The 144,179-nt window shown below is 36.9% G+C and overlaps 1 protein-coding gene and 1 pseudogene across 2 annotated transcripts; both read right to left on the bottom strand.

Moving 5' to 3' along the window:
* Nucleotides 1-14,254: 14,254 nt before the first annotated feature.
* On the bottom strand, nt 14,255-15,772 carry LOC112858597 (S-adenosylmethionine decarboxylase proenzyme-like; annotated as a pseudogene).
* A 22,754-nt stretch (nt 15,773-38,526) lies between these two features.
* On the bottom strand, nt 38,527-141,867 carry COX7B2 (cytochrome c oxidase subunit 7B2). 2 transcript variants are annotated; one of them, XM_086702933.1, is made up of 3 exons: nt 141,762-141,819; nt 45,338-45,443; nt 38,527-38,926 (listed from the first exon to the last, which is right to left on the bottom strand). In XM_086702933.1, exon 3 carries the CDS (start codon nt 38,865-38,867, stop codon nt 38,628-38,630), a length of 240 nt encoding a protein of 79 aa, XP_086559059.1. In that variant the 5' UTR covers nt 38,868-38,926; nt 45,338-45,443; nt 141,762-141,819; the 3' UTR covers nt 38,527-38,627. The 2 variants fall into 2 exon arrangements, with proteins under 2 accessions (XP_086559059.1, XP_025777751.1); XM_025921966.2 differs by lacking the exon at nt 45,338-45,443 and having other exon boundaries at nt 141,762-141,867.
* Nucleotides 141,868-144,179: the final 2,312 nt, after the last annotated feature.

Here is a 144,179-nt window from a genome sequence, read left to right as displayed (position 1 = left end):
AATCCATGAGCATGGAATATTTTTCCATTTCTTTGTGTCTTCTTCAATTTCCTTCATAAGTTTTCTATAGTTCTCAGCATGCAGATCTTTTACATCTTTGGTAAGGTTTATTCCTAGGCATATTATGGTTGTTAGTGTGATTGTAAATGGGATTAACTTCGTGATTTCTCTTTCTGATGCTTCATTATTGGTGTAGAAATACAACTGATTTCTGTGCATTGATTTTATATCCTGAGACTTTGATAAATTCATGTATCAGTTCTAGCTGCTTTTTGGTGGAATCTTTTGGGTTTTCCACATAGAATATCATGTCAGCTTTGAGAAGTGAATGTTTGACTTCTTCTTTGTCAACATGGATGACTTTTATTTCATTTTCTTGTCTGATTGCTTAGGCTATGATGTCCAACACTATGTCAAACAACAGTGGTGAGAGTTGACATCCCTGCTGTTTTCCTGATCTCAGGGGGAAAGGTCTCAGTTTTTCCCCATTGAGGATGATATTAGGTGTGACCTTTTCATATATGGCTTTTATGATGTTAAGGTATGTTCCTTCCATCTTGACTTTCCTGAGGGTTTTTATTAAGTAAGCATACTGTATTTTGTCAAATGCTTTTTCTGCATCTTTGACAGGATCATATAGTTATTATGCTTTCTTCCATTAATGTGATGTATCACATTGATTGATTTGCAAATATTGAACCAGCTCTGCAGTCCAGGAATGAATCCCACTTGATCATGGTGAATAATTCTTTTGATACTGTTGAATTCTATTTGCTAGTGTCTTGTTGGGAATTTTTACATCCATGTTCATCAGGGATATTGGCCTATAATTGTTTTTAGTGGGGTCTCTGTCTGGTTTGGGAATCAAGGTAATGCTGGCTTCAGAAAATGAGTCCAGAAACTTTCTTTCTATTTCTATTTTTTTTTGGAACAGCTTGAGAAGGATAGGTATTAACTCAGCTTTAATGTCTGGTAGAATTCCCCTCGGAAGCCCTCTGGCCCAAGACTCTTATTTGTTGGGAGATTTCTGAAAACTGATTCAATTTCTTCACTGGTTAGGGCCTGTTCAAATTTTCTATTTCTTCTAGTTTGAGGGTTGGTAGTGTGTAGGTGTCTTGGAAATTGTCCATTTCCTCCAGGTTGTCCTGTTTGTTGTCATAAATTTTTATAGTGTTCTCTGATAATTGTATTTCTGTGATGTTGGTTGTGATCTGTCCTCTTTCATTTGTGATTTTATCTATTTGGGTCCTCTCTCTTTTCTTTTTGAGAAGTCTGGCTAGGGGTTTATCAATTTTGTTTATTTTTTCAAAAAACCAGCTCTTAGATTCATTGATCTGTTCTGCTGTGGGTTTTTTTGTTTTGTTTTGTTTTTTGTTTTAGATTCTATATTGTTTATTTCTGCTCTAATCTTTATTATTTCTCTTCTGCTGGTGTTGGGGTCTCTTTGCTGCTCTGCTTCTAGTTCCTTTAGGTGTGCTGTTAGATTTTGCATTTGGGATTTTTCTTGTTTCTTGAGTTAGGCCTGGATTGCAATGTATTGTCCTCTTAGGACTGACTTTGCTGCATCCCAAAGGGTTTGGACTGTCGTGTTTTCATTTTCATTTGCTTCCATATATTTTTAAATTTCTTCCTTAATTGCCTGGTGACCCATTCATCCTTTAGTAGGATGTTCTTTAACCTCCATGCATTTGGAGGCTTTCCAAATGTTTTCTTGTGGTTGATTTCAAGTTTCATAACGTTGTGACCAGAAAATATGCGTGGTATGATCTCAATTCTTTTATATTTATTGAGGTCTGTTTTGTGACCCAGTACGTGATTTATCTTGGAGAATGTTCCATGTGCACTCAAAAAGAATGTGTATTCTGCTGCTTTTGGATGAAAAATTCTGAATGTATCTGTCAAGTCCATCAGGTCCAGTGTATCATTCATGACCATTGTTACTTTATTGATTTTTTGCCCAGATGATCTGTCCATTGTTGTAAGTGGAGTATTACAATCCTCTCCAAGTATAGTATTCCTATAAATAAGATTTCTTATGTTTGTGATTAATTGATTTATGTATTTGGGTACTTCAAGTTGGCAGCATAAACATTTACAATTGGTAGCTCTTCTTGATAGACCCTGTAATTATGATATAATGCTGTTCTTCATCTCTTGTTACAGCCCTTAGTTTAAAATCTAGTTTGTCTAATATAAGTATGGGCACTCTAGCTTTCTTTTGACTTCCAGTAGCATGATAGATGGTTCTCCATCCCCTCACTTTCAATGTAAAAGTGTCCTCAGGTCTAAAATGGGTCTGTTGTAGACAGCATATAGATGGATCTTGGGTTTTTTTTTTTCCATTCTGATACCTTATGTATTTTGATTGGAGCATTCAGTCCATTTACATCCAGAGTTATTATTGAAAGATACAGATTTAGTGTCATTGTGCTATCTGTAGGTTTCATGCTTGTGGTGGTGTCTCTGGTTCTTTGTAATCTTTGCAGCATTCTACTCACAGAGTCCCCTTAGGATCTCTTGTAGGACTGGTTTAGTGGTCATGAACTCCTTCAGTTTTTGTTTGTCTGGAAAAGCTTTGATCTCTCCTTATATTCTGAATGATAGGCTTGCTGGATAAAGGATTCTTGGCTGCATATTTTTCTTTTTTTTTTTTTTTTTCAACGTTTATTTATTTTTGGGACAGAGAGAGACAGAGCATGAACGGGGGAGGGGCAGAGAGAGAGGGGGACACAGAATGGGAAACAGGCTCCAGGCTCTGAGCCATCAGCCCGGAGCCTGACGCGGGGCTCGAACTCACGGACCGCGAGATCGTGACCTGGCTGAAGTCGGACGCTTAACCGACTGCGCCACCCAGGCGCCCCAGCTGCATATTTTTCTTGTTCAGCACATTGGATATTTCCTGCCACTCCCTTCTGGTCTGCCAAGTTTCAGTGAATAGATCTGCTACTACCCTTATGTGTCTACCCTTGTAGGTTAAGGCCCGTTTGTCCCTAGCTGCTTTCAGAATTCTTTATCTTTGTATTCTGTCAGTTTCACTATGATATGCTGTGGAGAAGATCTATTCTTGTTAAATCTGAAGGGAATTGTCTGTGCCTCCTGGATTTGGATGTCCATTTCCTTTCCCAGATTAGGGAAGTTCTCAGCTGTAATTTATTAAAAGAAACATGCCCCTTTCTCTCTCTCTTCTTCTTCCAGAACTCCTATGATACAGATATTATTACATTTCATTGAATCACTTAGTTCCCTAATTCTCCCATTGTGGTCTAGTATTTTCTTATCTCTCTTTTTCTTGGCTTCATCATTTTCCATAAGTTTATCTTCTATTTCACTTAATCTCCCCTCTGCCTGCTCTGTCCTTACTATCTCTGCATCGTTTGTACCTCATTTACAACATTTCTTAATTCGTCGTGACTATTTCTTAGTTCCTTAATCTCTGCAGCCATAGGTTCTCTGTGTCTTCTATGCTTTTTTCAAGCCCAGCTATTAATCTTTTCACTATTATTCTAAATTCTTTCTCAGTCATATTGTTTATATCTGTTTTGAGCAATTCTTATAGCTGTCATTTCTGCCTGGAATTTCTTTTGAGGAGAATTCTTCCATTTTGTCATATTGGCTAGTTTTCTGTCCCTTATGTGTTTTAATAACTTTTATGAATCCTGTACCTGTGAGCACTACTCTATCAAAAAGGGGTCATAACACTGTCCAGGGCCTGACCCTTCAGGAAGTGTTTTTGGAGTGTGTTTTCTGCTTTCTGTTGTTGAGACTATGGTTGCTTTATCTCCCTACTCGTTGTGGTGGTTTGCACCTCCACCACGTGTTCTCTGATTTGTTCGTTGAAGCAACCCTGGAAAGTTTGTTTTTTTAAAAAAAAGTGGGGACTGGTGGTGGAAGAGGCTTTATCCCATACAAGGAGAGAAGTGACAGGGGTGGGGAAAAGGGAAAGAAAAAAAAAAATGACCATGCAGAGAATCAGAGAAACTATACAGCTTAGTCCAGAGACAGAGAGAAAAAAAATAACGAGGGAGATACAGAAGAGGTGTAAAAAGAATAGATTAAAAATGTCTGCTTAAACAAACCAACAACCAGAATAACCAGACAAGAGAAGGGAAGAAATAAAAGGAAGAAAAAAAATGAATTTTATGCACATAAAATAAGAATTGACCAAGAATCAAATCAGAGATTGCAAAACCGCGGTGCAAATATCTGGCGGTGACTTGGACCCGGTGGCTGCGCTGGGCTGGAGGAGGGGACCATCTGGTTCCGTCAGTGTCAACCTTGCTCTGGTAGATATGCAGTTACCAGACACGGAGGGGCGTGGTTTGGTGTAGACGGGCTGCCTCCACTGTGTGCCTGTTGTCCATTCCCTGAATCCCCACCTTGTTGGTGATGGGGAGAAAAATGGCAACACCCCCATCTCTCTTCCACGGACCGGGTGTCCCAAAGCACTCTGTTCAGGCAGTCCTCACAGTGCCACACAAATGCCAGTGGGCTGGTTCTGTTCCTCTCCACAGTCTCCCGCACCTCCCATGCACTCTGCTGGGATTCAAACCCAATGTCTTAAAACCCATCCCACATGCCCCAGTTCTGGGGTACTGTCACTCTGCCAGGCAGATGACAAAGGGCCTCTGGCTGGGGGGCGGGGTGGTGGGGGTTGCTGCAGGGTCTTTTGTCCTTGCAGTGGCTATTTCCCTTCCTCCCACAGCACACGCGAAGGAGAGGACTGCTCTCTCCAACTGTTCCCGGGGTAGGGGGGCTGGCTCTCCTCCTCCCCAGGCGCTCAAACAGGGTGGAGAAAGCCCCGCAGTTAGAAATTGGTTCTTTCTCCATTGTATCCGTTCCCGGGTTGATGGTTTTTGTCTTGTCCAAATACAATCCTACATTCCACAACCTTTCTTTCTCTTCCTTTTGTCTCTCTGCAGAAGGGGGCCCCTCCCCTCCAAGCCTACGCCACCCGTTTTATCTCTCCCAGTTCACAATCAGGCACCTATGGCCTGCCACCTTGTCCCCGTGGGCCCCTGGAGATGTTTCTGTCACTCTGTAACCCGGATTCCTGGAACCCCAAGTCTTCTGGCCTCAATACTGCTGTGTTTGAGGGATGAGGGAACTTCGGGTCCCCCTGTTTCTCCACCATGTTGACCAACAAAATGCAATTTAAAACAAAAATTCGATAACTTTTTTACCTTCCTGGTTTCCAAAACTGAAAATAATTAATATTAATCCAACATCCTCACACACCTGGTGAAAGGAACATAAATTGGTTCCATCTCTTTGGAGAATAATTTGGTGACAGAAAATGTAAAAGATATATTTTCTGATTTAGAAATTTTTCTACTTGGAATTTATTCTTATGTGTGCATGTGCCCAAAAGTATATGCACTCATATTAACAATGCTGTCTGATGGCTTTTTTGAGTGAGAAAAGTGCAGCAGTGGTCAATATGTAAGGAATGCTCCTACCTGTATTGATATTTGGGACCTGGGACACAGACTAGAAAGAACATTTCTTTTTATTGCACACATGTTCAGGTGTTACATTTCAACTTATTAATTTTTTATTTATTCTTTTAAAATTTATTTATTTTAAGAGAGACCGAGACAGTACACGTAGGGGAGGGGCAGAGAGGGGGGAGAGAGAGAGGATCCCAAGTAGGCTCTGTGCTGCCAGCCCAGAGCCCAATGTGGGGCTCAAACTCACGAAACTGTGAGATAATGACCTGAGCCGAAACCAAGAATCAGACACTGAGCCACCCAGGCACCCCCTGAACTTGTTATTTAATTTATAGTAATGCAATTCATAATAGGATTTTTACTATCCAATATCCTGGCATTTTCACTAATCTCAGGTGGACAGGTTATCCAGGACTACTAAAATTTTAACCTACACTATATCACCCTTCTTAGAGATTTATACACAGCGGTGGCAATGGGGAGAAAGAAGCAGTTTGGGGCCCTAAACCTCAAAGCTTGTAACCATTTGAAGCTGGGACTTCTGGAGCTTGAGCTGGCACTTTCTCTATTTCATTTAAATTCACCTCTCTCATCTACCTCCTCAACCTAAAGCAGGTTTTCAATATTATCACATTCTAATTTCATGGCAGGAAGAGGGAGAAGATATGCATAGAAAGATAAAATGTGGGCTCCAGGGCTGTGGAGATAGCCAAGTTAGCGAACTGTAAGAGTAGAGGCCACTGAGAGAGAAATTCAAGTGAAGCTTGCATTTAACCTATGGATTAACTTCACCCATTGGCTCACACAGTCCATTTGGTGTTTGATATTCAATAAATGGATTTCTTCTTTGGGATAAATAAGGAGAATGTGAGAGTAGAACCTTAAAATCTGTCTTTCCTCCTATAAACTACAATGTGAACAACTCTTACGCCCATATGGGAAATTGAGTCCTGGATTTATTAATTAAAAAAAAATTTTTTTTTAAATTTTTAACGTTTATTTGTTTTTGAGACAGAGAGAGAGAGAGAGAGAGAGAGAGAGAGAGCATGAACAGGGGAGGCTCAGAGAAAGAGGGAGACACAGAATCTGAAACAGGCTCCAGGTTCTGAGCTGTCAGCACAGAGCCCGACGCGGGGCTTGAACTCACAGACCGTGAGATCATGACCTGAGCCGAAGTCGGACGCTTAACCGACTGAGCCACCCAGGCGCCCCTAGAGTCCTGGATTTAGAGACTGAGAATATATTTCTAACTCAACTAAATCTCTTAATTTGGATATCTCACCATTATCTAAAAATTAACTTGTCCCAAACTGAATTATAATTTTCCCCTAAACCTGTTCCTCTTACTATGATAATCCCTGTTTCAGTTATGGGCCCACCAATAACCTAGACACTTAAGGTAAAAATGCCATGATGTTTCTCTGAGCCTCGTTGAACTGAGGCGAGAGGAACTCCTGCATTGAACCACACACCTTAGACAACTCTGGATATCATACACACATGCACACGCATGCACACACAGACACACACTTACTAACACTACAGGGAAGTTATGGGCACCTCTGTCATTCAGGATCTGGCATCCAGACTGGCACCAGGTGAAATACTAGTATCTTTTCTCTTGATTAGTACCCTTCAGGTTCCACGAAAATGTTTCTCCTATCTCTTGCTGTATATCCTTGAAACAAAAGGAAGCTACTTCTCCATATGGGGACGGTGTGGGGATTATGTGACTACTGACTTCAGAGAGGAAACTTGCTGTGAAGAACGAGGAAGGTTTAGTGGTAGATATGTCTAGGTAAATAAAAAGAGAAATTAACGAACTTGACAAATGCTTCTTCAGATAGCATGAACACAATGGATTCTTGTAATAATTATCACTTCTCATTAGTGCCAAGCATCCATTTTCTTGTTCTCTTGGTGCTTCAATTTGCATTTCCAGAGGTATTCCAGAATGAGTAGTGTAGTAGCAAGTGCTCAAGGGAGCCTGTACTACATTTAGCAATATTAACAATCCGTACAGATTTTAAATTTGTATATATAAAGGTCTAGAGAAAACATACATAAAGTCTGATATCAATTATTTACATTGGCAACCAGATGGATTATAAATGCTAGAATTATATTTGAAATTATGATATTCACTATCATTTGCATTTTGCGTCTGAACATAATAGATAATTCGGTTTGCTTTGGCAGGAAGATCTCTCCTAAAATTAGAAAAAGTAATCTTTCAAGTTTATTTAAATTCACCATTTTATTGAAAATATATTAAAAATTATATGTATTTTGAGTACAATTACATTTTAGTTTTTAATGTTTTAGGCATTGTTTTCATAAAAAAAAACTTGCTGAACACTCAGATATGTACGATAATAATTCAATCTAGCTACCTTTGATATTTTGCCAGCATTGTTATATGAAAATCATAGATGAACGTTATAGTTAATCTGTCAGTATTAGAATTATATTTTTCAAGCTAGAATAGAACATGCTTTACTTAATGAGTTGTTAGCTTTATTTATACCTTTTAAACATTCATGGTATGTTGGCCTGCACTGACTCACGCACTGGGACCTTAAAATGTGAGGGGCCAGACTGCTCTTTCCAATCCCCTCCCATTCCCTTGCCTCTCATAGCCAACCCCTCACCACTGCCTCTGGCTCGTCCAGCTCCTAAGTGCTTCTTGGATCTTTCCCCTCTCTGATATTTTTTCTTCCATGTTCTCATGGATTTAACCTGATTAATAACAATAGTCCTCTGGCTGGTCCATTTCTTCTAGTCTCCCTGTCCTCAAATCTATTTTTCACGATATCAAGAGTGGTTTGTCTACATATCAAACAAATGATGTTACTGCCTTGCTTTAAATACTTAAATACCTTCTTTTTTATTTAAAAAAAATTTTTTAATGTTTATTTATTTTTGAGAGACAGAGACAGAACATGGGCAGGGGACGGGCAGAGAGAGAGGGAGACACAGAATCCAAAGCAGGCTCCAGGATCTGACCTGTCTGCATAGCGCCCGATGTGGGGCTTGAACTCACAAGCTGTGAGATCATGACCTGAGCTGAAGTCGGCCACTCAACCAACTGAGCCACCCAGGTGACCCAAATACCTCCTTTTTTAAGTGTTTATTTTTATTTTTGGGAGAGGGCAAGTTGGGGAGGGGCAGAGAGTGGGGGACAGAGGACCTGAAGCGGGCTCTGCAGTGACAGGCTGACAGCAAAGAGCCCAATGCGGGGCTCGAACTCACAAACCATGAGACCATGACATGAGCCAAAGTCAGACACTCAAACAGACTGAGCCACCCAGGGGGGCCCCTAAATACTTAAATACCCTGAAGGCATGTTAAGTGAGATAAGTCAAAGAAGATAAATATTGTCTGATCTCACTTCCATGTGGAATCTAAAAAAGCTGAACTCATAAAAACTATGTGGGATGGTGGTTACCAGAGGCTAGGGAGTAGGGGAACTAGGGAGATGTTGTTTAGAGGCACACACCTGCAGGGTGCCTGGGTGGCTCAGTCGGTTGAGCATCCGAATTTGGCTTGGCTTCAGCTCAGGTCATGATCTCATGGTTTGAGAGTTCCTGCTGTCAGCACGGAGCTTGCTTTGGATCCTCTGACCACCCCCCTCCGTCCCTCCCCTGCTTGCCCTCTCTCTCCTCTCTCTCAAAAATAAAAAATAAACACTTAAAAAATAACATTAATGCCATAAACTTGCAGCTAATAGATAAATAAGACCCAGAGGTCTAATACAAGTGATAATAGACAATACTGTATGATAAACTTCAAAGCTGCTAAGAGACTACATCTTAATTGTTTCCACCACAAAAAAGAAATTATACTCATGTGACCTGACAGAGGTGTCATGCAATGACATGGGGGTGGTCAGATTGCAACACACAATTGGATCAAATCAACACACTCTACATTTTAAACTTACAATTTAATATGTCAATTATATATCAATAAAATAAATTTTTAAGTAAATAAAGTGAAGTTGGTAAATGTTTAGAAAAGAATATGGTGATTATTAGGAATCAGCACAGATAAACATAAGAAAAAAGTGTGTAAAACTAAGCCAGTTCCTGCTGGGGTAGTTGCAGTGGTGGTTGTAAGGGTGGTGATGGATAGAAGGATCAGACTGAAAATATCTCAGTCACTATAAGTATTGAGTCAGACTCTCAATGAAATCACAGAATCTCAAAGATAAAAAAAAACCCAAATACATAAATGCATAATCAGCCCCCAAATGACTTTTATGAATAAAATCTGAATTTGTTATCATGACAGTCAAAGACACTGCATAACTTCTGTGTTTAATCATCTGTCAGGAGTGCCTGGGTGGCTCAGTCAATTAAGTGCCCAAGTCTTGATTTCCACTCAGGTCATGATCCCAAGGTTGTGGGATCGGGCTCCTGTCAAGAATCTCACTTTCTTTCCTTCTTCCCCCTCCCCTGCTCTCTCTCTCTGTGTCTCAAAAAAAAAAAAAAAAAAAAAAAAAAAATCTGTCATTTTCCATATACCTTATTCTTGGTCATACTAAATTTTTGTAATAGGCTTTATTTTTTAGAGCAGTTTTAGTTTCACAGTAATACTAAGCAGAAAGCACAGACAGTCCCCATATACCCCCTGACCTCACACGCACGTCACCCTCCCTAGCTATCAACACCAGAGTGGTATATTTGTTACCATCAACAAACCTACACTGACACATCATTATCACCCTAAGTCCATAGTTTAAAAGTCATGCTTGGTGTTGCACAGTCTATGGGTTTTACAAATGTAGAATGTGTCCACCATTGTCTTTTATACAGAAGAGTCTCACTGCCTAAGAAATCCTCTGTGCTCTGCCTATTCATCACCACTCACTCTTTCCTAATCACCCGCGACCACTGATCTTTTTACTGTCTCCACTGTTTTGCCTTTCTAGAATGTCATACAGTTAAAGCGTTTTCCGATTGGCTCTTTTCACTTAAAAATATGCATTTGAGATGGTTCCGTGTCTTTTCATGGCTCAATAGCTTATTTCTTTTTTGGCACTGAATAATATTCCACTTTATGGGTGTATCATTGTTATTTGTCCATTCACTTAACGAAGGACAGACATTTTGGCTGTTGTCAGTTTGTGGCGATTATGATGAAAGATGCTATTAATATCCAAGTGCAAGTTTCTTTGTAAACATGTTTTCAACTCATTTAGGTAAGTACCAAAGGAGTGTGACCGCTGGATCATATTGTAAGAATATGTTTACTGTGAGGTCGCCCCATCCTAGGCTCCTAGAGTTTTAAAATCCCAGACTTGTGCACACTGAGGCTCTAACAACTTGTCAATTACCATTTGGGTTTCTCCTCCAGTACCTTGCGATTCTCTGTGCCTTTCTGTCTATCTCTTTGAGGGCAGTGATTTTGCTCTGTGACCTCACTTCTCTGATGGATCTAAGAGTTGTGGATTTGTAGTTTGTTCTGCTTTTTACTTGTTTTTAGAACAGAGTGGAGACTTCTAAGCTCCTTAGATGCCAGACCAGAAAATTCCAGGTCTACTGTCAGTTTTCTTAATGGATCCTAGTATCTCTCTTACCTCAATGCCTTTACACAAGTTGCTTTACTTGGCTGGGTTTCTGGATGGGCTACCAACCATCGATACTAATCTACACTGTGTGACAAGTATTTATTTTTGTTCTTTTCACTTAAAGATGGAAGCTGTATACCCAGTGTCTACCAAGAAAAAGAACACCTACCCAAATCAGCTTAAACTAAAAAGCAACTGTACTGGCTCATTTAATAAGAAAATACACGTGGTAGTTCTTGATTTAGGCTTGGTTGGAAGCGAAGGTTCAAGTGTTATGAAGAAGCTACTGTCTTTTCATTCTTAGACAGTATCCACATCTTAATAAAGATGGGAGCTCTGGATTTACTGTTCCTTTATACCAAATATTCATGCCACAAAATATTATGACTCCTTTTCTCGTAACATCAATCCCTTATCAATCCCTTGAAAAGTTCTGGAGTTGTCACTGTTCCTAAGAGCAAGGACTGTTCTTACAGGTCAACCTGGATTATGTTCTTTCTCCTGTAGGCAGGAGTCTCACATACAGAAAAGGGGACTCCACCAAAGTAAGGTACATGAACAAGATATAAAGGCCAAAGGTAAGTTCTGTGGTTTGTAACCTTGCAGAGTCACCAAAATGTTCATAATAATGAATTTTGACAACCAGAAAAGGCAACTGAAATTACCCCTAACCTTATAATTTTTCTATACTTATTTTTTACACATACAGTTCAAAGTCACTGAAAATTTATTAACTCTCATACCTAGTTTGAACTGTCCACAATGACCTCTAACAAATATGTATCCATTAACAGTTAAGAAAATGGAATGTAAATTAGCAACAACAGCTGTTGCCCTGCAACAATTTTGTTTCCTTCCCCCCCAAATTATCTTTAATATGATTCTGATATTATTTTTACATTTAACATTTTTGAAAAACAGAGAATTCTGGCCCAAAAGAGAGTAACTTTAAAACATATTAAAAGTTGTTTCTATTACCATAGAAACAAGCATAGTACCTGCTATTTAAAGAAACACTAACTTCTGCCACTGTCTCTGACTTGAATGTGAATCAGTAACCTTTCCACTATGTGTGATAACTTGATAAGAATTATCTGTCCAACTGTATTTTGAAAAGTTTAGACCATTTTTGACAGCAGGAGATAATAAAAACAACACCGCCCTGAAGGAATGTTGTAGATAAGATTATTTTCTGTAACACAGAAAAACTAAAATAAAGAGAGAATGCCTGGTCTGCCTCACTTACTTATCAAATCAGGGAAAGACTGAAAGGAGGAGGGGATCTCATCACCAGCTGTGTCTGCAGTCCTCTGCTTGCTCATAATTCCTTGACTCATCCACTCACCAAGTATTTACGGAGTGACTGCCTCTCAGCAGGTGTCATACTGGATACGCACTTCTTTGCATTCTTTGCACTTGTCTTCCAATTATTTCCTCCGTGCTAAGAATAGAACTATTATAATTCTTGCTACATGTTTCTTTTCTTTATGCATCTCTTGTGTTTATGATTTATTTTTAAAATTTTGGCAACATGCATAACCATGTGCAGATGAGGACAATATCCACAGAAAACCTAAAAGTTGACTTGACATCTAAGACAGGTTATACACTACAAAATTTACAAAAACAAAACTGGTACCGTATATAAGTATCTTTGATAGGGAACACGTTTTGATTTGTGACAAAATTCTAAAATGTAACCATTATATCAGGATTGCAAAAATCATCAAAGGACCAAAGCAGGGTAATTCATGAAAGAAAAAGCAAAACCAGCCAAATAAAATTTCAAAGCATCCACCTTGTTAATAATGAAAGGAAAGCCAAGTAAAACAAGATGGAATTTCTGTGTATAATGTTGAAATTTTTAAAAATGTTAATATTATAGGGGAGGCTGGATGCCTCAGTCGGTTAAGTGTCTGACTTCTGCTCAGGTCACGATCTCACGGTTTGTGAGTTCGAGTCCTGCATCGGGCTCTGTGCTGACAGCTCAGAGCCTGGAGGCTGCTTCGGATTCTGTCTCTGTCTCTCTGCCCCACCACTCCCTGCTCTATGTCTCTCTCTTAAATATAAAACATAAGAAAAAAAATTTTTTAAATGTTAATATTATATTTTGTAAGGTCATTGGTGAGAGGGGACCCTTATACACTGCTAACAGATACATTTTTTGTAAAGCAATTTAGCACATGAATTGTGAAATTTAAAATTTTTACATTTTTGATTCAAATATTTTACTTTAAAGATAAAATTCCAAGGAAATAACAAGGGATGGGGGTAAAGATTTCTGTAAAGAATTCTCATTGTAGCATTACTTATAACAGTGATAAAGGACAAAACATTTTAAAATGTAGCTATGAGGGAATAGCAAATTACGTTATGATAAACTCATGAACAAAATGAAAAGTTACATTTCCTTTAAAATTTATTTATGAGTGATTATTATTCACATGGACAATTTTCACTACACAATGTTGTGATTAAAGTCCAATACAAAGGTATACTAGAGCTATAGATGTAGCTTTGAAAAAAAAATATCAAAATGCCACTACCATTAATGATGAGACTGCTGTTGATGGTTAATTCCTTTTTTTTTTTTTTTTTGGTTTTTAATAGTGCATTGCTTTATTGAGGGGGTGTCAGGAGGCAAGACATGATGGCAAGGAACAAAATCAATTAAAGGAAGTACAGGTACAGGAAGCAATAATGTTAAAATAGTAATAAAATGGATAACTGCAGTCATTTTAAGAGGACTCGACTCGTGGAAGATAAACTTTAATTGTTGCTGCAAGAAACATCTGTATGAAGTAGAAATTGGTTTCAGTAATATTAGTAGAGAATATGTTCTAGAAAGCGGAGGTAACTGGATACAAAATCCTGGCAGCAATTTAATAGAATAGTCCCAGATGATTAGGCTGAGGCCAACACCTAATGAAGACGAAAGCCCTGTCTGGTGGGAATTTTGGATGATACCTAGAGAAATATTACATTGTGCGTAAACCAAATTAAGTTGTTTTCACAAGTGTTGTGAAGTTACATATAGTAAAAGGTTTTTTATACATGGACTTCAATTTCACAGCAAGAGTGGCATAGGATACCTAAACACAGAAGAGAGCATTCATGCAAGATATCTAACTCTTTGCTATAATAGTGCATACAATTCAAAATGATTACACTATCATTACGTCTAGGGTTTTCTGCAGCTACAAGGTGATGGTAATGGAACGTATGGCCCCCGATATTGATATCTAAAAAGCAGCCATCACCTTCTTCTCTGTGTGTTCTCTTTTTACGTTTTTTCTTCATTTTTATTAATCAACACTGCTGTTGTTGCTGCTTCTTAGCAAAACTGGTAAAAACAAAATTATAATCATTGAACATAGTGCTCTGGTAATCAAGACGTTTAAAACCTTCAATCTTCTGGGGCAAAGAAAGCACTGTGCAATATTTGGAACTCTTATTTACAAACAGCGTGGACACAGCTTTTCCTGGCTAGAAGACTTCCGCAACTTTCCAGGTCACGTCATCATAGGAGGTCTGACTTAAGTTCGTTTCAAAGCTAACATAAGAAAATTCTGGATGTGGAGTGATGTGAACAGTCCAATGAGTTCCATTCAATTTCATTCCATTCATTGAATACCCACAAGGATTGAACAGTGTGGCATCAATGACAGAACCCGGGGTCAGGTCACGAATTCTACTCTCAAGAGTGACATCCTTTGCAGTCGCACATTCTTTCATATAGAACTGGTCCATAACTGCTGGGTCAAGCTCACACTTGAATTTCCAGGGTTTGATCTGGCTGACTGATTACCTGAGTCTCTGGGAAATACAAAGTATACACGTACCAACAGGCAGAATGCATGTGTCCCATACAATATAATATGCTGCTCTGTTTGGGAGAATTGCATTAAGAAACTTTATTTCTTCCTTGAAATTCCAGTGTGGGTACCCTTGGTAAGAAGGTTTCATGAAATTCTTACAAGAATAAAAGAAGCTTTGAATTGAGTGAAACTCAATTGTAATCCCTAGCAAGGGGATGGTACCATGCCTTCAAAATGAAACGTCTTTTGGAGACAAACAAGCTGTGAGCACTGCACATCTTTCAAAAGTATGTCCCACTCGGGGTGCCTGGTTGGCCCAGTCGGTTGAGCCTCAGACTTCAGCTCAGGTCATGATCTCATGGTTCGTGGATTTGAGTCCCACATTGGGCTCTGTGCTGACAGCTCAGAGCTTGGAACCTACTTCATATTCGGTGTCTCCCTCTCTGTGCCTCTTCCTGCTCATGCTCTGTCTCTATCTCTCAAAGAATGAATACACATTAAAAATTAAAAAAAAAAAAAGTGTGTCCCCCTCGGATCTTGGGAGGGTGTAAAGATCCTCAGATTCTTGGGTTGCGTCGGGCTGTTGCCTGGAGAACCAAACCTCCCGCAGCTTCTTGGTCCCCTCGAAGAAAGGTGCAGCTTCCATCACCATGAGACTGCGAACAACCAACAACCACAGAAAAATCAACCAAATTAAATCTCTTCTCCCACTGCTGCCCCTGCTGCTGCAGACCATTCCAGCTGTGTTACTAAAGTTCAGGTTCCTATAATTTTATATTAAATTTTAAAAAAGGATTAATAAACACTTCCCAGCTTTTTTTGTTTGTTTGCTTGTTTTTTGTGAACAAAAGTTGAAGGTGAATCTGCTGGACATAGAGGCAGATACAGTTCGGTCTCTGGTAGGCTGCTGCCCTGTTAGAGTAGAGTGAGAGCTAGCTAATATCGCTGGCCATACTGTGGAAGTTGATAGTTAATTCCTTCTTTTTTTTTTCTTTTTTTATTTAATGTTTATTTTTTTAAAAAAATTTTTAACGTTTATTTTTTTAATTTTTTTCAATATATGAAATTTATTGTCAAATTGGTTTCCATACAACACCCAGTGCTCATCCCAAAAGGTGCCCTCCTCAATGCCCATCACCCACCCTCCCCTCCCTCCCACCCCCCATCAACCCTCAGTTTGTTCTCAGTTTTTAAGAGTCTATTATGCTTTGGCTCTCTCCCACTCTAACCTCTTTCTTTTTTTTTTTTTCCTTCCCCTCCCCCATGGGTTTCTGTTAAGTTTCTCAGGATCCACGTAAGAGAGAAAACATACGGTATCTGTCTTTCTCTGTATGGCTTATTTATTTCACTTAGCATCACACTCTCCAGTTCCATCCACGTTGCTACAAAGGGCCATATTTCGTTCTTTCTCATTGCCACATAGTACTCCATTGTGTATATAAACCACAGTTTCTTTATCCATTCATCAGTTGATGGACATTTAGGCTCTTTCCATAATTTGGCTATTGTTGAGAGTGCTGCTATAAACATTGGGGTACAAGTGCCCCTATGCATCAGTACTCCTGTATCCCTTGGGTAAATTCCTAGCAGTGCTATCGCTGGGTCATAGGGTAGGTCTATTTTTAATTTTCTGAGGAACCTCCACACTGTTTTCCAGAGTGGCTGCACCAATTTGCATTCCCACCAACAGTGCAAGAGGGTTCCCGTTTCTCCACATCCTCTCCAGCATCTATAGTCTCCTGATTTGTTCATTTTGGCCACTCTGACTGGCGTGAGATGATATCTGAGTGTGGTTTTGATTTGTATTTCCCTGATAAGGAGCGACGTTGAACGTCTTTTCATGTGCCTGTTGGCCATCTGGATGTCTTCTTTAGAGAAGTGTCTATTCATGTTTTCTGCCCATTTCTTCACTGGGTTATTCGTTTTTCGGGTGTGGAGTTTGGTGAGCTCTTTATAGATTTTGGATACTAGCCCTTTGTCCGATATGTCATTTGCAAATATCTTTTCCCATTCCGTTGGTTGCCTTTTAGTTTGGTTGGTTGTTTCCTTTGCTGTGCAGAAGCTTTTTTATCTTCTTAAGGTGCCAGTAGTTCATTTTTGCTTTTAATTCCCTTGCCTTTGGGGATGTGTCGAGTAAGAGATTGCTACGGCTGAGGTCAGAGAGGTCTTTTCCTGCTTTCTCCTCTAGGGTTTTGATGGTTTCCTGTCTCACATTCAGGTCCTTTATCCATTTTGAGTTTATTTTTGTGAATGGTGTGAGAAAGTGGTCTAGTTTCAACCTTCTGCATGTTGCTGTCCAGTTCTCCCAGCACCATTTGTTAAAGAGACTGTCTTTTTTCCATTGGATGTTCTTTCCTGCTTTGTCAAAGATTAATTGGCCATACGTTTGTGGGTCTAGTTCTGGGGTTTCTATTCTATTCCATTGGTCTATGTGTCTGTTTTTGTGCCAACGTTTATTTATTTTTGAGACAGAGAGAGAGAGAGAGAGCATGAAAGGGGGAGGGGCAGAGAGAGAGGGAGACACAGAATCGGAAACAGGCTCCAGGCTCCGAGCCATCAGCCCAGAGCCTGACGCGGGGCTCGAACTCACGGACCGCGAGATCGTGACCTGGCTGAAGTCGGACGCTTAACCGACTGCGCCACCCAGGCACCCCAATGTTTATTTATTTTTGAGAGTGAGAGAAACAGACAGTGTGTGAGCGGGGGAGGGGCAGAGAGAGAGGAAGACACAGAATCCGAAGCAGGCTCCAGGCTCTGAGCTGTCAGCACAGAGCCCCACGTGGGGCTCAAACCCACGAACCATGAGATCATGACCTGAGCTGAAGTCGTCTGAGGCTCAACCGACTGGGCCACCCAGGCGCCCCCAAAGCTTATTTTTAAAAGTAACTTGTGGCTTCTGGTCCAGGGCTGCTGACTAAAAACAAATATTTTTCTTCTCTTACGTCAAGATCCTCATAAAGGGACAATAAAGAGAAAAAAGTAAAAAAAGAGTGACAAAGAGGCTTTCAGTAGACAGAACATTTATAAAACATGAATAAACAGAGGACAGCCATTCTAGAACTTACGGAGAAGGGCCCGGAAGTGGAGGGGGTTGACCTTCCAGATATACCATCTCGGTGTTAATTTTTAAAAGGGCTGAAATAGGGGCGCCTGGGTGGCGCAGTCGGTTGAGCGTCCGACTTCAGCCAGGTCACGATCTCGCGGTCCGTGAGTTCGAGCCCCGCGTCAGGCTCTGGGCTGATGGCTCAGAGCCTGGAGGCTGTTTCCAATTCTGTGTCTCCCTCTCTCTCTGCCCCTCCCCCATTCATGCTCTGTCTCTCTCTGTCCCAAAAATGAATAAACGTTGAAAAAAAAAATTAAAAAAATAAATAAATAAATAAAAGGGCTGAAATAGTCCCCATTTACTCCCACCTCTATGCAATGCAAACCCCACACAATGCGGTGTGATGTGGAGCTAGGAGTTTCTTTCCAATGAACCTGAAGTGGCTGTCTGTGCACAAACTGGGACAGTTGAGCATTTGCCTCGAAAGCAAAATTGTTCAAATTCTAGTCTTCAGAAACATTCCAGTTTCCTGCTTAATTATTCAAAGTGAACTCTGCCAGTTGACAGGTGCCACCCATCCACACAATATTGCCAGGCATTCTCAATACAAAATGATATTCAAGCATTGCTAGAAATTGAAGAAAAATCTGTAGCAAGACAAAGACCGCGATAAACAAATAGAAAAAAATTACCACAGTCGGAATATCAATTATTGGAGAATTTAATAGAACATTTTTAATAAAGAATTTAACCCTAATGCACAGAAGTTTGAAAAGGTTTTGCAATCTCCAAAATGAGAACAGGGTGATGTAAGAAAGGAATTGCTAAATATTCTTCTGTTATACACAAACTTCCATAGACAATGACTGAAATGGATTAATCAAGAAAAATCAACTTAACGATGTAGAGATACAAAAAGAACAACGAGGAAAACAATTAGAAAATTGTAAAGTGGTTCTTTAATTCATACATTCTTTTTTTTTCTTAATGTTTATTTCTGAGAGAGAGATAGAGGGCAAGTGGGGGAGGGACAGGGAGAGAGGGAGACACTAAATTTGAAGCAGGTTCCAGGTTCTAAGCAGTCAGCACAAAGCCTGATGCAGGATTCAAACCCAACAACCATGAGATAATGACCTGAACCAAAGGTGGACACCTAACCAACTGAGCCACCCAGGTGCCCCTGTAAAATGGTTCTAATGAAAGACTGAAGAAAAAGAGGCAGTCCGGAAGACCAGTTTTTGCTTGAAGCCTTTCTACACTGCTTGAGTTTTCAAAACCGTGTATTTCTGTTACGTTGTTGCAAAATTTAAATGTTAAAAATTGCAGAAAAATGTGTTTCAAAACATTCCTTCTCAAAATAAGATTTCCAAACAAAAGTCAGATTTTCAAATTTACCCTTCCTCTATCACTTTAATGCTGAGTATGGAAAACAGAAACAGAAACTCATCTCTAAAGTAGTAACAATGATTTATTTTGTTGTTGTCATTGAGATTCTGTGGTCAAATGTGTACTCTGTGTGAGTCAAATATCGAGAGAAAACTTCAAGATTTCTGTGGTTTAGATAAGCTCTGTCCGTGAATTAAATTCTTCAGGCATTTTGCTAAGTATCTCCTATGTCATAGTTAAAGGGCAGCCAACAACATTAAATCCTGCTTTAAGATATTGCTTTTCAATTAATTACCCTCTCTGTCTTTTCTACTCATGACCTATTTGCATCAAAGCCATGTGTTCATATTATAAGACATTGGTGATTCTCTGATACAAGCTGGCTTCCCTAGCTTTTAAACTAATAATACTCCTCAGCTCAATGCCAGAAATTCCCTGCGGAGATCAGGTTCTTTGACAGCCAGGATTCTTCCACCAATTTAGACTACAAAACAGCTTTGGACAATTTGGTCCTGCTTTGAATTGCCTAGAGAACAGCCACTACAACATGCCTTTCCCAACTCAAGTTGGCAAAGAGCATGGTAGATGCAAGGATATGAAAGGAAATCAGTTCAGTAAAGCATTTTGGCCAAAGGGAATAATAAAGTCTCAAAAACAAATCAACTGAAGCACAAGTCTGTGAGGCTTCTCTGATATCGTGATCCCCAAAGACTGCCCACCTAGCAAAAAAGTTCAGTGGAAAAGGTCAAAGTAAATGATTGATTAAATGACAACATCAAACTGAAAATTCACCTGTCAAAAATATCGTGAACAAACTTAAAAGGCAAACAAGAAAATGCAGCACATATGACTGAAAAGAACTAGTATTTTACTGTATGAAGAAGTCTTACAGTTTAATAAGACAAGAATGTCAGTCACAAAAAAAACAACAAACAGATGAAGGAAAGTAGTGGACAATCCATACATACACAAACACACATTCACATGTAACACAATCTCATTTGAAAACATCACATACTATAATCAAAGAAGTGAAGATTAATATTCAAATTACTTGGCATTTTTTTCTCAGTTTTCTTGTTTCAAAGATCTTTTTTTTTTAAGTTTATGTATTTATTTTGAGAAAATGAGAGAAAGTGAGAGACAGCTCAAGCCAGGGAGGGGCACAGAAAGAGGGAAAGAGTGAATCCCAAGCAGGTTGGATGTGGGACTCGATCTTACCAATCGTGAGACCACGACCTGAGCTGAAATCACGAGTCAGATGCTTAACAGACTGAGCCACCCAGGTGCTCCTTAAATAATTTTTTATTTTTAAATAATCTCTACACCCAACGTGGGGCTTGAACTTACAACCCCCAGATCAAGAGTCTCATGCTCTACTGACTGAACTAGCCAGGCGTCCTTCACCTCTCAGTTTTCAATTTTGCTTCTTAAAGATGGGATTACTAAGAAGGAGTAAAGTATACTGAACTCCATTTAATGCTAACTGGTACAACTGGTGGAAGCTGACAAGATTTTTCTAAACAGCATTTTGGATAATATATATCAAAGTTTAAGAATGGTTATACCTAGTTAATTTCTCTTGTAAGACTCCACTTAAAAATTGGGGCACCTGGGTGGCTCAGCTGGTTAAGTGTCTGACTCTTGATTTTGGCTCAGGTCAGGATCTCACGTTTCATGATTTCAAGCCCCACATCGGGCTCTGTGCCGTCAGCTTGGGATTTTGGAGATTGCTTGGGATTCTCTCTCTCCCTCTTTCCCTCCACCCCTCCGCTGGCTCACGCTCTCTCTCTCTCTCTCTCTCAAAGTAAATAAATACACTTCAAAAAGTTACTCTACTTAAAAATACCTAAGGTGAAGACTCAAAATTTGTGTATAAGGCTGCTTAAAATAGTATCATTTCTAATACCGGCAGCAAAGGAAGAATTTATATGTCTAACAAGAGAAATGACTTAAATAGATTCTGGATAGGTGACTCTCACATCATGCAAGTTTTCCAAGAATAAAAAAAAAAAAATGCATTTAGCTAATAAATGTCCTACTTCATAGGGTGGTTAAAAATATCAAGTAAATAGGGGAGCCTGGGTGGCTCAGTCGGTTAAGCGTCCGACTTTGGCTCAGGCCATAATCTCATGGTCCATGAGTTTGAGCCCTACGTCAGGCACTGTGCTGACACCTCTGAGCCTGCTTCAGATTCTGTGTCTCCCTCTCTCTCTGCCCTTCCCCCATTTACACCCTCTCAAAAATAAATAAAAATTAGAAAAAAAATTTAAAAAGAATATCAAATAAATACACACAAAACCCTTAGAACAGTGCCTGGACATTATAATAATAAACATTAACCATTATAAATAAATAATTATTTAATAATAATATTAAAAGCTTATTCACTGGCAAATTTGCCACTGAAATTTTTATCACCTTCTACCACTAACTAGATAGAATGGCAGGTAAATAGTGGAAAGAGTAAAGGCTTTGAAATCAAACGAATGGGAATAATAACAAAGATTACCTGTTTTGAGGGGAGATTTAAAGACATAATGCATTTAAAGTGCATTTATGGGTACCAAAACATTGTAGTACTCAAATAAAAGGCACATTGTCATTATTATTATTAACAAAATATACAAAAAATAATATACTAAATATATGTATTTTATTGTAGCAAATTTCAAAAAAGATATAATACAAAAATAGACGTAATGAGAAAATGAAGTCTCATGCATGTAATTCTAAGTTTTAATAGTTTTTGACAAATAGACATTGTTGTTTCATTTATGCATCCACCTTCAACACATGCACTGGATTATTTTGAAGGAAACTCTAGGCAGCATTTTATTTACAAATGTCTCTGGGATAGCTTGAAAATATGAGCATTCTTTTATTTTTAACATAACCCCAATATTATCATCACATCTAAAGCAATTCTGCAAAATCAACAAAGCCCAGTTAGGGTTCAAGTTCCTTCCCTATTGTCTCCTATATTTTTTGTTTCTTTGAATCCAGGCCTGAGGAAGGTCCATACGTTACAGTACTTTTGTCTCAAGTTTTATACGTGAGTTCTCATCTACTCCTTTTCTTTCTTTGCCACTTGCGGAGGAAATGGGATATTTGTCCAAGGGTTTCCAGCCTCAATTTTGCTTACTGCAGCCCCATGGTGCTGCCCGAAATGCTCCTCTTTATTTCCTGTGTATTGATAGTTAAATTTATATCTAACTTCGCTTTTTTTTTTTTGGCAAGAGTCATTCATAGGCTGTTTTTGTACTTTCACCAGTAGGCATATATGTTTGATTTTCTCTTTTTTGTGTTATGCAAGCAGTCACTAATTATCATTGCTTAGATCTGTTCTACCATTTGAATGGCAATATTCTAATTCTCATTTTATTCCTTATTACCTAGAATAATATGAAAATAACTTCTCGCCGTTTATCCTTTGTTAGAATTCATTTGGAAGAAGCAGGATGAACGCTAGCTTCTTTTCTTTATATATTCCAATTTTTGCAATAAGTTGGTTTCCTAATATTCTTTGAAGGGAGCTGTTGATTCCGTCTTAGAGTTTTGCTGATCCTTACAGAGAGATACTTATGTTATCACACGTACCTTCTAGCACAAGCCTGCTGGTCGCCCCTCATTGGAGGTCTGTATGCCAGGTCTGCAGGACCCCCAGCCAAACAGTGCCCCTTCTTCCGAGGTCGAGGTCTCAGTTCTGTTGATTGCTTCTTCATGCTTCCAAGATCTAATAATTGCAACTTTTTCCCTGTTTTCCCGGTCGTAGGTGGTTGTTGTTCCCTATAGTTACTACCTATATGATTTTCTTCGAGTTGTATCATTTCATTTTTTTACATATTGACATCCCAGAACAATCTGGAATCAATCCTGTGAATAGTGCCAGAAATGGAATCAGTTTCATCTACTTTTCCTGTGGTTTAACTAGTTAGTCCAACAGTACTTATTGAAAAGCTCAGGTTTTCTTGGATATTGTTTGTTCTTCTAAATGTATTGTATAATCAACATGTCAAGCTCCAGACAAAAGCATTGAATACATGATAAAGGCAGTATTTAAGTCGGTGGGGAACAAATTCTTGGAGTGAAGAAGTGCTGCTGTTGTGACACTCAGAGCAAGTGAGGCAAAACAGGGAGGCTAAGCATCCTTAATTTTCCCTTCCAAGATCCAGCCTTGGCAGCAGCACCCCCATCAGGCAGAGACTTACTGAAGCCAGCGCACGAACAGAAATGTGGTTAGTAGAGGCCCAGACTGCAAATCTAGTCAATTATACACGGGCAGGGGCAGGTTTTGAAATGGAGACACAAGAGTGTAACAACTGGTTGTTTACAGTCTTCTGCTCTTATAGAAGAATTGCCACTAACAGCATTGCACACATGCTTTTTCATAGATTTGCTGGTGCATTTTGAGATACTTAGAGATGAGATTGCTGGGTCAAAGAATAATGTAGAATATTGCCAAATTCTCCTCCAGGGAGATTTACCGCTTTGTATTCCAAACAGAAAGGTTCGACAGTGCTGGTTTTCCTTCAGTCTCATCATAATATAGTTATACTTTGGGATCCTTTGCCAATCTGATTGGTGAGAAACAGTAGTTCAGCTTTAATTAGCACATTTCTCTTATTATGGAGAGTCGTGGACATTTTCATGTAATAAAGAGCTACTTGCATTTCTTTTTCTGTGACCTATCTGTTCCTATCTGTACATTGCCCATTTGTGTTTTATCTCTCTGCCTTCAGAAGGCTTTTATATATTAGAGGTAATAACTCTTTGAACTGATGCAATTTTCAAACCTTTTTCCTATTAGTCACTGTGTTTCTTACTTTGCTTTTTGGATTTTTTGCAATGGAAAGTTATTTCTTAATACGGTTAAATGTAATGTATCAGTATTTTTTCTTACTGCATCTACATTTCGACTCCTGTTTAGAAAATTTTCCTGTCATGTTATAAATGAATTCCCCCATGTTTCCTTCTTGCTTTATAGTTTCATTTTCTGTTAGAATTTATCTTGTCTACAGTGTCAGAAATACATATAATTTTATCTATTTTCTTTATGGTTAACTAGGTATCCCAACACTACATATTAAGTGTTCATTTTCTCCTCAATGTTTAAATGCTGCTTTTATCGTCTACTAAATTTCCATATGCAGTAAGATCGATTTATGGCTTACCTATTCTATTATACGGGCCTGGTTTCCATTTGTACACATAGCATAGTGATTAAGAAATGGAAACTTTGGAAAATGTTTTAATAGAGTTAGTCACTACTTCTGGAATCTATGTCCTGATTATTATTTGCTCTGTTAAATGACTTTTATAATTAACTTGCCAAGCTCCAAAGAAAACTAGCTTATTAATATTTTCTTGGAAAAGCTTTAATGTTATAAATTATTGCACGGAAGAATGAATTCTATAAAACATTCTCCAAGAATATGGTATGTGCTTTCATTTGTTTATATAGACACACACATTTGTTGGACATAAATTTATATACAGGTATGCTATGATTTTTCTTTTGTAAATGGAATTGTCTCATTCATAGCATCTTTTTAAATATTGATTTCATGATTTTATAATCTGATATCACCCTGGAATTCTGTTTAAGTTTCCCCATCAATTTTTTTGATTTTCTACATATATAATTCTATCTTTACTTTCTAATAGAATTCTTACTTTCTAATTCTTATGCCTTTGTGTTTGACTGCTTTTATAAATAATAGCTCTAATAAAAATGCTAAATAGTAATAGAAAGACAAAATGTATTTGCCTTACGTCTGACATTAATCAGAAAGCTTCTAATGTTTTCCCATTGGGTAAGATACCAACTTTAGGGCAATGGTGTGTGTGTGTGTGTATGTGTGTGTGTGTGTGTGTGTGTGTGTGTACGTGCATGCACAAATCAGATTTTTGTCTTTAAGGACAATAAATTTCAAATACTCTTAAATATCTGAATATGAGCATATGATTTATCTCTTTAGTTCTATTAATACAACAGATTATGTAAATGTGTTTGTTGATATTTAACTATCATTGCACATTGCATTCCTAGCATCACATATTCCATGTTGATATGATTGGATTGTAATTTTATTTTCGGTACAATCTTTTATGTTTAGGGTTAATAATTCACCCATTTCATTCCGGATATGAATTTGTATTTTTCCTTCTTTTCTCTGTTCTAGAATAGTGTAAATACACTGAAGATTTTCTTATCTTCAGAGTGTGGCAAAATTCTCATCTCGATCCATTCAAAGTCTTTATTATTATTATTATTATTATTGGAGTAATCTCTTACTTTCCCTATTTATTTCATGATAATTGATCTGTTTAGACTACCTTTTAGGATTAAAGGATAAATTTTTATTTTGATAAATCCTATTTTGCTAGACAATTATTCATCTTATCTGGATTTTCATATATATTTGCATAGAGGTATGCAGACTAATGACATATTTCCCATATATATAAAATTTCTAAATTTATGTATTCATGTTTTTCCCTACACTTTTTAAAAAATTAATATGGTTAACTATTAGTTTTTTATTATAATTTCATTTTTTTAACGTTTTATTTATTTTTGAGACAGAGAGACAGAACATGAACAGGGGAGGGTCAGAGAGAGGGAGACACAGAATCTGAAACAGGCTCCAGGCTCTGAGCTGTCAGCACAGAGCCCGACGTGGGGCTCGAACTCACGGACCGCGAGATCATGACCTGAGCCAAAGTCGGCCGCTTAACCGACTGAGCCACCCAGGCGCTCCATGGTAATTTCAAATAAATGAGTTCACTATTGGCTTAATTTATTAGTTCTTAATAATGTTTTGTTATACATTTCAATTTTGGAGCTGGTTTAATTCTTCTGCTTTGTTTGGTTTATATAGTTCTTCATAAAGTTTCTTTTACTAAGCAGTTAGGTGTTTAATTCCCTTTTCATTTTTATTGTTGTAAGTATTTAATCTACAAATTTTCCTCTAGTACCTAATTTAGCTGTGTTTCATCAATTCTGATATGTTGTGTTCTCATAAAACTTTATTTTCAAGAACATCTGAAGTTTTGGTTTCCTCTTTGATCCCAAGAGTTGTGTGACAGCTGATTTTGTGTGTCAACTTGACTGGGCCAGAAAGTGCCCAGATATTTGGTCAATCATTATTCTGGGTGTGTCTGTACGGATGTTTAGGATGAGATAAACATTTGAAGTAGTAGACCAAGCAAAGCAGATTGCTCTCCCTAATGTGGGTGAGCCTCATCCGATCAGTTGAAGGCCTGAAAAGAATTAAAAAGTTAATCCTTTTGCAAATAAAAAGGGAATTCCTCTTTGTGATTGTTTGATATGAGTTATTAGTCTTCTCTGGCCCTTGAATTAAGACTGAAACATCTTCTCTTCTTGGGCCTTGAGACTACTGACTTCCATATCAGACTTAGATTGAAATTACACATCAGCTCTCTTGGGTCTCCAGTATGTCGACTCACTTTTCAGATCCTGAGACTTGTGAGCCTCCATAAATGCCAACCTATTCTTTGTAATATATCTCTCCTTCCCTCTCTCTCTGCAGAGAGAGAGAGAGAGAGAGAGAGAGAGAGAGAGAGAGAGAGAGGAAGGAAGGAAGGAAGGAAGGAAGGAAGGAAGGAAGGAAGGGAGGAAAGGAGGGAAGGAGGGAGGAAGAAAGGAAGGAATGGAGAAAGGAAGAAAGGAAGGAAGGAAGAAAGGGAAGGAAGGAGGGAGGGAGGAAGAAGGAAGGAAGGAAGGAAGGAAGGAAGGAAGGAAGGAAGGAAGGAAGGAAGGAAGGGAGACACATAGATATATAGATACATAAAAAATAATCTATGAGATATGCTTTTCTGGATAACCCTAATACAAGTTGTTTATTGATTTATTTTTAAAATCCCAGGTGGAAGGTACTTTTGTAACTTTGGAATGCTTCTGGTTTTAATTGCAATCTGGTTATGCTATTTATGTTATTTCTATCACACACACACACACACACACACACACACACACACACACACACACACACAACCTTACTGTTTCTATAACCATCCTATTTTGGAGAGGAGGAGGAACTTGTTTTGGCTTGAGAAATGTGTATTTCTCCTTCCTGTTATTGATGTCTCCTATTTGTCCTTGTGTCTCCTGTGGCTACTATTTTATGGAAGTTATTGCTGTTGGATGAAACCTATTGCCCTGGACTGTTTGCCTACCCTGAACTACTAAATCAGAGAGAAATCAACTTCTATTTTCTTGAGACTGCATTTTAGATCTCTTTCTTTAGCTTGCCTTACTGTATGTAACTGACCACAGTCAAACTTACCAAGTCTGTAGCTCTGAAGAGAGACTGGCTCAGTGACAAGAAGCTTTACAAAATAGTTCTAACTAATGCAAATAAAATGTGGCACACATTTGGGAGTAATTCATAAAAGATGCTATTATTTTGCCACTCTCTTCCCTACAACTACTTAAAATTCTAATAATTATATTCCACAGACTAATTAATGATCTTGCATCCAAAGATTTATAACACAAGACAATAAGTTATTAATTTTGAATAAATAGTATAAAATATTTCTTATTACATTTGAGCTGCTGTAACAACAGAATACCATAACTGAGTGGCTATTTCTCACAGTTCTGGGGGCCAGAAAGTTCAAGATCAGGATGCCAGCAAATTCAGCATCTAGTGAGAGCCCACATCCTGGTTCATAGGTGGCCATTTTCTTGCTGTGTCCTCACATGGTGGAAAGGGTGAGTGAGTCCTCTGGGATCTCTTTTATTAGGGCACATATTCCATTTATTAGAACTTCACCATTATGACTTAATCACCTTCCAAAGGTCCTGCCTCCAGATACCATCACACTGGGGATTAAATTTCAACATGAATTCTGAAGGGACACAAACAATCTGTACCAACACTGTATTACTTAAATGACTATATAAACATGTGACACATAAGTAAAGACCAAGCAACCTACTTAAAAACTGTATGCCATACATTAGTTGTGAAGAATATAAAATTCCTCTTCTCCTAATTGTCCTGGAAACTTCCTTTTAGGTGTTATTAATAGTATTGCTTCATTTTACATAAGCAATCATCCTAAATTTCCTCATTTCTTAGGTAATAATTGAAGAAATGACCACTTTGAAGTTGTGTAACATTTAACAAATGTATGTTTAGTTGGTTAGATTCTTTAACTGGCCAACCTCCAATCCAGTTTGTTCCATCAAGATGAAGTACAACAATGTTTTTATTTTTTTTATGTTGTTACATTAGGAAAATAACAGGCACAGCTCAAATTTATCTGTATTTCAGATAAAAATACTGCAAAAATAAGTTGAAAATTGAATTTTCACATATATGAAGTGGGTGGCTTACTTAAAAACAATTTATGAGTAACATTTTTGAAATGAGTGCATGGTCAAAGTCTTATCCTATTTCATTGGGGCTAACAGCTTCAATTCCTTATTCAGGATTCTTTGGGAGTAATTTATAAAGTTACCAGAATTGCAAAAATTTTCCTGGTACCACAGTTCAGAGATCTTACAAGGTAAGCAGATTTTGGTAGGGTAGTATATTACTTTAACCACCATTCTCATAACATCGAGTGATGTAATAATAATGCAATGTTGGGACGCCTGGGTGCCTCAGTCGGTTAAGCGTCTGACTCTTGGTTTTGGCTCAGGTCATATCTTATTGTTCATTGAGTTCAAGCCCCATGTTGGACTCTGTACCGACAGTGAGGGGCCTGCTTGGGACTCTTTCTCTCAAAATAAATAAACGTTAAAAAAAATAATAATTCAATGTCTTGAATACTACAGTAATAACAGCTTAAAAACTCAAGTTCATAAATTATTTAGTAGGTAGGGAGGTAGGTATATAGCAAAAAGACAGAAATTGGAGTGCATCTAAGTTTTTTCCTAGTACATGTTCCTCATACATATAAGCATTTGAATGTATTTCATTGAGAGTACAAGGTCAATTGGCTAAACAAAATGTACTTCAAATTGTGACTTAACTGCAAGCCTATCTTAGCATAAGGTAAGCAAAAGTTTACAATATAGTTCTTCAACACACTTGAGGTAAATTACCATATAGCTTATTAATCTTTAGTTACTTCCTTAAAAACAGTTTGAGAGATTCTATAATCAATGCAATTATGTATGCTTAAAGTACTCCTAATACCTGACTTAACCCACAAAATATGCAGGTTCCTATTACTTTCTCTAGTTTTTAAAAAAATCAAACTCTGATTACCCCCACAGAAATCTGTCATATATCCTTCATTTAGTAAGTACTTAATTTTAATATTGTTCTGATGGCAATATAGAGTCGAGTCATATATATATACGTGTATATATATAATATGTGTGTATATATGATATATATGTGTATATATATGATATATATGTATATATATGATATGTGTGTGTGTGTGTGTGTGTGTGTGTGTGTGTGTTTAACTTAAACACGTTCAATTACATTAGGCTTGGAGAAAAAGAAGGACAGGAACTGAGGGAAGGCAAACAGAGAGAAGAGTTGGGAGAAAGTAAGAGACTAAAACATACAGATGACAGAGACAAATAGAAGATAAACAAATGTACACAGCACAGAACATTCCATCTACTGTTCTGCTCAGTAGTTCTCCATGGTCCTGAGTGGTTTCTCGTTTTCACTTTGCTCTCACAAAAGGAAAAGGGAATGTCCTCACATTCTGTGTCGGCCTACTGCATCATTCCATTAGTCATGTACGTGTCTTGGTAAATGTGTACTACTGTATACACTCTATATATGGACATAAAACTATATTAAGTGAATACTGAACTTTATTATAAACTATATTTTGTCATTAGTTTTGATTATGTAATTTAAGATTTATAATTTTATAATTTAAGAGATTTTGAAAATATTATTTTTATGTTACAAGCCTGTTTTAGAGGTCATTCCTACAACAGGAGGGATGAAGCCCCTCCTCCAATCACCCTGTTCATGTGACCTAAGTTCCAAGCAACAATCTCAAAAATGAACTTTTAGAAATTATTCAAGATTTGGACTGGGAACAGCCTTTGTATTACCAAGATTAACTAACAGAATTCTTGATATTAGAGAATGCAGCATTCATATTTAGTATGCCACCTAGAACAGTACTATCACTTAACCATGTATTAAAGGCTTGAAATCCTCTACCTCCTCGATACCTCCATCACTCATTTATTCATTTTACCAGGTAAAAATTTATGATTGCTTATTAATAAGAATTTAACTTAACTCAATTTAATCTGCAAATAATCTAAATCAGGCATGATTTCCCTCAACTTTACAGTAAGAAAATGGGAGTAATGAGCCAGATAGCTAAGGGGCAGAACTAGATTCTGAATATAGATCTTTCTGAATTCAAAGTCCACACTATTTTCGGAAGTTGCCTTTAATGCAAAAATCTAGAAAGGATACCATTTAAAAAGAGTGACAGAACGTTGTTTTCAAAACTGTATGTTTATTTCTGTAGTTGGCATCATGCTTACAATTTAAATGTTCTCATTTATGAAGTGGTCTTAAAACTCTCCTGCATGTGTTAGCTAATAAAATATCTGTCTACTTCTTTGTTGTTGTTGTTATATTTGTCAGACAGCCATCAGTTATGGTTGTGTGCCTGATTGGAAGATCTTTCATTTCAAGAAAATGTGAAATGTTTCCATGGAGATCAGCTTGAGATAGCCCAGTGACGAACTTCTTAGCTATAATTTCACATTGGTTTCTATGGTTTCCAGATAGGGGAAGAAAATGAACTTGCAGATTTTTTTGTCATGTAAAAGGTTATTGGAAAATAAGAGATACTGCTCAAATTAATGTCATCCCCTTCCAGGAAAGTAACTGCTGTTACCAAAAAACATGAAAGCTTTGAAGATGCATGTTGTCCATCCATGCACTTTTCTATACTGGTAACAAATGAGGGACTATCATGATACTTAAACAACTTCCAAAATTAGCTGAAACTTCTCTTAAAAGGGCTGAATTCATTGTTTCAATGTTTTAACAATGGGTACTAATAGCTGCCTTGCGATCTAGTTCACTTTTCTTGCATCACATCTTTAAAGACAGAACACAGTGCATCTGCTAAATCAGTTAAGGAGCAGGGGAAAACTGACACAGAGATAGCTCTTTATTCATGGCTTATAACTGAAACCAGAATTTAGCAGTTTTTTTAGATACTTGTCATTGTTATTATCTGTAAGGTTGTGTTATGAAGCAAGAACTAACAAGCAGTGGACCTCATATTCAAATCCTATTAAGTGGTGCATATAATTAGACTGATCAAACATATCACCCCTTTAGCCCTATTCTCCAGCCTGACTCTTACTTACCAATCTTCTCAATAATTGGCATGCATCCACAGCATGTATTTATCAACACACCATCACCACTTGGGATAAGATCAAGATTGTCTTTTCTTAGGAAGTCAGTGAAATTCCTAATGGAGCAGTACACCAAAACAGAGAGATGTGAACTCTATTTCATCTTCATTAAAAAAAAATTTTTTAATTATGTTTACATATTTATTTTTTGAGGGAGGGAGGGAGGGAGAAAGAGAGAGAGAGAGAGAGAGAAATAGAGAGGGCACAAGCCAAGGAGGGGTGGAGAGACAGGGAGAGAGGAATCCCAAGCAGGCTCTGTGCTGTCAGTGCAGAGCCAGATGCAGAGCTCAAACTCAAGAACCATGAGATCATAACCTGAACCAAAACCAAGAGTTGGACACGTAACCGACTGAGCCACCCAGTCACCCCTCATCTTCATTTTATTTACTTCAATGTCACTTAGCCAATCCATGGCTAATCATGGGCATATATCTATTCAGCAAGATACATGACCAGCTTACAGACTTTACAGGATTAGTATAATTTCAAATGAAAAAAAAAATCCAATAATTTAACACCTGTAACAGCACATAGATATGGAAAACAATTATTCATTCTTCACTTATTCATGCTTATTTACAGCCTAATAGCAGAATATAGCCCTGGCAGCTCAGTCTTTCCAAATAAAGGGAGAATATGTATCAAAACAAAGTTATCCAACTCTGCTGACAGCAAGCAAATGTATTCAATAACTGCCAAGTAATATTTTCCTTATAATGATAATATATAATAATGTAATTTTCCAAGAAGGGCATGAGACAATGTAAGGACTATGTTGTGGCTGTAATTTTATAAATACATCCAAAATTTGCTTTAAGGCACATGGAGAACAACAACATGGCTTGCCTCCAATGTTTTACATATGATCAAAATATAATAACCAGTGAGAAAGGTTAGAAGCAGTAAAAGATTCAATATCTAAATTGTATTATAAGGGGGCGCCTGGGTGGCTCAGTCGGTTGGCCGTCCGACTTCAGCTCAGGTCATGATCTCGTGGTCCGCGAGTTCGAGCCCCGCGTCGGGCTCTGGGCTGATGGCTCGGAGCCTGGAGCCTGCTTCTGATTCTGTGTTTCCCTCTCTCTCTGCCCCTCCCCCGTTCATGCTGTGTCTCTCTCTGTCTCAAAAATAAATAAACGTTAAAAAAAAAAATTTAAATTGTATTATAAGAAACCAGTGGCCACAAATTTTAATACCACAATATTTTTAAGTATATATATGTATATATACATTCCTTAAAATACTTGTATTCTTAAAAAATATACATGGATATGTATGTGTATATATTCTCTCTATAGATTTGTGTATATGTCTATGCCTGTATCTATCTATCTATATATATATAGATTATATTATCTATATATTATATATTATTTATATATATATCTATATATTTATTTATATATAAATCTATATAAATCTATAACTATAAAATATATATAATCTATAATATATATAATCTATATATATAAATCTATATATCTATATATGTATTTAGTTATATTTATTTATATATATAAATATATATATTTATATATATAATATCTATATATTATACTATATAGATATTATATATATAAATATATATAGAGAGAGATGTATACACATGCAGTCTCTTTACACATACATACATCACACACACACACACACACACACACACACACACACACACACACACAGGCTTATATATACATATATAAACCTGAAGAGGTAGGCTTTAACCCTCATTTCAAATAATAAAATATTCAGGGTGAAGCTAAAGAAAGTAACTGCCATTTTAAAAAATACTCATTACGTGCCACATGCATTCCTTAACTCTACTTCCTTATTGATCTACTCTCTTCATAATGTTTTTCACTCCCAAGGTTTTCACAACAATCTGTTATTTGCTCCCTATCTTCTCTAGTTTCAGCTTGAATCTTTCCAAAATTTCCAACCTGTATACCTGAAAAAAAAGACTAACAGTGTTAACTTGAAAGTAAAAGAACAGGTCTGAAGTTTGGCTTCTGACACCACTGTTTACAAGTCGTGTGTTTGGGAAAGTTTCATTCATTCTGAACTTAGGGTATACAGGTGTGTAAATCGATGGCCCTATGTGGAGTTTCCTATTACCAGTGGACCTAGGAAGAAAGAATTTCAAATCTGGTTCTGCAAAATAAGCTGGCCATAACCGAAAGTGGAGGGCTTTGGCAATACAGTTTAATCCCAAGCTGGTACTGAAGAAGACTGGAAATCTTCCTGGTAGGCAGTACTTTAAGTAGCATACATAGTTGATCATTTTGCCTGGAAGGAGAAATTACCAGAGGTACAATTCTGTACTAAGTCACGGAGATCAGTTAATGGCTTGACAGGCTGATCAGGAATTAAAAGGAACACTTAGAAAACTGGTGACAGCAAGTTTAGGAGTGGATTATGTGAACAGACTTCTCTAAACGGGCATAGAGTGAAATGATACTCAGTTCCCATATAAATACTCATCGAAAGGATAGTCAGCAGAGTATTATCTTAATAATCAGACGGACAAGATGACCCATTTTATGGCTATTACTTTCTCAGCCACCATATGCCTTCTCAATGGTTCTGACACAAAGTGACCATGACAGCAGAGATGACTATGTGTGGCCTCCCAATGTGGACTTACATTTATCGAGACTAGTATGGCTACAGGAACCAGTGAGTACACCCAATCTACCAACAGACAGGCCACCCCTGCACCTAGATTTAGCACCATTCCTTGGGTGCTGAAGTGGGGGGGGGGGGGGTAGGGAATCAGTTAGCCATCAGTGCAAGGTTGACTTCATTGGGCCACTTCAATCATGGAAAAGGCAGTGATTTATTACCACTTTAGCGGACACTTAACTGACAATGTAGATTTACCTTCTTTCCCTGCAACTTTTCTGTGAATGCCATCATCATCCATGAACTTGCTAAATGCCTTATTTAGTACCTTGGTTCAAAGCACTGATTCTGACCAAGAAACTTACTTTATAGAAAATTGAATACATAAGTGAATTCATGCTTATGGAATTCACTGATCTTACTATGTTTCCCATCACTGATAGATAGAATGCTGCAACCACATTTTGAAGTACTCGTTATAGCAACAGCTGGATAATACTGCCTTGCCAGGCTGATGTAATGTCTCCCATGCTCTAAATAACAAATATATGGTGCTATTTTCCCAGAGCTGGAAATTTCAGGATTGGGAATCAAGAGATGGAGATGAGAGGGTCCTCCACAATTACCTCTAGTGATCTACTAGAAAAATACTCATTTCCATAACTTTGGGTTTTGCTGGTCTAGAAGTCTTAGGCTTCTACTAGGGATCACAGTAATGGTTCCATTTAACTAGAAGTTGACAGTGTCACCCTGCCATAGGTAGAGGGACTTCATATCCTCTTTTAGAAACAGGACTAGTGTATTGGTTTTATAAGGGAAAGTTGCATCATGTTAGGTAAAAGCATTATTTTTGTTGTCTTTACTTGAAATATAGATATGGTTGGGAAACATGTGCACTTACGTCAAATGGACAAGGGGTAGACTACTGTGGCCTTTTTAAGTGTCAACCTGGCTAGGCTTCAACTACTTTCTCCAGAATTCCTTCCCTCTGCGGTCTCAGGTTAGGGTTAACCACAAGGGAGAAATATATAAGGATGGCAGACATAAAATAGCAAGCATTTTGTCCTTGGAAGGCAGGCATAAAACACGGAGCACTGTGCAAGTTGTGTATGCCATTGCTGATCTTCTGGCTTGCTTTACTGATAAGGAACAGCCCCAGGGCCTATAGCTACTTAAACTTCTACCAGTTTTTCAGCTTTTTTGAGAACGGGGGCAGGTGAATGTGCACTGACACCATGAAGGGCACTGACTTCTCCCAGAAGTCATCCGCATCATCTTAGTTACAGGCAGTGACAAATGTGCCCAGGTTCTAGTTCACAGTCATGATTCCAATGCATCACTTTTCAATTTCAGTTGGCTTTTGCTCTCCCCTACTTCACATCAAGCTTCCCTCCTTTACTGAGAACTTATTATCAAATGGCGAGGCAACAGCCTCCACTAGCTCTCACCATTGCATCAGTTCTAATTCCCATAATTAATCTGATATTCTATATGACTGACACTGGTTCGGTCTCTCTGATTAAACCCTGACTGATAGAATTAGTATGGAGAATTTATTTAAAAATTTCTACAAAGTGATCAAGACAAACAACTAAACAGAAAAAATGGAGAAAGAGGGGCACCTGGGTGGCTCAGTCAGTTAAGCACCTGACTTCAGCTCAGGTCATGATTTCATAGCTTGTGAGTTTGAGCCCCACGTCAGGCTCTGTGCTGACAGCTCAGAGCCTAGAGCCTGGAGCCTGCTTCAGATTCTGTGTCCCTCTCTTGCTCTGCCCCTCCCCTGCTTATGGTCTGTTTATTTCTCTCTCAAGAATAAACATTAACAATTTTTTTTAATTATATAAAAAAAGAAAAATGGAAAAAGAAAAGAAAAGTCACACATACAACATACACAACACACACACGCACGCACACACAATGTTGGACCTCATCAGTAATTAGATTGAGGAAATGCAAATTAAAATATGAGCTACTATTTCACACTCAGCAAAGCAGTGAAAATTATAATGTATGATAAGTCTTAAGGGTGAGTTTGGATTAACAAAAGGAAGCTGTATACATTACTGGTGAGATTGTAAACTATTTATCCACTTCGGGAAATAATCCAGCAATACTGATAAAGCTAAAAAAGCATTCCCTAAGAACTACCAATTCTACACCTAGGAAGGACCCTAGAGGAATTCTCATATAGTAAAACTGGGAAGGAACACATAATGTCCTTTTTCTACAGAATAATAGTAATAACATATACTTGAACTTCAGAAACAATATATTTATCTTGAGGTTAGTCATCCAGGAGAAGATGGTCTCCATTGTCAACTATAGTATGCAGCCCCCAAAGATCCCTGCCTTGAGGTAATCATGCCCTTGCATAATCCCCTCCCATTTTTTATAGCCTTGATTTAGTGTCTCACTTCTAGTGAACAAAAAGTATGATAGAGGTTATGGAATGTCACTTGCAAGATCAGGTTACAAAAGAACAGGGCTTCTGTCTCTCTTACTCTGTTACACTGTAAGCTGCCCTAGGGAAAGACCCACACAAAAGGAAACGATGTCTCCAGCCAATAATCAGCAGTGCAGAAATAGGTTCTACTTACATAACTGGGTTAGAAAAAAGCTTAGGGTGGAAAGCCGCCAGCACGGGGCAAAAGCCCCAGAGGTTAGCTAGCAAGATATCATAATGGGATCATGAGTAACTTGTTATATAACCTGCAGGAAATTATACTATTGTAGTTTGATCAAAAACATCACTTGCTTCCAGACCCTCTGCTTCTTACACAAGTTAATGATTACTGTCTGATTGTTTTCTCCATGTTCACATGTATAAGATCTTGTTTCCTTCACATTCACCACGTGGGTAATATCTTGTGAGCTCAATAAGTACAGAGATGAAACCCCTGTTTGGGGCTCGTCTCCTCCTGGACATTAGCCTCTCTCGTATTCAATTCTGCGTCCACTCTCTTGCTGGACAAGAGAGAACTCCAGACTCAGAGCCTGAGACATTCAGCCAGGTCCTAAGGCCAGTAAGCAGCCATATGTGTTTGGATATAGATCCTCCCCTATTTATGCCTCGAAATGATTATAGCCCTGACACTCTGATTACAGAAGTGAGAGAACCTGAGCCAGACACATCCAGCTAAGTCATACTGAGATTCTTGACACACAGAAACTATGAGATAATAAATGTTCGTTGTTTTAAGTCACTGAGTTTTAGGATAATTTATAAAATAGCAATAGATAACCAATACACTCTCCAATAATCATTGCAAACCCAGAGTGGTAAACAAATTCATTGTTTTCAGGCTAATATTCATAAATTCAACCAATAATTACCGAAAGTCTAATCTATCAGGCCCTGTTACAGGGATAAAGTCATGAAAAACCCAGTTTCCAAACTATGCTTTTATGGAGTTTTGCACAAAGACAGTAAACAAAATATATCTTATGTCAGATGATGGTAATTGCTATGGAGAAAAATAAAGCAAGGAAACAGGACAAAGACCGATCTAAGTTGCAATTTTAAAAAGGTTGCAACTTTAAAAAGGGTAGTCAGAGGTCTCCTTTGAAAAGACGACATACGAATGAAACCCTGGAAAGTATGATGGAATGAGTCATACAAGATCCGCAGGAAGTACATTCCAAGCAGAGAAAAGAGCAAATGGAAAAGTCCTGATGCAGGGGTAAAACTGACCAGTGCAGCATCCAAGGGGTCTGTGTATCCTTCAGAAGACTTTTGCTTTAACTCCGGAGTGAAATAGGGAGTCACCGGGTTTTGAAAAGAGGAATGATATCACTAATGTTTTAAAATGATCAGTGTGTCTGCTGTGTTAAAAATATTGCGTGTGGTGGGGTAGAAGGTGCCGGTTTGGCAGGGGCCATCATGTGTAGAAGCTATGAGACTGGCTAGAAAGTTTTTCTAATAACCCCAGTGAGAGTATGGTGGTTCGGATCATGGTGGGAAAGATGAAGGATGTGAAAAATGGTCAGATTATGAATATGTTTTCAAGAAAGATTCAATAGAATTTGCCAAATAATTAAACTAATTTGTAAGATACATATGTGCGTACATCCACTGAAGGATACCTAGTGTAAATCATTAAGCCAGAAGAATATATGCTTTATTAATTCCACTTTCAAATATTTATTATTCATAACCTCCTATAATCTATACCGACTGCTGCTACCTTGCTTCTAGGCACTATAATGATGATTTTCAATGGCTTTTTAAAGGTTTCAAATGTATTTTATTTCTTTAATTATGCTATATTTTAATGAGAAGCAGAGTGCTTAAACAACAAGTCGACTTGGGAACAATTTTGTATTACAGTAACTTGGATGGTTATTTATCATTCCACTCTTCTGGGGTGACTCTGCCAACAGGAGACAGGTTCCATTCTATTCCAATCTGTGTGGCTGTAAACACCCATGCAACAACACAGAAAGCGCTTCCACTGGCCAGCACAATATTACCATATTTGTCATGAAAATCTGGTGAGTGTTTTTCATGGCTTTGTCTAATTTGTTGAATGCTTCGAATCTTGAACCTTCTTAGTGCATTTCTGGTCAAGGGAAACATCATGAAGGTGTGATAGGACTGCAGCTGATTGCAGCTGCTGGTCTACTTCCTTGCAAAGAGACCTGGGAAAACAAAAGATGAGCAATGACATCTGATCTACATTCAGTTCCTCCCTCCGAATATTTTACTCCCACTACTCCTTACGGAGTGACCAGTCATGTAGCTTTGATAACATGATGTCTGGATTTGAGTCTCAGCTCTACTACAGATTAGCTGTATGAACCTGGGCAGTTACTCAACCTCTCATTGCTTTAATCTCTTCAATGGCAAATGGAGACAATAATGTCTAGCTCCAAAGGGTGCTGTGAGTGGAACAGCACTCTGGCTGGTCTTAAAGGTTAACCTGCTTCAGGTTAACACATTCCTTACCTGCCGACCTCAGGGTCCTTGATCTATAACATAACTAATTCACTTTCTTTGAGATTTGCAGACCACTGGCCTTAAGGAGTGAAGGAACAGAATTTTCCTAGGCCATAGAAAACAACAAGTCTGTCTGAAGCCGCCTAGGCCTTCTGATTAGCCCAGCAGTTCTTTAGCAAAATGTTTTTCTTTTTTAAATCACACATATGACTTTACCACCTCGCTTTGTGCATCTGTAGACTTTGACCTCCTTTGCAGAAAGAACAGAGTACTCTGGCACATCATGAAATAAGAATTGGACCCCCTTGCACAACACTCTCTCACCGAGATAACTTTTATAGCTGGCATCATCGAGTCTGCATGTAATCAAGAAATGTTGCAGGCCACTGCACTCCCTTTGCTGATTGACTACCCTAAACGTCTTTAAACACCCTCGGGCCAGGCAGAAACCCTTGAGTTGGCTTTTGGACAAGAGTCTACCTTCTCCTTAGGTTGCTGGCTTCCTGAATAAAGTTCAAATTCCTTTCCAAACAAAACTTGTCTCTTGAGTGGTGATCTTCCAGGTAATGGGCAGCTGAACTTCGGTTCGGTAACATGAATATTACATGTGATAATCCCTAACAACAACAAAAGTAAGCACACGGTGTTATCTTCTCTATTCTTCACAAACAGCTAATGACTTGCTCCCTAGAAAGACTCCAAACTAATCAGCATGACTGACAAAATGACAATTCACAACATGTCCCACTAGTCCAGTGATACCAAAACTCAGGTTTCAGTCAGAATTACAAGGCATTCACAGGGTATGTCATACCTCTTCCTCATGCTGCTCCTTTTCCTCCCCTTTTAACCCCCTTCCTCATCTCCCCCTTCTCTACCTGTAACTCCTGCCCTGCACAAGTCAAAAAATCATGAAATCAGATGAACATGTCATAATAGCCCTAATAATTTTACTTTTTAAACAGAGAGCTATATTGAACAAGAGATCTGGAAGCAGAAACGTGGAGTTCTGTCGATTTCTCTTCTTTGTGCAAGCTGTCAAACAGTGCTCCGTCTCTACCAATGACGTATGTTAACTGCGGTCCAAATGCAGGCAACACGGACACAAAAATGCCTGAGGTCAGTACTTGTAAACTTGTAACTGTTCACTGAGATTTGCCAAATCAAATGACTTGATTCCCAACTTAGAAAACAAGACCCTAAGGTTCTCTTTTATTTCCTACCAGATGGTAAAATGGTACTCTTCATGACTGTGATGAAGGGGACAAAAAGAGAACCAAATGCCTTTCTTCTGAGATCCCAAATACTCAGTTTTTTTTTTTTTTCTTTTCCTGTTAGTCACGAATCTCTCCACCAAAAGGCACTAAAGTTTTAATTTGAATTGAATTCAGAAAGTAGGCTGAAGGTGAAAAGGGTCAGGGTATGACAGGTGCAGCCTTAATTCAATACAAAAATACTTGTGCCACATAGGATGGCACAAAACCAGAGAATAATTGCGATAACGGATTTCTTGTAGGTCATTCATGTATTCCTGGTAGTTTATGACAAACTGATTTCATTATTCCTATCTTCAAGACATTAAGTTGAAACTCAGATACTTTGTCTCTAGTGACACTGATCACATCCCTTTGTAGTTTAATTCATCCTTTGGTTATTCCCATATCTGTGAAGCTTTTCTTTTCCATCTAGCCTGAATTTTCTTGTACTAGTAAGTATCCACTGTTAAGATTTCCTTTTAGGAACTCCTGTAGTTTGTAGTTGGCATTTCATACTGTAATAAACAAACTGCAGTCTTTCATTCCTTTTTTGTTTTTCCTTGTCAGCATCAGCGGCATCTGTCTCGGTTGCTTTCATATCTACGTTTATCTATTTTTGCTTAAAAAATGCATGTTAAGAGCTGCGAACCCATGGATTAGAAAAATTTTCCATATTGTTCAACTCTACATAACTTATTTTTATGATAAATTTCATGTTATCAAGAGTCCTAAGCCTATTACCAAAGAATTGAAGCTACAGGGTCTAATATCCATATGAAATCATAAAAAAAAAAAAAAGAAATTCAATAATGTAACGCAGGTAAAGAAAATACTTCTCAAAGTAGATGCTTTCTGATGAAAACAGACTACAAAGAGATGGAAGAAGACAGATTTCTCTAGGTATTAAGAACAAAGCAGAGGTTCTCTCATGCCTGTGGCAATAAAAGAAAAATACATTCTGAATAAATATAAATAGTTAAAGAGAATGAAGTATTCTATGAGGATAAAAAGGAAAAACTGATCGTGTCATCTATTTTATACAGCAATGCTGAAACTCAGTTTAGGAAAAATAACTAATACTAGACTTCAATCTAAGTGCAATAAGGCAGTATATATATTTGAAGCTTCAGTGGTAACAAAAATAATTTCAAATCACTAAAGGCCATAAAAAGAAGCAAAGCAGTAATATAGTAAGGAAACCAATGTTTAATGGATATATGCCTGTTTGCCAGACATTGTCACAGAATTTTGCACATTTGTAAAAACAGTGCTGCAATGGTGATATTTATCTCCATTTTATACATGAGAACAAACGAATTCAAGACATGAATTCAAGTCCTCTGATTCTAAATCTGGTACGTTTTTCAGCTATCATGTTTTCTTAAAGTATATCCAATTCTGAATATTGGAAACAAACAAAAAACCCCAATGTGGTTACTAGAGATGACCCTTTAATTGAAAATGGTTTGCTTCCCTTTACTATATTTACTGCGTGACTATCGGTGTGTCAGGATTTGGGCTGGGTGCCAGGGTACCATGTCTACTCTCAAGAAGCTTATAGGAGAGTGAGGGAATGAACAGTCACTGTCAAGGGAGAGACAGGCTAGAGATGAACACAGAATGTCCTCGGTCCACAGGAGGAGTTACATTTCAACCTGGAGTTCTAGAAATGGTTTTAGAGGAAATGACACCTGTAAAAAACAGGGGCGCCTGGGTGACTCAGTCAGGTAAGTGTCCAACTCTCGGTTTCAGGCTCAGGTCATGACCTCACCAGGTTTGTGAGATCAGGCCCCGCATCAGGCTGTGCGCGACAGCATGGAGCCTGCTGGGGATCTTCTCTGTCCCTATCTTTCTGCCCCTCCCCTGCTCTGGCACACTCTCTTGCTCTCTCGCTCTCAAAATAAATAAATAAACTTAAGAAAAAAGATATAAAAAACAAAGCTGGAGTGTGGGGTGTAGATACATTAGCAAAAGTAAAAGCAGAGAGGGGCGAAATAGTATGCAGACAGGGCAATCTGGTGAGCTCAGTAACACCAGGTAGTAAGTGAAGTAAATGCCCGCAGATGAGCCTGGAGGGCTGAGGAAAGAACAGCAGTACAATGAGGACTTTATATGCCCGGCTATGACATCTGGACTCAATTCTATAGATCAGTGTTTCTCACGGTTGAGAAAACAGTGTGCAAACTCACACTGTGAGTTAACTGTGAGTTAACAATGACAATTCTTAGTTCTGTGTTCTGTATTTTTACTTTCATAATTTAAAGAAATGTAAGACAATAGTATGAGACCTAGATGATGTGGCTTATCAATATTTTTGGTTCCTGTGTTTATCTTTGCTCTGCAAATTTGCTTGCACCGTTTACATTTGTTTATCCTGGGCTAATGTGAAAAGAATGGAGGCAGCTTTTATATTTAAGTATGTGTTCACACCAGGGAAAAAATGAAGAATTAGACAAAGCAAGCTATGCCACAGCTCACTATATGGTACGGTCATCTGAAAATAAAAGAACTATGGCCACAGCAAGCACCGCTACAGATTCTGGACAATATTAATTAATGGTCATACTGAAATAATATTGTAATTTTGAATTTTCTTTATTGTATGGTTTGGTTCATTCTTAATTTGAAAATATTTTGGTTTCATAGCTGTATTAAAGAGGACAAATTTGGTTTTATGTTTATACATGTATAAGTGATTTTAAAATAAAATAATTGAAGAGGGTACAAGTAATATGAAAGAATTTGTTTCCCCTTTAAAAAGATTCCATATGTAATCCAAGTTTGAGAAACATTCTCACAGGTGAGGAGAAACCACCTATAAGAGGGGGAAAATCTGGGGGAAGGGAAGCACTTTACAAAGATAACTGTGAGGTGGAGAATGGGAAAAGCGGCAGAAAAGGTAACAGGTTATTTCAAAGTTAAGTGTTTATTTCAATGGCTCATGAAAACGATGATGAGGATCTGAATTAAGTACTGATAACAGAGATGGAAAGAAACTAGAATTGAGAAATACTGGGAAAACAATCAGTCTGATGTGGAAAGTAAGTTATTCTAAGTAAACTGACTAAGTTCCTTCACTTAGCCTCTGGTTTAAGATTTTGGCCCCAAATTCTATTTCTGTTAAAAATCCGCAGACATTGACACTGTAGCTTGTAGCTGACCCCACAGAATTAGAGTGTGAGTGATCTAGGTACAGAATGCAGCAAGGTCAAATCAGACATACTTGAGGTACTCTAGGAACAGGGAGGTCGAGATACCTGAGTAGAAGGAGGGAGGCTCCTAAAAGGATTTACTGTATAGTTTTGAGGAAAAAATATCAACTTCATCCAGTCTAGGTGGAAGCATAACACAGACCAATAAATGTCCTGCTTAGTTTTGATATTAAGGTTTTCTATCTAACTTTAGGAAGAAAATGAGAAACTGTGTCCTATTTCTCAAATGTGCCTAAATATTACTAGTAAGTATCTCACAGAGAGATGGCGCTCAAGATGGGATTGAGTGAATACCAAGGTTTCCCAACCTGGGCACTATTGACATTTTGGGCCAAGTAATTCTTTCTTGTTGGGGAAGATACTCTTGCACTGCAGCGTGTTTAGTAGCATCCTTGCCTCTGTATACAACATACCGGTAAGTAGTATCTTCCTCCCCTCATTCGTGACACCACAAATATATCTCCTGACATTGACGAATGTCACTTAGAGAGTAAAATCGTCACCAGTTAAGAACCACTGTTGTGTTCAGAACAAAGTGTCTCCTATCACTTCTCCCATAATCTTCTAAATGGCACTGTTCTATTCAATACAGAAGCTTAAATTCTAAGAAAAAACATACTCCCATTCCCTGCCATGGCCTGCATAAAGGTTGCCTACCAACATTTTTTCTCAAACTAATCTCAATTTTTAAAATGTTGTGCAGTATACAACTTAGATGAATCACTTAGTCTATGTGGGCATCTGCTTGCTCGTCTATAAAATAAAAGAAAAAAGTGGGACTAATTTGGCTTTTCCCAAACCTGCCTAATACTAAGAGTCATCTGGAATCTTTGTTACAAAATGTACATGCCTAGACTAACAGAGCATACGGGGGAATAGCCGGAGAATCTATATTTTTTTAAGCAAGTTCTCAGAAGTCTTGTCATCAGACAAGTTTATGGAACACTGAATCAGATGATCTCTAAGGTCCTATCCAGCCCTAACACACTAGACCTTTCCAAAGAGAAAAACATTTTAGGAAGACCATTTATTCTTTTAGGCCACTGGAGGAGTAGAGTAGTAATTGAATCACCACCATGGTAATTTAAAAAGCAGCACCTGAGTGACCTCACTGATAGGGAGCCCTTGGGAATAAGTTAGTCAACAGAGACATTTGGCAGCATTTAAAAACATGAAAAATACTAGTAATGCTGTATAGTGAATGGTACTTTCAAAGCTGATGCTCCTAGACGACATTACTCAATTGTAACTCCTTCATTTCCACCTGCTTTTATTTTTACTCTTTTTTACAGCGTCAGAATATTGACACACGATAAGAAACGATAAAAAAGGCAATCTTCTTGAAATGAAAATGCACATAACCTGCGGTGCCTTCTGTTCATAGATGTATTTCTCAGAAGACTATGCTGCTCAGGGAAAGATTAAGGGTACACAGTGCAAAGCGTCTCCCATCACGACTCCTTAAGAAGTATGGAAGCCCTGCAAGCAGCGATGCTGCTGGTAGAAATGCCGAACAACGATTCTATTTCATATGTAATGGTATCATCTCCTGAGTCACTGAATTGATGGCCGGTACAACCATTTGCTTAAGGCTGTGTTTTATGTCACTTCATTAAGCCTAAAAAGTTACATAAATGGATGTTACCTGAACAAATAAAAAGGCGGATCACAGTACTGAGCGGTTATGTCAGGAGGGAAAAGTAACAGAGTGTACAACTTGTGAGTTCATGTCCTCAAATGGCAAATGTTGCCTGAAAAAGGAAGGGATATAAAGTATGTAGTCTCCTTCAAATTCTATTCACAGTCAAAATCTAAATAAACAGACCAATTCTATCCTATTTAGAATGCTAGAAGTATTCAATAAAGTCCATCCTGAGAATAGTCATAGTGCTCATTCAGACAGTTTCTTTCATGGACCTGATCCCATTAATGTGATTCACCCATTAAGTACCCAATATATATTTTTTTAATCACAAAGTGCTTTCAACTATACTCATCTCCACCCTTTCTGACAGCTATATGTAAGAGAATACACCAGTAACAGAGAGACTGAGGGCTTTTCTCCATGCCACACCTCGAGTCAGTGGCATGATTGTGCAATAATTCTTATTTTGTTTTCTATTAAACTTTGGTAGGCCCAGCAAATTTCCTCAAAGTGGATGTCCACGTGTCCATGTTAATTTTACATTTCAATCCATTTCAAAGACTAGAAATAGGGACCTTATTATTTTAGGTAATATAATTAAGTGTTAAAGGGCTTCTGTGGTTACTCTCAAAATATTTTATACTGGCATGCCTGGGTGGCTGAGTCGGTTAAGTGTCTGACTTCAGCTCAGGTCATGATCTTATGGTTGATTAATTCGAGCCCCACATCGGGTTCCATGCTAACAATGTGGAGCCTGCTTGGGATTCTCTCCCTCTCCTTCTTTTTCTGCCCCTTTCCTCTGCGCAGGCATGCTCTCTCTCTCTCAAACTAAATAAATAAATTAAAAAAAAGATTTTATATTAACTGCATTCCATAGTTCATAGACTGCTGTATAGTCAGGTCCTTCTAGAAGAGGCTATTTCAGTGGATACAGCAAGTCAAAACATCTGGATAAATGCACAGCATTTCTCCCACTTAATCTTGGAAAATACGAATATCATGGTTATAATAAATTCTAGAAACTTTGAAAATTTTGTACAGAAAATGATATGGAGTCACTGAGAGACATGAGGGGTGTGAGTTACATGGTCAGATTTGCAGTTTAGATATTACTCTGGTACAAGTATGGGGAAGGATTTACAGAAGAATACTGCAAATGTTCAATGAGTAATGATAAGGACTTGAACTTGGACAGTTCACGCAATTAAGGTCTCAGCATATGCCAGTCTCTTCTTTCTGTAGTCATATTTCTGTATCTAATCCTCAGCTTTGCAGAGCCAGAACACAATTCTTTGGCACAGGCACCTAATGATGACAGCCTCTGAGGAGCTATCTCATGCCACTGGAAATCTCAGAACTTGATGTATAGAGTGTGGGAATTAATTTTTTAACTTCAAAAGAAAAATATTCCATTCCAGTGACTGGAATACATCATTTATCTCTTAGCTTTACTAGCTTGACACTGATTTCAATCATAAAGTAACCTTATTATCAATATTTCCCAAAAGATGTGCCTATTTTACTAGTTCTGTTTGATGTTAGTAGGTGTTACTTTTAAAAAGAGCTTCAAAGTCATCTAAGTTTAGGAAATACACAGGTAATAAAGTGAAACTCTTTTTTTTCAAGTATTTTCTAAACCTGTATTGTGCTAACATACACGGCTATTCTCTGAGAGGAATGGCATGTGGGACTCTCCAAACTTAGCAGAACATGCCATGCTCCCCAACGCCCCCCCCCCCCCCCCCCCGCCCCGGAGCGTATCTCTGTATTAGTGTTTTTCAGAACACACTTCAGGGAGCGCCAACGAATGTCTCTGTGCTCTCAATGCTGTTACATCATTGTACTCATTTCCAATAGTTTCATAGTTCCAGAAGGAAATTTCACAACAAAATCACTTTTTAGTGGGGACTTTTAACATATGACTGAAGGAGTTTAGAGTGTGTGTTAAGCTCAGGGTGTCTTAACAACACTCATAGGAGTAATTAACGCTAGCCTTCATTATGTGATTCTAACTTCTGCAGTTTTAATATTTGTGCAGATATTTCCCTCCTCTCCACATCTACCTTTATTCATTAAATGCTCTATGAATAGAAAGATAGCATGATTCTACAGTGGCCATTAGAATTACATCAATAACCCCTCATCGCATCATCTGAAACTTCCATTTAAATATTGAAATGCAACTGTACAAGCCATCCCTGCATTTAATCTAAATATGTCACTGATAAATCTAAATATGTCACTGATAAAATTTTAAATTTTAACTTTTAGATATCAAAGACATTTGAAATCTGAAAGACGCATTTAACTGAATGCTTCCATTTTTCACGCAAACTGTCTTTGATTTCTAACCTGAAATCAGGCCAGTAAGGTTCTACTCCAGAGGTTAATTTTGATCAAATCCAAAATTCAGATTGGAACATTTAGTGCTGCAAAATAATCCTTTCTTCCATGTTTCTGAAATCTCCAGATTTTTTTATTTCCGATTTAGACTATCTCTGCCCTCCTAAACTCTGCTCAAATACATCTGTAAATAAAACCTTTATGAGTAAGGCTTTTGTTCTTGTCATCATCTGGGAAACTTATGAAGCATTTGCAGAGAAATTCCATTTGATGAGAAGAGCACTTCACAGCCCTGAAGTAGTAACTATGATAACCCTCCAAGTTGTTTTTCCAGGCCCATTCTCTCTTTTAGTATACTTTTTTTTTTTCTTTTCACTTTCATATAATTTTGAAAACTTTTAACAAGATGTTGTTCTTTTGTTCTTCTTTTGTTCTTCCATTTAGGCTCCATTATTTGGAAGTGAGAAAGACTTTGGCCAGAGGGGCTGACTCTAGTAAACTGATTTTTTTTCTTCTTTCTTGTAAATGCCTCAGAAGAAACAGTGAGACAGGATGCACTTTGCCAAACCTTGGGGCAGGGATTCTGCTTTAGTGAGCTGATATTTCATTTTAGTTTTTAAGTTCCTGAGGGAAGGACACTAAAAAAGAGGTTACCCATCTAAACACATGCAACAGAAATTCAGAACACAGATTCTTGTTTTGAAATTCTAAGACTTCCAAGTTAGAATTCTATTTTCAAAGAGGTTACTTTCAGCTTCTCTTTCATTAATCTAATGGAGTCTAAAATGTCACAGACTAAAAATGGCACTCTTAAATTAGTATAATTTAACCATTTGAATATTTGTTAATTGGAAAATAAGATTTCTACACAAACAGGCCATAATTTTGATTACGCAAGCCATTTATATGGCTTACAACCATTGCTGATGATGAAATTGTGGGTTTGTTTATATAATGTATTTTATCACATTTGTCAAATCCAAATCATAAGATCTAAAGACACAGACATCACTTTAAATTGTCCTTTAATGTCTTCAGTAATTGGTCACTGGACATTCATGACGATTATAAACATAGTTAAGGAAGAACGTGGGTAGAAATAAGAGTATGGGGGGCAGATAGTAAATACATAACTCTAACTATGCCTTTCTTAGACTTATATTCTATTTGAAAGAAAGGTGGCAAACCAAACTCATGTATGTGTTTTTCTAATGCAAGCTAATTCTGAGAAAAAGGCACAAAGATCTAAGTATAGAAATAGGTGAGGGACCTGAATCCTTTGCCCTCCTTAGAATAAGAACATTGACTGAGAATGGAAGATGGATGGCTTCCTAAAAGCAATAGAATGCTGTTAAAAGAGGAAGGTGGAATGCATACTAAAATGAGAGAGAGAAAAAAAGTCCACTATAATGGAAGAAAATTTTGATCAAATCAAAGGTCCATTGGGGGTAGAGGTAAAAACCCAGAGATTTATTCATTAAATGACAGGGACCAGGAATTAGCTTCTCTACAGTTTGTTCTATCTCCCAAATTTTGTTTCTGTGACAAAAGCTTCAAATAAATGTGCTGCACAGGCCCAGAGAAGTCAGTGTTATGGGCAATTACAACTGTGTGAGAATGGGCCCATACATACTCTTCTATTTATTTCTATAACTGAAAGTTGCCCTCTAAAGTTTTTTTGCATAATGAAAAGATCCTCTAGAAACCCTAAATAATACTGAGATTATTTTATTGCTTAAGCATGCTTACACTGAGCTCCTCTTATGTGACTACAGCCTGCTCAACACTGGAGTTACAAAAATGGATAAGAACGGCCCATTCTTTCAGGAATGCTCAGTTATTGGAAGAGACAGATAATCATAAGGTTTCAATATGAAAAGTGTTATAACAGATATGATCAGGATGCTATGTCATCAAAAATGAAAGGTACCTTTCTCATCCAGATTCATGAGGAGCTTCCTGGATTAATAATGGTGGATGAGTTAAGTTCTCAAATCCACTCAACCAGACACAAAGAATGGGAATGAAGACACTTACTAAGGCCTTTTCTCCAACTATCAATGCTAAAATTTAGTTTTCAAATACTTCTCCTTTGACGGAGACCTTCAAGTTAAAACATATGTAAATCAAGACAGTCTTCTTTAATGTCAAGCTCAAAACAGCAGCACATGTAACAGTGGCACATAAGCATCATATTGAAATAAAACTTCTGGCTTTTTGCCTATTCTATAATACATTTTCATCTTGATTGAACCTCATATTATAATCACCATAAAAACTTGCTTTTAATGTTACTAAGAAATAATAGCAGTAAGCTTGGAAGACTTCCTTAAAAATAAATGTAGGCAATTTATAAGACTGAGTAGACACAAAATAATCAGAGTTAAGATAGTTAGAATCTAATTTTGTTCAGAATTAATAATATCTGAGCAAAGGTGGAGCCATTTCCTCCATTTTCTTCTGAGTTCATGATGTTGCAGGATCCCCTATAACTTTATAATTTAAAGAGCCACAGAGAATAACTAAGAAAATTTTGGGATTAATATTGGGAAATGAATAGTAGCCATGCTTCATGAAGGACTGAACAGAAGCTAGGTTATGAAGGTACTCCTCTAAAATGCCACGTGTAATCTAACAGCCTGCAAATGGTAACTGTCAAAATACTGGCAAAGTCTAAAATACTGGTAAAACATACACCCAGCAGCTAGATAATGCCAGGAATTCCCCATATAAAACATTCATTTATTTGACTGAAAAAATAGCCCCATAACAACAACAACCACTTTAAGCCAAAACATCAGTTTATAATGTGTGAACTGTACTCAGTGTGAGAATATATGGAAGGATATTGCCCCAACATAAAGAGACCAAGGGAGGCTGGAAAGATGATGGAGTAACAGGACCTTGAGCTCACCCTGTCCCATGGATACAACAAGAAAACACTCACATCAAATTAGGTAGTTTAAATATTATTTCTGGTAAATAACCCGGAAAAACCACCTAAAGACTGGCAGAACAAACTCCACAAATAAAGGTAGAGAAGAGGCCACAATTAAGAGTGTAGGCAGGATGGAGATGCTGTGGGGAAAAAAATGGACCTCAGTGGTCCAGAGGAAGGAGGGAGCCACGAGTGTGGAGAAGGGCAAGAAAGAGACGGTCACACTGGGGATCCCAAAGACATATCCCCATAAAACATTTGGCTTTGAAAGTAAGAAAGACTGAATTTACGGAGTTCTTACAACCAGTGGGACCTAAAGCCTGGAATTTTAAAAATCAGTGGCTTTGTTCCGGGAGAGCCCCAAGGGCAATAGGAAGCTGAATCCCCACCCTTAAAGAAACAGCATGACAAAACAGCCCTGGGAGACACAGTATAGAAGCAGCAGTTTGAAAAATGTCCAGGGCATACTGGAGGGAAAGCTATTTACTCATCTCTGGGCCTGTCCTATAGAGGCAGGGATCACAGGAAGACCCCTTCAGGAACAAAGGAGCTGGCAGGAGCCATTTCTCTACCAGTCCCTCAGTAGAGAGCATAAACACACGCTGCCTGCTACAGCAACAGCAGACATTCATTACCTAATTTGCCCACACCAAGCCTGACCCCCCAGTTTTGGCAGATCTGCCCTTTCCAGTCATACGTGCCTCGGTCCTGGAGCTGCAGTCCCCCTCCCCAGAAGACCAGCACTGCATCTCTCAAGTAGCGTGCTTTGTGGGGTCTTAATGCCAGTAGCAGCAGGAGCAGCAGCAGTGGCAGGGCCCTGTGGAAGCCTGAGGCACACCTTGTCAAAACTACACACTACCCCCCAACCCTTCACTGCCCACATGCAGCTCCACCTGCAACTGCAGCTGCAGGTCTCATTTCACAAGCAGACCAATGCTGAACACCTTGTTAAAACTGCACGCCTCACTCCAGCCAGGGAACAAATACTACAAAGAAAGCCTCTGCACATGATTGGACTAAAGGAAAAAGTGGCCAGGACACAACAGCAGGGCACACAAAATACATTTAAGAGACACCTCCTGAAATGCCAGGTTCTGGGTAATAGGGGACATACTGCACTGCAGGGCACTGTGGGACCTCTTCTTCATAAGGCCATTGCTTTCAGGAACAGGAGACATACCTGACTTCCTAATACACAGAAACAGACACAGAGAGTTAGACAACCTGGGGAGACAGAGGAATGTGTCCTAAATGAAAGAACAGGACAAAACCATAGCAAGAGACCTAAGCAAAAAGGATATAAACGATATGCCTAATAGAGAATTTAAAGTACAGATCATAAATACACTCACTGGACTTGAGAAAAGAATGAAGGACATCAGTAAGACCCTTAATAAAGAGATAAAACAGAACCAGTCAGAGATGAAGAAAATAATAAATGAAATTAAAACTATACAAGATGGAATAAATAGCAGGCTACAGAAAGCAGAGGAATGAAACAGTGATGGACAAGTAATCAAGCTGAGTGGTGAGAGGAAACAAAATTATATAAAATGAGAATAGACATACAGAATTCAGTGACTCCATCAAGCATAATAACATTCGTATTATAAGGATCTCAGAAGAAAAAGAGAGAGAAAAGGCAGAAAATTTATTTGAAGAAATAACAGCTGAAACCTTCCCTAATCTGAGGAAGGAAACAGATACCAGATCCAGGAGGCATGGAGATCCCCCAACAATATCAACCCAATGAGGCCCAAGCCAAGACACGGTAATTAAAAGGCAGAAAGTAGTGATAAAGAGATAATTTTAAAAGCAAGAAGAGAAAAGAACACAGCTACATACAAGGAAAATCCTATAAAGCTATTAGTGGACTTTTCAGCAGGAACTTTGAAGACCAGAAGGGAGTGGCATGATATATCCAAAGTGCTAACAGAAAAAAATCTGGGGGCACCTGGGTAGCTCAGTCGGTTAAGTGTTCTACTTCAGCTCAGGTCATGATCTCGCAGTTCGTGAGTTCAAGCACTGTGTTGGGCTCTGTGTTGACAGCTCAGAGCCTGGAGTCTGCTTCAGAGAGCCTCTCTCTCTGCCCCTCCCCCACTCATGCTCTGTCTCTCTCTATATCAAAAATAAACATTAAAAAATTAAAAAAAAAAAATCTGCAGCCAAGAATACTCTATCCAGCAAGGCTATCATTCAGAATAGAAGAAGAGGTAGAGTTTCTCAGGCAACAAAAGCTAAAGAGGTTCATGACCACTAAACCAGCCTTACAAGAAATGTTTAAGGGGACTTTTTGAGTAGAAAGGAAAGACGACCATAAGTAAGAGTATGAAAAGTAGAAAACACAAATGCAGTAAAAATGAATATGTCTGTAAAAACCAGTCAAAGGAGCCACAAAACAAAAGGATGTAAATTATGACAGCATATACATAAAATGTGGAGACAGGAAGAATAAAGAATGGCTTCAAACTTAAGTGACGATCAACTTAATATAAACTGCTATATGCGGAAGATATTAAATGTAAACTTAATGGTTACCACAAATCAACAACCAGTAGTAGATATGCAAATAATAAAGGAGAAGCAATCCAAATGTATCACTAAAAAAAGCCTGCAAACCATGAAAGAGACCCAGAGAAGAAAGGATCAAAGAAAAATTACAAAACAACCACAAAAGAAGTAACAAAATGACAATACATAGATACCAAAATGGCTTTTAACATTTATGTGCAAAATGCTCCAATAAAAGGATACAGAGTAACAAAATATATTAAAAAAAAAAAAAGACCCATCTGCCCATGGGAAACTCATTTCAGACCTGAAGACACCTGTAAAATGAAAATGAGGGGATAGAGAAATATTTACCATGCAAATAGATATCAAAAGAAAGCTGGGGTGGTAACACTTGTATTAGACAAAATAGACTTTAAACCAAAGACTGTATAGAAATAGAAAGCAGGACACTGTAATCATAAAGGGGACAATTCAAGAAGATATAACAACTGTAAATGTTTATGCACCCAACATGGAAGCATCCCAATACATAAACATAAAAGAAATAATTGACAGTAATAAAATAAGAGTAGGGGACTTTAACACCCAAGTTACATCAATAGATCATTAAAAACAGAAAATCAACAAGGAAATATTGGCTTTGAATGATACACTCTACCAAATGGATTTAACTGAAAGACATACTCAGAACATTCCACCCTAAAACAGCAGAATACACACTTATTAAGTGCACATGGAACATTCTCCAGGATAGATCACTTATTGGCCACAAAACAAGTCTCAACAAATTTTAAAAGACTGAAGTCATATTTTTCTGGCCACAACTCTATGAAACTAGAAATCAAACACAAGAAAAAATCTGGGAAGAGCACAGAAATCTGGGAAGAGTTTAAATAACATGCTACTAAGCAATGCATGGGTCAATCAAGAAATCAAGAAGAAATCAAAAGTTTCATGGACAGAAATTAAAATGAAAACACAATGGTCCAAAATCTCTGAGAAAAAGCAAAACAGTTCTAAGATGAAAGTTTAGATCAATACAGGCCTACATCAAAAAGCAAGAAAAATCTCAAATAAACAACCTAACCTTATACTGAAAGGAGCTAAAAAAAGCAACAAGCAAAATCCCAAACCAGAAAGAAGGAAGTAATAACAAATACATTAGAAATAAATAAATAGAAATAAACAAACAAAAACCCAATAGAATAGATTAATGAAACCATGAGATGGTTCTTTTTTTTTTTTTTCTAAGTAGGCTCCACACCCAATGTGGAGCTTGAACTGACAACCCCAAGATCAAGAGTCTCATGGTCTACTGAATGAGCCAACAAGGTGCCTCAAGAGCTGGTTTTTTAAAAGAAATCAATAAAATTGATAAACCTATAGCCAACTCATCAAAAAAAAAAAAAAAGAAAGAAAGAAAAAAGAGAGAGAGAGAGAGAGAAAGAGGATGAAAATAAAATCAGAAACATAAGAGAAATAACAACGAACACCACAGGAAAATGAACAATTATAAGAGAATATTATGAAAAACTATATGCCAACAAATTGGACAACCTAGAAGAAATGGATAAATTCCTAAAATCATATCTACCAAAACTGAAGCTTAAGAAATAGAAAATTTGCACAGACTGATAACCAGCAATGAAATTGAATCAGTAATCAAAAACTCCCAACAAATAAAAGTCCAGGACCAGATGGTTTCACAGGGGAATTCTACCAAATATTGAAAGAAGAGTTAATATCCATTCTTCTCAAACTTTTCTAAAAAATAGAAGGAAAACTTCCAAATTAATTCTATGAGGCCAGCATTACCCCTGATACCAAAACCAGATAAAGACACCACAAAAAAAGAGTACAGGCCAATATATGATGAACATAGATGCAAAAAAAAAAAAAAAAAAAAAAAAAGAAAGAAAAAAATCCTCAAAAAGTATTAGCAAGCAGAATGAAACAACACATTAAAAAGTATTCACCATCATCAAGTGGGATTTATTCCCAGGATGCAAGTGCAATTCAATATTCACAAATCAATCAACAAGATACATTCCATCAATAAGAGAAAGGATAAAAACAGTAAGATCATTTTAATAGATGCAAAAAAGCATTTGACAAAGTATAACATCCATTCATGATAAAAACCTTCAACAAAGTAGCTTTACAGGGAACATACCTCAACATAATAAAGCCCTTATATGAAAAACCCACAGCTAACATCATAGTCAATGGGGAAAAATGGAAAGCTTTCCCTCTAAGGTCAGAAACAAGATAAGGATGTCCATACTCACCACTTTTATCCAACATAGTACTGAAAGTCCTAGCCACAGCAATCAGAAAGAAATAAGAAGAAGAAAAATGAAATAAAAGACATTGAAATTGGTAAAGGACATGGAAAACTTTCACTATTTGCAAATGACATGATACTATATATATATATAGAAAACCCTAAGACTCCACCACAAAACTGTCAGAACTGATAAATGAATTCAGTAAGGTGGCAGGATACAAAATCAATACACAGAAATCTGCTGCATTTCTATACGCTAATAATGAAGCAGCAAAGAAATTAAGAAAATAATCCCATTTACAAATACACCAAAAATAACAAAATACCTAGGAATAAACTTAACCAAAGAGGTGGAAGATCTGTACTCTGAAAACTGTAAAACTGATGAAAGAAATTAGAGACAACAAAGAAATGGAAAGACATCCCATGCTCATGGACTGGAAGAACAAATACTGTTAACATCTCTATACTACCCAGAGCAATCTACACACTTATTTTTTAATTTTTTAATTTTTTTTTAGAGAGAAAGAGTGAGCAGAATAGAGAGGCTTGAGGGAGAGAGAAAGAGAATTTAAGTAGGTTCCATACTCAGCATGGAGCTTGATGTGGGGCTCAATCCCACAACCCTGAGATCATGACCTAAACCGAACTCAAAAGTCAGATGCTCAAGCAACTGAGCCACCCAGCTGCCCCACAATCCACACATTTAATGCCATCTCTGTCAAAATACCAACAGCAATTTTCACAGAACCAGAAGAAAATTTGTATGGAACCACAAATCACCCCAAATAGCCAAAGTGATCTTGAAAAAGAAAAACAAAACTGGAGGTGTATCGCAATTCCAGACTTCCAGCTGTATTACAAAGCTTCAGTAATCAAAACAGTATGATACTAGCACAAAAACAGACACATAGATCAACAGAACAGAATATAAAGTGCAAAATAAACCCCAAATTATATGGTCAATTAATCTTCAACAGAGGAGGAAAGAATGCAATGGGAAAAAGACAGTCTTTTCAACAAATGATGTTGGAAAAACTGGTCGGCTACATGCAAAAAAAATGAAATTTGACCACTTTCTTACACTATATACAAAAATAAACTCAAAATAGATTATAGACCTAACTGTGAGACCTGAAATCATAAAAGTCCTAAAAGAGAGCACAGGCAGTAATTTCTCTCACATAAGCCATAGCAACATCTTTCTAGATATGTCTCCGAGGCAAGGTAAATAAAAGCAAAAATAAACTTTGGCACTACATCAAAAGAAAAAGCTTCAGCACATAAAAGGAAGCAACCAACAAAACTAAAAGACAACCTACTGAATGGGAGAAGATATCTGCAAATGACATATCCAATAAAGGCTTACTATAACAAATATGTAAAGAATTTATACAACTCAACACTAAAAAACAAAGTAATCCAATTAAAAATGGCAGAAGACATGAACAGACATTTCTCCAAAGAAGACATATAGATGGCCAACAGAAAAATGAAAAGCTACTCAGCATCACTCAACAAGGAAGTGCAAATCAAAACCAAAACGATACACCACCTAACACTTGTCATCAGAATGGCTAATGTAAAAAACTCAAGAAACAACAGGTATTTGTGAGGATGTGGGAAAAATGAGCCCTTCTGCACTATTGGTGAGAATGTAAACTGGTGCAGTTTTGATGAAAGACAGTATAGAGGTTCCTCAAAAAGTTAAAAATAGAACTACTCCATAATCCAACAATTACCCTACTCGGTATTTACCCAAAGAATACAAAAACACTAATTCAAAGAGATACATGCACCCCTATATTTATTGCAGCATTATTTACAATAGACAAATTATAGAAGCAACCTCAGTGTCTATTGATAGATGAATGCATAAAGAAAAATGATATACATATACAGCAGAATATTATTCAGCCATAAAAAAGAAAGAAATTTTGCCATTTGTAAGGACGTAGATGGATCTAGAGGGCATAGTGCTAAGCAAACTAAATCAGTGACAGAAAGACAAATACCATATCATTTCATGCATATATGGAATTTAAAAAATGTAACAGATGAACATAAAAGGGAAAATAAAAGAGAGAGGCAAACCATAAAACAGACTCTTAACTGTAGAGAACACACTGAGGGTTTTTGGAGGGGAGGTGAGCAGGCAGATGGGTTAAATGGGTAATGGGTATTAAGGAGGGCACATGTTGTGATGAACACTGGGGGTTGTAAGTGATGAATCACTAAATCCTACACCTGAAATTAATGTTACACTGTACATTAACTAACTGTAATTTAAATAAAAACTTGGAAAAAAACACAAAGAAAATAAAAAAGAGTAAGAAACCAAAAAACAAACTCCTAACTATAGGGAACAAATAGATGGTTGGTTACCAGAGTGGAGGTAGGTAGGAAGACGGGTGAAACAGGATTTTAGTTTGATGAGCACTGAATAATACATGGAACTGCTGAATCACTAAAAAGTAAACATGAAACTGTATGTTAACTACACTGGAATCAAAAATTTCACATATAGGGGCGCCTGGGTGGCGCAGTCGGTTAAGCGGCCGACTTCAGCCAGGTCACGATCTCGCGGTCCGTGAGTTCGAGCCCCGCGTCGGGCTCCGGGCTGATGGCTCGGAGCCTGGAGCCTGTTTCCGATTCTGTGTCTCCCTCTCTCTCTGCCCCTCCCCCGTTCATGCTCTGTCTCTCTCTGTCCCAAAAATAAATAAACGTTGAAAAAAAAAAAATTAAAAAAAAAAAATTTCACATATATATACTTAAATACATCAACAGAGTAAAAAAATTGGGGCGCCTGGGTGGCGCAGTTGGTTAAGCGTCCGACTTCAGCCAGGTCAGGATCTCGCGGTCCGTGAGTTCGAGCCCCGCATCAGGCTCTGGGCTGATGGCTCAGAGCCTGGAGCCTGTTTCCGATTCTGTGTCTCCCTCTCTCTCTGCTCCTCCCCCGTTCATGCTCTGTCTCTCTCTGTCCCAAAAATAAATAAATGTTGAAAAAAATAAAATAAAATAAAATAAATACACTTAATTAATTATTAAAAAAAAAAGAAAGAGAAAAAAGGGGATCCAGTTTCAGACAACTACTAAATGAACCCTGGCCATTTCCTCATCTACCATTCATTCTTCTTACACTCCATCCAGTTTCCACCCCATCATTTTATATAAATAGGTAATACAAAGGTCATTAATGGCTTCTCTGTCTCTAAAGTGGACATGTTAAATCACTTGTCTTAACTTTTCAGCTAAAATAGCACCAATGATGCATCCCTCTTCGGGAAGCCTTCTCTTCCTTTACTTCCTATGATGTTCTCTTAGTTTTCTATCTCTATGGCTATTTCTTCTTTACAAACTCTTCTTCCTGTAACAGGTCCTTAATGTAAAAGTTCTTAATGGCTCAGCCACAAGTTTCCCCTTTATTTTCACTTTATATGCTCTCTAGCTCTTCCAAGCCATAGTAATTATTATGGGCAATTAGATAACTCCCAAGTTATATCTCCACATATACATCATTTTCTTCATTCTTCATCAAGGACACTACACGAAACTTCCTTCATAACATTTCTCCTAAGATAATTCAAATTCTAAGATATTCAAAAGATAATTCAAAGATAATGTGATGTCTACAAAATCAAGAGTGACTATGGGTATAGTTACTATGGCACATATTAGAACCTCATTAGAACTGGAAGTTTGTACCCTTTGACCAACATTTTCCCGTTTCCTCTAGCCCCCAGTCCCTGGAAACTACCACTTTACTGTTTCTATGAGTTCAGTTTTTTTATATATTTCACATATAAGTGAGATCATACAGTATTTGTCTTTCTCCATCTGACATTTATTTTTTACATCTATTTATTTTTGAGAGAGACAGAGCCCAAGTGGGGGAGGGGCAAAGAGAGGAGACACAGAATCCGAAGCAAGCTCCAGACCCCAAGCAAGCTGTCAGCACACAGCCTGCAAAGGGCCCAAACCCACAAACCATGAGAATATGACTTGAGCCAAAGTGGGCCACTCCACCAACTGAGCCACCCAGGCGTCCCAGTGACATTTCTTTTAACATAATAATACCTTCCAGATTCATTAATGTTGTCACAAATGACAGAATTTACTTCTTTTTTTTTATGGCTGAGTTACACTTCATTCCATATATATAACAGGTTTTCTTTATCCATTTATTTGTCAGCAAATATAGGGTTTTTCCAAGTCTTGTGAAAAACGCTGCAATGAACACAAGAGTGCAGATATCTCAAGATACTGACTTCATTTCTTTGGATATGCACAGAAGTGGGATTGCTGGATCATACGGTAGTTCTACTTTTAATTGTTTGAGGAACCTCTATACTTCTTCCCATAATAGCTATACTAGTTTACATTCCCACAAAGAGTGCACAAGGGTTCTCTTTTCTCCACATTCTTGTCAACACTTATTATCTGGTCTTTTTGCTAACAGCCATCTTAACAGGTGTGAGGTGATATCTCACTGTGGTTTTCACTTGCATTTCAAAGTTGATTAGTGATGTTGAGTACCTCTTCATGTACCTGTTGGAGGTACATGTGGAGGTATTCTTTGGTAAACTGTCATCTATCCAGGTCATCTGCCCATTTTTTAATCAGGTTGATTTTTTTCCAACTGAGTTGTATAAGTTTCTTATATATTTTGGATTATTAATCCCTTATCAGATACACATTTTCAAATATTTTCTCCCATTCTGTAGACTGACTTTTCATTTTGTTGATTGTTTCCTTTGCTGTGCAGAAGCTTTTTAGTTTGATATATACTCTGACTTGTTTACTTTGCCTTTTGGTGTCAAATCCAAAAATCATTGCCAAGACCAATGCCTAAGAGCTTTTTACCTGTGTTTTCTTCTAGAAGTTTTATCATTTCAGGTCTTACATTTAAGTCTTTAATCCATTTCAAGTTAATTTTCATGAGTAGTGTAAGACAGGGATCCAGTGTTATTCTTCAGTATGTGGATATGCAGTTTTCCCAATATCATCTATTGAAGAGACTATTCTTTCCCTATTGCATGATTTTGGTTCCCTTGTCAAAGATTAGTTGACTGTCTACATGCAGGTATATTCCTGGGCTCTCTACTTGGTTCTGTTTTCATCCAGTTCCCTACTGTGCATATTAAAATAGCTTTGTAGGGGCACCTGGGTGGCTCTGTCGGTTAAGCGTCCAGCTTTGGCTCAGGTCATGATCTCGCAGTCCATGAGTTCGAGCCCTGCATTGGGCTCTGTGCTGACAGCTTGGAGCCTGGAGCCTGCTTCAGATTCTGTGTCTCCCTCTCTCTCTGACCCTCCCCCGTTCATGCTCTGTCTCTGTCTCAAAAATAAATAAACATAAAAAATTTTTTTAAAATAAAATAGCTTTGTAGTATAGTTTTAAATCAGGAAGTATAAAGCCTCCACCTTTATTCTTTTTTCTCAAAATTCCTTGGCTAATTGTGATCTTTTGTGATTTAATATGAATTTTAGGATTACTTTTATCTACTTACATGAAAATTTGGTAAGGACTGCACAGAATCTGTAGATAGTCTTGATGGTATGGACAATTTAACAGTATTAATTGTTCTAAGCCATAAACAAAGGACATACTTCCATTTATATATGTCTTCTTCAGTTTCTTTCATCAATGTCTTACAGCTTTTATTTTACAGTCTTTTACCCCTTGGTTAAATTCATTTCTAAAAATTTTCCTGTTTTTGATATTATTGTAAATAAAACTGTTTTCTTAACTTTTCCTTCCAAACGTTCATTGTTAGTGCATAGAAATGAAAATTATTTTCATATATTGATTTTGTATACTGCAAATTTACTTAATTAGTTCTAACAGTTTTTTGATGGAGTCTTTAAAGATTTCTGTCTATATGATCATGTCATTTGCAAATGGAGATGATTTTATTTCTTCCTTTCTCACTTGGATGCCTTTTATTTTTCTTGCCTGATTGCTTTGGCTATGACTTCTAGTACTATGTTGAACAGGAGAGATGAGAATGGACACTCCTGTATTCTTCATTATCTTGGGAGGAAAATCTCAACCCTTCAGTGTTGAATATGTTAGCTATGCACTTGTCATACATGGCCTTTATTATGTTGAGGTATAGTCGCTCTATATACAATTTCTTGATTTTTTTCTTTTAATCATGAAAAGATGTTGAATTTTGCTAAATGCTTTTTCTAAATGTATTGAGATGACAATGATTTTCCTCCATTCTGTTAACGTGATTTATTGCATTTATTCATTTATGTTGAATCATTCTTCACAACTGATGTTCTATATGCAGAAACATGATTATATAACATTTATACTCAAAAACCCTTGTTACAATCTCTGATGTACTCTAAAAAGATTTCAATATAAATAGTATGATATTCATGTGAATAAATTAATCTTAGTTTCCAGTCACGGAGTTGTTAGAATTTAAAAAACAGTAACCAGAAATCCACATTTCAGGAATGATTACATATGTACCTGAAACCTAATTATAGAAATATAAATCAGAAGGGTTTGCTAATTAACCTAGAGGATGTGAGAAATATTTTTTTATTGATAGGATGACTAGTATTTAAGACACACGGTTAACTAGAAGGGTTGTATCAGGCCTAATGCTTTTGCATAAATAAAGATTGAGGATCTGGTAAGCAGAGGTGCCCGATACACTGGGAACAGCACTTTAGATCTAGAGTTCTATTGGTCCTAAGTTTCTCCACTGAACACAAAATTCTGTTATCTTTTTTTTATTAAGTTTATTTATTTTTGACAGAGACAGAGTGCAAGCATGAGCTAGGGAGGGGCAGAGAGAGAGGGAGACACAGAATCCGAAGCAGGCTCCAAGCTCCAAGCTGTCAGCACAGAGCCCAACATGGGGCTCGATCTCACGAACCATGAGATGATGACCTGGGCCAAAGTCGGACACTTAACTGACTGAACCGCCCAGGTCCCCCCCACCTTTTTTAAAAAATATAATTTATTGTCAAGTTAGCTAATAGTGTATACAATGTGCTCTTTGTTTTGGGGTAGATTCCCGTGATTCATCGCTTACATACAACACCCAGTGCTCATCTCAACAAGTGCCCTCCTCAATGCCCATCACTCATTTTCACTCTCCCCCACCTCCCCCCCATCAACCCTCAGTTTGTTCTCTGTATTTAAGAGTGTCTTACAAGTGTGCCTCCCTCTCTGTTTGTAACCATTTTTTCCCCTTCCCTTTCCCCATGGTGTTCTGTTAAGTTTTTCAAGTTCTACATATGAGTGAAAACATATGACATCTGCTTTTCTTTGACTGACTTATTTAACTTAGCATAATACCCTCCAGTTCAATCCACATTGTTAAAAATGGCAGAATTTCATTCTTTCTCATTGACAAGTAGTACTCCATTGTATATATAAACCACATCATCTTTATCCATTCATCAGTTGATGGACATTTGGGTTCTTTCCCAGCATTCTGTTATCTGATACAACTATCAGCCTAGCTGCTCCTGCCATTAGAACATGATCGGCCTTGTTTTAATGTAAGAAGTGTGCTAAAGCAGCTTAGAACATTGCCTGAACCTGTGTTCTTGTGCTTTCTTTCTACTGAATTCCATATATCTAAGAATTTCTTTCATCCTAATACGATCTAACATCAAGGTCTGCTGTGCACACAACCTACTCAAACTATTAGAGTGTACAAACATTTACCAAAATAACCTGACAATGGCTGAAAAGCCAAATTGTCTTTGATCAGGACAAAGTACCACAAAATATAGTTTCCATGTTTCTTTTTTTTTTGTTTAAGGAATAAAAATAAATGACTTGTATTTATATATTATATTTAATTATTTGCCTTTAGTGGTCACATAATCACTAGACATTGGAATGTACTGCTTTTAAGATAAAGACTAACATCTTTGACATGATTGCTCAGGTTGTTTGGGATACCATAAAAAAAAAAAAAAAGCATAGAGTGCATGGCTTGAACAACAGAATTCTATTTTCTCACAGTTCTGAGGCTGGAAAACTCAGGATCAAGATTGGCAGGGTTCAGTTTCTGTTGAGAATTCTCTTCCTGGCTTGGAGATGGCTGTCTCTTTGTTGTCTTCACATGGAGACTGAGCAAACTTGGTATCCTCTTTCTCTTATATAAGCACCAGCCCTAGAAGAAGGTCCCCACCCATATGGCTGACTTAACCTTTATCATCTCCTGACATGCCCTATCTCCAAAATCAGTCACACTGAGGACTAGGGCTTCCACATACGAATTTTGGGGATATAGAAACATTCAGTCCATAACAACGATCAATTATAAGGCTTTTCTGACCCTTATTCACTTATCCAGCAGCATCTTACACAAATCTATTCACTTTCTATATTCTGGTTACATGCGGCTTTCCACTAGTTTCTGGAAAACTTATTCCTTCTCTCTACCGAGTCTGCTGTTCTTTCTCCTCTGACTTCACATAGTAAATTCTAACTCATTCCTCTGTTATTTGCTCAAAGTGTTCTCAGAGAGATCATCTTTATATTCCCTCATTTATTGTTTCAACTACTCAAAAGCAATAAATTTACTCTATGACATGCATCATTTGGAATTTTAGTGAGGGATTCGGCATATGAATTTTTTACTGTTGGTGGTGCAGTGCATTGCACACCATTTAATATTTGTATGTCTACTTTAGAATCCACTTCTTACATCAATATTTTATTCACTTTTAACTTCTATCAGAAAACATGGAAATTAGTTATCTTCATTTTAGAGCAAACAAAAATGAGAAGATTTTGTGTTATGCTATTATCTGTAAATCTAAGTATTTATTGAAATAGCAGCTTTAAAAAAAACAAATGTATTATTTGCCCTTGTGGAACTTACACAGCTCAGTGGGGAGCAAATCATGGAACAATCACAATCTTTTATAATTATGCAATGTTATAAATTCTATAAAAAATGCTAAGTATTATAAAATGGGAATAGAAAAGCAATGTTAATATTCTGTAGGCAGAAAAGACTTATTTGAGGAAAAGACAGGGTGAGGCAATACAATGATCAGAATGAAACATTCCAGTAGAAGATGGGGAAGGAAATTCTAAGAAAAAGATGCAACACACATGGAGGCCCTGAGGTGGAAACAAAAGTAGCTGAGTGTGACCAAAGCATTGTGAACTAGAGGGAAGCTATCAGCAGGTAAGTTAGAAAAGGTTGACAAGAGCCAGTAAAGCAGAATCTTGCGTGCCTCAAAGGGATTTTGGGTTTTATTTGTAAGCACAATACTTCATTATAATTTCATTATATAATCATTTCTTATGGTACCGTTTTATAGAAACTGGGATAATATTTATTCAAAGTTCAGTTAAATCTGTTGATAGCAATTTAAGATAAGCTAATATAGATGTACTGTTTTTTTAAATTTTTTTTAATGTTAATTTACTTTTGAGAGACAGAGACAGAGCACGAACAGGAGAGAGACAGAGAGACAGGGAGACACAGAATCTGAGAAAGGTTCCAGGCTCTGAGCTGCCAACACAGAGCCCGATGCAGTGCTCAAACTTCACAAACCATGAGATCATGACCTGAATTGAAGTCTGTCACTTAACCGACTGAGTCACCCAGATGCCCTTAGATATACTGCTTTTTAATGTTCTAAACTGAGAGTCACAGAGCACAGAAAATCTACACAAGTGGGTGGCTCACATGGCCCTTGCAAAGTCAGTCTCCTTCTCTTTCTCAACTAGCCATTATCTTAGCCATATATTGGGCAGTAGTTAGATAATAGTCAATTCATGTCTCTGCATACTGTCAAGTGCCTAAACATGCAAATAAGTCTGTGTGGTTATTTTAACTGATGAAAGTTTCATACACTTCCAATCTCAAGAAATGCAGATAAAAAAGCTGAAATTACATGGAGAAAAAAATAAAAAGGCATTCTACCTGAGCAACAACAACAACAAAAGAAAATGAGTAAATGAGAAGAATAGCTATGTATGGGTCCAAATCTCCTTCCCAGTGTGTTACTGATTAAGCTTTCTTTTTACAGTAGTTTGGCAGGACACATGGAAGTCTATACATTCTCGAAGAAGAGGTTCAATGATGGTGGAACCCAGACAAATACAGGAGTTTTAATCAGCATTTATTCTGAGATCTTTTCCTCAAAACTTGAACTTGAATTTCAGTTTTCATGATTTCACTATGTGTTGAAACTAGTAACCAAAACCCAAACTTGTCCAAGGCAGGAAACCTATATTCTTATAACTAAGATTTCAGAGGGTTGTATCTTCAGGAAAAGGATAGACCAGAAATAACACATTCTGTAGAAAACTGCAACAAAACTAATTATCTTAAACCCTGAAAGTGCCTGGAGAACATTGCTTAAAAATGGTGATTAAGGGGCGCCTGGGTGGCGCAGTCGGTTAAGCGTCCGACTTCAGCCAGGTCACGATCTCGCGGTCCGTGAGTTCGAGCCCCGCGTCAGGCTCTGGGCTGATGGCTCAGAGCCTGGAGCCTGTTTCCGATTCTGTGTCTCCCTCTCTCTCTGCCCCTCCCCCGTTCATTCTCTGTCTCTCTCTGTCCCAAAAATAAATAAACGTTGAAAAAAAAAATTAAAAAAAAAATGGTGATTAAGATTTTGGAACCACCAACTGTACCTCCTGCAGGTTTTACAGTCCAATTTCACACTGTCTTGGTAGTCTGAAAGCCCTCAAGTTGAGAATATAATTTAGAGATACTAAAGTCACAGAAGTAAATGTAAATTCTCTCTGGAAGAACACACTTCTATCCCAGATCTCAGAGGATTCTCACAACTCAAAATCTAAGAAAAATGAGCAGTTCAAAGAGAAATTACCAAACATAAAGGAACAAGGCACAAAGGATAAGATCCAGAAGAAAAAATAGAAGTGTTTCAGAAAATGGAATTATCAGACATAGACCTATAATAAACACTTATTACATTCAAAGAATTTTTTAAAGTCTTAAAATATATTCTGTGAATAGGAAATTATAAAGGATGACTAAGAAGATTTGAAAAGAAACCAGGAAGAATTTGTAAAAATCTAATTAAAATTAAAAAATCCAATGAATGGTTTAATGGCAATCACAACTGACGAGAGAATTACTGAACATGAAGATAAATCTGAGAAAGTTACTCGGAATTCAGCAGAGAGAAACAAAGAAAAAACACACAAAAAAAGGTTTCTGATGTGTTCAAATGCCTGGAAGAGAACTCAGAATCACACTGGTGAGTATACACAGAAGCAAATTATAGTAAAATATGTCTTCCAACTGGGCTAGAGAATTCCTCCTCCTGATCCTTCAAACCACCCTGGCCCTTAATTTCTCAGTCACTTAAGTTGCCTGCAAATCAAACATAAGAAAACTTCTCGGAAGGCAGGTGAGTTACATATCAAGCTAAGTGTTCTCTTAGCAGGGCCTCAGCTCTTTCTTAATCAGAATCATTTTAAGTGAGTAGAAAAGGCTTTAAAAAGGACGCTATGCCAGCAGAAGCCAGGGCTCCCTGAAAAATAGTCCCTGCTTCTATGTATACTTGTCAGCAGAACCAGTAGCAGGGGGCCGCCTAAATGGTAGCATCTGGAGTAAAGTATAGTCTCCTGCCGTTTTCATGAAGCCAAGGTATCCATTAAAGAGCTGGAACAGCTTCCAGAGGCACATTAGACATGGCCTTTACTAAATACACAGTCTCCTCTTCCTTCCACATATAGATTATATTGCTTTAATTGTTCAGTCATTCCTACTGTGTTCTCCTGGTCCCAGGACAGGGGAGAGAGCTGAACTGTTCCTGTATGTGTTAACGGTAACACTGTTTCTGGCTGAAGAAGTAAGAATAGAATTAAGGCTGAGAATACATTTTTTAGAGGCTTTTTATTCTAAAAGGAATAAAGGAATAAACGAAACGGTTTTATGCCTGAATCTGAATGTTTGGACTGGATATCCCAAGCTCTTTGAAACTCAAAGGTTCATTGCTTTGCCCCAGGGAAATATGGATCTCTGCTGGCCAACATGATGAATTGTTTTTTGTTATGCCCTTCTCAGACCTTTGGAAATATTAAGGATTAAAAATCAAGAAAGCCCAGGAGAAATCAGAAATTCTAACTGTAGGTCAGAAGTTGTTGAGCAAAGTGACTTATAAGAGGCCTAAAAATTCCATCATCCATTAAAGCATCTTACTGATCCCTTTAATCACAGCTGTCATCTATCTGCGTATTGTCTCTATTTTTTAAAACCACATTGGTGACACTGCAAATAATCATATGAACAATATGATCCTGGGTGAAAAATCCAGGAAATTCTGGCCTCAGATCTGCAACTTGATTAACTTTGTGACCTTGGACAGGCTGCAAACTTACCTTGCTTCATTCTCCTCATATGTAAATACAGATAAAAATACCTATTGTGGTCTAAGGAGAAATGACTTATAGGAAGTTTAATGAGAGAAGAAATAGGTAACAATGGAATATAGTACCCAGCAGAGGTAAAAGGGCTCTTAGCTCTATCATTGTATATACCAAACTTTATTAAAAATCCTTGTTCTCTTTTTTCCCCCACTTACCCGAAACTTATTGAGAACAGGAATTCTTTTATCCATATTTGAATTCCTAGTTCCTATGGAATATCTTACACATAAAAGTTCTCAATAAACTTTGCTGAATGAATGAATTCTGATAAAGCTAAGTCAAGATAAGAATCCAGACACAGGGCCATACTGGAGAAGATAAGGAAATGAGGGAGTATGGAGAGTTATGCATCCCAGTTTTTATATGTCGTATCAGTTGAGTGGAAATATACATATTATATATATTTATATATTGAATATATTTCAATATAAATATTGAAAACTGAAACCAGCTATTATCTACAAATATATAGAATAGCTTGTTTCAATTTTCCTTTTTTTTTTTAAAAGGGTATAATTTCATGAACTTAGAAGGAAGGACATTTCCCATTTCCCTATTTGTGTGGATGTGGGTGTGGGGGGTGTGGGTGTGTGGATGTGGGTGTGTGTGCATGTATGTTCTCTATGTTGGATGGTCTTAGACCTAAGGATAGAATCCTATTCCTACCAATGGTGACCCATGTGGTGGAGCTGGTCCTAAAATTTTCTTGATATATTTTCCAGAGGAATACAACATTTAAACTTTCACGTACAAAATAAGGTCTCTTAACCTGCTCCTGACATTTTTTTTCTTTTTTCTTCCTTTTTAAAATTTTTTTTTTAATGTTTATTTATCTTTGACAGAGATAGAGAGAGACCGAGTGCAAGTGAGGGAGGGGCAGAGAGAGTGTGAGACACAGAATCTGAAGCAGGCTCCAGACTCCGAGCTGTCAGCACAGAGCCCAACGTGGGGCTGGAACCCACGAACCGTGAGATCATGACCTGAGCCGAAGTCGGACACTCAACCAACTGAGCCACCCAGGCGCCCCATGCTCCTGACATTTCTACCAGAGTTTATGAACATGATCATAATCCAACAAAATTTAGTCCTTATTTATTCAGACTTTATATACTTACATAATTATTTCCCCAACCCTGCCAAGTCATAATTTATGAACTTAAGAGGCAAGAGATTCAGCACAAGGCAGGTAGTTTATGTTCTATATGATTTCTTAAATTGAAAATCAAAGTTTCAATTATATGGACTAAGGATGAAAAAACCTGAGAATTCAAATATCATTTATATTTGAAGTTACATCCATATATGTGTGTATGTGTAAACATATATGCATTTATACATGTACACCCAACTAACAAATAACTAATGATTTCAGCAACAAACTGACTCTCTACAGAGGTTTTACTTAAGCATCTCTGAATCTCTCCATGCACCATAAGGATAAGTTGACTCCATGAGGAAAATTAATTCAGACTCCTATAGGATGTTAGAGAAGACAAAAAATAGTTTTGAATTAAAAATATGTCCAATGACAACACACTCAGGAAAGCTTCACTCAGGGAGTAGGCAACCATCTATGTGATTCAACTGAAGTGATCTGAAAAGATTACCTTTTTAAAACTGTTCTTTCAAACTGCTATTATGCCAGAATTCTTTAGCATTTTTGTTTGCTATTTAGGATATTTAAGTGTGTATATTAAGGCAGTGAGTTTTACTTAATTTCCTCTTTGCATAGATGCTACCACTCAATAACATTTGTTTAGAGATTTAAAAATAAAATACTACCACATGAAATTTATACATTGATTATTAAATTTCAGAAATACTGACATGAAAAAATTTGAAACGATAAAATGCATTTTTTAAATACACACACACACACATATATTTAATGTTTATTTTTGAGAGACAGAGAGACAGAGTATAAGCAGGAGAGGGGCAGAGAGAGAGGGAGACACAGAATCCGAAGCACATTCCAGGCTCCGAGCTGCCAGCACAGAGTCCGATGCAGGGCCTGAACTCACAAACGGTGAGATCATGACCTGAGCTGAAGTCAGACACGCAACTGACTGAGCCACCCAGGCGCCCCTGAATTTTTCACTTAAAAGAAAAAGAAACCAAAGAGTCAGCTACTTTAGGGGTTTAAATGGAGTGATCACAATCCAGTACCTGATCTTCATCCTCACAGAACTTCCTGATTTTATCCAGCAACTTATGTAGGTTGTTTAGGTTCAGATATTCAAACCATACTGTCCAATCCACAGTCTTAGACACCAGGATGATTTACTGCTACTGCCTAGTGTGTTCAGGGTACCTATCTCCTGTAAGGAGAGATCCAGGAAACCAAATTACCTAAGGAGTTTGTGTGGTAAGCTTTAAATAAGATTTTAAAAAATTTGATTGTTGGATATACGAGAGCACAAGGCATGACTTAAATGTCCACAGAAGCTAGAAAAATAATAGAAAAGGGGCAAATAGGCTGAAGGTTTCCCTAAGAATCAGGCATTTTTTACACTTCAATAAAAATGTATGTATTCTCTGTTTCTTTAAAATATATGAAATACAATGTCCATTTGGAAGCTGATTCGATTTTCCATTCTGAGTCAGGGATGCAGAGAAATACTCCTCTACTATTCCAAAGAAAACCCATGGTGTAAGCATAATAAAAAATGAGAACAAACACTTAGCTTTAGTGTCAGGGGACAGTTGGAAACCACGGTGGACTAACAATGAAATAATGTTCTTTAACTGTACTTGACTTTTGTGCCATGTTGGAACTTGAGCTGGATTTCCAGATGTAATTTAAAAAAAAAAAATTTAACATTTATTCATTTTTGAGAGATGGAGGGAGGCGGAGAGCATGAGTGGGTGAGGGGTAGAGAGAGAGGAAGACACAGAATCGGAAGCAGGTTCCAGGCTCTGAGCTGTCAGCACAGAGCCCGACGCGGGGCTCGAACTCACAAACCATGAGATCATGACCCGAGCTGAAGTCGGACGCGTAACTGACTGAACCACCCAGGAGCCCCTCCAGATCTAATTTTTAAAGAGGTGCTGAATATTTAAGTTATGAGTGTGAAATATCCTGATTTTTAAGAGATTTAGTTCCTTTCCTTTTTAAAAATTTTTCAATGTTTATTTATTTTTGAGAGACAGAAAGAGAGAGAGAGAGTGAGCACAAGTTGGGGAGGGGCAGAGAGAGAGGGAGACATAATAATCCGAAGCAGGCTCCAGACTCTGAGCTGCCAGTACAGAGCCTGATACAGGGCCTGAACTCACAAACCACAAGATCATGACCTTAGCCGAAGTCCTACGCTTAACTGACTGAGCCACCCAGGTGCCCCTGGAGTGGATTTAGTTTCTAAATAAGGTGCAGGGCAAACAAAACATATCTGGAAGCTATATTCAGTCTATGGCCGCAGGCAGGAAGGAAGGAAAAAACATTAAAAAAAAAAAGTTATCTAGAGGAATGTTGCTATGATCTTAATACTTGAATGGTATTTGGAGATGGAGCCTTTGGGAGGTGCTTAAATCATGAAAGTGGAACCCTTATGAATGGAATTAGTGCCTTATAAAAGAGGCTCCTAAGAGATCTCTGGCCCTGGTCATTATGTAAGACACAGTGAGAAGCTAGCAGCCTGTACTCCAGAAAAAGGCTCGCACACCACCATGCTGGCACTCTGATCTCAGACCTGTGGCCTGCAAAACTGTTTATAAGCTACTTACTGAATAGGATTTGTTACAGCAGTCAGTGTACTAAGATAGATGTTTCAGTCAGACAATGACTAATTTAATTTTACAATCCAGAGACTATATAACTGAGAACATTTACTACAGTAACTAGAAATGTGTGCTCTCATAATTCCCTCATTCTGTTGTTCTCTTTGGGCTGACGTGGATTTTTGCTGTCAAGCTCTGGTTCTCACAATTCCATGGATGGCTCATTATCAGTTTCTTTCTAGAAAATCAGATACAGAGTTGGTTAAGTTATGCTTTTCGTGGTTATTTTTCAGTCAAGAGGTTCAGACTTTAAATGTTTTCAAATAAGCGTTATTCCGTTCTTGGAAGGTGTTTCCAATTTTTGCAAGTGATTCTCTTTGAAAATACCACCTTTCTGACTCGCTTTAGCTAGCAAATACATTTATAACTTATTATCTTAGGACCTGGTTCTTCTATCCATGGCTACTTTCAATGATTCAGTGTTGGATTTTAAATTTACCTGACTTTGTCCTCAAATTCAGATAAATTATACTAACTCCCTGTCCGATTATACTCACTAGTACTCCAGTGCCCTCATTTTATTAACTTTTGATGCATATTACCACTCTATATATTTTGCAGTCTTACTATGGCACAAAGCGAAGTACTTGACGAAAGGGAAGGTGATATCTCGCTTATTCTTTTTCCACTGGTAGACCTGTCTACTTCCTCTAATTCCACGTGCAAAGTATCACTTGTTGGTATTAATGGGTATATGTAGTTTACTCAGGAGGTAGTTTACACCCTGCTTCTCTTTCCTATCTCTATCCATTTTGAAAGCTCAAAATATTTTACCTGGACCTCCCTTCCCCTCAAATTTCATTGTTGGTGGATAAAGGTGGTAGGTGATAATAACCCCTCTTGGGAGTGGTACAGGGACATTTTTCCTAGGGCTGATTCTGATTCTCCAAAAGGGAACCAATTTAAATTTTTCAGAGCTTTGATTAAATGTAAAATTTACATTTCCACTGTTCAATTCACATAGCAAGTCATTCACTCAGAAACTAAGGCACCATAGAAGACAGCTTATGTTTTCTTTAAATACAAAGATGCACCATTTAATTTTCAAATATATAACTGATGTTCCCATATTGCTGAAATAAAATTAGGTTTCTATAAGTTTTAGCATTCTGATTTGTTACTTCCACTACATAATTACCTTAGGTGAGGATATTATATGTGATAATGCTTGATATTTAAAAATAAACTGCAAGTATATCAGGTTTGTTAGTCAGATTCTTTAGTATTACTTAAGATAATGACTATGAAAAGACAAGTTAGATTCTTTATAGGAAAGGTATAAATATGACCTCCAGTATGTTATGAAAAGCATATCTTATTAAGACTATATTCTGCAAACCAGAGTCTCAAGATTTCTGGAACCAAACTTTAGCATTATAGTCATATACTGTCACAAGAATCCTCTCTATTCAGTTTGGTGCTCTAATGCAACTGTAAAAAGTCACTGGACCTTAGGATGACTTTAAAATCTTTCATCATAGGGGCGCCTGGGTGGCGCAGTCGGTTAAGCGCCCGACTTCAGCCAGGTCATGATCTCGCGGTCCGTGAGTTCGAGCCCCGCGTCGGGCTCTGGGCTGATGGCTCAGAGCCTAGGGCCTGTTTCCGATTCTGTGTCTCCCTCTCTCTCTGCCCCTCCCCCGTTCATGCTCTGTCTCTCTCTGTCCCAAAAATAAATAAACGTTGAAAAAAAAAAAAATCTTTCATCATAGAAGGCATGATACCCAATGCCTAGAATTTCACATTTCCCTGAAGTATATTGCATTTTTGTGCACTACTTTTATTAGCATAATCTTTTACTGTTCAATAAATATGTTATTTAAATGCTTTTGTGTAATTGGGTCATATTGTAATGAACGACCCCCAGCATTATGTATGGATGCATACGAGGAAGCTCCTGAGTAATGTCTTTTTTCTCCACATACAATGTAAAATATGTTACAGCAGCAAGAAACAAAGAGAGCCAAAACTTTCCATTATTTATGATGTCTTCAAGAAAAGTGAATGGGGTACAATGGAACAAAAGTAAGACAAATTAGAATAGAACTTTAGAAGCAGATGCTGGCTCAATGTGAAGAAGAAAATTATAAACATTAAAGCTATCTTATAAGGAAACAGGCTTTCTTAGGAAGTAGTGAGATCCCTGTTTTATCTGAGGTGTTCAATGAGGACCAATGGTGGTGGAAAATTCAAATTCTAAGCAGAACAATAGCTAACATTATTTTCAAGTCCCTGTCAAAGGTGAGAATGCTAATAATTGGCAATTTTAGAAAAGACAGATTTATTTAAATGGAAGAAAGTGTATCTAAACATGTATTTGTTGTATATTAGAAGTTTTCCTGTGTCCTGGAGATACAATAGCTAAAAAGACATACTTCTGACTTCATGAAGCTTCCAGTCTATTGGAGAAAACAGACAACAGAAAATTGTAGATGGGTTGAAAAGCATATGCCCTTGGTTCTATAAATATATGGGGCAGTGAAAGGCTACCTTAAGTAGACCGCCAAAGCCCACGCTTGCAGCATCAGAGAAGCAGGAAACTTAAAAAAAGATTAGGTTTTAAAGAAATTTGCATGTGATATAAAACAGGAAAGTGATGATGACAAGATGACAAAAACATAACTTTTTCAGAATGATTTTCCCATTTTCTGCTAAGGTGTCTGAACTAGGTCCTGACGGCAATGAGGGGCCACTAAGGAATTTTAAGGTACAGAGTAGTCTGATGATCTACATGTTACAGAAAAGTAACTGTATGTACAGTATGTAAAGGGGCAGACCTGGTAGCAAGATGAGCACTGCTGAAATAAACTCAGTGGGAAATGATTAAAAATTGAAGGTAGTAACAACTGGAATGCAGAGAAGGGAAGAAGATCAAGAAATATCAGCCTTTCCTGAATGTGGTGACTGATTAGTTTTAGAGAAGAAAGATAAGAGGAATAATGTCTCTTGGATTTCTGCCTTTTTTCAATGATTTTACTTCAGCAGCTGGAGACTGAATAATAAAATAAGCCCTTGGACTTCTCCATGCACTCAGGGGGAGCTCAGAAAACATATGAAGCACACCCTTTACCTAGATCTTACAAAAGTACAAAAGAATTTCCAAGAATTCTGTCCCACATATCCAGGGTTTCTCCTGATTACCATCCAATAGCTAGCTAGTTTAAAGTTAAGTGCTACAGACTGTTTTTCTCCTTTTAACCTACATGTTAAAAAGCAAATAATCTGCAAGACGTGCAACAAGGCAGTCTTAGTCAACCTTATTTTTAAGTCAACATGCCCATTTCCTCTTACCATTTATATCCTTTCACTGGATGCATATGAAAAACATATGTTTTAAAGGTAGAGAGAGACTGCTGCATCATCCAGGGTGAATATGATGTATATATGTGTTAATAAGCTTATTCCATAGAAAACAGCTAGTCCTATATGGAACTGAGGATATTAAACTGGCTTAAAAATGCATTTTCTGGATCTGAAATTTATACTTTCTTTTCTTTTTTTTTAAATTTGCTCCATGGGGAAATGTACACAAGGAAATCTATCTGTCAGGCTGAAATACAAGGTCATGTAATAGTTCATTTAATGTTACATGACTGAAAATCAAGAGTTTTCAGGAAATCTCTGTTTGATGTGTCAAAATACACTGATTTGAAAGTCATCTCTCACTGAGATTCAAACATTTTGGTAACCTAGAAGACTGTACTTTCATTAGAGTTTAACAGGGTATATGTCTTAGTTTAAGGCACTCTAACATAATACCATCAACTAGATGGCTTCAACAACAGAAATTTATTTCTTACTTTCTGGAGACTGGAAAGTGCAAGATCAAGGTGTTGGCTGATTGGGTTCAGGGGAACAGCCCTCTTCCTGGCTTGCAGACTGCTGCCTTCTCACCGTGTCCTCACAAGTCAGAGAGAGAGCAAGCTCTGGTCTCTCTTCCACATCTTCTGAGGATACTAATCCCATCATGGAGGCCCCACTTTCATGGTCTCATCTAAAAGTAATTACTTCCCAAAGGTCCCACTTCCAAACACCATCACACTGGGGATCAAGGCTTCAACATGTAAATTTGGGGGGAACATAAACACCTAGTCCATTCTGCCCGTGGCCCTCCAGAGTTCATATCCTTCTTCTGTGCAATATACATTGATTCTATCCCAACAACCCTAAAAGTCTTAACTCATTCCAGCATCAACTCAAAAGTCCGAAGTCCAAAAGTTTCATCTAAATATCATCCAAATTAGATAGGGGTATGTTTTGATGTAGGAATTATCCTGAGGTAAAATTCCTCTCGAGCTGTGAACCTATGTAACAAGACACAGAAGCACACATAACTATGTGCTTCTAAATATAATTGTGGGACAGGCACTGAATAGACAGTCTCATTTTAAAAGAGAAAAATAGGAAAGGAAAGGGTGATGGGTCCCAAGAAAGTCCAAACTTAGCAAGGTAAATTCCATCAAAATTCCATCAGACCTTAAGGCTCAAGAATAATCTTCTTTGGTTTGATGCTCACGACTCACTGGGGTGGAAATCTTGTCTCTGTGGCTCTGCCCCATGGTTCTTCAAGGTAATAATCATGCCTCCAAGGCTCCAACTGGAAGCTATTTGGTCTGTTCATACTAAAACAGTGGTCAATCTCTGGGCCGCCTTCCAGGTCATTTTTCCCTCTTCTTGAAGAATAGCACATGTCCACAGCTGAGTAACTCGATCATCCCATCCTGTCAAACCCAAGGAGTCTTCCTTCATTTCAGCCCATCTTCATCCCCTTCAGTTCAAACTGGCGATGTTTCTGCCTGTATAATCCCATTAACTCTTTATTCAGTGACAGTCCAGCCATACCTTTGGTGTTCGCTTTGGTACATGCTTTCTCAGTTCCTGCATAAAAGCAGCCTGAGAATTTTCTATATCCTCCATTTCTGGTCCCTATTGCTTAATAATTTCTTCTTCGATTAATCTCTCTCTCCTTGCATTTTACCAAATCACTGCTTCAACACTTTGTTCAGGCACCTTCCCAACTAGATACCCAATCTAATCCCTCACAGGTTTCATCTTCCACACACTAGAACACAGTTCAGGCAAATTCTCTGCCACCTGGTAACAAGGCTCACCTTGCCTCCAGTGTTCAACAACATATTCCTCACTTCCATCTAAAACCTCACCAGAATTACCCTTAACGTCCATATTTTTAGTATGCACCTCAAAACTCTTCCAGTTTCTACCCATTACCCAGTCCTGAAGCTGCTTCACATGTTAAACTATTTGTTACAGCAGCAACCCACTCCTAAAACCAAAAACCCTGGTCAGCTTGAGGTGCTGTGATACAATACCACAGACTGAGTGGCATACATTTATTTCTTAACAACTGACATTTATTTCTTACAATTTTGGAGGCCGGGAAGTCCAAGATCAAGGCGCTAGCCAATTTGGCTCCTGGTGAGAGCTTTTTTCCTAGCTTTCAGACCAGACTGCTGCCTTTTCACATGTTGGGAGAGAAAGCAAGATCCAGTCTGTTCTCATTAGGACACATTCATCCTTCATGGGGGCCCCACCCTCATTATCTCATATAAATGTGATTACCTTCCAAAGGTTCCACCTCCAAATATCATCACAGTAGGGGTTCAGATTTCAATATATGAGTTTTGGTGGGGATACAAATATTTAGTTCATAACAACATATATGAGAGTATCCAAGAAAACCTCAGCATATTAATTTAACAGGTATTTATTGTACCTACTATATGCCAGATACTGTGGATATAGGAAAGACCAAAACAGACAGAAATTTCTGTAGTGTTATAGCATATGTTACCATGGGGGAGAAGGAAACAACCAACAAAACAAGTCCTATAATGTAACAAATGGTAAATGCTAAGGAGACAAAACAAAGGGGATGGGCATAGGAGCTGTATAATAAGTGTATGTAATTTAGAAGCAGGTAGTGAAGAAAAGCCCTCACTGAAAAGATAGTATTTGAGCAAAGACTTAAAAGAAATGAGACAGTAAACCATGTGGCTAACTGAAAGAACAGACAAGAGGCAAAGCAAGTAAAAAAAAATCCTCAGAGCACAGTTATCTTCACGTAGTCCAGAAATAAAGAGGCCAGTGGGGCTGAATGAAGTAAACAAGAAAGAAAGTAGGCAGGAATTAGGAAATAAGAGACCAGATCAGGCAAGGACCCTAAAAGCTACTTTAAAGATTTTGGCCTACTTCTGAATGAGATAGGCTGCTAATAAGAAGTAATAAGCAAAAGAAAGACAATATCAATTGTCATTTAAAATAATTTTTTTAGGGGCGCCTGGGTGGCGCAGTCGGTTAAGCGTCCGACTTCAACCAGGTCACGATCTCGCGGTCCGTGAGTTCGAGCCCCGCATCAGGCTCTGGGCTGATGGCTCAGAGCCTGGAGCCTGTTTCCGATTCTGTGTCTCCCTCTCTCTCTGCCCCTCCCCTGTTCATGCTCTGTCTCTCTCTGTCCCAAAAATAAATAAACGTTGAAAAAAAAAATTTAAAATAATTTTTTTAAATGTTTATTTATTTTTGACAGACAGAGAGAGCATGAGCGGGGGAGGGGCAGAGAGAGAGAGGGAGACACAGAATCCGAAGCAGGCTCCAGGCTCTGAGCTGTCAGCACAGAGCCCGACGCAGGGCTCGAACTCATGGACCAGGAGATCATGACCTGAGCCTAAATCGGAAGCTCAGCCGACTGAGCCACCCAGGCACCCCTCAATTGTCATTTTAAAATATGACTTCTGTGTGAAAAGAGGCTATGGAGGAATAAGGGTGGAGGAAGGAGGTTCTTTTAAATCCAGACAATAAATAATTATGGCTTAGAGTGGGAAGTAGCCATGGAAGTGGTGAGAACTGGCAGAATTATGGATATATTTTCAAAGCGGAGCTAACAGGATTTCCTTACTAGAATGTGGGAATGATGATAAAGAGAAGAATCAAGGATGATTCCATGTGTTGTCAGTCAGAGCAAGTGAAAGGGTGGCATCCACAGGGGAGGGGATGGGAGTATGCTGGGGGAAAAGGCAAGAATGTTAGATTTGAGATGTCTACTAGTCATCTAATTAAAAATCCTGGGTAAACATTTGGATATGTAGGTTGGGAGTACAAAAAAAAAGGATGAGTTAGAGATAAAAATTACACAGTCATCAGCACACTGATGGTATTTTAGTTAGCTCTGCAGCAGTAACAACTCCATTCCCCAAATCTCATTGGGTTACAACAACAAATATTTATTTCTCTCTCACATTACTTCTTGGTAGCTCTATGGGCTTCATGCTGCACTTCTGTTTCTGTTTTCTTATTCCAGTATTCTGGCCGAGAGAAGAATCTCTTTCTGGGATGTATCAGTCTTGTTTTATATAGCAAGATATAATGTATAGCAAGATAGCAAGAATTTAACGTATAAATTTTCTGCTTAGAAGTGGTGTACTGTCACTTCCACTCACATTTCATCAGCCTGACCCAGTCAATCACATGATCAGGCCAAAGAAAGGAGTAGTGACGTATACTCCACCTACAAGGAGGCACTGTCCAATGTTAGCCACACTGTAAGAGAAAAATGTGATATCTTGTTACAGAGACAACAGAGAATGAATGACTGAGTGCAATGCTATAATCTATTGCAGATATACAATTGTATTTAAAACCCCAAGACTAAATTAGATCACCAAATAAGTGAATAAAGAAAAAGAAGAAAAATTATCAAGGACTGAGTGCTGGATCATTCTGTCATTAGACGGTTGACTAGATGAGAAAAAAACTGGTAAAGGAGACCGAGATAAAGCTACCAGTAAAACAGAAAAGCAGGCGAGTGTGGTTAACTGGAAGCCAACTACAGAAGGAATTTCAAGGAAAAGATAGTTATTATTTGTGTCAAATGTCAATAAGTTAATGTGAACTCACAAATGACCACTGGCTTTAGTAATATGAAAGCCTTGGGACTTAGACAAAGAAATTTCACTGGAGAGCAATAGTCTGAATTCAATGGTTTTAAGAAAAATGGAAGAAGTATAACTGGATATAGTCAGTATACATAACTCATGAGGAATTCTGCTTTTAACAAAAAGCAGATAAACCAGTCAGTAACTGAAGAGGAAAGTAAGGTAAAAAGGGTGTGTGTGTGTGTCTGTGTGTGTGTGTGTGTGTGTGTGTGTGTTTTAAATTTTAAATAATGGTGAATAATAGCATTTATGTCCTCTGATTGAAGATGATCCCATAAAGAGAGGAAAAAATAGAAGAAAAAGGGGAAAATTGCTAAAACAAGGCCCTTGACTAGACAAGAAGAAAGGGATCCTGGGTACAAATGGAAGGGCTGGCCTCAGAGTGGTACTCAGAGAATTCATCTGTATTAAAATAATGAAGGCAGAGTATGTGGGTACAGATGCTGACAGGTAGATTAGCTCCACTTTTCTCAAGAAATGCATAGCGTTGTAAATTAAGAAGCCATAGGCTAGGAAAAGCAGAGTATCATGGTAGAGAAAGACACTGCAGGGTATTAAGATCCTGGTTTAGTCCTTAACTAGCCATATGACTTGAAGCAAATCACCAAAATTCTCCATGCCTCAATTTCTTCAATGGTAGATGGAGATAATACTGGTGCCAACATAATAAAGTTGGAAAGGATTAAATGACATAATGTATCTATCTTCCCTCAATAAAATATGAGCTCCATGAGGACATGAATTTCCACCTTTTTTTAAAATTATATCCCTAGTGCTTAAGTGTTTGAGACTTAACAGGCACACAACTAATGATGAATAAACAACATATGAAAAATACTTATATGGTACCTGGCATATGGTAAGTGCTTAATAAATGTGACCAATTATTATTACCACCAGTTACTGATTTTAACACCTTAACTGGCTGTTCACAGTAAAATGATACCTTAATAAAGACAAATGATACCTTCCTTAATAAAGACATAGGACATTTCCCTGTTGCTGAGGTGTATGTGAGTGGGTATAAGAGTTAGGGGAAGAGTCGGTATAGAGGTATGATGTGAAAATCAAATTCTTATTTGATTCTTACTTCAAAGTTACAATTATTTTGAAAACTTCCAGATTCTCCTAAGTATCCATGAACAGGCTAAAACCTTTCTTATCACTATCATTTCTATTTATACTTTTCTTAAAAGGAGTTGCAGAATCTTCTATTCTCATTAAGTTTCCTTTCTCAATATACAGTAACCATGACAGTAATCGTATTCAGCAAACCAGGTTACCTTCTGAATTCTCCAAACTATTGTATTTTCACTTAGTAATAGTGCAAATATAGGCAAATGTATGCAGATTTTGAGTTTCATTATTTTTCATGACTATGTAACCAAAATGTTCGTTGACTAGCAGAACAAGAAAACTAAACACCATACATCAAATTCAATTATGGGTGACTTAAACAGTTTCCTACTGTTACACTCAAATTTAAAAATGTACACTTGATGCTAATTCATGAGATGAAGCATACAGAATCAGGATATATTTTTTAAAAATAGCATATATCTTGCATTTTAATCATCAATTGATGATGCACTGAATAATATATCAATTAGCTCCACCAGCATTAAAGTATTTGCCAGTATTTTGAACATCTGTTAATTCAGTTAACAGAATAATCAATGAAACTACATTTTCACTGTATAGCAATTCAATAGTTCCTGGGTGCCTAGGCGGCTCAGTTGGTTAAGCATCTGACTTAGGCTCAGGTCATGATCTCACAGTTTCTCACAGAGCGTTGGGCTCTGTGCTGACAGGTCAGAGCCTGGAGTCTGCTTCTGATTCTGTGTCTCCTTCTCTCTCTGCTGCTGCCCTCTCACTGTTTCTCTCTCAGTCTCTCAAAAATAAACATTAAAATTTTAAGAAATTTTGATACTCCTTCTGCCTAGTTTATTCAATTGTGAACTCCTATTCCTTTCAAATAAAAATATTCTGTGTAGTATGCATGTTTTCTCATTCAATAAAACAATGAGTTTTCATAATTGTGTACATTCAAAAAACACATTATCAAACACATATTAGATGTTGCTTTTGCACTGTAGATACTGGAAATTTCTACATTCATTGATACAATTCTTTTGACAAAGAGCATGGGTTTACCAAGAAGAGCTTACAAGTAATTCACCTAACCATCCACAAATATTCACTAAATAACTGAAGTTACTGGCCATAATTTACTTAAAATTTATATGCCAGAGACTATGATTAGAAATATACTTAAATTGTCACACGTAATTCCCATGTAAAATACACGACCACCTAAAGAGGCAATGTTATTCCTAAAACACAAGTAAAGAATTTAATAAGCTTGATTAGATTCAATGACTTATCCATGGTTACATTGCTAGAATATGGTAAACCCAGTAATCAAACTTGGCCGCCCCTAAGCCAAAGCCCTTACTTTACATGTGTGATTCCCCAGGTTATGAGATGCAAAAATGATTGACACAGTCCCTTTTTAAATGTCTGGTTGGGGGACTTAAGAGTTTTCACAGTCTGGTTGGGGGACATAAGACTATAAAACCAAAAATTTCAAAACTGATATAATAAATTACTTTAAGAAAAATGTATAGAACAGATGTAGGCATAATATCTGTGTCTGGCAGAATTTTGTTCCCTAAGAACTTAAAACATCAGATCTCTGATTACATACACATGAAACATACAAATACAACCCTAATTGCTATGTTTTTGTTTGTCTGTTTGTTTGACTTCAGGTTGGCATGCCTATGTTTCTATGTATCATACAAAGAGTCACTTTTTCTCCCATTTTTAATCTATTTGAACAACTACAAAATCTTTATTCATACATTATACCATAAGTAACATTTGGCCTTGGTCCATACTCATCATCTCCATAAAATTAATGAAATTAAAATAGTGCATTATTCACAACACTATGTCATTTTCATTATGCAAAGTCAATGTCTTATATTTTTCATTATAATTATCCCTGCAGAAAAAAATTTATGCCTGGTGATTGATTTCAATGTGACAGACAAGATGACTGTTACCATTTTGACATTAGAAAAAATCACCCTAGTAGCAGCCAAATATGTTTATCAACGGGTTGGATCATATAGTCAACCATATAGCTAGGAGAATAGATATAATATCAGAGAGAGTGGGCAGGACAGATGACAAGGGACACATAGGAAATATACTGAGAAAGCAAAAGTAGTAGCTATCACAGTCCAGTCCTTGGATGCTAATATTTAATACACTCTTTCTCCTGATAATGGACTCCTCCCTACCATGAACATAAAAGTGCGCACACGACCAAAACTAAACCAACCAGATTCTATCCTCCAGAAATTTTAGTCTCAGGGTAAAAACAGACAAACAATCAAACACACTTAGAACCCAAAATTAGTTAGAGCTGTTTCTGATGACAGTACATTAGAGATTCAGTCAGCATCACCTACTAGAGACAGAACCAGAGCTGCCCTGGTTTCTGCCCATCTCAAGGCTTGATTTTCAAACCTTCTCTTCAATCCTTTCCTACATATCCTATGTCTGACTTAGTTCTTCTCTCACTACTAAAGTAACTATAATTATAAATTATAACCTATTACAAGTGAGGTATATGAAAAACCCAGGGAAATCTAACATTGGTCCATTGTATTGTATGTTCTACTGTGAACTAAGTCAGAAGATGAGAGATGATTTGTGTGGAAAATTGTGATAATATTCAGAATATGCAGTAAGCCCATGAGTAACGGATCCAACAGAAGCAATACAGGTAGGAAAACAAAAACAAATTCAAAACAGATATTTTGGAGACTAGAGATTGTTGACTTTTGTAAAACAGAAAAAGCCCAATGTAGCTGACCTATAACCATGTAGCTGGCTGATCTCTTAGAAATACCATTTCATCTCAGGGCCCCGATGCACACCAATTACTGAGAAAAACTGCTGTGGCAACAGCAATGTCGGTCTTGGTGAGAAAAAAACCCTATTGTTGAACATACCATCACTTCTGTACTCACCCTATTCTGCCACTCTGTAAATGAATAAGCCCTGGGTTGGCTAAAGAAGAATTACTGCACCTACGAAGTGGGTCATTCTATTTACCTATTTACTTAGAGCCTTCTTTGAAGCAAGGTCTTGCTAGTGAAAAACCACACATATTGGGCCCATTTCATGAGGTCAGTTCACATTCTGTTTACAGATGATATGAATCAAACTCAAATTAGCTGAAGAAAAATAAAAGAAAAAACATCTAAAAGAAAAAAAAAATGAATCTAATTTACTTACCCAGAAAGGTTAGAGGTGGTACCTACATCAGCTATCAACTAATCAAACATTATCAGTTCTCTAAATTTGTCAGCTTTGCTTCTCTGTATAGTTTCCTCATTCTTTTCCAATAAAGGTAGGAGTCATCTCTTTGGCAGAGGACATGACTGAAACAATATCATGAACTTATCTTTTATTTCCCAGTGTCTGTATATAATATTTCATCAAGAGCTTCTAACTCACTCATCTCAGGTTATATGTTCATCCCAATTACAGCCAGACAAGTTATGTTACAACCCTCCTGCACAACCCAGTTACTTTTGTGAACAGCAGTCCCATCAGAACCTCATGGACTAAAAAAGGGTCAAAGTACAAAGAAGATGATGCTATTATTAGTAAAACGGATACCGGGTAGACAAAAATCAAACTGCACTTTATAAAAACAACAACAACAACAACAACAACAACAACAACACTATTTTCTAAAACCTAAAGTACTACACAAATTTAGCCTTAGATAGCAAAGACTGAAAAGTTTCAGAGAAATAAAAGAAGTTATGTAAATAATACAGAGGTAGAATAGTCTACTTCTATATTATTGAAAACCAACTGAATAGAATTCTCAACCTCAGGATCTATGCTTCTGTCATAACAGGTGATAATTCTCATGACTCAATGGATGCCTTACCAATAAATGTTGACTGCTTAGCTTTATCCTTGCTGCTATCTAGAAGAACTGTTCATACTCAGTATTATGTTTATAAAATATCAAAGGACATCAGCTATTATTAGCTCCTTGATCTTTTTTTTTAATGTTTGTTTATTTTTGAGAGAGAGAGAGAGAGAGAGAGAGAGGGAGCATGTGAGAATGGGGGGTGGGGGTTGGAGAAAGAGAGGGGGTGGAGGATCCAAAGCTGGCTCTGCACTGGCTCCCAAAGCGGGGCTTGAACTCACAAACCATGAGATAGTGACCTGAGCTAAAGTCAGACACCTAACCAACTGAGCCACCCAGGCACCCTTAGTTCCTTGATCTCAACAGGAATGATGATCCTGATTATCCTGATTATCTTTAAATTCATACAAGTTATTTTCTTATTTATTTAATTACTGAAAAGTATTTATTAAGGGGAACAATTATAGTAATATAATATGCTCAAAGCATGTGAAAAGAGTCTGCCATCAAATTGCAAGGAAAAAGAAATGCCAAAGGATCTCAATAAACTTTAAGAAACTATTTCAGGGGCACGAGTGACTCAGTCAGTTAAGTGTCAGACTTCAGCTCAGGTCAGGATCTCATGGTTTGTGAGTTTGAGCCCCACATCAGGCTCTCTGCTGTCAGCACAGAGCCTGCTTTGGATCCTCTGTCCCCCTCTATCTGTCCCTCCTCTCTCTCTCTCAAAAATAAATATGATAAATATACCTTAAAAAAGAATCTATTTCATCACTTCAAGTTTTAAGAATCTATTTTAATGGCATTAAAAATCAGCAGATAAAGCACAAACTTATATCGCTCTAGTCTCATTGTGTGTGCAGTTGTTTGAGTCCCAAATCAGTAGAACTTCACTCATATGCACACTAAATAAGTGAATGATACCCTGTTTAAAGAACATTATAGCATCAATGGTATGAAACATAGTGCCAAAGGTTTGGATCTAACATAATACTGCTTTCCTGAGAAATGTCTAATTTTGTTGGGAAATGAATGCAAAAGAATTCCAGAAAATCTGATCTAGCAATTTGTGTGGAAATTCCTCAAGAGTTATCTTTATTAAAATTCAGATTTCTTCTCATCCCCAGCTTAAAGTCTTTTTGCTCTCACTCCATCACCACATTCTACCCAAATTAACATCAATGACAAGCATACTAAGATATTAACCAAAGAGAATGGGGGAAAAAAAAACTTGGTGGGGGGTGGTGGTATTTTCTTCACCTAACCACATGGGTAGGGTAGAGGACAAATGACCCGTGAGAGGGAGCCTGTCACCAGACAGCAATACTGTCAAGTAGGGACCACGGCTCTTCTATCTGCCAGTCTGATTAACGTTTTGTTCTTCTAAGGACAAAGATGGAAAATACACAAACAAACAAACAAAAAAAACTTATACCTATTTTTAAGGATTGGTTGAGAGGAATAGAAATAATGTATGTAAAGTGCCTACTGAAGTGACTGACACAGTAAACAGTTTGTAGATGAAAGCAATTACATCTTTTTGAAATTCAAAATAGTTCTTTTGGCTTTATTTTCATAGTTAAAGGAAATATTCTTTGGAAAAAATGAAAAAATGCAAGTGAACAAAAAGAGTAAGGCTGAAAACTCTTGAATTCCCAACCAACTAGATCACTTAGTCATAACCACTGATAAAATTTTGGGATGTATCTGTTGTTCATGTTCTTTGTAGCCTTTATTTTGTACATAAATATATATCATGCAAATCTTCTCATATCAACATCTCTTTAACACCCATGTACACATGCAGTACACCCTTGCACAGAGGCAACATACTTGTTTTAACCACCTTTCCATTGCTAAGCACTAATGTTGATTCCATTCATTTTCTCTAAAAAGTGATACTGTGATAGGAATAAGTGTAGCTAAGTATTAGTTACTAGCTTGTTTTTAAGGAATAAATCCTTTAGGTGTAATTGGCAGCTACAATTACAATCATTTTTCTTATCAATAATAGTCACCTGTTCAATAGTCATTGTCTTCCATTTTAGACTGGCAAATAAATTTTTGAAAGGTTCAAATATATTTTCTTTTTTCCTTTCCTTATTTTATTGATATAATCTAGCTTAGTAATTCTTTCCCCAAGAATTCACCATCTGGGAGAAAGTGGAAGCAGCTGAAGAAGTCTGTCATTTATAAAAAGCTTTAAATCACAGAGGAGATTATGTCAGATATTGTGGAGTAGAAAGCAGTAAGGTAGGGATGCCTACATGAAGAAAGAGAGATCTGTAGGTCCCTTTGGTGACACAGGCTTTGATTTTCTCCAGGGAAGTGGCCAGACCCAAGAGAGTATGGTAGCAGAATAGTACTTCTAAGAAACTTGAAGCCTAGCAAAAAACTGCCACTCCACATGTAAGATAGCAGAGAAAACCTGGACTTCTAGCATCTATTGTGGGCTTGCAAAACACAATGATACAAACAACCATAGCAGAGAGGAAGGGGCCAACGTGGCAGAGAAGTAGGGGGATCCATACCTCCTGTGTCTCTCAGAGAAGTGCTGAAGCCAAAAGATTTTGAAGCCCAGAGTCTGGGAGGAAAAGAGACTGAATCTACCAGGAAGAAAATGGGTCAACTGGAGAAAAGATAGGTGGGTAATTGCGAACTGGGGGAGATAAAACAGGCTGTGTAGGCACGGAGGGGAGGGATCCCCTTCTGCAGACAGACAAAGGGAAGAGAAAGAGCAGCTAGGGAAGTGTAGGACCTTATCTGGACAGGAGAAAGACCTTGGACTGGGACTGAGAGGGATCCAATCTCTAACTGCGGGGCTTTCTTCGGATTGGGGCCAACTCCCTGTTTGCGCACCTGAGGAGGAGGGGAGCTAGGCCTGGGTTAGGTGGTAGGTCAGGGGTGCAGTCGCAGTTGGAGAAAGTGGTCCCCTCCCTAGAGGGCTGCACAACAGTACAAAGCCTGCCTGCGCCCGCCACCCTCGGGCTCAGTGGCTGGGCCGAGGGTGCAGTCCGCAGTAGGAAAAAGCGGCCCCCTCCCTGGAGTGCTGTGGAAAAAGACAAAGCCTGCCTACATCTGCCTGTGTCCACCACCCCCGGGGGCTCTGTGGCGAGGTTAGTGGCACAGTCAGTAGTAGAAGGTGGTCCTCCCTGAAGTGCTGTGGCACAGATGAAGCCAGCCGGGACCACATATCAGGCCGCACCAAGAGGTGCTTCCCCAGTGTCAGAGCCCACAGAGCAAGACTTTGAATCCTAGCCAAGCACAGGGTCAGGGGAGTCGGAGGTGCAAGAAGCACCACCCCGTCTGTGCCTGCGGCACAGTGAGGACAACTCAAATGGAGTCCACAGGGTCTGGGTCCGTGGAGAAGAGACTGGGGGATCACCATTTCCCCAACCACCACCTCCACCAAGGCGGGGCCTCAGGGATCATTCCTGTGGCCCATAGTGGAGGTGGGTCCAGTCTACACCAGACCATGCCCCTTCCCACCAGATAACTGCGAATCTACCAGAGCTGGACAGACCCTGCGGACAGCTCCCCCAGACCAGTGATGCAGCACTGTCTCGATTAACTCTAGGTCAATTCTGGATATATAGATATATTCCCCCCCACCCCCCCACCACCATTTATCCTTCTTATCTCTTCCCTCCTCTAGGCTGGTTAGTGGTTTGTCTAGACATATTTAATCCATTCTCTTGATTCATGTTCTACACCTCCTTCTTTACATTCCTTTCTCCCTGGAATAATCAAGCCATATAGTTTCTCTGTCTGGATAACTTTATCTTCATGTCTTTTTCCCCGCCTCCTTCCTTATTTTCCTTGCTCTCTAGATTCAGCCTTTTAGTCTCTCTGCCTAGTCAATGTTTATTTTTTCTTTGTCCCCACTCCTGTCATTTCTCTCTATGTACGGTGCTCTTCCATCAACACCGCCTCCACCTTGTTCTTTACTTGTAGTCGATGTTTTGGGGTTTTTTGTTTTTAGTTTTCTGTTTTTGTTTGTGTTATTTGTTTGTGTGTTTTTGTCTCCTATTTGTCTGTGTGCTGTTTTCCTTTACAGGGCTACTTTGAGGAACAAATCAAAGCACACCTGGTGGTGGGTCCAAAATATCACTGCAAGTAGGGTAATGAAATAACCAAAGTCATAACAACAGAGAACAAGTAACAATCTCCAAAAAAACACCTCCTGACGGGCCAGGCCCTGGACAGTGTATGACCCTTCTTTAATATAGCAGTGCTCACAGGTGCAGAGCACACAACAAGCTTTTAAAAGGCACAAGGGATAAAGAACCAGCCAAAATGATGAAACGGAAGAATTCTCCTCAAAAGAAACTCCAGGAAGTAGCGATAGCTAATGATTTGATCAAAACCGACTTAAGCAATATAAGTGAACAAGAATTTAGAATAATACTTATAAAATTAATTGCTGGGCTTGAAAAAATCAGAGGACAGCACAGAATCTATTGCTACAGAGATCAAGGGACTAAAACATAGTCATGATGAATTAAAAAATGCTATAAATGAGGTAAAAAATAAAACGGAGGCGGCCACAGTGTGGATTGAAGAGGCAGAGGGGAGAAGAGGTGAATTAGAAGATAAAATTATGGAAAAAGAGGAAGCTGAGAAAAAAAGAGATAAAAAAATCCAAGAGCACTAGGGGAGAAGTAGAGAACTAAGTGATGCAATCAAACATAATAATATCCATATCATAGGAATTCCAGAAGAAGAAAAGAGAGAGAGAAGGGGATGAAGATGTACTTGAACAAATCATAGCTAAGAACTTCCCTGATCCGGGGAAGGAAACAGACATTGAAATCCAAGAGGCACAGAGAACTCCCTTCAGACATAACTTGAATCAATCTGCTGCATGACATATTATAGTGAAACTGGCAAAATACAAGGATAAAGAGAATTCTGAAAGCAGCTAGGGATAAACAGGTCTTAACATACAAAGTGAGGCACATAAGGGTAGTAGCATACCTATCTACTGAAACTTGGCAGGCCAGAAAGGAATGGCAGGAAATCTTCAATGTGAGGAACAGGAAAAATATGCAGCCAAGAATCCTTTACCCAACAAGTATGTCATTCAGAATAGAAGGAGAGATAAAGGTCTTCCCAAACAAACAAAAACTGAAGAAATTCAACACCACTCTACCAGCCCCACAAGAGATCCTAAGGGGGACTCTGAGTGAAATGGCGAAAGGAACACAAAGTACCAGAGACATCACTACAAAAATGAAACCTACAGATAACACAATGACTCTAAAACCATACCTTTCAATAATAACACTGAATGTAAATGGACTAAATGCTCCAATCAAAAGACACAGGGTATCAGAATGGATAAAAAAAACCAAGACCCATCTATTTGCTGTCTACAAGAGACTCGTTTTAGACCCGAGGACACCTTCAGATTGAAAGTGAGGGGATGGAGAAATATCTATCATGCTACTAGAAGTCAAAAGAAAGCTGGAGTAGCCATACTTATATCAGACAAACTAGACTTTAAATTAAAGGCTGTAACAAGAGATGAAAAAGGGCATTATATAATAATTACAGGGTCTATCCATCAGGAAGAGCTAACAATTATAAATGTCTATGCGCCGAATACGGAAGCACCCAAATATATAAAACAATCACAAACATAAGCAACCTTAGTGATAAGAATGTGGTAATTGCAGGGACTTTAATATTCCACTTACAACAATGGATAGATCATCTAGACACAGAATAAGTAAAGAAAGAATGGCCCTGAATGATACATTGGACCAGATAGACTTGACAGATATATTTAGAACTCTGCATCCTAAAGCAACAGAATACACTTTCTTCTCGAGTGCACATGGAACATTCTCCAAGATAGATCACATACTGGGTCACAAAACAGCCCTTAATAAATATAAAAGAATTGAGATCATACAATACACAATTTAAGATCACAATGCTATGAAACTTAAAATCAACCACAGGAAAAAGTTTGGAAAACCTCCAAAACCAAAGAGGTTAAAGAACATCCTACTAAAGAATGAATGGGTCAACCAGGCAATTAGAGAAGAAATTTAAAAATACATGGAAGCAAATTAAAATGAAAATACAACAATCCAAATGCTTTGGGATGCAGCAAAGGCAGTCATGAGAGAAAACCACATTGCACTCCAGGCCTATCTCAAGAAACAAGAAAAATCCCAAATACAAAATCTAACAGCATACCTAAAGGAAGTAGAAACAGAACAGCATAAACACCCCAAACCCAGCAGAAGAAGGGAAATAATAAAGATCATAGCAGAAATAAACAATGTAGAAATAAAAAAAAAGAAAAAAACAGTAGAGCAGATCAATGAAACCAAGAAGATGTTTTTTGAAAAAATAAACAAAATTGATAAACCTCTAGCCAGGCTTCTCAAAAAGAAGAGAGAGAGGACCCAAATAGATAAAATCATGAATGAAAATGGATTTATTACAACCAATCCCTCAGAAATACAAGCAATTATCAGGGAATACTATGAAAAAATTACATGCCAGCAAACTGGACAACATGGAAGAAATGAACAAATGGCTAAACAGCCCACACTACCAAAACTCAAACGGGCAGAAATAGAAAATGTGAACAGACCCATAACTAGTGAAGAAACTGAATCAGTTATCAAAAATTTCCCAACAAATAAGAGTCCAGGACCAGATGGCTTCCCAGGGGAATTCTACCAGACATTTAAAGCAGAGATAATACCTATCCTTCTCAAGCTGTTCCAAAAAATAGAAAGGGAAGGAAAACTTCCAGACTCATTCTGTAAAGCCAGCATTACTTTGATTCCCAAACCAGACAGAGTCCCAGAAAAAAAGAGAACTACAGGCCAATATCCCTGATGAATATGGATGCAAAAATTCTCAACAAGATACTAGCAAATCGAATTCAACAGCATATAAAAAGAATTATTCACCATGATCAAGTGGGATTTATTCCTGGACTGCAGGGCTGGTTCAATATTCACAAATCAATCAATGTGATACATCACATTAATAAAAGATAAGAACTATATGATCCTGTCAATAGATGCAGAAAAAATATTTGACAAAATACAGCATCCTTCCCTAATAAAAACCCTCGAGAAAGTCGGGATAGAAGGAATATACTTAAACATCATAAAAGCCATTTATGAAAAGCCCACAGCTAAAATCATCCTCAATGGGGAAAAAGTGAGATCTTTCCCACTGAGATCGGGAACACGACAGGGATGTCCACTCTCACTGCTGTTGTTTAACATAGTGTTGGAAGTTCTAGCATCAGCAATCAGACAACAAAATGAAATCAAAGGCATCAAAACTGCCAAGATGAAATCAAACTTTCAGTATTCGCAGACGACCTGATACTCTACATGGAAAACCCGACAGACTCCACCAAAAGTCTGCTAGAACTGATACATGAATTCAGCAGAGTTGCAGGGTACAAAATCAATGCACAGAAATCAGTTGCATTTTTATACACCAATAATGAAGCAACAGAAAGAGAAATACAGAATCTGATCCTATTCACAACTGCACCAAGAATCATAAAATACCTAGGAATAAACTTAACCGAAGATGTAAAAGATCTGTATGCTGAAAACTATAGAAAGTTTATGAAGGAAATTAAAGAAGATACAAAGAAATGGAAAAACGTTCCGTGCTCATGGATTGGAAGAATAAATAGTTAAAATGTCAATACTACCCAAAAAAATCTACATATTCGATGCAATCCCAATCAAAATTGCACCAGCATTCTTCTCAAAGCTAGAACAAGCAATCTTGTATGGAACCACAAAAGACCCCGAATAGCCAAATATTGAAGAAGAAAACCAAAACGGCAGGCAGCACAATCCCAGACGTTAGCCTCTACTACAAAGCTGTAATCATGAAGACAGTATGGTGTTGGCACAAAAACAGACACATAGACCAATGGAGTAGAATAGAGACCCCAGAATTGGACCTACAAATGTATGGCCAACTAATCTTTGACAAAGCAGGAAAGAGTATCCAATGGAAAAAAGACAGTCTCTTTAACAAATGGTGCTGGGAGAACTGGACAGCAACATGCAGAAGAATGAAACTAGACCACTTTCTTACACCATTCATAAAAATAAACTCAAAATGGATGAAGGACCTGAATGGGAGACAGGAAACCATCAAAACCCTAGGAGAAAGCAGGAAAAAAAAAACCTCTGACCTCAGCTGCAGCAGTTTCTTAGTCGACACATCTCCAAAGGCAAGGGGATTAAAAGCAAAAATGAACTACTGGGACCTCATCAAGCTAAAAAGCTTCTGAACTGCAAAGAAAACAATCAACAAAACTAAAAGGCAACCAACAGAATGGGAAAAGGTATTTGCAAATGACATGTCAGATAAAGGGCTACTATCCAAAATCTATAAAGAACTCACCAAACTCCACACCCGAAAAACAAATAATCCAGTGAAGAAATGGGTAGAAGACATGAACAGACACTTTTCTTTTTTTTTTTTTTATTTATATATGAAATTTATTGTCAAATTGGTTTCCATACAACACCCAGTGCTCATCCCAAAATGTGCCCTCCTCAATACCCATCACCCACCCTCTCCTCCCTCCCACCCCCCATCAACCCTTAGTTTGTTCTCAGTTCTCAACAGTCTCTTATGTTTTGGCTCTCTCCCACTCTAACCTCTTTTTTTTTTTTTTTCCTTCCCCTCCCCCATGGGTTCCTGTTAAGTTTCTCAGGATCCACATAAGAGTGAAACCATATGGTATCTGTCTTTCTCTGTATGGCTTATTTCACTTAGCATCACACTCTCCAGTTCCATCCATGTTGCTACAAAAGGCCATATTTCATTTTTTCTCATTGCCACGTAGTATTCCATTGTGTATATAAACCACAATTTCTTTATCCATTCATTAGTTGATGGACATTTAGGCTCTTTCCATAATTTGGCTATTGTTGAGAGTGCTGCTATGAACATTGGGGTACAAGTGCCCCTATGCATCAGTATTCCTGTGTCCCTTGGATAAATTCCTAGCAGTGCTATTGCTGGGTCATAGGGTAGGTCTATTTTTAATTTTCTGAGGAACCTCCACACTGCTTTCCAGAGCGGCTGCACCAATTTGCATTCCCACCAACAGTGCAAGAGGGTTCCCGTTTCTCCACATCCTCTCCAGCATCTATAGTCTCCTGATTTGTTCATTTTGGCCACTCTGACTGGCGTGAGGTGATACCTGAGTGTGGTTTTGATTTGTATTTCCCTGATAAGGAGCGACGCTGAACATCTTTTCATGTGCCTGTTGGCCATCCGGATGTCTTCTTTAGAGAAGTGTCTATTCATGTTTTCTGCCCATTTCTTCACTGGGTTATTTGCTTTTCGGGTGTGGAGTTTGGTGAGCTCTTTATAGATTTTGGATACTAGCCCTTTGTCCAATATGTCATTTGCAAATATCTTTTCCCATTCCGTTGGTTGCCTTTTAGTTTTGTTGGTTGTTTCCTTTGCTGTGCAGAAGCTTTTTATCTTCATAAGGTCCCAGTAATTCACTTTTGCTTTTAATTCCCTTGCCTTTGGGGATGTGTCAAGTAAGAGATTGCTACGGCTGAGGTCAGAGAGGTCTTTTCCTGCTTTCTCCTCTAAGGTTTTGATGGTTTCCTGTCTCACATTCAGGTCCTTTATCCATTTTGAGTTTATTTTTGTGAATGGTGTAAGAAAGTGGTCTAGTTTCAACCTTCTGCATGTTGCTGGAACAGACACTTTTCTAAAGAAGACATCCAGAGGGCCAACAGACACATGAAAAGATGCTCAATGTCACTCCTCATCAGGGAAATACAAATCAAAAAGAGAAATACAAATCAAAACCATGCTGAGATACCACCTCACGCCAGTCAGAGTGGCTAAAATGAAAAAATCAGGAGACTATAGATGCTGGAGAGGATGTGCAGAAACGGGAACCCTCTTGGCGCTGGTGGTAGGAATGCAAACTGGTGCAGCAGCTCTGGAAGACAGTGTGGAGGTTCCTCAAAAAATTAAAAATACATCTACCCTATGACCCAGCAATAGCACTGCTATGAATTTACCCAAGGGATACGAGAGTGCTGATGCATAGGGGCACATGCACCCCAATGTTTTTAGCAGTGCTTTCAACAACAGCCAAATTATGGAAAGAGCCTAAACGTCCATCAAATGATGGATGGATAAAGAAATTGTGGTTTATATATACAATGGAATACTACTCAGTAATGAGAAAGAATGAAATCTGGCCATTTGTAGCAATGTCGACGGAACTGGAGGGTATTATGCTAAGTGAAAAAAGTCAGGCAGAGAAAGACAGATACCATATGTTTTCACTCATATGTGGTCCCCAAGAAACTTAACAGAAGACCAGTGGGGAGAGGAAAAAAAGTTACAGAGAGGGAGGGAGGCAAACCACAAGAGACTCTGAAGGACTGAGAACAAACTGAGGGTTGATGGGAGGTGGGGAAGGGGAAAGTGGGTGATGGGCATTGAGGAGGGCACCTGTTGGGATGAACACTGGGTGTTGTATGGAAACCAATTTGATAATAAATTATATTTAATATAAAAAAAAAACAACACACAAACAACCATGGCAGAGGAAACAGTCAGGGCCATCTTCCACCTCTTAATCATTGCAAATTGTCCTTGTGTGATTTTAGGAGGGAACAGGAGATTAATAAAGACTGATAAGGAATTTCCTAGCAGAATGCTTGGCACACTTTACTGAATGGAATTAGAAAGTAAGAATAAAATGGGGATACTGCAAAATATTGAGGGAACATATTAATTGTAGCTTGGAGGACAATGAAGAGCCTTTACTGAAGACCAAATGTCTAGAATGAGAATCAGGGTCTGGCAGACTCTGATACACGAAGACCTCAGCACCTGCTCGGCAGCACTTCATTAACCTGCGAGGAGGCTACAGATGAATTCTGAAATTACTCTCACACCCTTGCCTTGGTTTTAATACTCTGCGTTCTCCCTATTTTCTTTCCTGGGGCTTCAGTCAATTCACGTTTTGGTGGTTTCTACTCACCTAGTTCCCGAACACCCATGTAATCTCACCACCTGAAGTGTCTTCTCCCTCACTCCACTTCTCTTGGATGGCTTTTAGTTCTGAAGTATGCGGCCTGTGATCCCCAACTCTTTTTTTTTTTTTCAATATCTCTCTCCTGTTTCTTTTAATTGTGGTAACAACATTTTACATGAGATCTACCCTGTTAGCAAATCTTTAAGTGCACCATACAATATTATTAAATATGACACCAACTCTTCACTCTATGGCTATCTTGCTTGAAGCTCAAGACTTCAGGGAACAAGGCTTTCCACAAATTAAGCCAAGTATGTGGATTTGAAAATGGCATGAACTGAAGTCCAGGAAAGAAATGTGAAGGGAAAAGTCACAGAATAACATTGTAGAACAAACTATCAGGAGAGAAGCCCCCAAATTCATAGTTTTATATGTTTACAACATCGGTCACTTACATTCAGTCCAACTATATTTATTTACTTCGTAATTTTTTTAATTTTTTAAAATCTGTATTTAAATTCCAATGAGTAACATACAGTGTGTACTATTACTTTCAGGTATACAATAAATATAGTGATTCAACACTTCCATACAACACCCGGTGTTCATCATAAGTGTGTTCCTTAATGCCCGTCATCTATATAACCATCCCCCCATCCATCTCCCCTCTGGTAACTATCAGTTTGTTGTATAGTCAGTCTATTTCTTGGTTTGCCTCCCTCTCTCTTTTTTTTTCCCTTTGCTCATTTGTTTGTTTCTTAAATCCCACATACAGACTCTGCAACCCTGATGTTTATAACAGCATTACCTACAATAGCCAAAATATGGAAATAGCCCAAGTGCACATCAACTGATGAATGGAAAGAGAAGACATGGTACACACACACATACATACACACACAATGGAATATTACTAAGCCATAAAAAAAGAATGAAATCTTGTCTTATGCAACAATGTGAATGGAACTATACAGTATATGCTAAGTCAGTCAGAGAAAGTACAATTATATTTAAATCAACAAAACCAAGAATAATGATGAATATTATATAATACTAAAAAAATTAAATTGAAAAACCAATTTTATTTCTGTGACAGAATAAAAACATTATACATAACAGGACAATACGAGGCAAACACTGCTTTTTGAGAGTTCTGATAATATTTGTATGTCCTTGAAAAGATTTACCTTGTTAAACCACACTACTTTTTAATGTCGAGGGCTCATGTGTCATTAATTTAAAACTCTGTACCAAATTAAATGGTTATTTTCAAGGAGTCAGAAATTTGAAATAAGTTAGAAATTTAAAAAAAATTCTAGCCAGCATACTTCAACCCTAATGATAATTTTAAAATCCTTGTAATCACCAGAATGAATAAAACATCGCATTCTTGCCATATATACATATATACATACATATATGTTTATTTGTATATATATTTATACACATATACATATATTATTAATACATAAAACTTATTTTTAAAAGTTAAGAAAAGATAAATATAATTAAAGCAAAACTAACAGTAAGCTCATATTGTTTCAGGTTCATAAAACGCTGCAGAAAATGAGAAATTTATGAAAAACATGATCTTATCAACCTTAGCGCAAAGCAGAAAACTGCTGACCTAACTTAACTCAGCACATGAATGATGTGAAACAAAATTATTTATCCTCAGGATTGTAGAGAGACTTAGGTGTAAAGGCTACCATTTGTAACAAGCATCATGCTTACTCAGCTAGTTTTCCAAAATATCTTCTTGTTCTTTGCTTTGGGTCCTAAGTTACCTCTGGTGTGTTCTAACTTAGTATTTGGTTTCTAAACTTCACAAAGTTTTTTACCAGGAAGCGAAATTGAGGTTTAGTTAAAAAACTTAACAGGACTCCATTTCACGGCCTGTGAATCTAATCAAGTCTCAAATATTAGGAGGTTGATTAGGTAGGGTATGGATTATTGAGGCCATTTACTTTTCTTTTGATTGCCTCTCCTTTCACTATTCAATTGTTTACCTGCATTTCTACCAGACAAAACTCAAGTATAGGAAAATCCAAAGTAAACAGTAAACAAGGCTAGTGAATCCTAGAACAGATCAATACTGTTCCTCTCCAAACTTGTTAATGTTAGTGCTAGTTAAAAACAACCCTTAAAAAAAATAATCTCAAAACAGAAATAGATTTTAAAAATTATATTCTCTAGGAATGTTGAAATTATTTACTGAATGAAAAGATCCTTTTGAGTTATGTGTCAATTTTATTGGTCCACCACTGCTTACCATTACTATGGAAGTCTTAAAGTGAGCTATTTCTGGTGGGCATTTTACTGTTCATGGCATTCATAGTATCATGATCTTGTAACACTAGAGAAAACCACATACGATGCAATGGCATTATCACATTTCACCCAACCCAAGGGAAGAAAAATAATAAACTGTCACTCAAATGAACTACTAAAGCTTCATTTCTCAGTCTTTTTTCCAAACATTAAGCTGAGCAAGGGAAGACTTCCAGTTTTTCTATGTTTCACTTTTTCCTCCATAAACCCGGAATTGGTTTCTGTAAACTGGTCAGAGGTACGCTGTTTGGAGAATTACTTTCATAGATCCAATTAAAGTGTATCCTACTAGCATTCTGAAAGTTGAGTTTTAGCAAATGTTTCCAATGTAGGTGACACTTCTTGAAATTTTAAAAATAACATGAGAAAAGTGAGAGTCTCTCTGGAATTGCCACTTAGTAATAACTAAAAGAAATAAAGGTTATTGTACATTTTCCACCAAAAACCTTTTTTTTTTACAAGGTTTAAAACAGAGAGCAAAAAATATATTGTTTAGACAATGACACATCTTAAAAGCAAGTATACTTTTATATTGTATACAGTGTGTAATTTGGTATCTGTCATCTAAGCACATCTTTATACAACGTCTGCTTACAATCAGGAAATGGAAATTTCAGGACTAGAATAAGCAATTTATCTACCCAAGTGTGTTCTTTGTGATTCTATTAACTTATTCGTAAATGTTTATTAAGCCTTGACCTAAGGCTAGGCTCTGCAGATGACTGACAGTTTGTACCTTAAATGTATGGTTTTATTTCATTTGCAGGGGGGCAGCTAAATAGCCCCTGAAAGCCAGACTCCTAAGTTTTTTATTCATATGTATAACATTTGCAGTATTTTGAATGACATTTTTTGATCAGTAAGTTTGGTCACTTTGTTTTCAAACTCAAATTTATGTACATAGGTTAATTCATTCCTTTATTATTGCTGTTTGTCTTATTGTTGCTCCTTTTTCATTGTCACTACCAGTATCCCGGTTCCAGGCCGTGCCATCTCAGACAAAGACAATCCAACTCACCCCAAACCATATTCCTGCCTTTGGTATCCCAACTTTTAATATGTTCTAATTATGTTCAGCCCATACCTATTCTAGTTCCCTCCATCATCCTGGCACTTTCAAGCTTAGTCTCTTACTATTCCTGAGACCAATCTGTCCAAAGAAAGCAACATATTAACAGTCTCACTGGGGTCTCCTGGGTAAACACTACTGGATGAGCTCTGGGCATGTGCCTGATCACATGCCTCTATCAAGTGATAGAAGAGCGGATTCTCGTTGCCAGCCCTAGCCTATTCTGACTTACCTGATTTTTTCCAAAACCTCTTAGTAAGAGTGGAGTTCCATGTGAACTTCAGTCCATTTCATGAGGGTACTTCATTTTAGCCTTAGTGAGTTAATGCCTGTAGCCCAATACTATGTACTCATTAACTGCCCAAGTTTTGAGTAGAAATAGTTACAGAAAATATTTATGACATTATAATTCTAATCCTAACAAAATAATATTATTTTGCACAAAGAAGATCTGTACACGAATCTTGACTGGCCTTCAGGTTTCCATTTGTCCTTTTTTGCTTCATATTGTATAAAACTGTCTAGCGAATAATCTCAACAGCTTTCTCCAGGCTGATTTGCAGTTAGTTAGCTAGAACCAAGTGCTCTCTTTCTTCCAAACTAAACTCCCAAAGGCCCCCAAGATCTCAAAGTGTTGGGCAGCTAGTTTTCTAACACTCAAATTAAATGGCTGGCGCCTAAACCCAAACTGCGCATTTCTTTCCATGCAAGGGTGTTCTCACATTTGACCTATTTAAAGAAAACAATGGTGTTGGGAGTCTCTGCTGGAATCCAAACCCTTGAAGCATAGAGTTGCAGTCTCATCCAAGCATTCCTTTCCACAGGATGCTGAAAGAACAAGGGATCCTCCTAACTGTGAGTTCCAGCTTGTCCAGTGATGCTTACTGGTATCTACCCAGTTCTTTACTATACACTACAAGAAAATATGGTATTAAAATTCACAGCTGTTTTCAATTTTGCCTTTAGCGTATACCAGTGAAATGCGGTAACATAGTTCATATGGGTACAGAGCCAAAGAGCATCTTAAGTCCCCCAAATATTTCAGTTATTACAAAGATCCTAAGATCTTATTCACAAAGATGCCTAATTAACTTCCAAAAGTAGGTTTCAACCTGTGTAGTAAGAATCTCTATTGTGTCCTTGACAGATCAGGGATCTTTTAGGATGGAAACGACTTTGTTTAGAATATTCCAGTTCCTCAATTAGATTGCCTAAGACTTTCACCCTCATGTTTAAACAAGAATCAAATGGTCTACACTGACCCAGAGAAGATGTCCTTGAAATAACTTCTATATTATTTGAACCAAATATTTTTATAAGATACCCTGAAAATAAATTACTCCCATTCCAGATTCAAGGAAACCACGGAGAATATGATTCATTAGGTATTGACAATCTCCAACAGTATCACATAACCTTAATGAAGTATTTCGCACCAAAGTCACCCAAATTAGATCTTAAATGCTCTAAGAGTCATTGTTCTCCCACATATCATGTTAGATTCGCCTTGCAAGTCTAGTTTGGTGATTTTTCTAATCTTCATCACCCCACTGACACCGTAAGTTAAGAATGAGTAAATGTAAAAAAGTTGAAGAACAATCCAGGTTCCAAATTAAGTACCTACTACTCTTGGTGCCTCTGAGTTCCCCACTTGTTTCCTTAACATAAAAGTACAGGGATTTTTGCCAGGAAGCTCGAGGGACTTACACAAAATTTCCTTCAAGCTCTGAATGTATCCCTTGTAAGCACAGGGCTTTACACCCTGGAGTAGGTATACTTCCTCTCTGAAAGTAAGCTCCAGACACAATGTTAATATGAGAAGAAACAGCCCTTTCCTAAAGACAGTTCTTTCCTACTTTAAGAGTACCTCCTGATAGCAACAACCAGCATAGAAGGTACCTCTATAATGAGAATTCAGTTTGCAGTGGTTTCTATTTGTGTGATTATAAAAAAAAACCAGGAAGGTGTGTCAGTCTAAAGGGCCAGTGTTTAGGTGAGGAGCAGAATCCCAGGAGCCCAAATAATTGCTTGGGTTTCGGTTACTTGTTACATGGGCAGGTCCACTAGTTTAAAGAAGACTAGACAAGAAAATTAGGTTGTATGTAATGAAATGTCTTGGAAGGTGTCCTTCAATATGAAAACAACTTGTTTATTTAACTAGTGTCTACAGTTTCTTTCAAGTAATGTCAAATAAACATTGGTTTTATAGAAGTGCTAATTTTCAGAAAATCATGAATAAGGAATTTTGCAGGTTTTAAAAAATGCCCTTTTGGGGCGCCTGGGTGGCGCAGTCGGTTAAGCGTCCGACTTCAGCCAGGTCACGATCTCGCGGTCCGTGAGTTCGAGCCCCGCGTCGGGCTCTGGGCTGATGGCTCAGAGCCTGGAGCCTGTTTCTGATTCTGTGTCTCCCTCTCTCTCTGCCCCTCCCCCGTTCATGCTCTGTCTCTCTCTGTCCCAAAAAAATAAATAAACGTTAAAAAAAAAAATTAAAAAAAAAATGCCCTTTTGGGGACACACAACTCTAATTATAGGCCATAGAATCACCCCCTAGTAACATTAATGCTATTTCATATAAATTATTCAAGCAATAAAGAATGAACTACAGTACTGAAATCTATTTGAGAGATGCCTACTTTGAGTTAGTTCTCCAAAGGTTAGCCACAAGAGTTTCTAAATACAGAAAAGGCTGAAAACTAGGCTGTCACATTTGCAAAGTGTCTCATGCTTGGGTTATCTTGTAGAAAAGTTGTGGAAAAGGAAATTGGAGGGATATAGGACTTGCTTAAATTATCCCCACAACTATCTGCAGGGAAGTTACTAGAACTTCAGGAATTGATGAGCTGAAAAACTTAGTCCTATAAAACTGTGAAGGGATTTTACCTGAGGGGAATTCTGGTAAGGCTTAAAAATAGGCTTCCAGAGCTAAATGGTACCTGGAGAAGTCTACCTTCCACTCCCACATAGATAGGAAGGATTACCTTTAGATGGCTTTCAATCACCTATCATAAAAGAGATGCCATAAACTTGCTTAGCAACTAGTAACTATGGCAAAAAATTCTGTGCCATACTTTGTCTTAGAAAAGCCAGACTGTTCACTTTGCTCTTAAAATTAAGGGATTTACCAGATGTCACACAGGGTTTCCTTTCAATTTTGTTAAGTCTATGGATTCTAACATTTAATAATCTTATTAGCAAAGCCCCTGAAGTCAGGTTTCTGAGCAGTTTTGGGCTGTGGTGGTAATTTTTTCATTGCCTATTCCTTATATTCCCAGAAAAAGCAAAAACCAAATAAGAGATTCACTGGAAACAAGTGTCATGTTGCCAGATAAAATATTTGGAATATATTTATACTAAAAATTTACTCATTGTTTATCTAAAATTCAAATTTAACTAGATGTCCTGTATTTTTACTTGTCAAATTTGGCAACTCTATAATAAGCTGACCCTAGTCTCAATTTCAACTGCAGAATCTTAGCATTGGTAGGGAATTTAGAATTAATCTAACTCAAGCTTCTATTTTATTATTAAAGTTACAGTATTAATAATGAGACTAAAATACAACCTTTACTTAAGTACTTGTAGAGATGGAAGTTTTATTACCTTCTGAGCTACACTGTAACATTTTCAGTTATTTCAGCATGTCTCATCTTTCATTGTGCCTATATCTGCTTATTTGCTTTGGGGTAATTTTTCCTACTGGTTTTAAATGTCCTATATGGATTTAAAGAGATTCTATGTTTCAACTACTTTCTACTTCTTAGAGAAGATGGAATTTATTTTTTTAAGGTTTCATTTAAATAAGACCACAGTGTGCCTGACTTCTTGCTTTTAAATATTAACATCATGAAAGCTGTACCTTGGTAGGATCCTGTCCAACCTTTTTTATTATAGATAAAATTCCCTCCTTCTTATATTTAGCACTTTTATTAAATTATAGCTCATTCTGGGCTCTGTTGGTTATTCCTTCAAGATGCTCTGTGGTTAACTGATCTTCCCTTCAGCTTTTTTTCTGGATCTTTTACTAAAAATCTGAGTTCAATAGTGATTGCTGTCCAGTTACCATGATCCAGTTATCACGCTACTGACTTCTCTGTCAAATATTTTATTTCATTAGAGTCAATATTTTTAAGATTCCCATATGTCTTGAGATGATGTTCCTTTAAGAGTATCAGACTAGGGGCGCCTGGGTGGCGCAGTCGGTTAAGCGTCCGACTTCAGCCAGGTCACGATCTCGCGGTCCGTGAGTTCGAGCCCCGCGTCGGGCTCTGGGCTGATGGCTCAGAGCCTGGAGCCTGTTTCCGATTCTGTGTCTCCCTCTCTCTGCCCCTCCCCCGTTCATGCTCTGTCTCTCTCTGTCCCAAAAATAAATAAACGTTGGAAAAAAAAAAAAATTAAGAGTATCAGACTATACAATCATAACTTCACAATTTCTCCCACTGACCCACTCAAATATGTTTAGTACTTACAAACACAGTACATGTCTATTCTCCTAACTCGGGACACATGTTTGTAGTGCTTCTACAGCACAACTGTTCTCGCTCAGTGGAAAAAATTCAGCCTGATTTTTACATCATTGCAATTTCTACTTTCCAAGAAATACGCCTGTCCACAAAGAAAGTGAAGTATTTATTACAGCTTACACCATCCCCTCATTTAAGAAAATATCAGAATGAGACTTTCTAAAGCTATCTTCCCTACTTAATCTTACCTTTGTGGCACTTTTGAGGTCTCTGTTAGAAAAATATCAATACAGTCCTTACAAAAAGACTCAAAACACTATATTGAAGAATATTCTATAGAAAAACTATGTGTATGGGACTATGTTATACATTGCAAAGTTCTTCAACATCTATTATCTTAGTTTATCCATATTACAATCCTGCAAGGTAAATTCATAAAGAATTCTTATTCCTTTTTCACAGATGAGAATTAAGACTGGCAAAATACAGGGGCGTTTGAGTGGCTCAGTCAGTTAAGCATCTGACTTTGGCTCAGGTCATGATCTCATGGTTTGTGGGTTTGAGCCCTGCATCTGGCTCTGTGCTCACAGCTCAGAGCCTGAAGCCTGCTTTGGATTCTGTGTCTCCTGCTCATTCTGCCCCTCCCCTGCTCGTACTATGTCTGTCTGTCTGTCTTTCTCTCAAAAATAAACAAACATTAAAAAAAATTAAAAATACTTGTAAAATACAAGGTTAAGTGGCTAACAAATGACAGATCTAGAAGTTGAATACAGATTTTAAAAATTTTCAAATCTAATATTTTTATAACATTTCTGTATCCCTCTTCTTTTTGTCCTACTTGGTTCTGCTTACAACGTCCTCCTTTCCTCCCCACTTTGTGGATTTTCATAGATCAGTATGATCTTTTATATACTCTTACTCCTTTCTGCTTCTATTAGATGTTGCTTTTAAAACAAGGAAAAACAATACCTTTCCATGTCTCCAGGTAACCTCTAATATTTGAAGGGATGGTGATATACAAGCCCTTTAATGAAATATCTTGAATATCCTTGTAATTTCATCACCTTGGGTCCAGGTCTTTTTCTTTTTCTTCATCTTCCTAATTCTTGGCAGACCACATATGCTTAATCAATACGGACAGGTGTGAGTGCATGTACGCACATACGCACACATCTATCTCAGAGGCATTGTCTGTGCCTGTTTAATTTGCATCATAAGAAATACTTGTTTGATTCAAATTTATCTTCTTGTCACTGTGTATTCATCTTATCTTTATGCTGCTACTGTATGTTACATGGATTCATCTTGGCTTTTAATGTACTGGCCCTAAATATACCCTTTAAATCTTTCTCCTTTTATTCATGCTTATAGTAACAGGTATCTATACCTTAACACCCCCATTCTAAAATTAATGTTCATATAACCAACCAAGTCAAGTAACAATAAACATGACTTATGAAAGGTAAAATCACAATGCTAATGATTGACTTTCCATATGATGCAAAATAAAAAAAAAAAGGAATTCTCTTCCATCTCTTTGTATAATTATTATAAGTAAGTTTTGATTTTTGTTCTTTTTAATAAATGGGGACACATACTGTGTGGCCTCCCTATTTTCAATATCAGGATAGCATTTTGCCCAATTATTATAATAATTTATAAAAAATTTATACACATTTATAAGTTAGAATAACCTAATGGTTGTAACAAATATACTCCAAAATATCATGAGTTAAATGCATTAGAAATTTACTTCTGTTCACTTAAAAGCAGGTGAATGGTGAGACTAACTTCCTCAAGCAAAATAAAGTCTAAATTCCAGGTCACCGAAAGGGTCAATGGGCACGGAGGCACTTACATGGAAGTTTTATTTCATTTTCACGTCTGTAACTGGCATGTATCACTTGTGCTCTCATTCCACTTGCTGGAATTCAGATATATCCAATTCCTATTTGCAAGAAAGGTTGGCAAATGCCTACCACCATAACCAGAAAAAGTAGAACACAGATTTTGGTCAGCAGTCAGCAATCATTATAAAAACATAATTAGCTGAACCTGAATTTTGAGGTCAATTTGATTATACCTCTTCAGTCACGTGACAAACTTTTAAAAAATGCTTCTTATTTGTCTAATTCTTGATCTATGACTGGATATCAAACTTGTAGCGCTGCAATTTCAGAACCAGACTTCCATTTTGTTTTTCCCAATTCACTGGAGAAGCTGTCTTGTGCAAGCTAATACATGAATCTGCTTTCCTTTAGGTGGATCAACCTGGAAAAAGTAGTCTGTAATGTCTCTTTAAGTGTAGACATTCCTAGATGTAATCATCTTCTTACAAAAATTACTATATGCACAGTTGACCTGAGTGCAAACTGCAGAACATTTGTAAAACAACACAATTCCTTTAAGAAATGAATTAAGCCTATAAGCTATTTTTTAATAAAAGCATCATAGAAAACCTTACTTTTTTAAAGATATGTGTGTATATAAAGTAAAAGTTGTAATTCATACTAATGAATGATGATATGTTATGATAAGGCTCTTGGCAATGAATGGTTTCATAGATTATATTGCAAGATTTATCACTTTTTATGTCTGTATAATTCTGATGAGTTGACTGTCACTGGATACTTTTGTTGAATAAACATTAGCATTAGTTTTGGTTGCTTAGAGTGCTCATAATATTTTATATGTTAGTGAATTTGTATGTGTTGGTAAAATAAATTCCAGCAATCCCATTATTCTTTCATTTTGTTGGTATGTTCCAAGAAATTAGATTTGGTTTGAGAAAATGTCATTCAGAAGCATACACATTATTCAGACAGTAAACAAAAATTATCTCCAGTTGGGGTTGAAGCTAAACTCTTCTTCTACATGACAGAGTTATTATCAATTAATGTTATAAAGTAAGTATGAACAAAATCTGTAAGTCTATTAAGTTCATGTTGTGTTGGCTCTACTTAGGTTGAACTCATGATAGCCATATTCATCATTATGGCCTGCAATGTTATCGATAAACAACCCTTCTCATTAATAATTCTAATATAGACTTTCCCTTTTTATACTGTACATTTTGTGCACCTTAGATCTGTCTTCCTCATGCCTCTCTTCAGTGCTAACCAAAAAAATTCCAGAACTTAGCCATGGAAATAAAAGGCTGCCCCAACTGCTAGTAAAAGAAACCTCAGCATATTAAGAAGAAGAATGCCTGCCTTTCCCTGCAACCAGAGAAATGTAGACTCAGTTCGGCTCAACTGATGAATTAAGAAATTTACAGATCTTACTTTCTTATTCAGGTTGGAGGAAACATATAATCCTTTTATTTTCTATTATTAAAACTGTCCTTGGAAGTGTTATTTCAATGAAGCATTATTATTTATTTTTTTTTTTTTGTGCTTGCTGGATTTATTTTTTTTTTTAATATATGAAATTTATTGTCAAATTGGTTTCCATACAACACCCAGTGCTCATCCCAAAAGGTGCCCTCCTCAATACCCATCACCCACCCTCCCCTCCCTCCCACCCCCCATCAACCCTCAGTTTGTTCTCAGTTTTTAACAGTCTCTTATGCTTTGGCTCTCTCCCACTCTAACCTCTTTTTTTTTTTTTTTCTTCCCCTCCCCCATGGGTTCCCGTTAAGTTTCTCAGGATCCACATAAGAGTGAAACCATATGGTATCTGTCTTTCTCTGTATGGCTTATTTCACTTAGCATCACACTCTCCAGTTCCATCCACGTTGCTACAAAAGGCCATATTTCATTTTTTCTCATTGCCACGTAGTATTCCATTGTGTATATAAACCACAATTTCTTTATCCATTCATCAGTTGATGGACATTTAGGCTCTTTCCATAATTTGGCTATTGTTGAGAGTGCTGCTATGAACATTGGAGTACAAGTGCCCCTATGCATCAGTACTCCTGTATCCCTTGGGTAAATTCCTAGCAGTGCTATTGCTGGGTCATAGGGTAGGTCTATTTTTAATTTTCTGAGGAACCTCCACACTGCTTTCCAGAGCGGCTGCACCAATTTGCATTCCCACCAACAGTGCAAGAGGGTTCCCGTTTCTCCACATCCTCTCCAGCATCTATAGTCTCCTGATTTGTTCATTTTGGCCAGAGGATTAGCAGAACAGAGTCGCCGGAGCCAAGCGCAGAGGAGAGGCCCACGGAAGAGGGTAGGAAGGGCGGTGAGGCGGTGCGCGCTCCACAGACTGGCGGGAGGGAGCCGGGGCAGAGGGGCGGCTCGCCGGCCAAGCAGAGCCCCCGAGTCTGGCTGGTAATGAAGCATTATTATTATTATATCAGGGCTTCTCAGAATGCTGCAATGCCCTGTGAAAGTAAGTTTAACCTCTATAATGTTTGTAATATAGATTAGTTGCCGTAAGTAGGTAACACTTTATTTCATAGTGACAGTGAAACTGACATTTCTGTTTTAGAAAGGTTCCAACTAATACTTCTCTAAGATTTATCAAACCACAAGATCTTAACACTTTCCTCTTCTCTCATGTGTGGGAATAAAGTGAGACTCGTGACTGTTAGATTTTGATATAAATTAAAAATATGAGAGTCTATTTCACTGAAAAGAAAAACGTGATGATATCCAGAGAAATAGACATGTAGATTCTCCTTATATCTTCCACAAATGTCACCTATCTTCAGCCCATCTGACAATAAAAAATATATATAAAATATATACTGAATACAAGATTTGGATTATATCCTACACTTACAACAGCATGTAAAATTGTTGTATTCATGAATACATCTGAAAGAAACAAATTATAGTTTGGTCTTCAATGCCCTTAATGATACAGTCAAAACTTAACCCATATTCTATCTTTAAGTCTCATGCATACTGGATTTATTTGGCATTATTAATACATACAACCTCTTCTCTGGCCTCCAGTTCTTGGCTTAGGCGGTTTCTTTGCCTAAATGCCCTTTCTTTATTCTATTTATTCTTCTGTCTTCTATACTTTAATGTGCATCTAAAATGCTACCATTTTTCAAAACTTCTACCCTTCCTTAAATCCAAGCTGAAGTGATCATGTTCTTCTCTGAATTCTCACAGCACATTATGGGAAACATTTAAAATGACTTACTCTGCACTATAATTAATAGTTATCATACCTGTTACTATGTTGTAATCACCTTATAACCATGATTGGTATCTGAATCTTTTTAAAATCTTCTGCAATTTCTAGCAAATGTCTTGTACATAGTAGGAACTCAAATGAATGTTGATAATATGATTTAATTTCAAAAATATTTAATTCAAAAATAATATCCTATTTGTATTAGAATATTTTATCCACTAGCAGAAAGTAATCTACTGCATAATAGAAAAGAATTCACAAATCTCATAGTATTCACTTGAGCACAATACTACAGATCTCATGGATTTGTTTACACTGTAACCCTGGCTGTGGACTAGAAGCAGACCTCTCTGTCAGAGGCATCTAGTTAGTAAGTAGTTGCTGCACTGTCACAACTTATTGACTGAGATCCTACTTTGAATGCTCTGTAGCTTGTTTGTGAACCTCAGAAATTTTTTTTAAATGGGAGTTAGATTAGGGATTTTGCCTCATTTTGCCTTTTAGAGTATGGAGAGAAAGAGTAATTCAATCTTAGCTCAGTATTTTCAAGCAGCAGTTAGTGTATGAGAGGGAAGTCAAAAGAAGAGACAGACAAGAAAGGGAAGGGAGGGCAAGCAAGTGAATTTTAAACTTCTTTTATACAGACCAGGTGGTTAACTGACAACATGTTACTCTTCTTTGCTGTTCTAAAAAGGCTTATCTTTTGTCCTAAAAAGTTCGTTCTTTCTTTCTTTCTTTCTTTCTTTCTTTCTTTCTTTCTTTCTTTTTCTTTTTTTCTTTATTATTTTAGTATAGCTGAAAAACAATGTTACATTAGTTTCAGGTGTACAATATAGTGATTCAACAATTCTCTATCTTATGCTATGCTCATAAGTGTAGTTACCATCTGTTACCATACAACACTATTACAATAGCACGACTGTATCCCTATTTTTTCTGTTGTCTGATGGACGATAGAAAGAATTAGAAAAGAACTAACAAGTGAAATGTTTATCAATCTGCTAAATGATTTGTATGGATTACTTTATTCCATTCTAACAACAATTTGTGATAGAGGCAGAATCATAATCCTTCTTTCTATTGATGACAAAGTTAAAGATCTGGGGATTTAAGTACAGCTATAGGGTCAACAGTCAAGCCAGGTGCACATTTTAGTCCATCGGTCCCCCCAGACCTCTCCATTATAACATGCTGAATAAACTCTAGTATGATCTGAATTTTGACATTTTCACTATACCTTTTTTCTTACTTTCTCAGACATTCTTTAATTGGACAACTTTAATTTGCTATCTAACTACTGGCTCTAAACATTCTGAATAATTACATAATGAAAGCATAATCCTAGGTCACGGAGTAAATAGCACTTTCTGAAATACTTTTCCCTCTTGAGGAAACACGATGAAGTTAAAGCAAAAATAGCACGAACAGACTTAAGAGTCTGGTTGCAAAGTCAGGCTCAATGAAATTTAAAGAAATCAGGAGATGGGGAAAAGCCTCAAACTGGGGCAGCTGAAAGAAGAACAGATTCTCTAATCATCTTAGTAGATCAGAGTGTTGCTATTGAGAAGAGTTGGAGGGTCGCCCTATTGAGACCCTCTTCAAACACATTTTCTCCCTCAGCTTCAGAACTTGCTTTGTATATGAGATGTCTGAATAACTCTTTGAACCTACGCATTTCTCAGCAGAACTTAGAAAATGAACTGATTAGAAATTTAAATTTCAGAAACATTCAAAATTGCAAAAGAGAGATTTCTTACCAAAATATCGTGCAGTGGCTTCTAGTGAGTCTTATTATACCCTGGTTACAAAGAGAAACACACTGGCATCCATGCCAGTGGATGGACTGTTAAAAATATCCAGGATGGTTGGACAAGAAAGGACGAGTAAAGAAAAAAAGCACGTTGTCAATTCTCAATTATTCAATGCTCCTGTATATACTCAGCAACCATTATTGAATTAACTAGCTTATTAATCTTTTGCACATCCAGCAGGAGGTTGGAAAGGTCAGTCTGTCAATTTTTTTTTTATTAGAGGTTCACTTGTTCAGAATATTGCAATGAACTCTGTAAAGAATACATGAACATAGAAGACAGACTCCTAGACTTCAAGCATCTTTCAATGTAATAAAGAAATAAATACACAGAATGTGCTCATGACTATGATCAGTGGCCTTTGACATGGCATACATATGTGTTGTCACGTGTATGAAATGTACCCTAGATGGTGTATCTGTCTTATCTGCCATAAATGCAGAGCCTCTGTTCCTGTGCTACTTCAGACATGCCAAAGTTTCAGAAAGTACCCACTTTAAGTACTCCTTTGACTGTCTTTCTTCCCAAATATGATAAATTTCAAGAATGAAGGATCACTATTTCTACTTATTAATGTAACATGTGGTGCTTTATATATTATAGGTGCTCAAGATATTTTTTAATGAGTGACTGAATAAATACAATATTTCCAGTCATGCTGACATGTTCACAGTCACCTTAAATTTTGTCCTTGTTAAAACAAGGCCTTTAAAAAAAACATGGTAGCATTTCTTGACTAACAAGAGATAGAGTTTCTTATATAGCAGGGATTATTAAGTGGCCAACTTCCACAGGAAAAAAAAAATTGTGAAATGAAGGTAAATTTGATTTGGAGAACTTTCCAATCCACCTTTATTCACCAAAATCCTTTTTATGTTATCACTTTAAGGTCACAACTACATTCTTTCTACATAGATGTATTAAGCACCTATGCTAAAGGCTGGAAGTAAAATAGCACATGAACACCTCACTCTCAGGAAGCTTACAGTCCAGAAGCAGATAAATCAATAAAAGCGATGAATGAAAATTACAAACCATGGTTAAATATTAAAGCAAAGCAGAGTGGTGACAGTCCCCCCACTCCCAAATAGGGATTAGGATGATCAAGGCCAAATTTCAGACTTTTCAATTAACTGTCTTCATTTCCACAGGCAGCTGCACCATTTCTGCAAGGTATTACTACTACTAAGTATTCAGACTGGAATAACTCTAATCTCATGACTTGCTATTGCTAACACGTAACAGCAGTTGGGCAGTATATCTCAGAAAGTAATCCAATCTAAAGTGGAGGTTAAAAATTTGAAAATTTGGAATTATTACAGTTGAAGCTTAGGCATTTGAGTTTTAACTGATTCTTCAGTTGGGCTTTATGCATACTAAAATTAGTCCTACCGCCTTATGCTGACTTTGCTTAGTTAAAACACACCCCTGAGTTTCACACTTGGTTGTTCTAGTTGAAGCTTTTCTACTCTGAATTCAACTCAAATATAGATTTTCAATTAATTATTTTTAAACAAGGTGCCATATAAATTCAGTAGGAAGTCATGAAGTAAAAGCCATAAGCGGCATTTTGAAAAATGCACCAGAAATAATTCAGTCACTCTCATCAAAGAAAAGAATATTAGATAGCAGAGATAATTGCTTCTGACAGAAATTACTTTTCCAGAAAAAAAAAAAAAAAAACATAAACTCTATTTGGCAGTAATATTCTTTGAAGTTTTCACTGAATCCCAAATTAACTTTAAATATTTGACTCTATGTGGTACAGCCTAGCTGTGAATTAGGACACAAGACAATAGAACAGGCAAGTAAGAGTGATCATGTGCGGCAGTGTTTTCAGTGATACAAGATCTGGATTTGGAATACACGGACATAGTGGTAGTTCTACCATTTACTTTTTTGTATTAAGCACATCCTTTAATTCCTCTAACCATCAAGTTCCCTACTCTTGGATATGTGGACCACAATTCTTATATCACACTTTTAAGGAGACTTAAATTGAATAATGAATATAAGCTGTATAAACTCTGAAGTGTTATTCAAGTATATAAGTTAAATAATAATCATTGTCACAAATATTTATTATCACTGTCAAATACTTCGGATTATAATGAAATATTAGAGGAGTCTCTATTGATTAACTATACTATAAAATAAGCCTAGGAAACAGAAACCATGCTGTAATGTCTCTCTTACATTGCCAAAATAGCTTCGAAGTGTTGAATACACTTTAAGAATTCAATTTATTCAACTGCTTTTAATAGAAAATACTGGGAATTCCTGTTCTGAAAGCGATGCACTAACATGAATTGGATCCCTTCCACAAAACCAACATATGGGTATGTTTCAAAAGTGAGATGGTATGACTAAAAGAGCCCAGAATACAATATAAAAACTGTGAGATACCCATAGGGAGACAAAAAATAACAGAAAGTAGGTAGAGGTCAGTGGAAGACTATGGTACATAAAGTAAGGAGAAGTACGTTTGTGTATTTTTTTCTCTCTCACATGAGCTAGATGAATTTTTGCTCACCCATTGTCACAGACATAAAAATAATAGCACCATGCCAATTTGGCTCAGAAAGAGTAAAATTAACTAAATAAAATAAACAAAATTTTATTAAAAGAACTGTCTTCCTTTACCAAAACATAAAAAGTCCTAGATGTTTCATAATTGTATCAAGTTTTTAAAAACACAAATAATACCTACAATTAATTCCTACAGAGAAAGAAATGATGCTACCAACTTATTTCATAGGCCTGGCAAAACCCAGACTCTAAAACTAGGTAAGAAGAGTGTTCATGAATGTAGACATAAATAATAAGATAACTGAATACACTAATATATTAAAAAAATAGCTTAGAGATCAATAGAGACTCACTCTTACATAACAAAAACAAAATAAAAATTAGACAAACAGCAAATTAACAATTTTCTTTAACCTATAAGAGAAATGAGGTTTCAAACAAACAAATTCAAAATCTGGAAGGGAACAGATGGCCTACAAGGAGAAACAAGACCAACACTTGCTTACCTGGTACAGATATTACTATATGCCATAAGTGCTAGTAAGATTTTCAGCTAGAAAAATTTAAATAATTTCTAAAGGCTAAATATGGGCCAGTTTTAATACTGTGAAGCCCCTGAGGGTCTGCAGACATAGGGATGTTCCATGATTTTACAGGCTTTTGCTTCAGGAAATTTACTGGATGTAAACTGGGGAAAATCAAGGAAATTCCTGAAAGAGCTTCCTCCATGGTGCTAGCTTGGGGAAAACAGAAGCCAGTTACTAAATTCTATCCAGACATATCAAGAGCCTTTATCTGCAGGGGGAAGATTAAAACAACAACAAAAACTGTAGCCTGAGTAAACCATTGGAAACCCACTACAAGCTAAAAGAGAGAACTGTAGCCAACACCCAAACTCCATCACCTGTGTTATGTCTCCTCAGGAAAACAAAGCCTTAATACACAGGGGGAAAGACAATAAAATTAAACCATTAGGCCCTGGTAGAAAGACAGTGAAGCTGAGAAAGGGCAACAAGATTTAAAAGAAAAAATTTAGGGGCACCTGGGTGGCTCAGTCTGTTAAGCGTCCAACTCTTGATTTCAGCTCAGGTCATGATCTCACAGTCGAGAGACTGAGCCCCATGTTGGGCTCCATGCTGGGTGTGGAGACTGCCTAGGATTCTCTGTCTCCCTCTCCCCCTTCCTGCTCACACTTCCCCCCTCCTCTCTCTCTCTCAAAAAAAAAAAAAAAAAAAAAAAGAAGAAAAAAAAATCTCTGAGACCTAGAGTGAGATGACAATATGTGCTATCTCTAGGATTACATCATAAGAAGGGGTAGGAAAAATTGTGGAGGCCACACACCAGAGAATTAGGTTCACAGTGCCAGTCTAAAACAGGCATAATGAAAACATGACAGTTTTTCTAACCCTCACTATCCTGCTATTAAATATAGAGTTAAATAACACTGGAATACAGTATCACTCCTGACTAAATTAAAACAAACTACAGGTTTAGCAGATATATATATATATATATATATATATATATATATATATATATATAGATAGATCTAGATAGATAGATATAGATATACATAGGTATATATAGATATATATAGATACATCTATATATATAGATAGAGATATATAACCTATATACAGATAAAGATATATAATCTATATATATCTAGATCTATATATATAGATATACATAGATATATCTATGTAGATCTATATCTACATAGATATATCTATATCAATCTATATATAGAATTGTAATCTCTGAAGAAAAAAGTGAGAATGAGATACAAAGTATATTTACATTTGAAGAAATAATGGCTGAGAAATTTCCAAAATTAGTGAGACACCAAATTACTCATCCAAAAATCTTGAAGGAAACCATCTTAAAAAAAAAAAAAAAAAAAAAAAGCACTTTTTCAAACTGCTGAAACCAAAAGATAAACAGAAAACCTTAAATACAGGGAAATACAATACATTACAGAAAAACAAGGATAAAAACTGTAACAGACTTCTTACCAGAAACCAAACAAGAAAACCGAGCAGTATCTTCAAAATATTAAAAGAAAACAAAACCGACAAAAACTTGTCAACCAAGAATTCTATCCCAAACAAAAATAAATTTCAAAAATGAAAATGGGGAGGAAGGGAAGCATTTCTGAAACTAACAAAAGTTGACACTGATTGACAGCAGATTACTACAGGAATAAGAGAAGTTCTTAAATTAGAAGAAATATGATATAGGTCAGAAACTTGGATCTACACAATGACACGAAGAGCACTGTAAATGGAATAAATAATGGCAAATTTATCATGTTTTTATTTGCTTTAAAAGATAACTGGCTGTTTAAATCAATGATAATAACAATATAGTTATGTGTTTAATATATATGTACAAGTAAAATGCATGATAAAAATGGCACAAGGGACAGAAGGGAGGAACTGAGAATATACTGTTATCAGGTGCTCATTCTACATGTCTACTTGAAGGTAGACATAAATTATTTTTAAATGTATACTGTGAAAGAGAGAAAGAAAGAAAGAAAGAAAGAAAGAAAGAAAGAAAGACAGAAAGAAAGAAAAAGAAAGATGGATAGAGGGAAGGAAAGAAACAAGAGAAAGGAGAGAGGGAGCAAGAGAGAGAAAGAGAAACGGAGGGAGGGAGAGAAAGAGCAATGGGGGATACTGGAAAGGAGAGAGAGGAGAGGAAAGAAAAATAAGAGGCAAAATGAAAAAAGAATAAAATTAAAAAAGAAGACAACTAGTATGATGTTAGATTTTAATTTAATCACTTGAAATATGAATGGTCCAAACAACCATTCAAATGACCAAAAATCTCCGATTGGATAAAAAAGCAATACCCAAGTACATGTTGTCTATAACAAATTCACTTTTTAAAACATAAACTATTAAATACGCTAAAACTAAAAGGATAGAGAAATGCATACCATGAAAATAAAAAAAAATTAAAAACCACAAAAGAAAGCTGTTGCAGCCTTATTAATTTCAGGCAAAGTAGTTTTAAGAACAAGGGAGATTATGTGATATAAAGAGGGGCATTTTATGATTATAAAGTGGTCAATTCACTGAGAAGGTAATTATAAATGTGCATGAACCTAACAAAAGAACTTTAAAATATATGAGGCAAAGACTGATGATCTGACAGGAGAAAATGAGAAATCCACAATTATAGGTGGAGACTTCAACATTCATCTCACAGTAACTGACATAAAAATTAAGCAAAGAAGCTTTAAGTATATAAATAACTTAAACAGCACTCTGAACTATTTGTCTTAACTGACATTCATAAAATAATCCACCTAACAGGAGCAGAATATACATTTTTCTCAAGTGAACATGAAATACTTTAAAATTATAACACAACCTGGGACATATGTTAAACTTTAATGAATTTAAAAAGAATATAAATAAAGTACATTTCAGACCATAAAGGAATTAATAACAGAAAGATATATGGAAAATCCTCAAATATTTAGAAATTAAACACATTCTAAACTCATAAACCAAAAAGGAATTCACAAGAGAAATTTCTAAAATGATGAACCAAAACATAATAAAAATATAATATGAAAATAGGTGGGATGCAGTTAAAAGAAATGATTAGAGGGAAATTTTAGCTTAAATGCTTATATTTAAAAAGATGTAAAATTAGATCTAAGCTTCACCCTAAGAACTAAAGAGGAGCAAATGAAATATAAAACCAGCAGAAGAAAGGAAAGTACAAAGATGTGAGCAGAAATCAATAAAATGAGAACAGGAAAAATAAAAATTAACCAAACACAGGTTCTTTGGAAAATCAGTAAAACTAACAAACGTATAGCAAGACTCACAAAGAAAAACAGAAGGCACAAATTACCAGTATCAGGAATGAAAAGAGGGGCATCGTTACTGATACCACAGACACACACAAGACAATAAGGAAATACTAAAAAACAGATAACCTGAATAATCCTATACCTACTAAAAGAATTAAATTTATAAGAAAAAAGTCTTCCAAAAAGAAAACTCAGACCCAGAAATTGCCACTGGCAAATTCTACCACACATTTAAGGAAGAACTAATAATTACATGCAATCTCTTCCAGAAAATAAGATGGAACACTTTCCAATTCAATCTATGAGACCAGAATTATTCTACCAACCAAAACAAGACAAAGATATTTCAAGAAAATAAAATCATAGACCAATATTCCTCATAAACAGATGCAAAAATGATCAACAAATTTCCATTCCAGCAATACATACAATAGTTAATATATTACAACTAAATGAAGTTCATTGTACGAATTCAAGGCTGATTTAACATTAAATATCCATCACTATAGTTCATCATGTTACTAAATTAAGTAAGGGAAAACATATGATCATCTCAATAGATACCAAAAAACACTCAACCAAATTCGATATTCATTCTTGATAAAATCAAACAAATGAGACTCACCAAACTAGGAATAGAAGGGAGTTTCTTTAATTCAATAAAAGAAATATACAAAACACTTGCAGTTAACATCATAGAAAATGATGAGGCTGAATTTTTTCCCCTTAAAATCAGGAAAAAGACAAAAACATACCTTCTCTCACCACTCCTTTTCCATGTTTTACTGGAAGCTCTAGCCAATGCAAAATGCCAAGAATAATAAAAGGCAGACAGATTAGAAAGGAGGAAATGAAATTACCTCAATTCATAAATAACATGGGTATCTATGGAGAAAGCCCCAGAGAATCTAAAAAGAAAGGTCCTATTCAGTGATTTCAAGATTGCAGGGTAAAGGTCAACATACAAAAGTGAACTGAGTACCTGTATAGCATTAACGAGCAACTGAAAGTTTAAAAGAAAATCCCAATTCCAATAGCACCAAAAATATTTACATATAAATTAACCAAATATATGTAAGATCTGTGTATTAGCCATGTTTTCCAGAGAAACATAACTAACAGAATATATGTGTGTGTGTGTGTGTGTGTGTGTGTGTGTGTGTGTGTGTAAAGTGGAGCCTTGAACAACACATGGGTTAAGGTCACTGGCCCCCCACACAGTTGAAACTCTATGTTTAACTTTTGACTCCCTCAAAATTTAACTAGTAATAGCCTACTATTAACCAGAAGCTTTACCAATAGTCAATTACCACGTATTTCGTTTTATGTGTATTATACACTATATTCTTATAATAAAGTAAGCAAGAGTAAGTATAATGCTATTAACAAAATCACAAGGAAGAGAAAATATATTTGCAGTGCTGTTCTGCATTTACTGGAAAATATCCATGTACAAAATGGACCCACACAGTTCAAACCCATGTTGCTCAAGGGTTGTTCTTTATATACAAACACATAGAGAGAGAGGGAGAGGGAGAGAGAGAGAGAGAGGGAGAGAAAGAGAGAGAGAACATTGACTGATTGATTTTAAGTAACCAGCTCATTTGTTTTTAGAGGCTGGCAAGTCCAAAATGTGCAGAGTAAGCTGGCAGTCTGCAGATCCAGACAAGATCTGATGTTGCAGCTCAACTCTGAAGGCAGTCTAAAGACATATTTTCCTCTTCCTTGGGAACCTCAGTCCTTTTTCTCTTAAGGACTTAAATTGGTTAAATGAAGCCCACACACACCATGGAGAACAGTCTGCTTTCATCAAAGTCTAATGATTTAAATATTAATATTATCTATAAAATATCTTCCACGGTGACATTCAGACTGGTGTTTGATCAAGTATTTTGAATCCCATGGCCTAGTCAAGTTAACAAATTAACCATCACAATCTGTAACTGAAAACTCCAAAATACTAATGAAAACTATCAAAGAAGATCTAAAAAATGGAGAAGTATACTATGTACATGGATTGAAAGACTCAATATATAAAACTTATTATGTATAAGTTCTACCAAAATTGATCTACAAAGTCAATGCAATCACAACCAAAATCACAGCAAGTATTTTTATGGATTTTGCCAAGTTAATACTAATTTACATGTAAAGACAAAAAATAGGCTAACCAAACATTCTTGAAGAAGAACAAGGTTAGAAGACTCACACTCCCCATTTCAAAACTTAACTATAAAACTAAAGAAATTATGACAGGGTGGTACTGGAAGAAAGACAGATACAGCCTAGAAGTAAACCCAGATGAATAGAGTCAATGGATTTTTGATAAAGGTACAAAAGCAAATGAATAAAACCAGCATAGTCTTTTCAACAATTATTGCTGCAACAGCTGAACATTTTCTAAAAATGAACCTCAACATACAGCTCATACTTTATTCAAAAATTAATTCATAATAAATCATATAAGTGCAAAGTGTAAAAATAAAATTTCCAGAAAAAAACATGTAAAAGAAAAGAAAATCTTTTAAGACTTCAGGTTTGGTAATAAGTGTTTTTATATGACACTAAAAGCAAGATACAAAACAAGAAGAAAAAACTTGGTAATTAGGACTTAATTAAAGTCTTAAACTTGTTTTTACAAAGGACGTTGTTAATAAGATGAAAAAACCAGTTACAGACTAGAAGACGGTATTTGTGAATCAGGTAGCTAATTAACACTTGTAGGCAGAATATACTAAAACCTCTTAAAACTCAATAAAAATAAGGAAAAAAAACTCAATACCAAAAATCTACCAAAAAAAAAAAAAAAAAAAGAAGTAGAAGAAGAAGAAGAAGCAACAGCAACAGCAGCAACAGATCTGAACAGATATTTCACCAACCTCAATATACAGGTAGTGTATCAGCACAGAAAAAAGTCTCAACATCCGTAGGCATTAGAAAAATATATATTTAGAACACAGTAAGGTATTGCTATGTAACTGTTAGAATGGCTAAAATTAAATGAACAAATCTTGATAATAAGAATCTGGTGAAGATATAAAACAATAGTAACTCTTACTCATTGAGGGTAAGAATTCAAAATGATGTAGCCACTTCAGAATACAGTTTGGCATATTCTTAGAAAGTTAAACATATAGTTATCATTGACCCAGCAAGTGTCAGACTAAATAAACAAAATATCATTAAGGATATAAAATACTATATTAGTCAACCATACTTAATTGACATTTATGGAACATTCCACCCATCATTCAATGAGACAAATCATACATTGAACCATGTGAACTAGTCATAGTAAATTTAAAGGGCTCACATCACAAACATTATATTCTATGACTAAAACTAAACAATTTACTTAAAAATTACAGCAAAAAGATATTTGAAAATCAGTGATACACTACTGGGTTAAACCAAAATCACAAGTTAAAAAAATGACATGTCAAAATTTTTCAGATATACCTAAAGCAGATTAGAGAAAAATTATAACTCATAAGGTATAACATCAATAACCTAAGGTTGTATTTTAAGAAGTCAGAAATAATTGCTAATTAAGCCCAAAGTAACTGGATGCATAGAAATAAAAAAAAAATCAGGGTAGGAATAAATAAAATAAGAAAATAAAAGACAAAATTAATGAAACCAAAGCTGATTAACTGAAAAAATCAGTAACATTACATTGTAAAACTTCCAGCTAGACTGGCTAATGAAATAGAAGACGCAAACTATTAATAACAGTAACATAAGTGAGGCAACACTATAAAAGTGTACAGGTATTAAAAGAATAAGGAATATTAATAAATTTATACTAATAAATTCAACAATTTAGGTAAAATGGAAATATTTCCTAAGAAACACATATTACCAAAACTGATTCAAGAAGAGACAGTAAAACTAAGTAGCCACAGCTACATATACTAGAGAACTTGCATTTCTAACTTAAAACCTTTCCACAAAGACTGCTCTAAGCCAAACTGCTTTACTGATAATTTTACCAAACACATATGAAAGAAATAATACCAATTATGATTTTATTTTTTACACAGAGGATAGAATTAATCACAACTCATTCTTTGAGCCCCACATTACCTTGAAACCAAAACCAGAGTAAGACCTTATTAGGGAAAAAAAAATACATAAAAATCAACATTAAAATGCTAATAATATATTAGTCAATTGAATCCAAAAATGTAGAGAAAGGAAAATAAATCATATGTAAATAGATTACCTCAGAATGAGGAATTGGTTTTACATTTGGAAACTAACTAATGTAATGCACAGTAATAAGAACATAAAAAAGAAAAATAAAATTCATGTCAATAAATGAATAAACTAACAGCCTGCATGAGCCTCAGAATCTGAGTATAAACTCTTCACATAAAATACCTGATTAACTGCTAAACTGCAGGATATAAGATGTCTGAGAGGCTACACAAAAGAGGAAGAAGGAAGAGGAGAGAAGAGGAGGAGGAGACGGTAACAGCAGCTGGGAGCTGAAAAAAAATCTTACTAAAGTATCAGCTGTTGAATAGTGCAGGAGAAACAGATTTCACAGTTTGAGTCCATACAAGTTAATTTATAAGGAGAAGAACAAAATCATCATTATCATCATCATCATCAATCGTCATCATCATCAAAAGCAAACACGAGTTTCTAAGCTGTTAAAGCGTATTACTTATGATGTCCACTTTTCCACTGAAAATTACTAAGCAAGCACAAAATAAAAGTGAAAGCAGAAAACTGTGATGCCTATTCATGAAATAATAAAATATGACTCTGATTAGGTACCAATTCTGGATATACCAGGCAAAGAATTCAAAGAAGCTAGAAGTATGTTCAAAAAATTAAAGAGAGTTATTTAAAACTTAAAGGAAAACAGAGTTCAATGAAGGAACAGATAGGGAATCTCATCAGAGAAACAGAAATCATAACAAAGAATGAAACAGAAACTTTTGATCTGTGGGGGATGGGTTAAATAAATGATGAGTATTAAATGAGGGCACCTGTGATGAGCACTGGGCGTCGTACAGGAGTGGTGAATCACTAAATTCTACACCTAAAACTAATTATTACCCTATATGTTTACTAACTGGAATTTAAATTAAAACTTGAAAAGAAAAAAAAAAAAACTCTGGATCTGAAAAGTACAACCAAAATGTAAAATTTACTATATGGGATCAACATCAATTTTAAGATGAAAGAAAAATACAGAAATGTGAAAATAAAATTTGAAGAATAGAGAGAAAAAATACTGAATAAAAATGAATAAAAGCTCAAAGACTTGTGGGGTAACACCAAATGATTCAATGTACATGTCACAAGAGTCCCAGTAGTAGTAGTGAAAGAAAAAAATATTTAAAAAAATAAGGGCTGTACTGTTCCCAGATTTAGTACGAAGAAAAAAAAAGAAAAACAGAAATATTAACTTACAGATCCAAGAAGTTTTACAAATATCAAGAAGGATAAACACAAAGAAAATCATACTCCTATACTTTATAGTCAACTTCTGAAAGCTACAGATAAAGAGAAATCTCTGGAATGACATTACATAGATATTAACAATGATTCAATAATGGATTTTATAACACAAACAGTGGAGGACAGAAGACAACAGAATGGCACAAAGTACAGGAGAAAAAAGCTCACCTAAAAATTAATCTATATCCAGTGACACTACCTTTCAAAATTGATACTGACTTTTTAAAGTTTTTATTTAAATTCCAGTTAGTTAACATACAGTGTAATATTAGCTTCCGGTGTACACCACAGTGATTCAATACTTCCATACAACACCCAGTGCTCATCACAGCAGGTGCACTCCTTAATCCCCATCATCTTTTACTGACCCCCCCACATACCTCTTCTCTGGTAACCATCAGTTTGTTCTCCATAATTAAAACTCTGCTTTGGGGTGCCTGGGTAGCTCAGTCGGTTAAGCGTCCGACTTCTGCGGTTCGTGAGTTTGAGCCCCGCGTCAGGCTCTGTGCTGACAGCTCAGAGCCTGGAGCCTGCTTCGGATTCTGTGTCTCCCTCTGTCTCTGCCCCTTCCCTGCTCATGCTCTATCTCTGTCTCAAAAATAAATAAAACATTTAAAAAAATTTAAAAAAAGAATCTGTTTCTTGGTTTGCCTCTCTCTCAAGACTCTCTTTTTTTCTCTATGCTTGTTTTGTTTCATAAATTCCACAAATTTAATATGGAATGTGTCTTTCTCTCACTGACTTACTTCACTTTAGCATAATACTCTCTAGCTACATCTATGTCACTATAAATGGCAAGATTTCACTTTTTTATTGCTGAATAATATTCCATTGTATACATATACCACTTCTTCTTTATTCATCAATTGATGGGCACTTGGACTGTTTCCATAATTTGGCTATTATAGATAATGCTGCTATAAGCATCAGGGTGCATGTATCCCTTTGAATTTGTATTTTTGTATTCTTTGGGTAAATACCTAGTGGTACGACTCTGGATCATAGGGTAGTTCTATTTTTAATGTTTTGAGGAACCTCCATACTGTTTTCCACAGTGGCTACACCACTTTGCATTCCTACCTACAGTGCAATAGGGATACCTTTTCTCCACATCCTTGCCAACATCTGTTGTTTCTTCTGTTGTTTTTAGCCATTCTGACAAGTGTGAGGTGATATCTCATTACAGTTTTGATCTGTACATCCATGATGATGAGTGATGTTGGGCATCTTTTCAAGTGTCTGTTGGGCACATGTGTGTCTTCGTTAGAAAAATGTATTCATGTCCTCTGCCCATTTTTAATAGGATTACTCATTTTTTGGGTGTTGAGTTATATACACTCCTTATTTTGGATACTAACCATTTGCCAAAAATGTCATTTGCAAATATCTTCTCTCATTCCATAGGCTGCCTTTTAGTTTTGTTGACTTTTCCTTTGCTGTGCAGAACCTTTTAATTTGATGAAGTCCCAATAGTTTATTTTTGCTTTTGTTCCCCTTGCCTCAGGAAACATCTAGAAAGAAATTGCTACTGCTGATGTGAAAGATATTATTGCCTGTGTTCTCCTCTAGGATTTTTATGGTTTCAGTTCTCACATTTAGGTCTTTAATCCATTTTGAATTTATTTTTATGTATGGTGTAAGAATATGGTTCATTTTCATCTTTTTGCATGTTGCTGTCCAGTTTTCACAACACCTTTTGTTGAAGTCACTGTCTTTTCCTCACTGGATATTCTTTCCTGCTTTGTCAAAGATCAACTGGCCATATAGTTGTGGGTTCATTTCTGGGTTTTCTATTCTCTTCTATTGGTTTATGTGTCTATTTCTGTGCCAGTACCACAGATCACTGCGGTGATCTGATCAGGTTTATAATATAAACCTGTAAGGTAAAGCCCAGAATTGTGATGCCTCCAGCTTTGCTTTGCTTTTTCAAGGCTGCCTTGGCTATTTGGGGTCTTTTGTGGTTTTATACAAGTTTTAGGATTGTTGTTGTAGCTCTGTGAAAAAATGCTGTTGGTATTTTGATAATGATGGAATTAAATGTGTAGACTGCTTTGGGTAGTATAGACATTTTAACAATATCTACTCTTCCAATCCATGAGCATGGGAATATCTTTCCATTTTCTTGTTGTCTTCAATTTCTGTCATCAGTGTTTTATAGTTTTCAGAGCACAGGTCTTTCACCTCTTTGACTGGGCTTATTCTTAGGTATCTTACTGTTTTGGGTGCAATTTTAAATGAAGTTGATTCCTTGATTTCTCTTTCTGCTGCTTCATTATTGGTGTATAGACATGCAACAAATTTTTGCACATTGATTTTGTATCCTGGGACTTTACTGGATTCATGTTTCAGTTCTAGGAGCTTTTTGGTGGGGTCTTTCAGGTTTTGTATATATAATATCATGCCACCTGCAAATAGTGAAAGTTTTACTTCTTCCTTATTGAAATGGATACCTTTTATTTATTTTTGTTGTCTGGCTGCTGTGGCTAAAACTTCCAGTACTATGTTAAATGAAAGTAATGATAGTGGACATCCACGTCTTTCTCCTGACTGGAAAGGAAAAGTTCTCTTTTTTTTCCCCACTGAGGATGACACTAGTTGTGGGTTTTTCATACACGTCCTTTATTATGTTGAGGTATGTTCCCTCTAAACCTACTTGTTGAGGGTTTTTATCATGAATGGATGTTGTACTTTGTCAAATGACTTTGAAATACAATACCTTTAAAAAAGTCAGTTGTTAGTTGCGGATACACACTACAGGAGATGTTAAAGGAAGTCTGGAGGATTGAAGAGAAATGATACCACATACTAACTCAGTTATATAGCAAGACATATAAACTGTACATACATGTATAGTGTGTGTGTGTGTGTATATATATATACATATATATATATATATATACACCTGTGTATGTATATATACATATGTATATGTGCCTGCATACTTATTTATGTGTACACACACACACACACACACATTTCTTCCTTTCTTTCAAAACATTTTGCTGATAAAAGAAGCCAAACACAAAAGGTACACATGGCATGATCCCATTTAGATGACATTTTACAAGAAACACAAGTAACCTTTGATGACAGAAAACAGATCACTACCTGTCTGAGTTTGGGACCAAAGGCAGAAATTGACTGAAAGGCACCAGGGACTTTTTGGGGTGATGTAAGTTTTCTATGTATTTTAATTGTGGGGATGAGCACCCAAGTGTATTCATATCAAAACTCATCAAACTGTACACTTAACATGGATGCATTTTACTCTATATAAATTATACTTTGTTAAATTTAACACATAAGCAAAAAACTAATGAATTTGACAAAATGTAGAGAATTTCCATTTAATGAAGAATACCATAAGCAATGTTAAAAGATTCAAGACTAGGTAGGAATGTTTGCGATGTTGCAATTAACGAAGTATTAATACGAGTGTACACAATGAACTCCTGAAAATCAACATGGAAGAAAGGAAACCCCAAAGGAAAGGTGGGCAAAGGTAGTATTTAAGAAAAAGAGGTTCATCTTCACTACAAAATAACCAAAGTTAAAATTAGCAGTTTTCAAAATGACAAAAATCAGAAAGTTGGACAGTGCCAAATATTAGAGAGTATAAGGGTTTAAGCTGCCAGGCGTTGCTGCTAGGCTTATAAACTGATTCGGCCATTCCACAGAGCAATCAGTAAGTACTTAGTGAAATTAAATGCGCATGGGACCTGCAAAATCCCCATCAGGTAATACTAAGTGTCAATCATAGAAGATAAGATAAGTAAAATGTGGCATATGCATGAGACAGAACTCAAGGCAACAGTGAGAATAAAATTAGACACACAGAATTAAGAAATCAAAATAAAAAAGTGTTGAGTAGCAAAACTATTAAACATATGATTCAAAATGATTTACATAAACTAAAAACACATGAACACACACATATTCGGAGTAACACCATATAATTTGCAAATATATATTTAACTCAAAGTCTAATATGAGTATGAGTACAGAGGAATGCCAATGGAGATAGGGAATCAAGAAAGGCAATTATAAAAACACAAGAGAGGTCTTACACAGATAGACATCTGAGAAGTACCATTAATTATCCACACATAAAGGAAAAACGTATTTATGTATGTTCACTCTTCTCAATACTTTTGTAATGGTATGTCCATATTCTTTTATCTGAGCTATTACTCCTTTCTCAAATGATAGCCTAAACTCTGAAGACAACAGCAGTGTTCTAAGCATGTGCGTCATATTACTGTCTTCCTTCATATAAAAATGCATACAGCATTCCATGAGGAATAACAAAGGATCATTTTTTTTTACTACTTTTTCTCCCTTTAAAGAGAATACAGGGGCGCCTGGGTGGCTCAGTCGGTTGAGCGTCCAACTTTGCTCAGGTCACGATCTCACGGTCCGTGAGTTCGAGCCCCGCATCAGGCTCTGTGCTGACAGCTCAGAGCCTGGAGCCTGCTTCAGATTCTGTGTCTCCCTCTCTCTCTGGCCCTCCCCCTGTTCATGCTCTGTCTCTCTCTGTCTCAAAAATAAATAAATGTTAAAAAAAATTAAAAAAAAAATAAAGAGAATACAAATATTTTTCATGGTGTGTGTCATATCGCCAAGACTAATCTTGTTTTAAATTGAAAAATGTACGGGGTGCCTGGATGGCTCAGTCAGTTAAGCATCAGACTTCAGCTCAGGTCACGATCTCAGGGTCCGCAAGTTTGAGCCCCACGTCCGGCTCTGTGTGGACAACTCGGAGCCTGGAGCCTGCTTTGGATCTGTGTCTCTCTCTCTCTCTGTCCCTCCCCTGCTCACACTCTGTCTCTCTCTCTCTTTCAAAAATAAACATTAAAAAAATTATTTTAATGAATAAATTGAAAAATGTATCAAGAACCATGATTCAGTTTAGCTGAACATTATAAAGTAATATTGTCTCTCATTTCACAACAATCATTTGGTGACTGTAGAGTAAGTATATCTTATGTTGTCTATGAATAATCTACTTAAAAATCCATACAAGATCTATTTTCTACCTGAGCTGCAGCCACTTTATTCTTTTGCAAAAAATTCTGAGACCTTTATTTCCATATGCAAAACTTTCAGGTAAAATTCAATTAGTAATAGTTTTATGAAAGAATGTCACCATGAAGCTCTTTTTTGTAGTGAAGGACATAGAATAACTATAATAGCAATGTGTTATAAATGATACTCCATCCTTTAGAAGAGGAAGAAATTACAAAATAAGGAGACCAGAGAAGCCTTGTGGATGAAATAATATTAGAGCCAGACCTGAAGTTAGAGAAAATTCAGATATTCTAAGATGGTGAAGCAAGATGTTCCAAATAAAGAGAACAAAAGGAGGTGAGAAAACAGAGTATTTTAGTTCACACAATCTATTATACCATACAGGGAAGACATATGAAATAAGACAGCAAAATTAAGTTAAAAGGCATATCAAAGATAAAAAATTTGAACTTTATTACATGCAATTTGGGTAAAAGGTAATGGTGTATCAGAAACAAGTTAGGAGTATTAATCAGTTGCAAGCAAAGAGCCTGGAGAAGAAATGGCATGATATGACATGACATGACATGACATGGGGAACTTGGTTAGAAAGTTAAAATAATTGTCCTATCAAGAGATAATGAGAGACTGAAATAGAAAAGATGCTATGAAAATGGAGAGAAGAGGAACAATTTATGTACAGAAAATTTTCTAGAAATGGGAAGCAATTGGGAGATAATCAAATGACTAATTTTTTTTTAGTCTCAGTGTCTTGTAGTATACTTTATTCATTACTAGGATGAAGGAAGAGGAGCAAGATCAGGTATGAAATGATATATTATATAGATCAGATATCTATATATCTATAACTATATATCTGTATATCTATATCTGTATCTGTCCCTGATTCCGGTTAATATTCGATCTTTAATCTAGGAAGAGCTCCTGAAATACTTACAATGTCCTGAGTGATCTGAGTGATCTAATACAAAGCTCCTAAATCCCCTGGAATTTTCAGGTGATGGAAACCTCCCTAAAAATCCCAAAAATATAGGGTTCAGAGACCTTCCACGTTAGTCAACACAAAAGGGCTGGGACGATGGCACAGCCCAACTTCACAGAGACAACACTCCTGCACTTGGAACCTTTCCAGAGCTCATGCTATGCATCTCTTTATCTGGCCCTTCATTTATATTCTTTAAAATATGCTTCATAATAATAAATTGTCAGTAAAAGTAAACTGCTTTCCTGGGTTCTATCAGCCACTCTAGCAAATTATCAAACACAAGGATATCTGGGAACCTCTGATTTGTAGCCAAGTTGGACAGAAGTTGTGAGTAACCTGGGAACCTGTTATTGGCAATGGGCTTCTGAAGTTGAGGGACGGAGGCATCTTCTGGGACTAAGCTCTTAACCTGTGGGGTCTGTGCTAACTTTAGTAAGTGCTGAAATTAAACTGAATTGCAGGACCCAACAGTGATGTTGGAGAATTGGTTAGTGTGGGGAAAAAATTTACACATTTGTTGGGCAAAGCTGTAGTAGACAAGAAATGTTAGAGTTTTTTCCTTTCCAGACATCATGTTTAGTAGAATATAAGAAAATATATTCTAGACATAATGAGTTTGAAGTTCCAAGATACCTTTAAAGGGAAATGTTCGGGGCGCCTGGGTGGCGCAGTCAGTTGGGCGTCCGACTTCAGCCAGGTCACGATCTCGCGGTCCGTGAGTTCAAGCCCCGCGTCAGGCTCTGGGCTGATGGCTCGGAGCCTGGAGCCTGTTTCCGATTCTGTGTCTCCCTCTCTCTCTGCCCCTCCCCCGTTCATGCTCTGTCTCTCTCTGTCCCAAAAATAAATAAAAAACGTTGAAAAAAAAAAATTAAAAAAAAAAAAAAAGGGAAATGTTCAAAGGGCAATTGTATTAGTCAAGGCAATTATAGCTGTTGTGCCATAAAAACCTCGACATTTAAGTGGCTTAACACGATAAGTGTTTATTTCTTGCTCATGTAAAGCCTAGTAAGAGTGTAGAAGAGGGGAGGGAATCTGCTCCACAGAAATTTAGGAGGCTTGGCTGAAAATTTTCTACCATTCTTAACATATGGCTTCCACTTTTCTGTGAGCAGTGGTAGGCAAATTCTTAAAGTAGAAAGCATAATAGCAGACGACAATACAAAAGAGTAAATACAGGAGCAGTAGAATCAAACTGGAAGCTCCTAAAAATCATGTATTTTTTTAACTTCATTTATGAAATAAAGACTCAGAAGTAAGACCCAGAAACTCAGTGTCACTAAACCTAGTGGAAGGTTTTTAAGAAAGAAGAGGCAATAAAACGTATCAAATCACGAATCAGGCAAGGAAGATGAACACAGGGAAAAACTGATGGGAATGAATGACTTAGACTATTATGTCACTTTATAATCATGTGGACTTAATAGTTCTGAGAGAAGAAATGAAATGAAAAGGGATGAAAGAGTCAGTGAATGATGAGAAGCATCAGTCCGTGTAGATAATTCATTTTTTTAAAATTTTATTTGAGTATAGTCATTAGTTTCAGGTGTACAACACAGTGATTCAACTTCTCTATACATTACACTATTCTCAGCACAAGTGCAGCTGCCATCTGTCATCATACATTGTTATTACTATATCACTGACAATATTTCATATGCTACACCTTTTATTCCCGTGATTTATTCATTCTACAGCTGGAAGCCTGTATCTCCCACTCCCCTTCACCCATTTGCCCATCCTGCGTCCTCTCCCCTTTGGCAACTATCAGTTTGTTCTCTGTATTTACAGGTCTGATTCTCCTTTTTGTTTGTTTATTCATTTTGTTTCTTTAGCTTCCACATGAGTGAAATCATATGGTATTTATCATTCTCAGTATGACTTATTTCACTTAGCATCATACCCAATAGGTCTACCCACGTCGTCACAAAGGGCACAATAACATCCTTTTTTATGGTTGTGTAATATTACAGTGTGTATACATACTTATAGATAACAACAACATAATAAAAAAGGAGTGTGCAACAAGAATGCTGAATGATTTAATTTAAAAAAATATGACTGACAAAATCCTGGAGGAATAAAATCAAAATACAAGTAATCTGAGAAAAATAATGGCAGCTAATGTCACAAACAATATGCCAGTGTCCAAATTCTTTGAAAAAAATCCCTCAAAAGAAAAACTGGCCAAGTATATAAACTGCTAACTTATAAAAATGGAAATACAAGCGGTTCTTAAACATGAAAAATTTCTTAACCATAATAAAAGGAATAAAATTCATAAGTATACTGAAAAAAATTCTTCCCTAATAGATTGGTAAAGACTCAAAAATTTAATAAATCACTGTGTTAACGAGAATGGTATAAGGAAACGGGTGTTCTCACATATTGCTGGTGGCAATGTGTGTGACAGTGTAACTTAAAGAGACGAAATGTGGAAACATCTATCAAAATTATAAACCTACATATTTTTACCTTAAGTATACTTACACACAGACACAACTGTACACAGAAGGTTATCTGTTGCAACATTGTTTATAATAGCAAAGTTAGCATATCAAATGTTCCTCTAGTTTAGTTTGTAAACATCCTATGATGAAAATAGGCTACTTTCCAAATAAGTAAATACCCAGTAACTGGTTTGAGATACACAGACACATCACACACACGTTCACTCACACTAAGAAAGCAGACCTCTGGAAAGTGGAAGAATAGTTTGATACCTGCACTTTGGGATAGTAAGCATGGCTAATGTGGTTAGTGATTTAGAAGATGTAAAAAAAAAAGGCCTTCACTGAAGAAACTGACTACCCAGGACATAGCTTCTTAAAATTCAGCTACTAACCCAGTACATTTATATCTAGGGCATAAGCTTTATCAAATCTTTGAAAATGTGTGAGGTGTGAAAACCAAGTGTCTTGACTCTAAAGCACGAAAACGGCACAATTAAAATGAATTAATTAAGTAAATGTCTATATACTTTTTCATGTCAATTAGACAATAATTTAACTCACTTCACATTTAGGTACAACAATATTTAGTTGAGATATAAGTTCATTTTAACATGTTGACTTCACTTCAGGCCCGGGTTTCCAAAAGAAAGAGGACCTAAAGATCTTTACAGTGATCTGGGACTCAGTTTAAGAAATGAAAAGGTCTTAGTTCAAGAAATGCAGATACTTTAAAAATAATAATAAGGTGGAAACAATCCAAGTGTCCATCAGCAGTGAATAAACAAAATGCAATACATACATACAATGGAGTATTATTCAGTCACAAGAACATGGATGACCCTCAAAGATAGCACGCCAAGTGAAATAGGCGAGACACAAAAGAACAAATATTATAAGACTTTACTTACATGAAATATCTAGAATAGGCAAATTCGTAGAGACACAAAGTAGATTAGAGATTACCAGGGTCTTAGTGGAGGAGAGAATGGGCAGTTCATGCTTAAGGTGTACAGAGTTTCTCTCTTGAGCGATGCAAAAGGTTTGAAAAATAGTGGTGATGATTGCATAACACTGTGAATTTAATTAATGCCACCAAATCGTACACTTAAATATGGGATGTTTTAATATACATGCATGCATACACACATATTTAATATACATACACATATTTATGTATATTAAACACACATACATGTATATTTATATGCATATATTAAATACATACAAGTATGTATGTGTATATATATAAAACCACAATAAAAAATGTTTTAAAAAGAGTGTACAGAAAGTGTTTTATAACTACTGACTGCCATTTTAAAGAATTAATTTGTATTTACCTAACTCACTTCTCTACTTGATTGTAAAACATCCTAAAATGCTTCTTCTGACGGTCTGACACATTTCAATTCTGAGAGAGTCCAATTAAGTTTTTGTTCTATTTCCTCCAGTTTTAGAACAGTTTTAACTAACAAAAATAATAGAAAATATATTCTGATTGATACTAAAATAGATTTTTTAATATTACTGTAAATATTAACACGTTAATTGCGCAGCACATTTTAATTTCACCAACATATTAATTTTACGAGTCTGTTATAGAAATGAAGTTATATAAAACATATGAGATTGTATAGGTGTATACCTCTAGCAGAGAATAAGTACTTAGTACTGCGTAGCAATATATAGAGAACATAAACTGTAGATAGAACTCTGTTTAGATCTACATTAATTTTAAAAAGTAGTATGCAGAATCAGGATAAAGCTTTAAATACTTTATTTTAGACTATGTCAACTTCCTAAACCCTCTTTTACATTTTTTTTGAGAGAGAGGGAGTAAGCAGGGAAGGGAGAAGAGGGGGAGGGAGGGAGGAATGGAGGCGGGGGAGAGAGAGAGAGAATGAATTCTAAGCAGGCTCTCCATTCAGCATGGAACCCAATGCAGGGGTCGATCCCATGATCCAGGGATCATGACCTGAGTCAAAATCAAGAGTCAGATGCTCAAGTGACTGAGACACCCAAGCGCCCTTCTTTTGTATTCTTTGTCCAAACTAATGGCTACTGTGTCAATCTCTTTATTACAAACTCAACTACTGAAAATACTTTTAACAACTAAGATTTGAAACAGTCTTTTTTTTTCAATAAAATCATAATTGGAACCTTCAGATAGCTAGAATATCATGTATTCCATTAGTAACAATGGAATCACAAAAGCTGATATTACAAATTTCCATTACAAACAAATGCTTATACTTCCTTCGTCTTTATCCCTCTATACTACAGAATGAGAAATATGCTTCACAGAAGTTTCCAAATGCAAAGAAAGATCTGGCTATCACTGCATCAGAGGAAGAAGGTAAGGACAATATTAGTTAAAGAAAATTTTCAACAACAGAGTCACAAAAACCATTCAGCTGGATTTTTATCAAAGATACAATTAAATTAGAATGCTGTTATCTAAGCATTCTGTCTAACCAAGTTTTTCTATATGCAATTTAGGTATAGAAAATATCCACACAATATTTTCCAAACATTCTATTTCCTAAGAGATTACCTTTTCAGTAATGCCCACTAATGGTTATTTAGTTACCATTCTTTATTGATACTTGAAGGCAGCTGTGAGTTTAGTATTAGTAGTCAACCTTAATTGGTTAGAAAAAAATATGAAATTTTATAAATTGTTCCTGGCTTCCAATTAATACTGTATTAATCTTCTCAGGCTGCTATAACAAAATGCCACTGACTGGGTGGCATAAACAATAGAAATTTATTTCTTACAGCTCTAGAGACTGAAGTCCAAGATCAAACTGCTTGCAAATTTGGCTCCTGGTAAGAGCCCTCTCCCTGGCTTGCAGTGTGTCCTAACTCCTTGTGTCCTCACATAGAGTTCTGGTCTCTTCCTCTCCTTATACTAATTATACTTACAATTCTTCTACTTCTTAAATGTTTATTTATTTTGAGAGACAGAGAGAGAGAGAGAGAGAGAGTGAGCGAGAGCAAACACGGGAGGGGCAGAGAGAGGGAAAGAGAACCCCAAGCAGGCTCCGCACTGTCAGCTCAGAAACTGATGTGAGGCTAGATCTCAGAAACCATGAGATCATGACTTCAGCCTGAAATCAAGAGTCTGACGCTTAACCAACTGGGCCACCCAGGCACACCAATAATTCTTATACTTCTGATGCTAATCCCATTATGAAGGTCCCTTCCACTCTCATGACCTCATCTAAACTTTACCCCCCCCCAAACTTCCATCTTCTAATACCTTCACATTAGAAGTTGGGGTTGCAACAACTGAATTTGGGGGAAAACAGTCCATAGCACATACTTTGCAACTGTATCTAATTTGAAGTCAACACAGAACCTTAAACCTATTTCTGAAGTATCATCTCATTATAAAAAGTGTCACTCTGCATCATTTTCTTGAATATTTTAGAATGTCCACATAAACTAGTGTGCATCAGACTCATGTAGGGGAGCATGTGCAACATAAAAATAAGATCCAGCCCAAACATGCAAGTGTAAGATATAAATTAATAAAACAATTACCCTTTTTTATAGATGAAAACTGTTAGCAGGAAAAAAAAAAAACAAAAAAACAATCTCTTCCTGTATTGATAATCTAAGGGGGATACTGGAAGGCTAAAACAAAAAACTCCTTAAATCCAACTCCTTTGCAAATTCATAACTAATTCTTGATTATTATATTCCCCTGATCTCTTGTGGAAATGTAATGCCATCTTCCATTCATATTCATTACATATTAATGGCCCACTATAATCATACATTTGTTTATAAAAATCAGGAGTACATAATTTTGGAACAGGATTCATCATCAGGATGAGATGAGGCTCTTCGAAAAGTAATGACAAATATCCATGAAGGGATTTTTGTAACATTTCTGCTTTACGTGTTCTTATACTATCTCATGTTGTTTGTTGCCACAATTCAGAAACACCAAAGAGCAAGGCAGGATTTAAAAAAGGACAAGAAAAATAATGAACTATAAAACAGATTTACAAACGAATAAAGAAAAAATCAGAACTATTACACTTCAAAAGACTGAGGCTGAAAACCTGAAATAACTGTAAACAAAGAAGACATGGACGAGGTGAGCATGAGTATTTACTGAATCCTAGATGCCTAGAACATAAATCTAGGAAACAATATATTCTTTGAAAATATACTACTGTTTCTGAAATGAAGCAAGCAGCATCCCCACCATAAGCAAAATAGTTTCAAGAAACGTTCAGGTGAATTTATATGTTCTAGATAAGCATCAAATTTTGAAGGAGAATCAAAAGGTGTTTAGGTTCATCCCTATTCTATAGCACTTGAAACCATGCCAAATAATTATGTGGCCTCAGAGGCAACACTTTCAAAGTAAAAACAACAACAACAAAAAAAAAATCATGAAGAAACTACTTATATGTCTTACACTGAAAATAATTTAGAACATCTGTAATATTTTAGGTGACCTATTTCATGTATCAGATATATAAAATGCATACAGATAGATATAGACATAGACATAGACATGTATATGGATATGGATATGGATATGGATATGGATATGGATATGGATATATATCTATTTCAGAAAACCACTGTCAAATTTCTTTAGCTGAGGTGGTTATTATTCCTTATTAGATGAAGAGTACAGATGGAGCACGGTCACAGAAGCCAAAATACTTGTTGTCTATGTTAGTTGTTCTTTGTTTTTTCAGGAAGACTGGACTTGTGTCACTGAAAAGTATTTAATTCTCTATCAGACCCTGTGGTCATGCATCAAAGCACAATGTGGTCCATTAATCCTGGGTAGAGTAAAATTATGGAGTATTTTGTGATGGCACAAACATGTCTAGATGCCTTACTGGTATTTATAGCTTCTCTCAAGTGTGTGGGAGACTGGAGAGGGTCAGTCCTTATTATTTAAACCTGGGTCACTGGCAGCATTCCTCTCATTCATCTTCTGGGAAAATCCTGCGTGTCACAGTTAGAAGAAATGATAATGTACTCAAATATCTTTCTGTAGCTTATCCTAAGACATGAGAATTCTAAATGGCATTTGGATTTGGCTCAATCCCAGACATTTTATTCCACATTGATTTTCCCTTTCCTGGAGCTTTTTTTCATTTCAAAATCTGCACCAAAAAAAAAAAAAAAAAAAACCCTCAAGATCAAACCCTGAAATCAATGCCAATGTCCCTGGACTTTCTTTTTTGACTCAGGTTCTTGAGCACTTCTTTTTCAAAACATCTACTGATTATAATTTTTATGCCTTATTTTAAGACCATTTTCTCATTTTAACTCCTTTGAATCTCTGTGATTTTATAAATAGTGCCCTTATTACGGTCTGCTTCTGGCTTTCCTCACAGAATTTGCCGAGAGTCCCAGAGTAGAACAGACTATTTTTGTGTTCTCTTGAGGAGGCCTGTTCCCTGGCCCTCCCTTATTGTGAGTTTGTTCCAGGCTGTCGGCTGTCTGATGTTTTGATGTCTCTCTCCATTAACTAACTCTTGCCTTTGAGCTTCAGTTTCTTGTTTACTGCCTTCCTTGTTACAGCTCTTGGCTTACTGCTTCAGTCTGTGTGTCAATAGAATCCTTGGCAGCTTCCTGTGTCATTTCTTGCCTCTCCTTCTCCACAGATTGCTTTTCACCAATTTGATTTTCCAAAGATAGCCTGTCAACAGTTCAAAGTGTGGACTCTGTCTGTGGTCTCTTAGACTGTGTTCATTTTAATTATTAGTATGAGGCAGCAAGGCTGACACATAAAAGTAAGTGACCACCTATACTGTGTCACTGAAAAAGCACAAGGATTAAGTCCTGTCCAGGGTGCCTAAAATCCCAGATGACAGATTCATTTCTCCAATTTCCAAAACTTTAATATTCTCAGGAGAACTTTAGCAAATTTCAAATACTCTTTTCTGTCTACCCTTAGGATTTTCTATATCAACTACTATGGCGCTCACCATATTATATATTCTATCTTATACTGTATTATATATTGTAACTAATTTTGCTTCTGTGCATCCAAGAAGACTGTAAGCCATCTACATAGGAATAGTATTCCAATCCTCAGTATTTCGGGTAGCACATGGTGACAGGTCTAACTACACAATTGTGGAGCTGATAAACATGAAATATAGGTGGAAAGGTGAGAAAATTTCAATGTATTTACTTTTTTTTTTCTTTTCGTAAACTTTATACTCAACGTGAAGCTCGAACTCACAACCAGCAGATAAAGAGTCACATGCTCTACTGACTGAGCCAGCCAGGTGTCCCTAAAGGCTCTATGCATTTATTTTAACTGCAGTGCTAATAAGTACCAGTTAGAGAACTGAGTCAGTGGCTACAACAGAAAATCTAAATAACAATGGCTGACGCAGCATGGTGGATTTTTCTCATGCAATGAGAATTCTATAGGAAGCACATTACTGGTATAGTTTTGGAAGTTCAAGGATGCCATGTCTAAAAATATCAATAATACTCCTGGTCTTAAGGTTACAAGGTGGTTGCTCCACTTCCTGTCATCATGTGTGTCTTCTGTGAATGAGAAAGAGGGAATGGGCCAGAAGGGGGACAAAGCAACATCTGTATCAAGAAAGCAAAACCTTTCCAGATAATATCATCAGATTTTTGGTTATATTTCACTAGACAGAATTATAGGAGACTTTTCCTCAAAACACCAAAAAGGGTAAGAAGGGGGGGGGGTTGTATTTTTTTCCTCTTCTTTTTTGCCTTTGTTTTCCTGCAATACTGGAACTCCATAAGTAAGAGGGAGAGGAGAAAAAATATTGAGTAAGTCACAGGAAACCTCTGTCAGAAGGGTATTGATGAGTATATGGGTGCCAGGAGAGAGTCAATGTAAATAAAAGAGACAGCACATGAAATCAACTGATGGCTGCTTCTCCATCCTGTCCAGTAATGGAGGACAGGAGTCAAACATTTTGATTTATAAGCTTTAAAGCCCTACTGAGCATAAGTTTCAAGGGAATCCTAACATAATGTCTTTCTATTTTTCATTCAGCTCTTCATGGGATTCATAAATAAAGTTTTCCTGGGGCACCTGGGTGGCTCAGTTGATTAAGCGTCCGACTTCAGCTCAGGTCAGGATCTCACAGTCTGTGAGTTTGAGCCCAACATCAGGCTCTGCGCTGACAGCTCAGAGCCTGGGGCCTGCTTCAGATTCTGTGTCTCCCTCTCCCTCTGCCCCTTCCCCGCTCATGCTCTGTCTCTCTCTGTCTCAAAAATAAATAAAAATATTAAATAAATAAATAAATAAATAAATAAATAAATAAATAAAGTTTTCCTGAGCACCTTCTATTTATCTGGCACTGTGATACATTGAGTAAAATTATGTAATAATTGTCTTCAAGCTGTCAACTTTAATTAAAATGAACTTTTCAATATCAGTAGTGGGCACAGGGTCATGCAGTGGTCCACTGAAGAGGCACTTAACTCAAAATGGATCTGTGCTTGTGGAGTAGGAGTTTAGTCAGAGAAGAACTGCTACAGAAGGAGAAAGTGAAGCTCGCCAATTGACGTGCAGAAGGGACTGCTGGCATAGAGTATTAGTGCATAAAGGCCCAGGAAGGCAAGACAAGTAAAAAGTATTCTGGGATTTGCAATTATTTTTTTAGTGGTGCAAAGCACAGAATTCAAAGGGTGAGGACAATGGTAGTGAGAGAAATTAGAAGAGAGGTATGCAAGAAACGATGGGTGTTTTTACACAATGAGACACTTAACCATTTTAAGCTGATACTAGTTTCATGCTTTAGGAAAGTTATCCTGATTCTACTGAAAACAGTTTACTGGAAACAGATAATACTGGAAAGAGGGAATTCAGTTAAAGGACTATTCTAATTGTTCAAGTGAAAAATATGAAAGCCCATCTCAAAACAATGCCAGAGGAATTGGGGGAAAAAAGGATACTGATTCTAAAGACATTAAACAAGTCAAAGTCAAAAACACATTGACCAAATGCTGTGTGTGCATGTGTTCATGGCAAGGGGTGGAGGACAGGCAGGAAACACAAGTACAGAGGTAGGGCAGAAATGAGGGTAGAAAAATAAGACAACTTCCATTTCTTCACTCATTCACTAATTCAATAATGATGACTGAGCCAATTTGCCTAAAGATAGCATATGTTTGGGCTAAGACATAATAAAAATACACACACCTCTTCATATTAATGTCTATACATCTGACACAAGCACAACTTGAGACCACCTCACCAAGAAAACAGTCATTCAGCCACTGAGAAACCTAACAATGTGCTCTTGAATCATGGATAAACAGCCTACTTCCTAAAGTAAATCTCAAAGGCCAAGGGAATAATATAAAACACCAGATATTATTAAACAAAACACAGTCCTGATCAATACCATGTTTCCATAGTGAGTTACTTAGGAGCCTTCAAAACAACTTATTACAGAAATGAGACTCTTATGCTTTGGCTTTCTCTCTCACTCTAACCTCCTTTTTTATTTTTTCCTTCCCCTCCCCTATGGGTTTCTGTTAAGTTTCTCAGGATCCACATAAGAGTGAAAACATATGGTATCTGTCTTTCTCTGTATGGCTTATTTCACTAAGAGACTCTTAAAAACTGAGAACAAACTGAGGATGGATGGGGGGTGGGAGGGAGGGGAGGGTAGGTGATGGGTATTGAAGAGGGCATCTTTTGGGATGAGCATTGGGTGTTGTATGAAAACCAATTTGACAATAAATTTCATATATTAAAAAATAATAATAAAAAAATAAAATTAAAAAAAGGAAATGAGAAACTTATTAAACTGGCCTCTGTAGCAATTAAAAATAAAATCTGTTATCTAAAATATCAGGTAAAAATTATTAAACCATAAGGAAAATGATGCAGGCTTCACAAAGCCAATCCATACCTAAATAGAATAGCAAGACACATAGGAATAGATTACAGTCCCAGGTCCAGAGAAAACCAACACAAGTGGTGCGTTGGAAGCATGCAACGGTTTCTAAAATTAGCATTCTATTATCCTGCCTTTATATTATGCATTAAAGGTGCCTTAAGGTTCACTAACCCAATAGGCCTTGTCACTGCTGTTACCAGCTCAACCATGCTAATAACAGGGAATCTCTTAATGCATTCTCTGGTTTGAAAAAAAAAAAATGTATAGAAGAATGAATAATGCCCAAAGTAATTCTGGCTTCCAGACAAGAAGAGCATCCATATTAAACAATCCATCTCTTGTTTTTCAAAAGATTTCTCTCCTCTGCGTTTATGCCTTGGGAGACTATTTGACCTTAAGGACAATGAAATCAACAAATTAGCAGAAATGAGTGTGATTAAAACAAATGCATAGCATAGTGGTTGTAAGCTCACTTTTAAGTCAAAAAGATCTGAATTAGAATTTCCTAGCCTCTCTAAGTTTCATTAATAATATAGACATAATAGCATCTAGTTCACAGAAAAATAAATGCTTACGAGACACCCAGTCCCATATCTGGCATAAATAAGTCTTAAATAGATATCAACATAAAAGATGGATTAACGGCATCTTGGGAAGTAGTGATTTGCATTTCTCTTTTACAGGAGATGAGACTGAGGCTCTGAGAGGGTCAGTGACTTGTCCAAGGTCACGATGCTAGTAAATATCAGAACAAGGATTCAAGTACAGATCAACTGTGGTATACAGCAGATTGCTCTGATTTTTTTTATTCTACATTTTAGAAGATATCCTTTCAAAAAGCCAGGACTTAACATAAATACGGTGCTGAGGTTATGGCTTCAGAATTAAATCAAAGAGGGAAAAGGAACATACAGAATAAAATAAGAGCAAAAGCAGTCTACTGCAAAAAGCTCGTACTACAGCCCTGGACATGATCAAGTTTAGAACACAGAACCTGTGAGAAATGGTTAAAACAATCAAGATAATTTAGTCTGGAGAAGAGACAATAGTAGAAAATATAACTGCAACTATCAAATTTACAGAAATGTAATTTAAAAGATTATACACACTTTCAGTTTGCAAGGATGGTTTAACTATTCCCAAAAAACTAAAAATTAAATGTAACAAAAAAATGAGTTTTTTGTTGTCAATTTTGAGTAAGAGTTTGTGCTGGTGAGAGTGATTTCAAGGGATAGATGAGAGCTCTATATATGATTCATGGATGAAATACTATGTTTATATTTGCAAGTTCTGTAGCTATTGGGGAGCTGCTGGATTTTAAGGGAATATTAAAACCTATATTATCTTTCACATGATTTACATTTCAAAAACAAAATGTATGTCTGAATTTTCATGTTTAAGTATTAAAATACCCATGAGTTTACCAAAAAGAAACTGCCCATAGCAATTTTCCACTTAACAAAGTTATTACCAGCAAAGAATTTGATTAGTATGTAAAAATTTATCTCACTATATAATTTCACACTTACTAAATGATATATTACTTGTCATTATCTTGAGATGAAGAAGTTTAGGGACTAGATATTTCCAAATTCTACTTTCAAACTGACCACTGACTCCAGATATAACCATAAATTAGGGCAAGAAAAAAATCAAATGCATATTTCTAGACAGTTACACACCATACTGACCAAATCAACCTAGTATAAAAAAAGGACCAGCACCATCTAATAGCGAACAGAGTTTTAAAAAATAATGTATAAATTTCTCATGAATCTATAATTACATAACCACACCAGGGGGCGCTCTTAACACTGAAATGATGGCTGACATATTTTAAAACACATGGTGGTCTCAGTTGGCCAAAATGAGATTTTTTTCTAGGCATATAGTACTTGCAACAAGTGCTTATCTCTTGAAAATGTTTTCAGGCAACACACACATTTTTTTTTTTTACATCCAAAATGTTTGTGTTGTTAAGACTATCAAGTTAGTCTACCAAGAAAAACATTTTCTGCTGATACGAAACATCTTATTTTGGAAACATTTGTCTAGTTAGACTGGCATCTGTCTCTTATTCTTTCTGTGGTTACGCAGGTTCTCAATAGTCAACAAACTGCTTAAGAGTTCATAAAACTTTAAAAATGGTTTCACTGCCCACTTTATTTTTTACAAAATCCCCATCTAGTTTCCCCCTTCCCACCACAAAAAAAGAGGTCATCTAAAATTGTCATACAGCGAAATTCTAATCTGGGCAGCATGGGACTTTTCCGTATTTTCTCATTACCTGGTAAGAACGTTGAAGCCCAGACGCTCTTCTCAGGAAGTTCAAGATTCAGACTCCTCTAAAAATACAATTAGAAAATCAGTGTGAGGCTTCAAGAAAATAGAAAAAGGCAAAAAGTAAGTTTGGGCTATGTTACCCAGAGAAAATCACCATTTACTACTCTATCAATAGTAAACATTTTTATACAAATGACATCTGATTAAATAAGCTTTAAGACACAACTTAAAGTTGAATCACAAAGTTTGTGAAAGAAAGAGGACATAACTACCGGTCTTCCAATGTAGTAGAGAGAGTTGTAAACTTTTCTCAACCCATGTAGTTGAGATCACCCCCTTTTTTTTACCAGCTGCCTCCCTGACTCATCATCTACCTGTGCCTAAACTGGAAGAGTTCTGGCCAAGGTTAACAGAGTATGAATGAAGAGAAGGTTGTTACCACAAATGCTGAGTTCAAGGAAACATGAATGGACCTATCTACTGTTTGCACCCTACATGAAATTCATCAGAATACTAATATTTCAAATCCTATTGACAATACCAAATTTTTCATTCTAGAACAAAAGTAAGGATTTAAAGTAAAAATATACCTGGAGACAAAAGATAAATTTATTTATTACTTTGGATCAAAGTATATGTGAATGATGGGAAGTCCTACCTACCCAGAAGTAGATTTTAATATAATTTTTGAGTATATGGAGGGGATGGAAGAAAAAAAAACAACACAGGACTGGGGTGTCTGGGTGACTCACTAGGTTAAGCACCTGACTTCAGCCCAGGTCATAATTTCACAAGTTCATGGGTTTGAGCCCCACACTGGGCTCTCTGCTGTCAGTACAGAGCCCACTTTGGATCCTCTGTCTGCCCTCTCTCTGCCTGCCCCCTCTGGAAAATAAACAAACATTATAAAAATTAAAAAAAAAAAAAAGAACACAGGACGAAAAGAGATCAGGCTATGAAGGAAAGAACCCTCCAGAAAGAAGTACGTTTGGAGTCGAGTGACCACTTTTACCTACGTTACTCCCTCTTGATCTTTGGAGTGAAAGAAACAATTACTGTTGACCAAGACAAAGGAAGCCTTGTTTGGTAAGAGGGAACAGCTGACACGAACCAATCTGGCATATGGTAAAGCCACATAATTTTCTATCAACAGCAAAGTTAAAAAGCAGTGGTATTTGGGGTTCCATGTGGTCCATCCTGTTAGAAGCGGGCCCTTAGTTACTAGAAAATGAAGAGTTTATTCCCCACTTAACTGGAATGGTTGCCAGAGAGCCACCAAGTGACCTATAGTTTAAATAAGGTTCTAGTGCCACCTGAAGATAAGGATAATAGCCAAAAAATGACAAATTTGTAAAATAGTTTGATGAAACGGCTGGTGGGTATGAGAGAATGGAAACAGTTAAGGATGTCACAAAGCTTTTTTTATCTAAGCAAATGAAAGGATAGAGCTGCCATTTAGTGGGACCGGGAAACAATAAGAAAAGCAGTTACTAGAGGAAATAATTATTTTGACTTTGGATATGTAAATTTTTATATGTCTGTCAGACAGACTCATGAGGAGCAATATAAAGTAAGCAGTTAACCAAATCAGTGTAGAGTTTAGAGGAGACCAAGCTCTCAACTATAAACCAGGGTGTTTTTTTTTTTTTCACTCACTGACAATATCTAAAGCCATGATATATAAAAGGAAGTGGGTGCAGACAGAGGAAAGAGAGGACAGAGACAGAGACTAGCCAGGAACGTGGTAGACTCAAGTGGCTCCATCATCCGTGCCTCTTGGTGGTCATGCCCTTGTATGATTTTCATTCCTTAGAATGTGGACAGGACCTCTAACTTGTTTCTAACTTGATATATGTGACAGGGTGTATATGAATTATACTGTGTGATTACATTGTCACATTATGTAAGATTATAGCAGATTTTCCCTCTGCTAGCTTACTTTTATGAAGCAAACAGCCATGCTGAGGAACCACTTGGCAAAGAAATGAGTGTGGCCTATAAAAACTGAGGGAAGCCTCTAGCTGGCATCTTGTAAGGTCTCCAGCCTCCAGCCAACAAGAAAATGAAGCCCTCACTGTCGCAGTCTCAAGGAAGTAAATTCTGCCAACAATTTGAGTAAACTTGGAAATAAATCCTTCTCTAGTCAAGCATTCAGATGCTACCTCAAGCACCAGATGACACTTTGACTGTAGTCTTGCAGAAGACCTAGTTAGGGTGTGCTCAGACTTCTCACCCAAAGAAACAGAGATAATGTGTGTGGTTTTAAACCACTAATTTTGTGGTGATTTCTTATACACCAAGAGCAAAGTAATGCAAGCCCTGAGTTACTACATTTAGAGGTGAGGAGATATGAAAGAGCCAGGGAAAAAAAGCCAAATAAAACAGGCCAGTGAGGTAGGAGGAAAACCAACAGAAAAGCATT

This window comes from Puma concolor, chromosome B1 (genome assembly GCF_028749965.1).
Source record: "Puma concolor isolate L17-30 chromosome B1, mPumCon1.1.hap2, whole genome shotgun sequence".
In the NCBI taxonomy this organism is placed as follows: domain Eukaryota; kingdom Metazoa; phylum Chordata; class Mammalia; order Carnivora; family Felidae; genus Puma; species Puma concolor.
This window is presented reverse-complemented; position numbering and strand designations above follow the sequence as displayed.

Coding starts and splice junctions, on each gene's coding strand:
- COX7B2 (XM_025921966.2), bottom strand. CDS start 38,867: ATGATGTTTCCCTTGACCAGAAATGCACTAAGAAGGTTCAAGATTCGA.